This window comes from Ambystoma mexicanum, chromosome 1p, assembly GCF_040938575.1.
Source record: "Ambystoma mexicanum isolate Mex_15411 chromosome 1p, UKY_AmexF1_1, whole genome shotgun sequence".
Classification (NCBI taxonomy): domain Eukaryota; kingdom Metazoa; phylum Chordata; class Amphibia; order Caudata; family Ambystomatidae; genus Ambystoma; species Ambystoma mexicanum.
Genome location: NC_090921.1, coordinates 393,953,725 through 394,097,903, shown reverse-complemented (window position 1 = coordinate 394,097,903; position 144,179 = coordinate 393,953,725).

Below are 144,179 nucleotides of genomic sequence, written 5' to 3'. Positions count from 1 at the left end.
CTAACATCTCTACTAACGCAACCAAGGACTATTCTCGTTCAGTCAGATTGGAAAGAATAAGTAGAGATAAAGAAAGGATAGCCCTGAACCGTCATAACGTGGTCAAGTTGTGCCACTTCATCCCGCTACTAAGCCAAATTACTGGTGATGACTTTTCAGTGATGGAATTTTGGCGAGAAGCAAGAGTAGACCTGGTATACTTACATCTGACATCTCTAATTGTCAAAAACCTATTAACTGCCATACCAAGTTTCTTAGCCATGGGCTTTGAACATACAGATTTGGCATATTTGCAGGCTCAACCTACTATTTACCAGGAAAGATCAGTGGTAAATACAGGACAGGAAACAAGGTCAAGAGATACCATGAAGTCAACTACAATGCTCTCTCCTAAACAACCTAGCAAAGAGCCATCACAACCGACATATCACCGAGCATCTCGAGGAATGTCAATACCAAAACTAATGATCCAAGTAACATCTGCTAAGTCTGCTGACGACAGTGAAGTGGTGAAGTCCAAAAGAACCGTTCAGCAGATCCAACGAGCTAAAAGAGTCATGGAGGAGTCAACGTGGGCCTGGCTACCAGCACTATTGTCTCTGAACCAAAAACTATAACCATGACTCCCAGAAAAATCCCAGATCAAGAGGGTAGCCCTGCTGTCCTGAACACCCGAGGGTTCTATCATCTATTGGATGCTGGTGCACTCTGTTGGGATGACTCTGACTTCTTATGCCTCCAGGAAACTTGGCTACTTTTCAAACCTTCCCTAGATGGCTTTTTGGTTTTTCTAAACTATGCAATCCGAGGGCTTGCAGGTAGACCCTGCACTGGTCTGTTTATTCTGGTCAATAAGACATCACAATATGAGACAGTCAAGCACACAAAGATGGGCCCATTTCTCCATTATGTAATACTGAGAAAAATCCAGAGTCAGAAAAAGGAGAAGATTCTGCCAGTACACCTCATAATTAATATCTATTGGAGTGTGAAAGGAATTACTCCTTTAGAGATGAGGGATAATCTGGCTAAAGCTATTGACGAGGTTTACACTTGGCCAAATTCGTCCATCATTCTCTGTGGAGATTTCAACGCGACCTATCCATCTAAGAAACAACTTCAAGATTGGGACACTGAAGAGCTGTGTGCTAGCAATTCTGAAAAAAAACATCTTATGGACCGAATTGATGCTGGGATCTCCACATACTAAACGGAATTCATGAAACAGACCTAATAAGATGCCCAACGTGGAAAAGAGGGCTATCGACATCAATAATTGATTACATCTTTGCCTCTGAAACTCTATATCTGGAGGTTGTAAATTCAGAGAAAAGTGACCATAATTTGTTAAAACTATTGTGGCAAGAGGATTTTATAGGATCAAGGTCAGTATCGAATGTGCAAGTGGAAGTTACAAACAGTGGCCACCATCTCAAACTTAACTCATATGCAGTGAACCAAATTCTAGTCTCTCTTTTGACTAAGATAAATGATGGTCTCTTGAGCAAGGCCACGATTCCGATAGATTATACAGCTATCCTTGAGACCTACCGTACATCGAGAAAAGGCCATGCCATGGAAAAACTGCACCCCCATACCTGTTATAAGGCACTAGTTGCAAGAGATGAGACAGCTTTTGCGGGAACAGACCAAGATCCCACCATCTAATGTAAGGGATATGGAAATTTGGAAACTGAAGGCTAATTATAGATAATGCTGTATTAGCCACAGAGTAATACTATAGCAAAACGACACGGAACACATGTTGAGATCCCTGAATAATAAATCTTTGGCCGAAATCTGGTCTCTTATTAGGTCTCTCAACCAGAAGCAAACTGCCTTACAGACCAACACTGTCTCGGGGGCAGTATGGTCATCCTTTTTTGAAGCTCTATATGCACCACCAGGAGGGGAACACAAACACGTGCCAAAACATCGGTGGCGTGGGGCTTATTTTTCCATTTGGATGACCTTTTTGTATCACTTATTAAGAGCCTGAATACCTTAACGGCCCCCGGTCCGAACAGTCTATCTAACATCGCCTTAAAAGAAAATCCAGAACTATGGGCCCAGATCCTAAACTTGGTGCTTAAAAATGTGCTCAGGTCGAAATCCATTCCTCCATCCTGGAAAACAGTGAAAATTATCCCCATCTTCAAAAACGGCAGCCACTCCGATCCAGAAAACTATTGACCTATAGCCCTCTTAGATGTCTTGGGTAAGCTATATGCCACCTTGCTACTCAAAAGGCTCTCGGACTGGTTACAAGAAAAAGGGCTAAATGCCCGGTTTCAAGCAGGCTTGGTTAAAGGCCTTGGTACAGGGCCGCCAGGTTTGCTGTTAAACCTACTAAAACATAAAGCCATGGAGACCAAGACTAAAATCTACTTAGCCTTTGTAGATTTCACAAAGGCCTTTGACAGTCTGAACCGTGAATATCTATGGATCAAGTTGGAAGCCAAACAATTTCCGCCGGATCTTCTAGACCAAATCAAAAGTCTGTACACAGGCACCTCTGTTTACATCCGCCTGTCTATGAAAGGCGACCTGACGGATGAAATCCCTATGTTCAGAGGTGTAAAACAGGGTTGTGCCCTGGCACCGGCATTATCTGGATCAATGATCACATGCAGAGGTTTTAAACTGAAGATAGGGACCGTGAGAATAACGCACCTCCTGTATGCGGATGACCTGGTGCTGATGGACTATATGCCACTGGGGCCCCAAAGGCAATTAGATCAACTGCATGCATATGCCAAACTGAACGACCTGGAGATTAACAGTAAAAAATAAAAAATAAAAAATCATGGTACTAGGACAAGAAAGGTTGTGTAAACCGAAACCCTAATATTGATGGCTGCTGAATAATATGGAAATAGAACAGGTGAGCTGTTGTAAGTACCTGGGTATATGGATTGCCAACCACAACAAATCCGCTGATTTGTTTGGGCCGCACCTTAAAAAGGCGGATATGCTGGCTTTGTAGGCATCTATTTTGAAGAGAAAGTATTGTAAATTCTCTCTGAAGCCCCTTATTTTTTTTAATTGTGTATGGTTTACATATGAAACCTCCACAATCATAGTATGCAGAATTAATCAAACAACAGAAGTACATAATACATCAATATAACAGATAAAATAGTTATTTCATTTATCAATTGTAAAAGAAAACACACTGCCTCAAGATTCAAATTCAAAACAGATACCGTCTATACCTTAACCAGGGTTAAATGTTCCAAACTGTATTATTATGGGCTACTTGGGTAGCTTAAAGCCAAGAACCTGGATAAAAAGTAGGGATCGATTTAAAGACAGCCGAGAGAAGGAAACCATGAGGAAGGAACTGCAGAGAAAGAGAGAGTAGTGGATTCACCCGAACTCCACAATAGCAGTAATAGATCAAATTAGGAGTTCCCCAGACCAGTAGGGCTATCTAAATATAACTGCAGAGATTTAATGAAGCCAGCCACTGCCAATCTGTCCGCAGTGTTATAAATGGACAGGCATCTAACCCATATACAGTTATCATCTCCCACAATTCCATATTTGGCAAATTTCTCTAAAAAAATAGTTCTTTTTGCTTTTAACTCAGTACATTCAAGGAGGAGATGATAGCTAATTTCCACTAAACCTTTCTTTTGGCAAAATATATGCAAAGTATTCATATCCTCTATCGGTTTCCTTCTATTCATTACCTCTTTAGTTTGGAGAATATTCCACCTAAGTTTAAGGAGTAAGGAACGATAGTAGCGGTTCGGGAATTGTTTCATCATAAGCGAGAGAGAACCCCTTTTATTATGCTCATATTTTAAATGGGAGAGGGATGGATAGCTATGAAACCTCTCAGTTGTAACTATCCAGTCATATTCATATATGAGCCTTTTAACCTTCTCCGGGTTTCTTATGAGTGTGCCCTTATCAGTGGAAAATCTCAGAGAGTTTGTTGGCAGAAATCCCTAAACGTACATAAGTATTTGTTCCCTGAAAGGCCTCCCTGGGTAAAAACCATTTTCCCTAGGGCCTCATAGAGGGTTTCACTCACGGGGGCTAAACGGTTGTGAAAAAGAGCCATCATTTGCCACAATGATCTTGCTTTCATAGACACTAAGCCCAATTCAAAACGAATAGCTGACATTGGAATATTATTTATTGATTTAAAAACATTTCTCCAAAACAGCCCTTCGATAGTGTCCCAAAAATTCTGCAGTTCCAAAAAGTGGAGTTTAATCCCATAGATCATTTTTGGGACTATTTTCCCTTCGTAAAACTCGACAGCTGGTATTAAAGAGAACCATTCAAATTATCAATCGAAATTGACTATTTGAACTAACAAAGGGAGATGTCATGATGCCTACCTCCAAGGAGCCAAGTCCGACCCAGCAACCCCATAAGGCAGGCATCATTTCCCCCAGCGGAGTGCCAGCGGGCCCAAGCTGGGGCCCTTTGGACGCAGTCCTGGCGCCTTAGGCGCCAGGCTCATTTTGGACCCCTGTCCTGGCGCCTTAGGCGCCAGGCTCATAAAGCTAGACATGTGTTCAAGTGTTTTAATGTGCACTTACCTGATGCAGACCATGCTGCTACATCCAGGCCCTCTTGAGGCCTGAATGGAACTACTTTACCTGTGGGACTACTTTCCACCCCGTGTGGTCGGGGAAGGATACATACCTGATCGGTGGAAGGATACACACTGGGAACTTCTTCCAAAGCTATTTAAACCACACCCGATCAGCAACTCACGCTTCGCGTTGTTCTGCTCCTCGCAGCTGGACGCTCACCGTGTCAGCTCCTGCATCTGGACCTCAGCCACGCCTGTCAGTATCCTGGGTCACCTGCAAAGGGAGACAAAAGACCTTACCTGCTAAATCAGCACCACGGAGACATCACACCGACGATCCTGAAAAGGAAGACATCATTTTAAAAGCATTTCGCTACGATTGCTGCAGCGCTGCATTTCACTCACCTATCCTGGACTCCTCCATCTTCAGCAGCGATCATCCGGATCCACAGCCACTTCCCAGAGCCTAGAGAGAAAAAGACAAGAACAAGGTGAGAGAAGGAAAGGAATAGGAAAAGCTCAGTTTCCTTCTAAGACTTACCTGTTGGGTCATTCCCATTTCATTTCGGGTCTTGGCGCTTCCAGGCATTTTCCGGACTCCGGCCCCTATGGGGAAAAAAGACAAAGACATTGAATGAGCGAATGCAAAGACATTACCCGAGCGCTCATCCGGAACTTACCTGTCATTTACTGGAACTGCACGTTTCACTTCGGGTCGGCGCCATATCTCCGGCATTCTGCAACAAGACAATGAACATTATTTTTAAGCTTGGACTTTAGAACTTGCAGCAGAACTATTACAGCGCCTTACCTGAATAGTCAAGTTTACCTGAACTCCCATCAATCCTCAATCCAGTGAAGTAACTGGGTTTCAACGCGCCCCTGCATTAGAAGCAGGATGGAGAGCTCATCCTTCTTGACCCTAAGGTGAGACTTCACAGGGAATCGTGGAAGGGTATCATGGAGGGCTGGAGGAGAGTGGGAGGCTTGAGCATAACTCAGTCAGTAGGTAATACTCCCTTTTCACGCACAGGGGAATATTCCTGCAAGCCAGAGAAGCCAGAGTAGAGGGGCCCTTCCTGTCCATCTTCAGGGTCCTGCGCTTCACCATTGAAGAAGCACCAGCACTCGAAGCCAGACCTGCGCCTCCGTGGGAATCAGGAGAGCGTTACAGAACGCGAAGCCTACCCACAATTTCCCACCCGGGCGCTATGGAGACTTCCGAGTCTGACCAGCTGGCCCAGCTTTTGGGGGAATTGCGGGCAGAGGTGCACTCAGCCCGCCAGGAGACTAACGCTCTCAAAAGAGAACTGATCCTATCCAAGGAAAGAACAGATGACCTAGCCAAAAGGTTATTACAGGCCCAGGCAGGGCACACTCCTTTACCTAATTCCGGAGACATTTCCACATCAATGGGTTTGAATAACCCGGTACAAATCAATCTACCTGGACACATGCCTTTGGCCCCGCCTGAACGTTTTGCGGGGGATCCCAAGAAATATGCCGTCTTTATGAACCAATGTCGTTTACACTTTCTATGCAGACCCGGAGCCTTCCCTAACGACCAGACCAAGGTAGCCTTTATACTATCTTACCTCAGTGGCAGTGCTGCCGATTGGTCTATTCCATTGGTAAATCAGGATGATCCCATTCTCCAGAATTTTCAGGGCTTCCAGGCCAGCATGGAAAGATTGTTCGCTCGACACTCTCAAGGACAAGCCCTTGATAACGAACTGCTATCCTTACGACAAGGTAATCAGGATATTCTGCCCTACATTGCCACTTTTAACAGACTAGTTGTGGAAACTGGATGGCCAGAAAACAAAAGGATCACATTGTTTCATCGAGGCCTGCGCGGAGAGCTTAAGGATGTTCTAGCTCAGATAGTAAACCCACCCCAGGTCTGCGCAGACAACATTGACTTGGTGGTTCAACTTGATCACAGACTTCAAAACAGAAAAGCAGATCGGTTCAAGCACGAAACCCGAATACCGATCAAAACCCACGCTAACTCCAAGATTACCGACGTATCCGAACCTATGCAAATCGGTGGTGTTAAAGGACCATTAACGCAGAAAGAACGAGAGAGAAGGCGGCAAATGCAACTTTGTCTGTATTGCGGGACTTCCGGTCACTTTCTTCGAAATTGTCCAGTTAAACCACCTAAGAAGGTGGTTGGAGCTACTGATAATGAACTATTGACACCTGATTCGGGAAACGACCTAGCCCGACAAGCGTAGGGGTCCGCTTGCCGAGCTTGAAAACGAACTCTTTGACCTCGCATTTTGTCATGCCAATGGTGCTCGTGGACCCAAAACAGCCTCAGCAGTTGCATGCTATAAAAGCATACATCGACAGTGGAGCTATTGGAAATTACATAGACCGTGAATTGGCTTCCAGGATTAAGCTTCCTCTCCGCCCGAAAGTAACCCAAGATGTCATTACTACAGTAGATGGAACCGAAATAGCCTCAGGGCCTGTAACGCATTCCACTGTTGAAGTGACACTGGTGGGTCAGGACGGTCATCGGGAAGCAATCGTGTTTGATGTGATCAAGGCCCCACAATTTCAAGTAATTCTTGGAATTCCTTGGTTAGAAACACATAATCCCAGAATTGACTGGCGAGCAAAGAAGATAAGTTTTCTTGATTGTGAACCAACTTGTTATCCAAGAAATCCAGCTATGGGTCTAGCCTCAGCAACTTCCACCCCTGTACAGTTACCGTCAGAATACCAAGAATTCCAAGACGTTTTTCAGAAAGAACAGGCTAACACGTTACCTCCCCATCGGTCTTATGATTGCCAAATCGATCTGGTACCCAATGCTCAACTACCTTGTAGTAGGATTTATGCTCTTACGGAACCTGAGAACCTGCATTTGCGTCAGTATTTAGATCAGTACCTAGCCAATGGTTTTATTCGCCCGTCCAAGTCTCCTGTCTCTTCAGCTCTGTTCTTCGTGCCGAAAAAAGAGGGCGACCTTAGAACGTGTATAGACCATCGCGCCCTAAATCTAATAACGGTTAAGAATCGTTATCCTCTGCCCTTGATCCATGAGTTTATCGACCAGGTGAAAGACGCTTGTGTGTACACCAAGTTAGATCTCCGAGGAGCTTATCACCTGGTGCGTATAAAAGAAGGCGACGAATGGAAGACTGCATTCCGCACCAAGTTTGGGCTCTTCAAATATCAGGTGATGCCCTTCGGTTTGTGCAATGCACCTGCCGCCTTTCAGTACTTTATGAATGATGTTCTTCGGGAACTTATCGATGTCTGTGTCATTGTTTACATTGACGACATCCTGGTGTACTCTTCTTCAGAATCGGATCACAGAAAACATGTTAGGGCAGTTCTTGAGAAATTGCGCCAGCACAGACTATTTGCAAAACTCGAAAAATGCATTTTTCATACCACTGAAGTTGAGTTTCTCGGATTCATCCTGACACCTCAAGGAGTCCGAATGGACTCGCGAAAGGTGGACGCCATCCTTAAATGGCCATCTCCTAGTTCGGTGAAGGGAGTTCAGAGCATACTCGGCTTTGCCAATTTCTATCGAAGATTCATCCCGGAATTTTCCCGAACAGTCCAACCCATCACAGCCCTCCTAAAGAAAAACAAACGCTTCGAATGGACTCTTGAGGCCGAACAAGCCTTTCAGGACCTGAAAACCAAATTCACCTCTGCACCTGTATTGAAGCACCCGCACCCAGATCTCCCGTACATTGTGGAAACCGACGCATCCAGTTCGGCCATGGGAGCTGTTCTGTCGCAAAGAGACCCAAAAACTAACCAACTACACCCAGTGGCCTTTTGGTCCAGAAAATTTTCTCCTCCTGAAATCAACTACGCAATTACCGATAAAGAGTTACTGGCCATCAAATCTGCTTTCAAGGCTTGGCGTCACTACCTTCTCGTGGCAAGACACACCATCACCGTAATTACGGACCACAGAAACTTACAGTATTTAAAGACGGCCAAAGCTCAATCTTCACGACAACTCCGATGGGCTCTATTCTTCGCGGAATTTGATTTTGTAATTACCTATCGCCCTGGCTGCAAGAATGGAAAAGCGGACGCCTTATCCCGGATTGGCATGGAAGAACCTAATTCGAGCTTAGAACCTGTGCCCATCATACCTGAGCAAAGAATCTTAGGCTTAACTTCATTGCAAACTATTAAGGACATCCAAACACAAGTGAAACAACTTCTAGACTCTTCAACCTTACTGGAATGGAGTCAAAAGGGTCCTCATTACACCGTTGAGGATGACTTACCCTACTTCCAGGAGCGGTTGTTTCTGCCAAGTAAAGAATTGCAAGAACTTGTTATTGCCCATCATCATGAATCTTTAATGGAAGGACACCCTGGTATCGCTAAAACGGAGGAAAAAATCAAACGCCACTTCTGGTGGCCTTCTTGGAGAAAAGACATAAAGTCTTTTGTTCTGTCTTGCGGAATTTGCGCCCAAAACAAAGCTCAAAAGAAAAGGCCAGCCGGCCTACTTCAACCCTTGGATATTCCACCGGCACCATGGCACACCCTGTCAATGGACTTTATAACCGACCTGCCTCCTTGTGCTGGTTACAACACAATCCTTGTAATTGTGGACCTATTCTCCAAAATGGCCCACTTTATCCCTTTAAAAGGTTTGCCTTCAGCTTCCACCTTGGCCAAGGAATTCCTGGAGAATATAGTTCGCATACATGGTTTCCCTTCCGTATTAGTCTCGGATCGTGGAAGTCAATTTATCTCCCATTTTTGGAAGAAGTGTTTCCGATTAGCACAAATAGATGTGCGGTTATCCACCAGCCACCACCCCCAGACCGACGGACAAACCGAGAGAACCAATCAGACTCTCGAGCAATATGTTCGTTGCATGTTACACCAATCTGAGTTGAATTGGAAAGACATTCTTTGGATCGCAGAATATGCAAACAACAACTCAGTGCATTCTGGAACCGGACAAACCCCTTTTTATACTTTGTATGGTCACCATCCTCGGACCTCTGACCTAGATCCACCTCTGACCCTGGAAATGCCTGCAGTAAATCATCTGCATTCCACAATAACCCGAGCCTTCAAAGAAGCTGCAAGTCATTTACAGCAAGCCAAGAAAAAGTATAAAGAAAACGCTGATTTGCACCGAAGTAAAACTCCTCCTTACCAAGTAGGAGACCAGGTATGGCTAGCAACTAAACATTTACCCCTCAAGAGCCCGCGAACCTTCAATCCCAGATTCTTAGGACCTTACCCCATCAAGGCTATAATCAACCCAGTGGCCTTTAAACTGGATCTACCGTCCAACATGCATATTCATCCAGTTTTTCATGCGTCACTTTTGAAGCCAGTACAACCAGGAACCCGATGGTCCAAGCCTCCAGATCCAGTTCAAATTGAAGGGGAATTAGAATTCGAAGTTAAAGACATTTTAGACTCCAAGGTGGTAAAGTCAAAACTCTTCTATCTTGTTGACTGGAAGGGATATGGACCTCAGGAGAGATCGTGGGAGCCTGGACCTCAGGAGAGATCGTGGGAGCCTAGTAACCATGTCCACGCACCTCGATTAGTACAAAGGTGTCACCGGAAATTTCCGAACAAGCCAAAACCCCCCGGAGGAAAGAACCTTGGGAGGGGCCTTGAGGGGGGGGTACTGTTAGGATGCCTACCTCCAAGGAGCCAAGTCCGACCCAGCAACCCCATAAGGCAGGCATCATTTCCCCCAGGGGAGTGCCAGCGGGCCCAAGCTGGGGCCCTTTGGACGCAGTCCTGGCGCCTTAGGCACCAGGCTCATTTTGGACCCCTGTCCTGGCGCCTTAGGCGCCAGGCTCATAAAGCTAGACATGTGTTCAAGTGTTTTAATGTGCACTTACCTGATGCAGACCATGCTGCTACATCCAGGCCCTCTTGAGGCCTGAATGGAACTACTTTACCTGTGGGACTACTTTCCACCCGGGTGTGGTCGGGGAAGGATACATACCTGATCGGTGGAAGGATACACACTGGGAACTTCTTCCAAAGCTATTTAAACCACACCCGATCAGCAACTCACGCTTCGTGTTGTTCTGCTCCTCGCAGCTGGACGCTCACCGTGTCAGCTCCTGCATCTGGACCTCAGCCACGCCTGTCAGTATCCTGGGTCACCTGCAAAGGGAGACAAAAGACCTTACCTGCTAAATCAGCACCACGGAGACATCACACCGACGATCCTGAAAAGGAAGACATCATTTTAAAAGCATTTCGCTACGATTGCTGCAGCGCTGTATTTCACTCACCTATCCTGGACTCCTCCATCTTCAGCAGCGATCATCCGGATCCACAGCCACTTCCCAGAGCCTAGAGAGAAAAAGACAAGAACAAGGTGAGAGAAGGAAAGGAATAGGAAAAGCTCAGTTTCCTTCTAAGACTTACCTGTTGGGTCATTCCCATTTCATTTCGGGTCTTGGCGCTTCCAGGCATTTTCCGGACTCCGGCCCCTATGGGGAAAAAAGACAAAGACATTGAATGAGCGAATGCAAAGACATTACCCGAGCGCTCATCCGGAATTTACCTGTCATTTACTGGAACTGCACGTTTCACTTCGGGTCGGCGCCATATCTCCGGCATTCTGCAACAAGACAATGAACATTATTTTTAAGCTTGGACTTTAGAACTTGCAGCAGAACTATTACAGCGCCTTACCTGAATAGTCAAGTTTACCTGAACTCCCATCAATCCTCAATCCAGTGAAGTAACTGGGTTTCAACGCGCCCCTGCATTAGAAGCAGGATGGAGAGCTCATCCTTCTTGACCCTAAGGTGAGACTTCACGGGGAATCGTGGAAGGGTATCGTGGAGGGCTGGAGGAGAGTGGGAGGCTTGAGCATAACTCAGTCAGTAGGTAATACTCCCTTTTCACGCACAGGGGAATATTCCTGCAAGCCAGAGAAGCCAGAGTAGAGGGGCCCTTCCTGTCCATCTTCAGGGTCCTGCGCTTCACCATTGAAGAAGCACCAGCACTCGAAGCCAGACCTGTGCCTCCGTGGGAATCAGGAGAGCGTTACAGAACGCAAAGCCTACCCACAATTTCCCACCCGGGCGCTATGGAGACTTCCGAGTCTGACCAGCTGGCCCAGCTTTTGGGGGAATTGCGGGCAGAGGTGCACTCAGCCCGCCAGGAGACTAACGCTCTCAAAAGAGAACTGATCCTATCCAAGGAAAGAACAGATGACCTAGCCAAAAGGTTATTACAGGCCCAGGCAGGGCACACTCCTTTACCTAATTCCGGAGACATTTCCACATCAATGGTTTTGAATAACCCGGTACAAATCAATCTACCTGGACACATGCCTTTGGCCCCGCCTGAACGTTTTGCGGGGGATCCCAAGAAATATGCCGTCTTTATGAACCAATGTCGTTTACACTTTCTATGCAGACCCGGAGCCTTCCCTAACGACCAGACCAAGGTAGCCTTTATACTATCTTACCTCAGTGGCAGTGCTGCCGATTGGCCTATTCCATTGGTAAATCAGGATGATCCCATTCTCCAGAATTTTCAGGGCTTCCAGGCCAGCATGGAAAGATTGTTCGCTCGACACTCTCAAGGACAGGCCCTTGATAACGAACTGCTATCCTTACGACAAGGTAATCAGGATCTTCTGCCCTACATTGCCACCTTTAACAGACTAGTTGTGGAAACTGGATGGCCAGAAAACAAAAGGATCACATTGTTTCATCGAGGCCTGCGCGGAGAGCTTAAGGATGTTCTAGCTCAGATAGTAAACCCACCCCAGGTCTGCGCAGACAACATTGACTTGGTGGTTCAACTTGATCACAGACTTCAAAACAGAAAAGCAGATCGGTTCAAGCACGAAACCCGAATACCGATCAAAACCCACGCTAACTCCAAGATTACCGACGTATCCGAACCTATGCAAATCGGTGGTGTTAAAGGACCATTAACGCAGAAAGAACGAGAGAGAAGGCGGCAAATGCAACTTTGTCTGTATTGCGGGACTTCCGGTCACTTTCTTCGAAATTGTCCAGTTAAACCACCTAAGAAGGTGGTTGGAGCTACTGATAATGAACTATTGACACCTGATTCGGGAAACGACCTAGCCCGACAAGCGTAGGGGTCCGCTTGCCGAGCTTGAAAACGAACTCTTTGACCTCGCATTTTGTCATGCCAATGGTGCTCGTGGACCCAAAACAGCCTCAGCAGTTGCATGCTATAAAAGCATACATCGACAGTGGAGCTATTGGAAATTACATAGACCGTGAATTGGCTTCCAGGATTAAGCTTCCTCTCCGCCCGAAAGTAACCCAAGATGTCATTACTACAGTAGATGGAACCGAAATAGCCTCAGGGCCTGTAACGCATTCCACTGTTGAAGTGACACTGGTGGGTCAGGACGGTCATCGGGAAGCAATTTTGTTGGATGTGATCAAGGCCCCACAATTTCAAGTAATTCTTGGAATTCCTTGGTTAGAAACACATAATCCCAGAATTGACTGGCGAGCAAAGAAGATAAGTTTTCTTGATTGTGAACCAACTTGTTATCCAAGAAATCCAGCTATGGGTCTAGCCTCAGCAACTTCCACCCCTGTACAGTTATCGTCAGAATACCAAGAATTCCAAGACGTTTTTCAGAAAGAACAGGCTAACACGTTACCTCCCCATCGGTTTTATGATTGCCAAATCGATCTGGTACCCAATGCTCAACTACCTTGTAGTAGGATTTATGCTCTTACGGAACCTGAGAACCTGCATTTGCGTCAGTATTTAGATCAGTACCTAGCCAATGGTTTTATTCGCCCGTCCAAGTCTCCTGTCTCTTCAGCTCTGTTCTTCGTGCCGAAAAAAGAGGGCGACCTTAGAACGTGTATAGAGTATCGCGCCCTAAATCTAATAACGGTTAAGAATCGTTATCCTCTGCCCTTGATCCCTGAGTTTATCGACCAGGTGAAAGACGCTTGTGTGTACACCAAGTTAGATCTCCGAGGAGCTTATCACCTGGTGCGTATAAAAGAAGGCGACGAATGGAAGACTGCATTCCGCACCAAGTTTGGGCTCTTCGAATATCAGGTGATGTCCTTCGGTTTGTGCAATGCACCTGCCGCCTTTCAGTACTTTATGAATGATGTTCTTCGGGAACTTATCGATGTCTGTGTCATTGTTTACATTGACGACATCCTGGTGTACTCTTCTTCAGAATCGGATCACAGAAAACATGTTAGGGCAGTTCTTGAGAAATTGCGCCAGCACAGACTATTTGCAAAACTCGAAAAATGCATTTTTCATACCACTGAAGTTGAGTTTCTCGGATTCATCCTGACACCTCAAGGAGTCCGAATGGACTCGCGAAAGGTGGACGCCATCCTCAAATGGCCATCTCCTAGTTCGGTGAAGGGAGTTCAGAGCATACTCGGCTTTGCCAATTTCTATCGAAGATTCATCCCGGAATTTTCCCGAACAGTCCAACCCATCACAGCTCTCCTAAAGAAAAACAAACGCTTCGAATGGACTCTTGAGGCCGAACAAGCCTTTCAGGACCTGAAAACCAAATTCACCTCTGCACCTGTATTGAAGCACCCGCACCCAGATCTCCCGTACATTGTGGAAACCGACGCATCCAGTTCGGCCATGGGAGCTGTTCTGTCGCAAAGAGACCCAAAAACTAACCAACTACACCCAGTGGCCTTTTGGTCCAGAAAATTTTCTCCTCCTGAAATCAACTACGCAATTACCGATAAAGAGTTACTGGCCATCAAATCTGCTTTCAAGGCTTGGCGTCACTACCTTCTCGTGGCAAGACACACCATCACCGTAATTACGGACCACAGAAACTTACAGTATTTAAAGACGGCCAAAGCTCAATCTTCACGACAACTCCGATGGGCTCTATTCTTCGCGGAATTTGATTTTGTAATTACCTATCGCCCTGGCTGCAAGAATGGAAAAGCGGACGCCTTATCCCGGATTGGCATGGAAGAACCTAATTCGAGCTTAGAACCTGTGCCCATCATACCTGAGCAAAGAATCTTAGGCTTAACTTCATTGCAAACTATTGAGGACATCCAAACGCAAGTGAAACAACTTCTAGACTCTTCAACCTTACTGGAATGGAGTCAAAAGGGTCCTCATTACACCGTTAAGGATGACTTACCCTACTTCCAGGAGCGGTTGTTTCTGCCAAGTAAAGAATTGCAAGAACTTGTTATTGCCCATCATCATGAATCTTTAATGGAAGGACACCCTGGTATCGCTAAAACGGAGGAAAAAATCAAACGCCACTTCTGGTGGCCTTCTTGGAGAAAAGACATAAAGTCTTTTGTTCTGTCTTGCGGAATTTGCGCCCAAAACAAAGCTCAAAAGAAAAGGCCAGCCGGCCTACTTCAACCCTTGGATATTCCACCGGCACCATGGCACACCCTGTCAATGGACTTTATAACCGACCTGCCTCCTTGTGCTGGTTACAACACAATCCTTGTAATTGTGGACCTATTCTCCAAAATGGCCCACTTTATCCCTTTAAAAGGTTTGCCTTCAGCTTCCACCTTGGCCAAGGAATTCCTGGAGAATATAGTTCGCATACATGGTTTCCCTTCCGTGTTAGTCTCGGATCGTGGAAGTCAATTTATCTCCCATTTTTGGAAGAAGTGTTGCCGATTAGCACAAATAGATGTGCGGTTATCCACCAGCCACCACCCCCAGACCGACGGACAAACCGAGAGAACCAATCAGACTCTGGAGCAATATCTTCGTTGCATGTTACACCAATCTGAGTTGAATTGGAAAGACATTCTTTGGATCGCAGAATATGCATACAACAACTCAGTGCATTCTGGAACCGGACAAACCCCTTTTTATACTTTGTATGGTCACCATCCTCGGACCTCTGACCTAGATCCACCTCTGACCCTGGAAATGCCTGCAGTAAATCATCTGCATTCCACAATAACCCGAGCCTTCAAAGAAGCTGCAAGTCATTTACAGCAAGCCAAGAAAAAGTATAAAGAAAACGCTGATTTGCACCAAAGTAAAACTCCTCCTTACCAAGTAGGAGACCAGGTATGGCTAGCAACTAAACATTTACCCCTCAAGAGCCCGCGAACCTTCAATCCCAGATTCTTAGGACCTTACCCCATCAAGGCTATAAGCAACCCAGTGGCCTTTAAACTGGATCTACCGTCCAACATGCGTATTCATCCAGTTTTTCATGCGTCACTTTTGAAGCCAGTACAACCAGGAACCCGATGGTCCAAGCCTCCAGATCCAGTTCAAATTGAAGGGGAATTAGAATTCGAAGTTTAAGACATTTTAGACTCCAAGGTGGTAAAGTCAAAACTCTTCTATCTTGTTGACTGGAAGGGATATGGACCTCAGGAGAGATCGTGGGAGCCTAGTAACCATGTCCACGCACCTCGATTAGTACAAAGGTTTCACCGGAGATTTCCGAACAAGCCAAAACCCCCCGGAGGAAAGAACCTTGGGAGGGGCCTTGAGGGGGGGTACTGTTAGGATGCCTACCTCCAAGGAGCCAAGTCCGACCCAGCAACCCCATAAGGCAGGCATCATTTCCCCCAGGGGAGTGCCAGCGGGCCCAAGCTGGGGCCCTTTGGACGCAGTCCTGGCGCCTTAGGCGCCAGGCTCATTTTGGACCCCTGTCCTGGCACCTTAGGCGCCAGGCTCATAAAGCTAGACATGTGTTCAAGTGTTTTAATGTGCACTTACCTGATGCAGACCATGCTGCTACATCCAGGCCCTCTTGAGGCCTGAATGGAACTACTTTACCTGTGGGACTACTTTCCACCCAGGTGTGGTCGGGGAAGGATACATACCTGATCGGTGGAAGGATACACACTGGGAACTTCTTCCGAAGCTATTTAAACCACACCCGATCAGCAAATCACGCTTCGCGTTGTTCTGATCCTCGCAGCTGGACGCTCACCGTGTCAGCTCCTGCATCTGGACCTCAGCCACGCCTGTCAGTATCCTGGGTCAGGTGCAAAGGGAGACAAAAGACCTTACCTGCTAAATCAGCACCACGGAGACATCACACCGACGATCCTTAAAAGGAAGACATCATTTTAAAAGCATTTCGCTACGATTGCTGCAGCGCTGCATTTCACTCACCTATCCTGGACTCCTCCATCTTCAGCAGCGATCATCCGGATCCACAGCCACTTCCCAGAGCCTAGAGAGAAAAAGACAAGAACAAGGTGAGAGAAGGAAAGGAATAGGAAAAGCTCAGTTTCCTTCTAAGACTTACCTGTTGGGTCATTCCAATTTCATTTCGGGTCTTGGCGCTTCCAGGCATTTTCCGGACCCCGGCCCCTATGGGGAAAAAAGACAAAGACATTGAATGAGCGAATGCAAAGACATTACCCGAGCGCTCATCCGGAACTTACCTGTCATTTACTGGAACTGCACGTTTCACTTCGGGTCGGCGCCATATCTCCGGCATTCTGCAACAAGACAATGAACATTATTTTTAAGCTTGGACTTTAGAACTTGCAGCAGAACTTTTACAGCGCCTTACCTGAATAGTGAAGCTTACCTGAGCTCCCATCAATCCTCAATCCAGTGAAGTAACTGGGTTTCAACGCGCCCCTGCATCAGAAGCAGGATGGAGAGCTCATCCTTCTTGACCCTAAGGTGAGACTTCACAGGGAATCGTGGAAGGGTATCGTGGAGGGCTGGAGGAGAGTGGGAGGCTTGAGCATAACTCAGTCAGTAGGTAATACTCCCTTTTCACGCACAGGGGAATATTCCTGCAAGCCAGAGAAGCCAGAGTAGAGGGGCCCTTCCTGTCCATCTTCAGGGTCCTGCGCTTCACCATTGAAGAAGCACCAGCACTTGAAGCCAGACCTGCGCCTCCGTGGGAATCAGGTGAGCGTTACAGGAGAGCCTTCAAGTTTAGGAAGGCTTGCAGCCCTGAGTTAGATGGTTGTGCAAATATTGGCAAGCCTAAGTAGAGAATTTTATGTGCCCTTTCGATAGATTGCGCTTCTATATTCCAGCCCAATTTTATTTCCTTCTTAGCTTTTGAGATAGGCAGAATACGGGTCTTATTAGGATTTATTTTTAACCCATTGACTTTGTCAAATTCCGCAAATGTATTAATCAATTGCTGCAGTCCGTTCCTGGTCTGATCAAAAAGGAGGAAATCGTCAGCATAGGTTAACCAGGCTATCCTTATATCCCCTAGCTTTCCACTTACGAGACCCGCCTCTTTTAAGTATACTCCTGCATCGGCTACATAGAGGTTGAAGAGGCAGGGTGCCAAAAGGCAACCCTGCCTTACTCCTACAAAAGTGTTAATCCGTCAAAACAGATTTCCCTCCAAATTCAAGCAGACGTGTATCCCTGAGTTTTCATACATGGCCATTATTAATTTTAACAGGCCCTCAGGGATAACCCAATGGGCAAGTTTGGCACAGAGTCGTGATCGAATAACAGAATTGTTAGCAGTAGATAAATCGATGGAAGCAACAGAGATTTCCACCAAACTTTCCCCATGCTGAATTATGGAGGACTCTCATAACCAGTCCATTAAGATTTGTAGAGTGCCCTACTCTAAACCCAGTCTGATATTGTTTTAGGATTTGGGACTTTACCATCCATTCTTTAACATATGATAGCAGGTACGACGCACATAATTTACAATCTGCGTCTATCAAGGCTACTGGCCTATAATTCTTTGGTGCATTACAATTGCCCCGTTTAAAAATAGGTATAATGTGGGCCATTTGCCAACTAGATGGTTAATACTACTTTCTATAATGCTTTTGAAAAGCATGGTAAGTATTTGGGCCCAAGCTATCAGCATAGCTTTCATTGTATTGTTGGTCAACCCATTGGGACCTGCAGCGCGCGATTTCTTTAACATCTTAATTAGTTTAAATATTTCACTATATTCTATAGAGGATTGTGGCCTTACCATGGACTCCTTCCTGTCATTACTTGGCAGGCATCCTGTCGATTCCCATAGAGCTCAGAGAAAAAGAGCACCCAGTTCAGTTGATCTATGGTGCATGGGATGTCTTTGTGATTAATAAGTTCCCAGAAGGACCTTACATCTTTATTCACCAAAACACCCAGCATCATTTGCGCATCTTTTTGCAAAATCAAGGCTTTTTTAGAGATGCAGGCATTTTTATATAACTGCTTCATTATTTTAGACATAGCAGACTTCTCTAATTCGCATCTATTAGAATTGTGTATTTGCCTGAGCATCTGGAGCATAGAAGATTTTTCTTTGGCAACGCACTCATCATAAGTGTGCAAGTGTTTTTATTTATAGACCCCCTTTTTTAGCTTGACTTGGGCCCTTTCAAACAGATCGCTCAGAAAGTTATCGAATTCCAGTGCATTAAATACTTGTTGTTTACAGAGGTAAGAGGTACTGTCCATGGTATCAACTAATTCACTATTAAGTTTTTCTATATTGGCCGAAGACCGTCTAATACCTCTGCCTTGTCCTAAGGTTTTTAAATTTGTTCCACCACTTTGAAGTGTCGTTTTGATAGGGAGAAAACAGTACGCTGTAAGGGTACTATGGTCACTCCATGTGTTGGGGTTAATCAAAATACCAAGCGTCAATTTGGCAAGGCCTTCATCAACAAAGATGTAATCAATCGCACCCCTCTGCCATGTTGGTGGAGTAGGTAGAGTCATATCTAGTATTTCATTAAGGCAAATCAGCCCCACGGATTCCAGAGATAACCTCCACAATCTACCCCAGTGGGTTTTCTGTGTCAGATAAAATGTATCTAGCATTTCTTTCTCCGTGGTCTTCACCTGGCCAAATAGAGCAATCTGAATTTAGGCCTCCTGCAAGGATCACTTTACCATATTTAGTCGTGGATCTCCAATCTGAGATTATTTCTTCTATCTTTTCTAGGAATTCCTCGAGTGGTGCAAGGCCTAAATGCCAGTATACATTGATCAGTAGAATTTCTAGCCAGCCGTCCCCAGATGTCCCTTCAACCGCCAGTATCCCAACTGGAAGACCACTAATCACCTCTGTTGATAGTCCCAAAGTTGTCTTAAGGGCAATGACGAGGCCTGTCGATGGTCTACCTCCCTTACAGGGCTTTGCCAGCTGTGAAACTATTTCACAACCATCTACAAATGGTTCAACTAGGAGCCATGTTTATTGTAAGAGAATACAGATATTATCTTTAAGCATCTTTGCTACTTCGATATTTGTAAATCGATGCCGATTGCCCCTGGTGTTCCAAGAAATACATTTCAAATAAACAGTTTGCAGTTGTTCAATATCATAGAGAATATTTCTTGTGCTTTCCTCAATTCCACAGGGCAGAAGTGATTTGGCCCCATTCTTGCATTTCTCTAAATTGTCCTCTAGGAGGATACCTCTGTTGTGCCTGCATATTTTTTGTGGTCGAAAGACCATTGTCAAATTACACTGTACTCAGCTTCTTTGTTACCCTTATTTACAGTTTGTTCGAGCTTCGGGGTCTTTATTTCAAAACCCAACTCTCAACCCCTCACTTTCTCCCATTACCAAATTTAAAACTACCTGTGATTTAAAAATGATATTACTCATGTCAAAACAGGTTTTATCTGGGAAACAAATCCGTTCTAGGTCACATGTAGAGAGCAACGATAGAGGGGGTAATTGTGAGAAAATGTTCAGGATGTTGCCTCGGTTCAGCCAGAAGGGGAAGTTCTGTCCCCAGAGGCTCGTTATCTGAATAGCATCTAGATGTCCAACTTTTGTTTGTGATTTCACACAATACCCTTCATCATCCCCCTTTGGTTCATGCATTTCCCGGTCTTGGTATTCCGGGCCTCTAGCCCCTCTAAGTATAGTGCCTCTCCCTACATTTTTTGGCCCCAGTGGTTTTCTATCTTGGGTCCCAAAGGGATTAGAGGTAATATCTCCCTCCCTAGTCTAACTAGCGAGTTGGGTACATATAATTCCCCCAAGAAATGTGGCTCAAATCTATCTTCCCCCCTAGATGGAAGATTATCTCTCAACTGTGCTTCTGTAGTAGTTCTCATCCGAGCATATGTCAGGGATTTGGGGTTAGGAACATATGTCCATGGGTTCAGCACTATATCTTTAGTGGATCCTGCAGAAGTATGGGTATCCTGGATATAGAGCTCTTGTAATAAGTGTCTCACTGTCACAATATTAACTAATGTAGGGCTATTAATCTCAGGAACCAAAGGTTTTGTCGGCACAATTATTTCCAGCACCTGAGTTTAGGTGTTCTGTAAATTAGTCGCACCAGAATTGATTTTATTCTCATTTTTATTAATAAGGTATTATGGTGCTTCCTACACTATTAAGTGTTTGAGTTTTTAGTTCATCCACTAGATCTAAGTGGAGTACCAGCACTAGGCCTGGAGCCAGCCCCTCAGCTACTGTGACTTGATCTGTTTGGTTTCCTGAATCAACCCTTAAAGGGCGTATATCTATATATTTCTCAGTATTCACTGGGCATGAGATAGTATCTGGAGCTAAGAGGTTTTCAGTGCCCAAGGATTTGTCATAACCCCTCACGAGAGCCCCTGCTGCAGTGTTAATTACTTCATGGATCTTAGAGGGGATTTCCCCACCATTGTGAGTATTCCTCCCTTTGCATTGCAAAGTTTCTGGTATAGTCAAATTTCTTAAAAATGTTCATGTAATGAATTTCGTTTTTGGCATCTTTTTCATTTTTTGTTTTCTTAGTCTGCCGCAACTTTCTTTCGCATACCAAAATCTTTCTTTTACAAGGCAAGTCATCCTTTGTTAGGTCAATAATTGAGTTATCTTTGTTTGTTGTAGGAATAACCGTCTGAGAAGGAACCCTCTCATCCTTTACCAGTGCCCCATGTTGTATCCCAGTATTGACTTCACAGTCTGGATGGCGGGTTCTGAGTAAGGAAACTTTTGTCCCTTCTCCTCTCCTCCCTTACTGTGTTCAGATAGTGTGCACCTGTCTACAAATCTTAATTGGCATTGCTGGATTGGTAGAGCTGATGGAACTGATGTTAATATTAGGAGATAGTTCAACCTGCCTCAGCCATTTCACTAAGTCCTCAAGGCCTTCAAGGCCCTCTAGTCTACTATATATTTCTGTAAGCAGTTCAGTATGAGTTTTAACCTTTACCCATATGTTGTCATACAAATTAACAAATTAACTTAAAACCATATTTAGTGCAGAGAACATGGGTTGGGTAAGTCGAATCCTTTCGTCGGCTTCCCTTAATGTATGATGCAAAGGAGCATCCTCAGGTTTGTCTTTTGATAATTCCAAGAGGCGGCCTCTCTCTCTCAACCAATTTTGTTTATCGGTATACTCATCAATAAAATTGGTGAGTTTGGAGGAAGAACCTATATATGAAGTATCACATGTCTGTTGAATCACATTGTTGGGTTGGTTATGTATACAGGCCAGATTACTATCTGCAATTGCCTGATCAGCACATTCAATGATACTCAGGTCATCGATATCATTTTGTGTTATATCGTTTACCTGCAACTTTTTGGCCACATCAATCAGAGAATAATCTAATGTGGCTGTAGTAATAGCCAAAGTGGCTGATTTTATCTCAGTACTAGTGGCAGTTCTTTTGCCAAAAGAATTTGAGATCTTTTTGTCTGCAATCGGACTTCCTAACCTATTCTTTGCTAGATGTTTATATGGAGTTTTACACAATTGTCCGGCCATTGGTGTTTTAAACAATTTTTCCCTAAATCTAGAGATCTCTTGGTTCAATTCTGACTCGGGGTCTTTCTTATCGAATAGTGGATTCAACTTTTTGACGGATAGAGAGAGTTTTAGTGGAGGTTTACTAAAAAAGGCCCCAGTATTAGAATTATAGCAAAAAATATTAGTGTTTCCCATAATACTATGAGTATCTTCTGAGGTATATTTCTCTATAACCTCAGAATCCTTTCCCTCAATAGTTTCCTGAGTAGGCCCCATTATACTATCCCTATATACTTGGGTTCTTCAGAGTATGTTTAATAGAGACTATATCCTTTTCACTTTCACAGACCGAGGAATTGGCTAAGAATGAAGGAACTACTTCTCCCAAAGTTTGAGCCTAAGCAGCTGCCAATCTATCCTCCTAGTCATTAATAGAAGTGTCATTGCTTCCTTTGGAGATAGAGCTATTGTCCATGGCCCCTTCCTGTGGTTTAAGTAGATCTTGTCCCAAAGTCAGTCGGGGTTGACCATCTGCCTGGTTATGCAGTTGGGCTATAATTAGCCCAATGGTGGGGCCTGGTGCCCCAATAGCACTGCTAGGTACCGCCAAGCCTTCCTCTATTAATAACTTCTGCTCGGTTAGAAGTTTCTTTTTTTTGTGCTGGTGCAAGATTATATCATTGGTGGTCATTTCCATTGAGGTATTTATCAGGCTACTATTGCCCTTTTCCTCATCTACCACCAATTGACTCCTAAGGCCTGTACGTACCATGCTAAGAGGGGGGGAAAATTCCCTTTTCTATTTAAATTTAGGGGTAAAGTCAACCAGCCCCACCGTACTGAACCCAGCAAAAAAGAAAGAGGTGCAGTTATCAGGGCAATCTATAGCTTAGTCGTCAATTGAACTACCAAGGTTACTACTGGTCCGGACAGGCAGTGGGTTGACTGGATAAATATAACCTTGGTAGGAGGGAGAAAAAGAAAGAGCACCAAGAGAGGAACTACTCCAATAGATAGTTTCCAGTGTTCATTTCAGGAACAAGGAAAACAGGTTGGAATTTAAAGTGCAATGTACAAGTCATAAATGGTAGCAATATCTAGCATACCTTTAAAATAGATAAGAGGAGGAAGTGTTCATATAAAAAAAAATATAAAAACTACAATAGAAAAAACATCTGAGTCAGTAATGATAAACCTTTCCGTGCGTAGATCCGTTGTAGATAATTACATGTATATAAATAAGCAAAAGTTTTCCGTGTGTACCTCAACAAAGAATACAACCGATATAGCCAATGGGAGAAGCAATAAATACTAATAGCATATAGGTAAAACTCCTAAAAAAAGAGTTGGGTGCAATGGAAGGGTAAATTCACAAAAAGCATAATGAAGTAATAATAAGAAAACTGTAGAGCATCTGGAGCTGACCAAACAGGATGACTGGGGAGGGAACTGTATTTTGCAACTCCCGTAGAGAACAAATGTATAGGACTGCCCACCAACCACGAATTATAGTGCCATACAAATCCAACGGGGAGAGGGAACATTGCAACCCTTTTGACGAAGGTGTGGTACCAGACGTGCTAAAATCAGCTTGGATAACACTCTTGCTGAAAAAAGAAAATTTAGACCCCACCAACAAGGATAATTATAGGCCAATAACCAACGTACCTTTTATACTGAAGATACTGGACAAACTGGCCTACAAACAACTCCAGGCTCATGTTGAAGAACACAAGATCCTCGGCACTCGACAGTCAGGTTATAGGGCTCGACATGGTACTGAAACAGCCATGCTCGACCTTAAGTCCACACTGGCGAGCATTGCTGACAAGAATCAAGCCGCACTACTGATGCTTCTTGACCTCTCCGAAGTCTTTGATCTGGTAGATCACAGCTTACTAGTGACAAGGCTCGGAGAGGTCGCAAATTGTTGCTCGATGGCATCTAACTGGATCGCCTCCTTTCTGGGCCCTCGCATGGTTTGGGTTGGTGAAGGGAGTCACCACTCCACTCCTATCTCTCAAACCTGTGGTGTCCCACAAGGCTCCTGCCTGTCGCCACTGCTTTTTAAGTTGTACATTCGCCATCTCCTGGACATCTTAAACAAACTTGGTGTTCAGTATACCAACTACGCAGATCACACACAGGTGGTCATACAGCTTAGTGGTCAGTACAGAAATGATGTTGAGGCGATCAATGACATCTCTTGTAACTCTCTAGCCTTAAACAACAATAAAAACAAACTAATGATAGTATCCTCCAAGAACACCCGGAGCAAACTAGATACTGATTACTCCAACTTCCGTATTGCAGGCAACATCATCACAGTCCAGAGGAAGGGAAAAACTCTGGGAGTTGTCTTAGATGACGAATTACCCATGAAGATGCATGTCTCTTACATCAGGTCTAGCTGCGGACTGATCAATAAGCGAATCAATTACATCCGTCCATTTCTAACAGCTGAAAACTGTGCTCTTCTATCCACAGCGTTGATAAACTCCAGACTGGACTATTGCAATAACCTATTGTCTGGTACTACTGCCGCAAATATCCATTCCTTACAAGTGGCCCAGAACAATGGCGTGCTGACCATCTTCACTCAATCTCGTCGCTCCCATATCTCCATCTTCAGGAAGAAGCTTCATTGGCTACCAGTCAAACATCGCATTACACAGAAAATGCTCACTACGACACATAAAGGCCTCTCTTTCAGCAGTCCCATCTACTTGTCTGAACGCATTAACATCAAGAGCAATGGAAGAAATCTTCGTTCATCCTTTGCCACAGTCCTTGCTTCCCCCAGATTTAAGACTGCAAAATTTGGAGCCACCATGCTTGACGTTCAGGGCCTTGGAATGCTCTGCCAGCAGGGCTACGACAAATCAAATACGACCTCCTATTTAAACAAGCCATAAAAACCTACCTTTACAACATGGAGTAATCCTTATGACCCCTTTCTGATCCTGCTTGCTCTCTCTTGTTGTCCTGTCTATGTCTGTGTTTTATTGTGCGCCCTGAGGCCTACGGGCATGCGGTGCGTTATAAGAATTAAAATAAATAAATAAAATAAAACCCCTACATTTTATGTGACAGAAAACAATGTAAAATGGATGTTGCAGGAAAAAACAAAAAAAAGGAAAATCCTGCGCAGCACCTACATTTGATAGTCTAGTTCACAGCAAATTTAGTATCCAAGGGGAGAGGCAACCTCACAGCCCCTGATTTATTAAGTTGCCGTACTGTGAAATAAATCACTGTATCGAAGTGCAAATCCTACTGCATTAGAAACAAGGCCTTATGCCTCTTCAACCATGATCATATACAGGGCGAAGAACGCCCAACAGCTCAGGGAGCAGCCAGAGTCAGTCTCTCCCCCTCGTCCTGTAACAAACCGCACAGGCGCTGTCTTAGATGCTTAGAAGGGATTTCAAAATAAATGTAGTTGGTTAATCACTCACATGATCAGATGACTCCGAAGGTCTGAGAATCCTTCACATAGAACTGGCGTAACCCAACTTAAACAATATAAGGACTCAAGCAAAGTTGAAAAGGGTTTAAGTGTAGTGGTCACCGTCTCGTGTCCTGCCTCCTGCCAAACAGCCTAACAGCAAACACGCGCTTGACTCCACCACAGGTTTGCAGGCCGATTCATGGAATCAACGTGCGCCGAAAAAACGGCGCACGCGTGCGAAAACGTGCGATTCGCAGTGAAATAGCGAAAATCGCAGTGCAAGTGCGATTATCCCAGTGCAAGTGCGATTATCACACAGAAAACATCGCACATCTATTCATGGAAGTCCGTGCATGCGCAAAATGTGGGATGTGTGCTGAAAAAGTGCGCAGCGCACTCTGGCGCAGGCTGGCACACGCTGGCGCACAGGTCATCGAACGCCGTGCGATAAGGCCACAGCGAATTCGCACATAGCGCGTTGCACATAACAAAAGTAGGCGTAACATGGGGCGTCACACGCAGAATGGGGAACAACTCGCGAAAATGCGGGCGTCACGGGGGAAGTACAGGAGGCAAGTGCGCAGAACGCCCACACGCTCGCCTACAACACGTATTCATGGAATCGAATGGGAAAAAACAGCGCACGGCCAAAGACGCGCACAGGCCCATACATGTCCGCCACATGAAAGCAGGCGGTAGCGTCCCTGCTCAGGAAAAAAATGTGCGCCAAAGTCCTACATGCGCGAGAAGGCCCACACGCGATCGGGCCTGGGGGAGCGTGTGCATGTATTTCAGAGGTGCGCGAGAAGTTTCACACGTGATCGGGCCTGTGGGAGCGTGTGCGTGTATTCCAGAGGTGCGCGAGAAGTTCCACACGCGATTGGCCTGGGCGCGTGTATTTCAGAGGTGCGCGAGAAGTTCCACACGCGATTGGACTGTGCGCGTGTATTTCAGGGGTGCGCGAGAAGTTCCACACGCGATCGGGCCTGGGGGAGCGTGTGCGTGTATTTCAGAGGTGCGCGAGAAGTTCCACACGCGATTGGCCTGGGCGTGTGTATTTCAGAGGTGCGCGAGAAGTTCCACACGCGATTGGCCTGGGCGCCTGTATTTCAGAGGTGCGCGAGAAGTTCCACACGCGATTGGCCTGGGCGCGTGTATTTCAGAGGTGCGTGAGAAGTTCCACACGCGATTGGCCTGTGCGCGTGTATTTCAGGGGTGCGCGAGAAGTTCCACGCGCGATCGGGCCTGGGGGAGCGGGGTACGTGTATTTCAGGGGCTCGTGGGTGGTTTTACACGCGATCGGGCCTGGGGGAGTGGGGTACGTGTATTTCAGGGGCTCGCGGGTGTTTTCACACGCGATCGGGCCTGGGAGAGCGGGGTACGTGTATTTCAGGGGCTCGCGGGTGTTTTCACACGCGATCGGGCCTGGGGGAGCGGGGTACGTGTATTTCAGGGGCTCGCGGGTGGTTTTACATGCGATCGGGCCTGGGGGAGCAGGGTACCACTCACCGTCTGCCTTGCGTGTAGAAGAACGCGTAGCCAACACCCACCCGCTGTGAAGTAATAGCGTGTGAACCCCAACGCCTGCAAGACACACGCACCACACCCCCCATACGCGCTAAGGGCCTTTGGTCCAATGGAATCGCGTATGCGTGCTGACGCGCTTACGCGCTAAGGGCCTTTCCTCGATTCACACGCTGACGTGCAGAATTTTCACGTGCCAAATCACTCCGTATCAAGCTGGCCACGCGTAAGCACACGGAAGACCACGCTCCTGCCCAGAAGGCCGAACTACTGCCCCCCAGAGCCCCGAGCACGCTCCCACCTGCCATCTGCTGCTGCCTGACTGCCTGCTGCCCACGTGCCCTGCCATTTGCTGCCTGCACATCAGCCGGGGTGCTGTTGCTGTGACCACCCCTGCTGGAACCGAAGACTCCCGACTGGGATTCCATCGCTCCACAGCCCAGCCCCAGGATCCAGTTGCCCACCCACTCCTGCCTCTGGGGTTGTCATGTCGGGGCAAACACCATCTGAGACCACTGACAACCCCCGGCCAGAAAGGCAGAGGGGCACCAGCTTCAGTGCCACCGAAGTTGGTGTCCTGGTGGAGCAAGTCCTGGGGCAGTATGATGCCCTCTTCGGAAGTTCCCGCGCCGACAAGGAAGGACGGACTTGGATCTGGACTGACATCGTGACTGCCATCAACGCGGAGGGGGTGGCAGTCTGCGACTTACAACATGTCAAGAAGCGCTGGGAGGACTTCAGGTCCAGGACCCTGAACAAGGCCCGGGGCCTCTTGAAGGCAGCGGATGCCAAGGGGCGCCGGGGCCACTTGTCGGAAGAACAGATGAGGGTCCTGGAACGCATATCCCCAGCGCTCCACTTCCAGGTCCTTGAGAGGCAGACCCGTCTGGAGTCAAGCGGTAAGTGTACATGCATCCTGATTGTGAGCTGTGCGTGTGGTGATTTTTCAGTAGTGTGCAGGTTGCACATCTGTTTGTATGGGGTCGAGTATGGGTGGGGGTGTACAGGGCCGTGGGGCTAACACATGCAAGGGCTGGAATGTGTGAGACATGGATGGTGCTTGTGTGTGTAGGCTTGCATGCCAAATGCAGTTGTGTGGGCACACATGTTTGGATGAATGTGTATGTAAGTAGACATGTCCGTGATGTCACGCATGTATGTTGTTTTCAGCTGCATGTATCAGCACTGTGTACATGTGCATGTGTGTGTATTTGACAAGGGTGCAACAGTGATGCAACATGGATGCATGTGACAGCGGTATGTGGAAGCCTGATCCGCAGATGTGACATGGATGCCCATCTGAACACTGCGACACTTGGCAGAGGTGTACACATGCATGCAAGTGTGGTGGTGTGTGTACATGTGTGGTGCACTTCCTGTGTTGCATGTGATGTCTGGCTCACCTTTGCCTGCTCATGCTGTTGTATGTGTATGGATGGTGATGGCAGTTGCGATATGGCTGTGGTATGGCTCATGTGTGCAAGTTGAAATGACATGTGTGTTGGGGATTGTGATGACATGTCTGAGGTTTGCCAATGCCACTCATCTACAACTGTCATGTGTGTATGTGTCCATTGTACAGTGCCCTGATGCCTGTGTTTTATTTCTCCCTGTCTGCAGCGTCAACTGATGAAGAGGGCAGAGAAGGTGCTGTGGAGCACAGCGGCGGGGATCCCACCGCCAGCCGGAGACGCAAGGCCCGGCTCCCCTCCCATGTTGTCATCTCGTCGGGGAGTGAGGAGTCCGGTGCCGCGTCCCAGGCCACAGCTGCCGGGGGGGAGGTCCAAGAGGCAGAGGTTGGAGTTGGACTCCTCGGCAGCAGAAGGGGCAGCTGGGACCCCACCGGGCCCAACGGGGGAAGATGGCACAGAGTCATCCAGGTTGGTGGGGGGTTTGGTGGAGGAGGAGGCCGTGCAAGCAACAGAGACGAGGTCTGGAGGTAGGGATCCCACTGGTGCTAGTGGTGCAGTGCAGGACCATGGACAGGAGGCAGCACAGACCGCCGCGGAGGTGCCTGTGTGCAATCCTGTCCCTGATCCTGTCCCTGCATCATCTTGCACCAGCAGGGATGCCTACGTCCAGACCCGTTTTCAGGCAGGGGGTGAGCTCACGACAACTGGCCTTCCTCTGCCTGCAGACGTGGCTATCCGGGTCCGGGTTGAGCCTGTCCTGACTGGTGTGGTGTTGCGTCAACAGGCCATGCGAGGTGACCTGCAGTCTTTTCATGAGGAGACTGCACGTCATCTCGAATGGCTCGTTGACCACGTCAGCCTGCTGGGACAGGTCACCCAGGCCGGATTCCTCCGTATGAAGGGGCTTGCTACGACCCCCTCCTCAACAGAACCCCCTACGCGCCAGTCGTCCTCCGTGCCATCTTCCCACCCATCAGTCACCTGGGTGCCCTGTGGAGCTGCCTCTGACGGTGCGGCCAGGCTGGTGGAGGAGGCATCCCTGCCACAGTCGGGAGTCGGACGTCCAGCAGGGGTGGCCACATCAACGACTGCACCCCAGCCGGCGGAGGATGTGCAGGCAGCAGGAGGCAGTGCACGGGCAGAGGCACAGCAGCAGCAGCAACGTGGTGGGAGCCATGAAGGCTCGGGGCCTTCAACGTCGGAGGGGCAGGCATCGACCGGAGGGCAGGAGGACCCAGGACAGAGAGGGTCTTCCGTGTGGCAGCGGTTGGGCCACGCCATAGATGCGGAGCGGCAGCGGGCGGAAGAGGCACGGCTCACAATGGTCAGGGCGGAGAACTCCATGCGGAGGGCCCTCAGGCGGGCCGAGTGCCTCGAGGCAATCCACAGGGGTTTGGAGGTGGACACGTCGACGGCCCTGCGGACCCTCGGGGCCATGGAGGAGGACCGCCTCCGGGACATTGAGCAGGAGTTTGATGATGCCCTGGCCCGGGACATCCAAAAGTGAGCCGTCAAACTAGCCCGCTGCCCTTGTACATAGTTATGTAGGTAGTGTTAGGTTTCCTTTTTTTTTGGATTTATTTTGGACCTTTTGGACATTGGCCACATTTTTGTATATAGTTTATTTTATTAGTTAGTGTAGTTAGATAGGTTTCATTTCTTTGGTTGGGATAATGGACCCTGGCTTGTTCGTATGTACATAGTTCACTGTTGGATTGTATTTTTCTTTCACATTTTAACCATGGAGCAATGGCTTTCAATTTTATTTCCCATTGGATTTTGTTTTCTGGACAGTGACTTTGGACACCATTAGTTTGGATTATGATTTTTGCTTTTGCTTTTCATTTTTGTACATTCCCATTTCTGTTTCTTTATTTTTTATTCTATTTATGTTTCCTTTAATACATTTTTTTTAGTGAACTTCAATGTGTAGTATCTCATTGGTTTCATGCATATCATGATATGGGTTTTGAGATTCACTGACACCCATTGGGTGTATGTGAGGGAAATGTGTTTGTTTCGGAACTTGCAATTGGTGTTCTGTCATGTAATTGCCAATTATGAGTGGGTGGATGCAATACTCGGGTGGATGTTTTGCATTTGGAGGCAGACCATAGGGACCAGGGATCTAGATTGTGATGACATGTTGGCTGGGGAACATGAGTTGGACATGGGTGGGGGCCTGCTGGCAGGTGCCCCACAGTGCTGGGGGGTGGGGGAGTGGGAGACATGGGTGTGGGCCTGGTGGAGGGCGCCCCTGGGGGCTGGGGGTGCAGGGGGACATGCGTTGGTGGGCAGTAGTGCAAGTTGACATGTGGGTTGGCTGGGGGGCATGGCCATGGTGGATGGGGTGCCTGCAGGACATGTGCAGGGTAGGCCCCTGTGGTGTGAGCCACCTGCAGGGGCCGTGGAGGGTGTAGAGGGAACACCTGGGAGGACCCACACGTGCAATTCACGTGTGGTGCTCCCCGCGCACCCCTGTAATACATGTACCCTGATGGAATCGCGTGTGGAACTTCCCGCGCACCCCTGGAATACACGCGCCCAGGGCAATCGCGTGTGAAACTTCCCGCGCACCCCTGAAATACCCGCACGCACCCCAATCGCGTGTGAAACTTCCCGCGCACCCCTGAAATACCCGCACTCAGCCCAATCGCGTGTGAAACTTCCCGCGCACCCCTGAAATACCCGCACGCAGCCCAATTGCGTGTGAAACTTCCCGCGCACCCCTGAAATACCCGCACGCAGCCCAATCGCGTGTGAAACTTCCCGCGCACCCCTGAAATACACGCGCCCAGGGCAATCGCGTGTGAAACTTCCCGCGCACCCCTGAAATACACGCGCCCAGGGCAATCGCGTGTGGAACTTCCCGCGCACCCCTGAAATACACGCGCCCAGGCCAATCGCGTGTGGAACTTCTCGCGCACCCCTGAGATACACGCGCCCAGGCAAATCGCGTGTGGAACTTCCCGCGCACCCCTGAAATACACGCGCCCAGGGCAATTGCGTGTGGGACTTCCCGCGCACCCCTGAAATACACGCGCCCAGGCCAATCGCGTGTGGAACTTCTCGCGCACCCTTGAGATACACGCGCCCAGGCAAATCGCGTGTGGAACTTCTCGCGCACCCCTGAGATACACGCGCCCAGGCCATTCGCGAGTGAAACTTCTCGCTCACCTCTGATATACACGCACACGCTCCCCCAGGCAAATCGCGTGTGGAACTTCTCGCGCACCCCTGAAATACACGCACCCAGGCCATTCGCGTGTAATACTTCTCGCGCACCCCTGAAATACACGCACACGCTCCCCCAGGCCAGATCGCGTGTGAAACTTCTTGCGCACGCATGTTCCCGACACCCGTAATATGCGTTCCCCGCTTTGCGTTTGCTGTTTGCCAGTCCGGTAAACTGGTACAGGGTTGGTGCAGCCCTTTGCAATGGTTTTGCGATCTTGATGGCTTTTCCTTGCGCAAGAGCGTTCTTGGGGGCGTAACTGGCGCTGCTGCAGGGTCGCTGCGCCACTCTGCGCCACGTCTTCTTTTGGAGGTGAGAATCCATGAATACGCTGTGCGCGGAAATTGATTTTATCGCACGCAGCTGGTGCAGACATTCGGACGGGCACGCTGTGCGCCAGCCGCGTGCGACACTTTTGAGTGGAATTACATGAATCGGTCTGTTGATGCTGCAAGGGTGCCAGTGTGCTCAATTTGACTGCAGCTTCGTGAAAGGGTGTGTTCCTAGCCCTTAAGGTGACAGGCACTGCCGTATTTCCATGTGCGCTTTTAGCAAAACGTTCTCCTTGCTTAACATTTTTCCAAAGTCCCTTATTGACTTTTACATGGCGAAAGTCATTCCAGTCTTAACCTACAGCACAGAATGTTTTGCGGAACTTCCGGCCCTAGTTTGGTCCCGATTGGAGGGGGCCTTTTGGAAAAAAGTGTTGGGGCTGCCACGTTCAATCCCTATTCGGGTGCTACAGACAGAGCTTGGTCTACGCTCACTCAAATCAGAAGCAGACTGGAAAGTGCTGAGTCTGTTTTGTAAATGTAGCTGCCCTAACCCCCATACATGATGGGATTAGTAAGGCGCTTGGGTTTAACTCTATTAAATATCTAAACACCTGGAGAACCTATGCCACCAAACTCCTGGAAGCCTCAACCTGTACGATCGAGGCTTTGATGACTAACCTAAGTAGGGTGAAAACAAAACTAATTGAGGCTGACTGGACTCAAACCTTGGAGGAGGTAGGAAAGTTAAAACTCCATACACAGCTGGCCATGGAGGTACGAAAAACAAGGCACAACCCAGCCATACCTACAGAAAGGCCTGAATCCCAAAATTAGGTCAACTTTCATGTTCATGAGGTTGCGACTCAATCTGTGTCGCATCAATGAAATTACCATGGCTCAATCTAAAATCAACAAAGGAATGGCATACTGTAGATTCTGCAATGATCCTGAAAACCTTTACCACCTATTTATGGTCTGCCCATATTTCACTGAGGAAATTCAAGACGCTGTGGGTAGAAGGCTGGTGCCAACAAATAATTTGTGGTCCACAAACGTCGCTGCTGATAGCAGTGGTTCAATTCTACTGGAAGGTGCTGGAACCGAAGTTGGTGAAGCCTTAAGAACCAAAGGACCGTGTACCACGGATAATGACATAAAGAACCTATCACTAATGCAAGCAGTACGAAGGGCGTAAGGCACTCCTCTGACTTATTAACTCAGTAGGAAATATGAAGGAGAGTGGACATGGAATGAACTAAAGATGGATGACCGTTGTCTGTTTGCTAAACTGTTTAATTGTAACATAAAATGCAAATAAATAAATGAATAAAAAAATAGGCACTATATAAATAAACTATCATATCATACCATGGAGGTGGTGATAAGGGGAATGAGATTATGTCAGTATTGTGCTCAGGAGGACGAGACCTTAACACATCTTTGTATAACCTGCCCTGCTCTGCGTTCTCTATGGAGGAAAAACAGAATTTTGGTTTAATTCCTCAGATGAGTCCTTATGGATCAGGATTTTAAAGACCAATGACATTTCTGCATCACTAAGGCTTTTGACATTTTTGGATACGGTTTTAGATTTTTAACAAATGTTTTTAACAAATGTTTTACTGGGATTGTTATGAATTAATGTGTAATGATGAAATGTGTGAAAGGTCTATTTTATGTACTAAAAATCACAATAAATAAATAAAATCATGGACCCTAACAGGAAGTCCCACTTCCAGCTCCACTTTCTCATGGGCAATCTTCCTTTTCTCACCTTCCCCCAGAAGCTCAATGTCTCCGGAGGTATGGTCCTCTCCAGGCTGGACTACTGCAACAGCCTCTTTCTCAATCTCCCTCTTTCCGACCTACGCCCCCTCAAGCTAATCCAGAATAGGGCTGCAAGACTTATCCTTGCCCTGAAGCCCAGGTACCGCTTCTGTCCTGCCCTAAATCTCTGCACTGCGTCCCGGTGCCTGCAAGGATCAAATTCAAGAACCTCTTCATCATCCACAAGGCCCTCTTTCGCTGTCACATATTTCCTCTTCGCTTCACTGCTAATCATCCTGTTGCCGCTGTAACCGGTGGCCTGATCATCATGAATCTTACAGGATCCCAGGACCATGCTCCCAGTCAATACCAGCACCCCTCAACCCCACTTCACTGCCCTGCAGTCCCCTGCTTGATGGCTCGCATACCACCCTTAGATCTGCCCGTACTAGCACTAAGCCCAAGGTTCTCTTCCTTGGCTCGCCTTAACACTTCCCTCCTGAGACCTCCTCACACACTTGTCCACCCCTCTGCTCCTCCTTAAATCCCCTTCACCAGCACCTCCCCACAATGCACTTGCACAGGCAAATGCCACAAGGCCTAGTAGGACAAAGACAGTATATCACCGTTTTTCCATTGTTATTATGTCCCATGTTCGGTTCCCATCGAGCATTGTGGTGCTTTGAAACACAATTCTGTTGTGTTAAGCGCCTTACAAATCTATATAAATAAAAATGTAAATGTTTGTTCAAAATGTTGACTCTCCGAAAGTTCTTCACTGATTGCTTTGAAATTTTGACACAACGTTGCATTTGAATAGGTGCGTGTTTTGATATACCTACTATACATAGATGTCACACCTGTGACAGGTAAAAACATGCATTTTTGGAAAAATAGCGCCATCTGTTGGACGTAAAAGCAACATACGCTATTTTATGATTTCATTTCAATGCTCAAATACATGCCGAGGAAGCAGCAGAGCAACGTGCAGTCAGACTTTAGGATGCACGGTTGCGAGCACGGCTATCGTGTTCTGCAGCTTCAGATCTGCTTAGTTCTCAACAAAATTAACGCGACAGGCTGAGAGTGGCTGAAAGAAGTCAACGCGAAACTGCAGATCAGCATCAAACACAACTACATGCTCAGCAATCACGCAATTACAATCGCCTTGCATTCCGGTACAACTCAGCTGATGATTATAGTTTGAGCCGGTATGTTTTCATCGGCACACTGACTGAAGTGTGTCCTTATTGCAGGGCTATGAAATTTAATGGAGAAATGAAATGAATGTGTTGCGCCGCCGGGAAAATTAAACTGCCTCAACTTGGAGAACCGCCAGAGCCATTAAAAACTACCGCCAAGCATTGTCAAATGAAACACATTAGAAAGGTGCACTTTCTCTTTTCTTTCTTTTCCATTTAACCAGACTGAGCCACAGCAACGCTAGGATAGCTAGTGCGCAATAAAATAAAAACTAGACAAATACAGTACATTGAATTCCCGGATAGCAGAAATGGTCCCTTCAAGTGCGCCAAAAGGCTAGAGACACAATGGGGATGAGTACACAGTGTTTTAAATCCTAACCTCGTGGTGCGTGTGCCTACTTGACATGAGAATCAACACACGGCAGAGATATGTAGTGTGTGCACGCAATCTCATACAGTATCCCCTGATGGTATACAGGGCTGCTTCAGATGCGCAAGTGAGCATGAACGGACATGCAGGAATTATAGTAAGAGGCGTACAATATATGCCAGAAATGTAGATGGCGAACAAACGAATCAAGGGTGGAACAGGGACTTAGTAATGAAGGTCGGTAGGTTTGTAGGAGACTAGGCGCAGGAGTATGCTTTGGGCCATGAAAGAGTGCAGGACGAGCGAGAAGGGGGTATGGATCTCCTATCCTTACAGTGCAGAGATAGCCCCAGAGGTAACAGCAAAACATAATTTTCTGGTGTGTTATTGCTCTCCTGTTTAGGCACATATTGTAAATCGCTGTTTTTAAAGGAATGGTTCGGTCAACATTTTTTATTGTCCATACGGGTCGGCCATGTGTTTTTAAGCCTAAATCGCACAATTTTAGAAAAATGTCCTATGGACCTTACCCGAGTTTTCGTCCATTAAACGCACGCGAAAACAGGCACTAGGGTGCTGCCATTTTGTGATAATCCTATCACTTGCCCCATCGCCCTGGCTGACCTGCTTTTGCGGCACTAAATCATATCCCCCGCCCCTGAGCCTGTCATCAGCAGACGCGTACCTCCCATTTCACAACGCCAAAGCACGTCTCGTGTCAACAATCGCTGCGCTTGAGCTAATGACGTGTCGCCATGGAAACGGCAGGAAGCCTCTTTACTCAATAAGTATAAACAGACCGTTTCACAACACAGAGCAGCAGATTTTCGATTCCATTCCTCTCTCTGTGTTACTTTGAGTATTCTGTGACTCGTTTCTGTGCTCTGGTCAGCTACCTTTGCCGCTTGTAGCCCGTGTGAACACCTGTACCATCGCTATAAATTATTTTAGTTTGTTTACCACACAATGGCTACAATAATGCCCTATACATGTACGAGCCCGAGTATACCGAGGAGGAACTACTGGAAAGGGAAACACGCGAAAACGATGGGGCTTCAGATGGCAGTTGGCAGGACGAATCAACGGATGAAGACACTGGACCTAGTCGCATGGACGGTGTTTCCACCTGGTGCACATGCAATCGGTGCGAGCTAATGCCAACCGAGGAGGAGAACTGCTGCTGCTGTGAAAACTCGGGATGCGTGGCCTACATCTCGGAAGGCGAGCCACGACCACAATGCATCACCGAGCTGCCAGACTTCAGGGCAGCCTGCCTCACACGGTCCGTGTTGAGGATAATGATGGTGCTTATGCACGAACTTCGCGCAACTGTTCGTCCTCGTAATCCGAGTAACGAGTAAGTATATTCTGCTTGTGATGCCACTCCTATTTCATGGTCTTCTCTATAGCCAAAATCACATATGCATATCATGTTAACGCATGAAAGTCGTTCAATAGTGTGCAGTCTCTAGATAGCATTTGTCCACGCAGAATGCCATTAGTTACAAGAATTGTCATTGACAACAAACGTTTAATAAACTTATCTTGTTCATTTAAAAACAGTTTGTATCATTCTTTTTCACAGGTGGTACCGGCTGGTGGCATATCGTTCCTTTACATGGTGGCTTCACGGGAGGCTTGGACACCGCGTTCGAAGAGTAATACCCGCCTGTGCCGTTCGTGCCATAAGAGAAACTTTCCCGAGTGACAGCGGTCAGTACAGGGGATTTTCCCTCGCTGTGCTGCAACCTGACCTGTACAATGTGTAAAGTCTTGTATTTTTGTGCCATCAAAATAAGATACAAAATAAAACACCACATATATTTCAACAACGGTTGTTTTGATTTTTTAAATGAATGAAGTGTGTCTCCATTCAAGGATGGACGTCAGACATCTGTGCTCCGAATGGGTGAAGGTCAGGTCGCTGTGAAGCGGGGTGGTCACTATCTAAGCTAACATAATATATTCTCAATAATGCATGCACTAAATAACACTTGTTCAAAGTCTTTCAGTAGGTTATGTCTCTATAAAAGTGTCACATATATCTATGCTATCAATTAACACACTGGTTGAAGTGTGGGTCTGTGCTCACAAGAATCTCTGGTATGTGTCATTTGTTATTGATAGGCAACGATATACTGTGGTAGGGGTCTAATGTTAGTTGGGGATCTGCTAGGTGGGCATCATGGCGTGGTCAGTGGTCTGGCACATGAAGAGAATGCCTTGCAAGGACACAGGGTCAGAATGGCAGTAAGTTTCCACTGGCGAGGGTGCGTGGGCAAGGACACGTTTGTGGAGATGAAAGAGCTATGTGCTTAGTTCAGGCTGGTTCACATGCAGGACAGTGATCTCAGAGGAAGATTGATGTGTTACATTTATTAGCTGTTGTAAATACCTCCGGAGTTTTCCAGTCAGAGTGGGAACGAGGGTGGGGGCCATGTGCTCTGCGCGCTGTCCTATCGCAGTGAGGCCTGGTCATCAAGGTGGAGTCGAAAGGGGGTGCAAAAATGGATGCTCAGTGGTCCCATCTACGCGAATGTCAACCAAAGTTAACATCACATAAGGGCAAGGGGCGAACCCACTACTGGAGGCACTTGGTCCGAGTTTCTACTGAGAAGTAAAGGATGAGAGGGGCCTGATGGCCCCTCGCTCCCACACACTTGCCTGCACGCCCACCGGCCCATCCATCCACCCCCACCTCTCCTATCAAAGGCATTTTGCACCCGTGGATGAACGCTGCCATGGTGTGCTGTCAGGGGCGATAACGGCCAAGGTGCCAAACACCATGTACACTTCAAAAGGTATCCCACGCCAAAGGGGCAATCGCTCACATGGCCTCCTCAGACCCCGTGTCTCCAGGCAGGCCTCCCCTGAGGCAGGCCGCCCCCCTGCAATCCACATAAGTGCGTCTCCATTCAGCAGTCTTCCTGTGCCTTGTCTGCATGCCCACCGGCCCATCCATCCACCACCCCTCCCCTATCAAAGGCATTTCGCACCCGTGGATGAACGCTGCCATGGTGTGCTGTCAGGGGCGATAACGGCCAATGTGCCAAACACCATGTACACTTCAAAAGGTATCCCACGCCAAAGGGGCAATCGCTCACATGGCCTCCTCAGACCCCGTGTCTCCAGGCAGGCCTTCCCTGACGCTGGCCACCCCCCTGCAAACCACATAATACCACGACATACACACGTCATTCATTCACAAACACACCCCTGTTTCTAATACTTTATAAACCACTTGATATGTCTCATGAGAACATCTTTGTGCTTTGCAAGTCAACTCCTGATTGTTCTACCTGAGAAGCACTGAGATCTATGCTAATCTGCTCGTCGTCGTGCCATCTGTGACCGCTTCGAGCAAACACGTCAGTGTGCTACCTGTGGCCATCTACCTGTTCTCCTGCAACATACTGCTCGGCCTGCTGAATCCAACTGTTTGTTGATCAAGGTAAGGCCATGTATCCTAGTCATATTTCGGTCATTTTTAAATTTCTATCTATTTGCGATTAGAGTACCCAATAGTGGTATGTTCATTTGGCTCATTGCTATTGACTTGAGTTTCAATGTTTATGCTATCAATAGATCTATTTATTTTCATCTGTGTCAATTGTCATCGAATTGCATCCTTCGGGGGTCCAGTCTATAATGTAAGCATGTTTCCTTCTCGTGCAAGACAGAACATCCAAGGGACGATTCACATGTTCAGAGTTTAGTCACATCATTTACAAATTTCTGCAACTTATGCAAACACTAAGCCGCACATGATGAACTGGTATAGTTCCGGCGAGTAAAACAAACTTTGCATTGAACATTGTATGGTTCATTTACTTTTGTATCACATTTTTATTCATCAAGATTGTTTAATAATGTCGATATTTACTTTTCAGAATTTTCAACAATGCCTGCCTGTTCGATTAGCGGTTGCCCTTCGAAGACCCATGCTAAATCTGAAGGCACTACAATGCATGTATTCCCGAAAACTGTTGATCGAATAAGAGAATCGGTCAGACATTGCGGATATCCACTGCATGAGCTTGAAAGTAGACTTCAACAAGTCTTTGAGGACAAGAGGGGTGATCGATACCGCATCTGCAGCCGGCACTTTCCCTCGAACATGTACGGCACATCTTGGGTAACAAAGAAGAATAAACTGCGAACGACACGAAAATTGCTCGCAAAAGCTATTCCCACTCTATTTGTCCACATTCTGCCACTGGTGAGTCAAGTGTCCGTTTTTAGCTTTAGGCCTTGCGGTAGTGTGTAAGTAGCCGAATGGATTCATTGATATTGTAGGTGTTGTTTCCAATTTGTAATACTTTCGACATTGATATGAGTGTATAGCTTTTCGAATAATGACATTTATCAATATATTATTTTTAGATTTCATAACCCACAAACAAAATCTATATATGGGCACAGGGAACTGTGCTATATTGCGCATTTTCAAATGCATTACTCAAGTATTCTGTCTCCTTACATGGCAATTTTAAATCAATTTTTATCAAACAATAATTTACCTTTACAACTGCTTGACTATCCCTTGAATCTGAAGCAAGAACATTCTACTTCCGTGACGTGCTCGCAGTTATCAACCACTTCTAGCGCGTATCAAGTAATCTTACTTGGCTATTCCGCTACAGACTTGTTTTATGCATGTCAAGTAATAGTTGTTATGTATCGTGCGATTAGTTTACCAATTGTTTGGTTAGTGCTTTCCAATTGATATACACCTTGGTTGTCATCCCCTGGTGTTTGATTTCAGTTATAATTAGTGTTATCCATGCTAATGCAAGTACTGTCTTTCAGGGAGATGCTGAAGCGTCCACCACGTTGACAACAGCCCTAGATGTTCTTCAGCAGCACGAGGTATGGATACTGACAGCTCCATCGACCGTGATCATCAGGACTGGAACACTTGTCGTTTGTTCTACACCATGTTTCATTCGTGGTTAGCCATTGATATGTACCAGTGCGGTCGACCCCAAGTGTGTGTTATGTTTTCAATATTGTAAGCCTTACTAATGCAAATACTATGTTTCAGGCAGTTGTTGAAGTGTCAACCCCCGCACTTGATGCAGAGCCTGACATTCAAGTAATTCCAGGGGAAGTGGAAGCGGGACCATGCGGATACGAATCGGCGCAACAGCTTTCGGAAGTGCGCACTTCATTTACAACATCCCTAGATATTCTTCAGCAGCACGAGGTATGGATACTGACAGCTCCATCGAGCGTGATCATATAACGTGATTCCATTTGCTATACTTTCTTCCCTATTAACGCAAGTACTGTGTTTCAGGGAGACGATGGAGCTTCCACTATAATCACAACATCCCATTTAGATGATGCAGATGTAAAGAAATTGGAGAAATAAGTCGATAAAATCGGATCATATTTAAATATTCCTTGATTCTTTTAGACAAAGCATCATTTGTGGTTATCTCTTTATATGTACCTGTGCCGTCGACCCCAAGTGTGTGTATGTTTACAATATTGAAAACCATACTAACGCAAGTACTGTGTTTCAGGGAGTTGCTGATGCATCCTCCCCAATACAATCATTCATGGCAGTCCATGCAGAGCCAGAGGTATGGATACCGACAGTTCCATCGAACTAGGTCATCAGAGCTCGAATACTTGTCGTTTGATTGTTCTACACAATGTTTAAATCGTGTTTAGCTATTGAGATGTACCTGTGTGTTCGTCCTCATGTGTGTTTTATGCTAACAATATTGTGATACATAGTAATGAAAGTACTGTGTTTCAGGGAGTCGATGGAGCCTCAATCCGTGTTGTCTATGCGGATACAGAAAATATAGTCGTTGCAGCGCAACAGGAAGGGAAGGGATGCGGAAACGAATCGGAGCTACAGCGTGCGGATGTTGAAGGTCGAGTCAAAAAAGTGGCAAAGAAAAGAAACAAAGATAAGGTTAGTTACAATCAGTTCATAACTTTAGAAATTCTTTTGTGCTGGGGACTATTTTATGTTTTTTTTCCAGTCAATTGTACTATACTTTATCTTGTGTTTAAACTGAACATCCCTTTTCCAATCCGTCCTCTAGTTACCCGTGGGTGTACGAGCTATACATACACAGACAGTGAAGCGAATGAGAGATGTTGCTTGCCAGACCATTTACACTATGGAGGAACTATTAATTCAGACGCAGCGTGTTGAGACTAGAGATGCTCATGTCCAATGGCCAGAACATGAAATGAATGTGTCGGGAGAATCCAGTAAAGTTGTAATGGACCATTGCTACAGTGCGACTGCAACACCACAAGAAGATGATACTGAATGTATTGAAGATGGCTCTGAAGTAGTCACAGATCAATTCACACAATCTACAACCGCCAAAAAATTGCCACCAAAAAAGCTGTCGACATTGTTGTGTTCTCCCATCAATGTTGAAGTAACAGATGTTGAAATGACAGAGAATGAACCAGCAACAGCATTCACTGACGCATCAGAACCTGATATCAGCGATATTTCTTTCAATGCTGCAGATAAATGCAGTCCGAAACAAGTGTGATGCCGGATGACAGTCTAATGAAAGAGGGCAAATACATAGTATTCGACAGTTGTTTGATGGATATTATAAGTATGCTGCAATGTGGGCATTCCGTCAGAGGGAAAGTAATGTGGAAGCCATTGATTCATGTGACTCGTCAAAAACAAGGCATTAACGTCACAATACATGCCGCCTGTAGATTAAATCATACGTTCTCATGGTCTGCACAACCGATGCTGGGGAAACTGCCAGCAGGCAATATACTGTGTGCAGCTGCATCACTTTTTAGTGGCTCCGGTTTTAGAAAGTTAAAGTCTTTCTTTCAGTTTGTGGGACTCCATTTCATTTCTAAAACGCAGTACTACAGATACCAACGTGATTATCTATTTCTGGCCATTAGTGATGCTTGGAAAATTGAACAATTGTCTCTAGCAAGTACATTCGAAGGCAAACGATTCAGGCTAGCCGGCGATGGACAGTGCGACAGCCCTGGATTTTCTGCCAAGTACTGCACCTACCACTTTCAGGACATGGATAGTAAGAAAATTGTGAGTTTGGTGGTCGTGCAGGTAACACAATGTAAATCCTCAGTGGCCATTGAGAAACTAGGATTTATAAAATCAGTGGAATATCTACAATCGAGGGGAATGCACATCGACCTCATAGCCACGGACAGACACGTTTCAATTGCCAAGACAATGAGAGAGCAGTTCCCACATATTAAACATCAATTTGATGTATGGCATCTTGCTAAATCAATCAATAAGAAAATCTCGGCTGCAGAGGAAAAAAAAGGTTTGGAAAGTATTTCACAGTGGTCCCAGTCTATCAGCAACCATCTTTGGTGGAGCTCCAAAACTTGTGAGGGTCAGTGGAAATCCTACTTGAAAAATGGTGGTCACTGATGCACCACTGTACCAACGTTCACCGCTGGACAGAAAACCTACATTTCCACCAATGTGAACATGGCCCTTTGTCCCCAGAGGAGGCACGGAAGAAGAGGTGGTTGGTTCCATCTTCACCCACACACAAAGCCATTGAGAAGATTGTTTTCGATAAAACTCTATCAAGAGATTTGGGGGGGCTAACAGAATTCTGTCACACAGGAGGTTTGGAAGTGTTCCACAATATGTGCCTAAAGTACAGGCCAAAGCGCTTGCATTTCAGCATGCAGGGCATGAAATATAGGACTCTACTTGCGGTCTTGGCCCATAACGAGAATGTGTGCCGTGAACAATCTAGAACTACAGGTAATGTAGGGATGCTTCGCTACACTACGGCCTTTGTAAAAAAAAGTAAGCAATGGGTGATCAAACCAGTCTATGAGGAAATGGAGTTCGACTTTGTTAAAGGCCTTATTGTTGCTGTACTCGAGAAGCACAGATATGGAATTTTGAGCGTTTCTGTGCAGAGCACGGATGCATTGCCACCAAACATTGCCACTGTGCCATGTCCACCCAAAGAAGAACTCGTTGAGAAGTACAAATCCCAGTTTAAATCATTATAATCTGATTGTCTTTTTGTAAAAAAATGTTATTGTACAGTGTACATACAAAGTATGCAAACCCTAACCCCTACCTTCACCATCCTGGGTGGCGAACAACCTTGGTGTCATCTTTGACTTCTCTCTCTATTCACCTCATATTGCTGACCTTGTCAATATGTGTATGTATTTATTTTTTTAATGTAACTAAGTTTCGCAATCTCATGTAAATGCTGCGCACTGTTAACCGAGGGGAGGCTTGCGTATTGCAAATAATAAAACAAACAAACAATAAATCTCACTTTCAACTCAACTCCTCGGGTACTTTATACTTTCCCTGACCTTGCCCCAAAAAGTCAATATCCCCATAGTTATGGTTCTGTAGGGCTGTAAAGCTCGCGGACAACGAGGACAAAATTGGGGGCCTTAGAACGCGCCAAGCGAGCCGTTGCAGATGGGAGAGAAGCCAGATCGCATTTGCACATTGAGGCCCAGTACATAGATGGATTTGAAAATTCAAGTTCTCACAGATGGCTTTACTACGGGATGTTGCAAAGTAAGAATGTATGCTCATTCCGAGTGAAGGTCAGCGGCTTTGATTTTCAGCTCGCGGCCTGAAGAGGCCCACAACTCGCACTGGCAGTATAAGGTTCTATTGTTTTTGACCTTGAGAGACAGGGACCATGCCGAAAGGACTTCATTTGAAGGAGGTGGGCAATAATGTAAGAGACGATAAGGCAGAAAATTTCGTAAACTAGACCGAGTTTCATGTTAGTTCAGTATACGAAAAATCGTTGTCACGAGCACAGTGGGATTTACGGACTGCATTACGCAGAGACACAATGGATATTGCAAATATAATGTAAGTAACTCTTTAGACGCTATTATACTGGAATGAAGAATTAATGAATGGATGAATGAATGAAGAGCAAGTAAAACGTTTGTGGGATCGTCTTTGTACCGGGCACATGGGCATGCAGGTCCACATTCCACACGCATGTAGACAAACAGTATTTTCTCATTGTGTGTTAACCTAGATTTATTTCGTTAGTTTTCGCATTGATTTTACAGCCGAACATTCTCCATTGCACTATCCTTGCATGCAAATAGTTTCTGATCGGCCGTAATAAATAAAATGAATAATAGTAATAAAGATCGGCTGGCGAGACTATTTATAATTTTTATGTTTTCAAAACAGGTATAACCTACCCTACTGCAACTGCCACCAGTTTCAGACCCCGGCAGGTGGTTTTTTCAACCGCCAGCTGAAGCTTCTCGTAAACAACTGCACCACTTTGACGATCTTATGGGACGATCGCCAAGGGCCCATATGCCCTTACGCGGTACTAGCGGCTAGAAGCAACATATCAACCTTTACGCTGGCCTAGTGCCTAGTTGATGGAACAGCCTTGCGGTTCGCCGTTCGACCAAAGTGCTTCTTTTAAAGAAAACCAACTCCCTGTGTACCATAAAAGAACAGCGCGTGAATCACGATAAAACGGAACAGCATTTGCGGATAGAGAGAAAAGAAAAAAAATCACATTCCGATTTAATATGCCAATTGATGAATATTCTATAACCATTTAATGTCAAATAAATGTACTTTACCAAATGTACCGGGTTGATGTTTGATTTTAAAGAACAGTTTCATATTCCGAATTGTGGCGCACTGTGTTGTGAGTTGATCTGTGTTGGTTTCCGGGTTCTGTGTGAAGTCGCGTAGAAGACGACTGGGCGCGTTTGCCTACGCAGCACAGTAACGACACAGAGAGAGGCGGGGAATATGAATGTTTTGATAATGTCATGCTCAGGGGCGGGGGATATGGTTTAGTGCCGCAAAAGCAGGTCAGCCAGGGCGATGGGGCAAGTGATAGGATTATCACAAACTGGCAGCGCCCTGGTGCCTGTTTTCGCATGCGTTTAATGGACGAAAACTCGGGTAAGGTCCATAGGAAATTTTTCTAAAATCGTGCAACTTAGGCTTAAAAACACATGGCCGACCTGTAGGGACAATAAACATTTTTGATCGAACCATTCCTTTAACTGTCATTTGTTTTCTAAACCACGTGTCAGAAGCAAGGTCTTATGCTGTACCTATTTTTATGGCATTCTTTCTCCAAAACGTAACCTATCCCTCTCTTGCTTAGATCACTGAATAAAAGCTGGTATTGTTATTTGTCCTTGAATGAAATACACTAACAGTACGAAGCACACAATGGGCCTCATTACATGTTTGCCGGCCCGGTAACTACGGTGCCTGTAATCTTGCCGGTACCGTAGTTACCGGAACGACAAACTACGAGTTCTGCTCGCGGGTGCCTTTTCACCCACCCGGTCGGACCTGGAGGGCAGACCGGCACCCGCGAACAGAGCATGTTGGATGCACCCGCACCATTCCCATTGAGCCCAACAGAATGGGGAGTAAACATTTCCGGCCCCTTGCAATGGGGAAATACAGGGTCCGCCAGGGTTGTAATGGCCCTGTATTTCCCAGGGGCTGGAAAAAATCGGTTTTACCAGCAAGGCTACCGCCAAACTTGTAATGAGGCCCAATGTGTCGAATAGCCACAAAGAATTGGTAACATTGACTATATTGAAAGTGGACATACGAAACCTCAGTTTCTATTTCTGTGGTCTCTTGTTCGGAGCGGTTGTTCTGATTGACATCGAGAGAATGGAACACCTGGAATTATGTAAGCGTAACTTAACATAATATTTGTCCGATTGAAAATGGCATGTATGCTGTGCGCTTGATGACTAACTATGTGACGGACTAATGTACTTTTTGACGTAAAGAATGCACGTCGTATGTTATGTTGAAGAATATTTATGCTGCGCGCTATAATCACCTGAGTGTTGCACTTTCGGTTTGTTGTGCCTTTCGCAATCATATATTCTGTGAAGAGTTGTGGGTTGTTAGGCAGCCTATATTGTGGTGATGGACTCCTCCAATACCTGCACCCAAAACCTGAGTTCAGGCCAATGATGTCTACACAGGTTAATCTCTGTGTTCATTCTCTGTGGTGTGGGTGTTGCTCATTTGTTTTCGTCTGGTACTGAATTATATCGTAACTTGTTAGCTAACATATTTTAATGTGTATATTCGGCTACTGAAATATATTCATTTATTCTGTCCTTTACATAGCTATATTCTACCGTTCTGCGCATGCCATTGTTTCCAGCTCCTGTCTGATGGATTCTTCAATCAATATTGGATGATAATAATCAACTGCGCTTCTGTGACTAACATTTTGTGGGACAATCTCCAGGGACCAATTGGTCTTTAGCAGTCGCAGCAACAAGGAGCAACCTGTCAGCGATTATGATGTGAAAACGAGCTGATGTAAAGGCGCTGCGTTTGAAAGTGAAACGACTCCTTATCTTCTGACTAATGGAACACCATGTGCATTCAATGGAACCGTAGGACAAAAGGAAGCTAAAAGAAATGAAACACAGGGATTAATTGATTGCTGAATGCAATCAGTGTTTCATGAGGTACTTATATAAAACATTTGAAGCATGCGATGTTCGCTAGCTATAACTTCTATTGGCTAAATATATAAATATCTTCGTGGACATAATCTTCTATTTTTTGTGTTATGTGAAAAATAAATGTACTTGTAACATTGCAGACTATTCTTGTTTTCTTCAAAATAAATCTTTTCTTCTCCTATTTGTGAAAAGAAAGAAAACTTTTGCGCTTTGAGAGGATGTGTGTGTTTATCTTCCTGGTTCTACGTTGGGTAACGTTATGGCATGGGTGATGACAGGTACGTTTGGCTATGCTGGCCACGAGCATCATGAAAATAGGTGGAGCATATCATTTGGACACATGATGTCAGTTTGAGGGGCGGGTGATCTATATTCTTGCCGCGAGGTAACTTGAACTTAGGGCGATATATCAAGGGATAAGATTAGCACAAGATGGCAGCGCCCAAACCGTTGTTTTTGCTTGTGTAAATGTGAGGAAAACTAAGGTAAAATGCATAGGATTTTTTTTTAAGATCAATTACAGTATGCTTGAGGGCCGATTGAGAGCCACGCCAAGGTGGCTGCTCTTATGTGAGCTCCTGAATCACCCACCGACTATCCTGCCTTTATCCTGCCCATTGTTACAAGGTTTACCCTGCAAAGCTTGTGCAGGCAACCCTGGTATTAAGGGAGCCAGTTTGCGAAGTATCTCTCTGCCCTGTGTCCTTGAAGACGCAGTAGCGATAGCCTGGCCTCCTGTAGAGCCCGGAGCGGGATATCCTGCGGAGGGCGGCGGCAACGGGGTCGATGGGATTGTGAAAAGTGGTGTTCAGGGAGTTTAACCCCAAAGGTCTTGGTCATCCGGCCCCTACAGTGGAAGCACCTGAGACAAGCAGGCTTTCGGAGTTCCCTCCCACGCCCGCTATAACAGCTGTGGATGATCCTCTTTGCCGGTATCAGCTGCAGAACGTGGCAGAGGGACACCTGATGGGGTCCAGTTGTGCTGGCCTGGCACCAGCACCCTCTGACAGGCAGTGGGAGGTCTGGGAGCCCACGCTCAAGGAAAAAGTGAGCTCCGGTTGGAGAAGAAGCGGTGCGCTGCCGCCGCTGGGTAAAGAAAACCCTATTTGAGGAACGAGCAGTGAATGCAGTGGCAAGCTGCAGCAGCCACCCTCTGCCCGCCTTTAGTGAGGCGTGTGATCACACCTGCCCTGAGGCGTGGCCTCGTCGGCGCTGTCGGGAAGTCCAACTTGACAATCATTACTCTGCCTGCAGTGGGGAGAGAGAACATCGCTCTGGTGTTGCTGTGGCGCACTGGGATCTGCTGGCGTCCTGCCGGCCATTGGGCTGCAGACGTCTGGAGGAATAATACTGCTGGGGCACACGACTGAGGAGGAGTAGGAGGTCGGTGTGCCCCCCTCACACCTCCCTTGGAGTGGACACAACTTTGGCTCACCTGGTAAGGGGACAGATGGGGCTGAGATAACAGGGCCCCTAAGTGGAACACAAAGGGCCAAGGCCATCAAAGTCCTCATATATATGAACATGGGTGGAGGCAGCTGGATTGATGCCTCAAGGAAGTTGGCTCCCATGTGGAGCGGGACTCGTAGAGGCACTGTGTAGTCAGAGTCTGTGGGGGAGGAGTAACCACCATCCAAGCAGGACATATACCGATCTGCCACCCCTAACGACTGGACGCGGCTACAGGACGCTGGGAGCACTTCCGGATGGGGCACACGACCATACGAGCACTGATCAAGTTGAAAGCTGGAACACCGCTGGGATTAATGGGGCATCCTGTTGGTGACGGCGTGGTTCAAGCAGCGGCACTCAGGCCCAGACCACTGGAGGCACCTATCTGGCTCTTATGTGAGACGACAGGCCCAAGGAACATCACTGAGCCCCGGACTAGTGATAACTCTAGTGCCTGGGTGGAACCCCTGTCACGGCCACAGTGGTGAGGGGTGTATGCCAGACAGGGGACATTGGCATAAGTAGAGGAGGAGATGGATCCACGAACTGAGCCATCCTCAGACACCTTGAGAGATATAAAAGGGATACTAACACAGTTACAATCGAGGATCAGCTCTCTGGACAGCAAGCTTGACACGCTCGCCTGCAAAGTTGACCACATGGAGGGTCAGGTTGAACAGCCATGGTGACTGGCTGGATGAGGCAGAACAGCATCTATCCACGGTTGAAGATGGATCTGCATCATCTGTGCGGGAACTAGTGCAACTTTAGAAATTTGTCATAGAACTGAAGGAGAAACATGACGGCCTGGAATCCGGATCCCGAAGAAACAATCTCACGATCATTGAGGCCTATGGAACAATGGGTGGAAACAATGCTCTGCGAGGTGCTGGGACAACAGATTTCTCGTCCTTAGTGGGGGAAAGGGCGCACCGTATACCAAGCGGCCGCCCACCAATACTGGAAGCGTTATCCAGGCTGATTATTGCCAGACTGCTTAATTACCATGATCGGCCTGCAGCACTCCAGAGAACTAGGTACCCTCAGTTATGGAGATGATCAGATCCAGATCTTCCTGGATTTTCCAACAAAATACAAGCAGAAAGAAAGAACTTTATAGCAGTGAAAAAAGGCCACATGCAAAAGGATGCAAATACACGATGCTGTTGCTGGCATGTCTACGAGTGGAGCACAAGGGCAAGGCCATGTTCTTCCAATCACCTGGAGGGACGAGTGAATTTTTGGACAGTATGGACAGTGGTGCTGGTCCGGTGAAAGAGAGAAAAGACCTGGCCGGGCCCTTGTCCAGGGACTTGGGCTACAACTCAGTGGAGAAACAGAGCCGTATCTGAGGGTGCTTTTGCTGTGGGAAGGGATAACATTCTGCTGGGATTAGAAGCTATAATTAAGGTGGGTGAAGGGTGGCTGAGCCCTGAGTGACCCCCATGCATCTGCTCAGTAAGAATATGTTGGGGAAGGGGTGGGTTCTTAACTGGCACATTGGGGTTGTCGGTGGGGGTTGGGGAATCAGGGTGAGTTGAAGTTACTGTTTGGTTGCAGTTCGAAAGTTGGATGAGAATGGTTGGTTTTTCTCAGCACACAATATTACTTCCCCCAGCAACATGGCGGGTGAGGCTGAGTCTCATGAGGGATGGCTGATAGTGGGATCCCCTGTATGTTCTGGAATGTAAGTGGAATGCACTGCCCCTCAAAGGCCAGGAGGGTTATACTGTACATGTGGCTGCATAATGTAGACCTAGCTTTCCTTCAGGATACCCACCTCTACCCAACAGTGAATCGGCCTTTACCAAAGCGTGGGGATGCAACAGATATTTGTCATCATACTCTAGTTATTCCCGGCTGGTCTGTACACAGGTCAGAGGCGCTGTGGGTTTCGGGGCACAGAGGCATGGAAGTATGACGAGGAGAGAGCCCTGATACTTACTGGAATCATTCCGGGGCAGGGGTTCACCCTTGTGTATTATTACGGGCCAAACACGGATTCCATAAGGACATTAAAACTCGTAGAGGGTCAGATAGGAGGCACCCTGAACACATGGTACTCTGGGCAGGGGACATTAATGAAGTCATGAATAATCTACTGGATAGGTCCGGGGGGCTCAGTAGAGGATTTACCAGGGCAACAGGGAAATTGCAGCAGTTATGTGCTAATTTGGGTTTGGTAGATGTGTGGAGGGCCAGGAACGGTACAGAAAAAGGGAACACATTTCGGTCATCGATGCATGGTTGCGCATCCCGGCTGGATTATTTTCTTGCATCCGATAGTGGGTCCGGATTGTTTTCGGACCGCAAGATCCTGGCACACACCTTATCTGATCATGCCCCGCTGGTTGCCATTCCCGTAGTGCCTGGCAAGGGCTTTGGAGGTAGGAGCTAGCATTTTAAAAATGAATAGCTTATGAGACTCGGTCTTTCGAGGGGGGGGTGCGGGACGGGATTGTGCGATTCTTTTCAAGGAAAATGTGGTTTTGGGGGCCTCATGCACTACACTTTGAGAGGCATTTAAAGGTGTAATACGAGGCCTTTGTATGGCTAAAGAGGGGGGAATATTGCAAACTATCAGAGCTGAGTTGACCTCATGTGAAACTCGTTTACGTGACTTGGAAACAGCCCCAGGGTTCTTGACTAACGAAGAGAAACAGCCCCGATTCCGTGAGGAACTAAACACATTGAGGGGCAACGCCGACGGGAGGTCAAATTCCTTAATAGATCGACCACTGTGCAGAGAGAACCCGTGGCTTTACTCTTGCGATTAATTGAAGACGAAAATAATAAGTTTCATATTAGTGGGATCATTGACCACACAGGGACACTCAGGAAAACAGATGAAAGCATTATGGGGGAATTAGTCCACTTTTACTCAGGGCTGTACTTGTCCAGGAATGATGGGAACCAAGCTAGGTTACAGGATTATCTAAACCAGATCACACTGTACTGGCTGGCTCAGGGAGAAAGGGAATGGCTGGGGAGGCTATTAGTGGAACATGAGATTCACGAGGCAATTAAATCTGTACCTGCCGCGAAGGCAGCCGGCCCTGACGGTCTTTCCAATGACTTCTACAAGGCCTTCACAGATGTACTGGTCCCTCATATGCTTAACATGTACCAACAAGCGACGCGGGGTGGGGAACTGCCAGGGCCGATGCAGTAGGCAGTGGTCACGCTCCTCTTGAAGACGGGAAAGGAGGTGGGCAGCTGCGCGTCCTACCACCCGATATCACTCATAAACTTAGACAATACGATACTGGCAAGAGCACTGGCTAATAGACTCACCCCGCTGATGCTGAAGTGTGTCCTGGATGATTAGGCCAGGTTTATACCCGGGCGATCCACTTCCTATGGGCTCCATAGATTATTTGGCCTCATGTTGGCGCAGGAGCAACAGACTAACCACCTGGTAGCAGCCCTCCTCGACGCTGAGAAGGCATTCGATTCAATTGAGTGGCTGTTTCTCTTTACCCTGCTCAGGCGGATGGGAATGGGGGAAGACTTTATATATATGGTCTCACTTCTGTATAGGGGCCCGGTGGCCTGAATTCAAGTGAATGGTAAGCTCTCTGCACCCGTGAAGATGGGAAGGGGAACCAGGCAGGGGTGTCCCTTACATCCCCTTCTTTTCACCCTTGCAGTGGAACCCTTGGCGGAGATGGTTAGGGCCTGACACATTGACAGGCATTGCAACTTTGTACGCATAAATTAATCATCTTGCTCTATGCAGATGATTTGATACTCTTTATAGGGATCCGGAGGAGAATCTCGTGCCTGTCATGAGGGATGTTTTGGCTTTCGGACGACTTTCCGGACTCAACCTTAATCCCTCCAAATCGGTTGTTTCCCCTGACCAATGGGACCGTGAGGTTGCGGGATGAATTTGATTTTCTGTGGCACCTCGAGCAGACCCGTTATCTGGGGGTGATGGTGGCCAGATCTCCAGACTTGCTTTATCGGGAGAATTATGAGGCGAAGCTGGAGAGTACTGACTCATTGCTGGGGCGGTGGAGGAATCTACCCTTGTCCATACTTGACTGCACTGCATTAATTAAAATGGTCATTTTGCCGAGATTTCTGTACATCTTCCTTAATGTCCCTATGCTGGTTCCCTTAAAATTCTTTAAGTCTCAGAAATCCGCTCTAACAACCTTCATATGGTGGGGGAAAACAGGCCAGAATGGGGTGGGAGAAGTTGACTGCTTCCCTAGAGAAGGGGGGGATTAGCCCTGCCGGACCTGAAAGCCTACTGGATGGCGGCACAGGCGTCTTATTTGTAACACTGGTTTGAGACGAGGCCGGATCGGGCTCACGTGCAGGTGGCGAGGGCACTGGTGTCGCCGTCAATACTGAGGGCGGTGGTTCTCACCTCCCCACGGTTGGTCACAAAACACCTAAATATGGTGGAACTGAGTTGGAAGCGCATCGAGGGCAAACCCAGGGCCGAGATGCTATACTCCCCACTGCTCCCGATCAAGTATGTACAAGGAATACCCCTTACAGGCGAGAACATTTATACCCAGTGCATGGATAGGATGGGGTTAACCAGCTGGGGTGATCTATTCCCGGACTGACAATTCCTGTCGTTGGACGGATTTAAAGCTAAAGGGGAAGCAACGGCATTAGATATTTTCACTTATTTCAGACTGTGGGTAGGGTTGAGAGACTGGTTTACAGACTTCCCAAAAGAGCCCCCGGAAGCCCTGCTGAGGAATGAGATGGTTAGTGCAGGGTGCAGGACCAGGTTAGTCTGCAAAATATACTCTACTATAACTGGTAGGTCCACTGGGTGGGCTGCAGATTCTCCCACCAAAGGGGACAACGCACTGGGTGTACCACTAAGTGAGAAGGTTTGGAAGTATTGCTGTCTGCAGACTCGAAAAATGGTGATTAACTTTAAATTGATTCATTTTAAGTACCTGCATCAGTACTACCTGACCACGAAGGATGTTCGTAGGTTTTTCACGGAATCGCCTGCATCATGCCAGAAGTGCGGTGCTTCTCCTGCAAGTTTCTTACATTTGGCCTGGGTATGTGCCCTGGTTCAATCCTTTTGGATCAAGGTGTTTGACATGGTTGAAGGAGTTGCCGGAGAGCATGTGCCGCCCTCTGAAATATGGTCAATGGAGGAAGGACATTACACAATGCCACGAGTTGGAAACTGACTAATGGGGCTCTGGTAAACCCAGCATCCAAGTCAAAGGACATATGGGGCCCGTACATTGCTTAATTGTTTTCAATCAGCAGTGGGGATTCAGTAGGCTTGTCTTTGCAGAAAGTGTGGGAAAATGCATTAATGTAGGGGAGGCCAGGGTGCGCTGAAAGAGTGTTTCCTTTTTTGTGTTTCTTTGTATTGAATGGAAAATCAGAAACTAATATAAACAGTTAAAAAAGAAAAAAAAAGTATGCAAAAAAAAAAGCCCGATCGATTGGCACAATAACATTTCTGAGCGAACTTCCCCTTTAACAACATCAAGATCAGACATGCAAACATTTCTGCAGCATGTGCTCAAGACACCCAGTTATCTTGAAGGCAAGCAAGATGTTGCACCGAGTTTGACCTCAGGCGAGTTGGACCTACTGTGATGGGCCACTACGAATTCGAACCAGCCATATCTGGGAATTGGGCACAGGATTGCTGCTGAAATAGTGGCCCCAATCAGCTTCCCTGCTAGAGCTATGAAAGAAAACTAAGGTGCCCAGTGAAGCAGGGGTGGGGTATAATAACCCCTGGCTTCTCTGACGCCTCGGATATCTACTAACACACCCAGGCAGCTGCTTATGTGCCTGGATAGATCAGAGAAACACAAATGTCACAGTAAATATTTACGTAGAGGGTGGAACACATCTGGGTCTCTCATAACGTTTAAGTTCATCAATTTTAGGGTTGCGAAGTCAATTTAAAAAAAGTAAAGGCGCTCCTGCAGTGCCAAGCTATACTGTACTAGAGGCAATTGGCAGTAAGTGGTGTGATAAGGCAGTGGGCATTTAAAATAGTTCTAACTTGGAAGGGGGTTGAAATCCGTCCATGGAGTTGCCTGCGCTGTTCTAATGCTAGCCACGTTGCATGCCAGACCAACAGTTCTGAGCTAAAATTGGCGCTCGGCTGCCCTGTGCGGTTAATCCTTCATTGTGCGGCCTGTGCTGGCCACTTCCAGTGCTTTGTAGTTCTCAATTTGCCTACTAAAAATCGAGGGCTACTAGTGCCTGAATGCAGATTAAAACGTCAGGAATCTCAGAAAACGGGCACAGTAGCTTACATTTCACCCAAATAAAAGGTTTTCTGTCTGTAAGCACTCTGCTGTGCTCAATTAGGTGCTTATAGCTTCAATTGGCTCCTTTTATTTTAATGCCACCAAGCACTAAAGGTAAAGCTGTGCCATAGCAGAGTCAGCAGCATGTTTGGAGAGGCAAAATAATCTGCCCTTGCACCATATCAGGGCCCTGTCCAAGGTCACCTTTAAAACCATGCCCAGGCCTGGCTGTAGGGGTGTGTGTGGTTCACAGAAAGTCATGAAATCAATTCTCATCCTGCCCTACCAACACTGGTGGTGACGGTTGGCTTTTTGCATGGTCTTTACAAACATCTGCCAATGTGCACGTGCTTAGGGTAGTTGAAGTACATTGAGACTTTTACAGGGGCGTAGGAAACCCATAAAATCTGGGGGTAGGGGAGCAGGGGACACCTTGGGGACTTTGCTTGTTTAATTTATTTATTGTGTTTTAATCAAAGAACACGACTTTCACATTAAAATAGCAGTACGTATTAAATTACATATATCATCACTGTATAAAACAAGAGAAAAGAAGAAAATAAAACAGAAGAAAATTAAGAAAAAGAAAAGCAGCTCAGAGTATAAAATCCTCCCAGCAATGGACATTTAGAGAAATCTTTTATAATACTCCCACCTGCGCTTTAAGTGCAAATGCTTTATGGAGTTTGGCCAGCCCATCCTATCCTATTGCACTTGAACCCTCAATGATGGAACATGAGTGTGCCCCTTTAGAGCAGTGTATGGGCTGCAATCATACCTCCGCACCAGGGTATTCACTGGATTTACATGGATAGCGGAACAAGTGCTGTTGTGAATCTCGAGGCTCTGCTTTATTTTTTTCTGGGTCATCCAGATGGCTTAGGTGGCCTCTATTAAAAATTGTCTACAACTCATTATTTAGCTGGTGGTGGGTACCAAAAATGCAGTTGCATCCCTATTTTAAAACAAGTGTTGGCAACGCCAACCATTTGTGCTTTAATTTAATTAGGTACCCACTGATGGTGGCAGCTGCAAAATGGTGCAAGTACCTGGACATTTAATAGAAGTGCCTGGCAAATGCCAAATACGTATACACAAGCAAACACTTGCCATTGCTGGTTTTAAGCAGGACTTCAGTGAAGGAAATGCATAGTGCTAATAGAGTGGCTGAAGGCATCCCTGGATAAAACATTTGTATTATACCAGTAGTATGTTCCCAGCTCCAATTAAGTTCTTAACTACACAGGGCTTTGTAGTAAACATCCCTAAATCAGTGGCTTTATCTTAATCAGAACTGGCACTTTACGATCCTTCTAGTGTTTTTTTAAAGGAATAGGTTAAGGGGTAAAATTAGTCTATGGCCTGAGTGGCATCCATCCACCAAAAACCCATGAAGGATGCTAAGATAGCCCAAATAACATTATGATGTGTCGCAAGGCAAGATGCCACGCACCTTAGCACCAGCTCCCACTACAGGACAGGTCAGAGGTGAATATATACCTCATTTAAGGTTAGTCCTGACCTCAGACCTAGGCTGCAGGTAGGATTGAGTGAAAAGGGAGTTGATGCAGGAACAGCCTGCTGTGACTGTCTCTTCCTGGAGAGGAACCAGACAGGAGTGCAGATGACACTGGGGCAGTGGGAGAGCGCTGAGCCTGAGCTCCCACGTTCCCTCTAATAAATCCTCCCCATGCCGGCCTGCACCTGGGAGAGGGGGGCCACTGTGTGTATTATCAGGCCCAATCAATGCGCAGACAGATATGGTGTAGTGTATATATCTGCAATTATTTCAACAAACAACTTCTAATCGTCCTCGTGCAGGCCTTGTGAGCATGGATTAAGTGTTAGAAGAAGACGTATTCGTGACTGCACCCTTTATCTGGGAAAATGAGGCAAGCCACCATTCTTCCTTGTACAAATCTCTCCTCTGTACCCTTCTATACTCGACATTCTTGTTTGCTGTACACCCTTTTCTCCAAAGTCCCTTCCCTGCACCCCACACCAAGTCACTCCTCTGACACACTGCCCTCTGCACTTTCTCACTTGTCTGCACTTCTCCCTTATTTGTGAAAACCGAAGCACCTCCTATGCCATTTCTGGCCTAAACCACTCTCCCTGTGTTCTGGTATTTCCTGCACCCCTCTCTCACCAGCACACACTGGTCACCCCGTGCTGCAAACCATCCCTATCTTTCATCTGCACTCTGTTCCCATCTCTCCCCTCCCTTGCTCCTCTCTTTTTCTGTCCCCTGCACCCTTTGTGCCCGTTTTCACTTTGCAGTCCCACACTCTACTGCACCCCAGTCCCTCGCTTCCCATTCCGCCATGGCCAGCACCCCACAGAACTCTCATCTGTACACTTACTCAGCACTTTCTCCTCAGTCTTCAGAGCACCCTCGATATCCTGGCTTACATTTCACAGGTTGTCTCTTGCACGCCTTGCATGACCAACCACTCCATATAGCTTCTCAGAATAATCTGGAACAGGCATGCCAGATCCATGACCTTAAAAGGGCCCATTGATACCTGCAAGCATTAACTCTTAACAAATAGTCAGGAGCATGGATATTTGGAAGGGGGGACAGACACAGAAGCCACTAAATCCACATACTGCCGAGGCTCTACCCTGAAAATCTGATCGTATTGCAACCACTCAAGTACGCTGACAGAAACAGCCAGGCTGAATAAAACAGGGTGAAGCTTAGCCAAGACCTACAGAAGATTAGCGCTCAATTTCATTTGAGAGATGCGCAGGATGGGCACCAACAAATGGTTTACTTTGGGCAGGGACAGAGTTCAGGTCTGGGCTGGTAATAGTTTGTTTTATGGAATATAATAACACTTTGGTCATAGCGCTTCATGCTAGATGCTTTCAGCTTATAGGCAATATAATAGCAGGTATTATTACCATTTGATCGGTACTGAATATATGAAAGGTTAAGTGGACCCGGCTGCTGCTGGGTTTGAACTAGCGAAATGCAGGTAGCACTCATGTCAGAGACCAAGCTTTAGGTGTGGTACCATCCAAGCCTCAAGCAGGTGTGAGTTGGTGGGAAGAGGTGGAGGGGTGTGCCTTAAGTCCTCCTGATATTAGAGTATACATCAAGTGTTTTCCCTTGCCTACCTTAGATATTACTATGTAAAGAGCACATATCCCACGTAGCGGCCCTTCTTGAGATTGGCACATCCTCATTTTACTTTATATGGTTTCATGAGGATTTGGTATACAATGTCAGGCTGATATCTCGGGCAGTGTCTGCACTTTGCAAGCCAGGCCTAGAGTACAGGGACATCTTGTAGAAAATCCAGTCTTTGCCAGATTGTGTAATCCTGGGTGAATCGTGTGACCCCCCACTGTGCATTATTTTCTCTCTAGGTTTACTTGGGATCACCTAGAAGTGACTTAGTTGGCAGAGGACACTATAACGAAATGCCTTAATCGTAAATGTTCTAACAGAGTTTCTTGTTGCTCCATGGATGCTAAGCATGTTGAGTGAGTGCGAAGAGGGACAATGTGTCACAGCAATAGATGTCACCTCCAGCTGGGGGACCGGGTCTCATTTTGGGAAGCAGTTATAGATAAATTCATAGAATTTGTAATGTTTTTACAGAGAAACAGGTCAGGTGCAGTCAGCGTGATCCAACGCTAAGGAAATAAACTAGAAACAATTTCAAAGTAACCTGACAGTTTAGGGGCACTAGTGTAAGCAGCAAAAAAATCGTCATGCCCTTCTCCTTAAAAAAGGCAATACATAATATATTAAACTGTGTTGTGCCTGGCATTTGTATAAAAACTGCATGTACATGTCAATATTGTTAGGAAAGATTTCCATTTATGTGTAATTTTCCCTCCAGTTGTGTACCCCCCACATTTTTGCTGCTGTTTAACACCAAAGTCTGACTTGTTACAACTTTTCTGCCACATGTAACAAGTGCACAATGTACCTTCCAGTACAGTGCACTTGGGTCTCTTAGTCATTTCCACAGGCCATAGATACTCTTGAAGGATTTTCTTTTAGGAGATGTGCAGATGTGTCACGGACAGGGCCAGTGGCAGCTTATCTTTTCATATAATTTTAACCCCTTCGTGCCAGGTAAACCGCGATTACCGCGTTTGGTACAAATAGGTGGCCTGGCTCCAAAATGGCCATGCCACGAGGTTCTTTGTCCTGTCCTTTGGCCATCTTGCCCCTTTGCCTTCCCCAGGTCGAGCCGACCCGGGTCAGTCCTTATTTGGGCATGCATTTTCCTGCGAAACGCCAAGCTTTTGCGGGCTTCTGCATGCCTTGTGGGTGTGCCTCCAGGATGTGTGCTGGGGTGTCTGTGCGTAATACACATCCTGGGTGACAGAGAGTCTGGAGTGTTGTGAATGCCTGGGACCACTGTTGTCCGTGATTGGTCCACGAATGGTATGCCTGAATGTGAACAGATCTCCCATTGGGTCCTCATTGTTTTGGCACGAGGGAGATTCTGGATAAGAGAAGCCCCCAAACAGCCATACCATGTCGATCTCTGGAGTTCTCACTGAACGAAGCATAGGATCCAAGTATCCTGAAGCTAACAAGCTGAGTCAAGGAACTGCTGGTGACCCGCTGGAACGTTTGACACCCAGAGCCTGCTCTCGTCCCGTGGGACTCCTCTGCATCTGGTCATCCTAGAAGGTCTGTGAAGACGCTTCGACCCATTGGAATAGTGGGACCAACTATTCTCGGCACCTTCACCAAAACCTGCAAGTAAGCCTTCTCGGAAGTGTCCCTGGGCCAACCAGTCGGCTGACCAGCTTATGCAGGATCTTTGCACTGTCTCTGGAAGGAAGATAGAGCGATTGTGAACGGGGGCAGTCAGCAATGCACCCCCCTTCCTTGCCACAGCCCTTAACCCAAGACTACAGCGACAAAGACACCAGATGAAAAGGTGTGCGTGCTCTGGCACTGTGTGTACTGGGCAGCAGGGAGAACACCCAACGTGCTCTGTCACTGCGGGCGAGGGGCGGGGGAGTTCTGGTCCTGGACCCAGTGAGGTGTTTTATGGCACCGCAGCACAGGGTCGGACTGGGACAAGTAATAGGCCCGGACACCCAAATAAAGTGGCCCACCCCTCGCCTCAAAAAAGTGTTGCACTCTTCGCCTCACGACCCTTGAGCTCTGATGACATCACCAGAAGTGATGTCATTTGACCCCACCCCAAAGTGACATCCCGGGAAGCAATGAAACACAACCTTTCACCCCTTGACACCCCTTGACAAAACAGGAAGTGGCATCATCCTATTTCCATTAAGTGTGAAGATCATTTGACAGTGTTGCTTGCATGGAATGAACTCAGTTATAGTTCTTTGTTTCATTGTAATATTAAGTAAGAGCTTTAGCATCACATCACATTTAATTTAATGCCATTGAAATTTCAATTTGTTTTTATACTCACTTGATTGAGGACAGTTAACTCCCAGTGCAGCAAACCTACATTCAGTAGCAGGAGACATGCACCAACCCCTCTCTCTCTCTCTGTGCAATTTGTGGCCGTATGACTTTCGTCATTAACCATGGATTGCATTAGGGGAATCTGGCGCACGCACAGATAATGATCGTTGTTTAAAATAATGGGGTGGCCAATCAGTTTCCAGTGGTAGCGCACGTGCCACCCGATGCCACTTGGACACACCTCTGCCTACCAAACCAGGCACAGGAAAGGGCAAATGAAATCAGGCGCATAGAGCCTGGGCTGTTAGAGTCTTGAATTGCAGTGATTTGTTTAAATATCCATACATTGGCGGCAATGTTTAATGTGAATAGTGTAGTCACTGCAATCCCGTGCCAACAATGCTCTATCCTTCTGCAATGCACACTGTGTTCTTTTGGTGCATGCACGCGTCTGCCGTGTACATTCATAGTGTCTGTGATGAGAGTGTTTTGATGGGCATGTGCCTCTTACTATATATGACCATGATTGAGTCTTTCTTCATTGTCCTTTGTAGCTCTGCCAGGATTCAAACGCAAACCATTGCCTTCTGGTTGAGTCCGGTCGAGATAGGCAGTGCCAAGCTTCACCCTTGATATCCGGGGTAGCGCTAAGATATTTCTACCTGTAGTGCCACTCCAACGCTTGGTTACTAACCTACAGGTGGGGCATGCGACGTCTACCTTTACATCTGTGGATGGTAAAATAGTTATCTGCAAATGTATACTTCGTTTTAACACAGGGGTTTTGTTGCTGAAAAATTGAAGCCATGAATTACTTTAATTCTAATATTAAATTTATTTTTGAACTAATTCACCAAATGGAAATCTAATTTATCTTGAAACCTCATGTCCTCATGGACCAGATAGAACTGCGTGTGCAGAGGTGACCATAACTGAAGGGCATTTGTATTCCGTATCTTAGTAGCCTTTTGCAGCATGCACACACTGCAAGCATATTCCCTAGGAATGCTTTCAGAAAGTGTTGGTAAGACTTGACGTGTGGAGCGGGGAGCCTATCTTTCTTCCCTTATGAGTTCTGTGCCGTGTGTATGAATGTGTGTAGTGAAGGCTCTGACATTAATAATAATGTGTCATACATGGTGTACCTGAGTGCTGCTGCAAAACGGAAGTTTGATGGATGGATAGGGCTGGCATTGGCGACATGGACAGTTCTAGGTCATGAATGGAGGCTTTCTAGGAGCTACCAACAGGGAGTGCTAGGTAGGCCCTGCAAGCAGCAATGGATTCAACCACGTCAACCCACCTGTAGTGGATCAGATCTTTGTATCCATCGCTTATGGTTGAGGTCAGCCAAGCCAAGGCCCCTTGAATTGGGGTAGTCCAGCCCTTTGTGCATAAAATGAACATGGTGTGGTGTTGCACAAATGAATCTCCCATTCTGATATTTTGTTTGTATTTTCAGACCTGCATCTTCTCGTGGGAGTCCCTTCCTTACGGTGTTCTCAGACTTCTGTAAACACTACCACCAATGAGCAGCTGACATCCAGCCTTATCTGTGACCACTGTGGGAGGTAAATTAACATGAAGCAACGTATTAAAAATGGATAGCATATGTTAATGTTCTGTTAGTCCATATCTATTTCTGCATTGCAGACTTGTCCTGGTTGTTCCAACACTAAGGATTGCTGTGTCCCTTCCAATGAATCAGGTTATGCCACAAACTGAATTTAAAACGGTGACACTAAAGACATGCTTCACTTCAGTCCATTTTCAGGACCCAGGGGGTTTCTTCTTTTATTATTATTATTCAAATCTTATTGTTTTTTGGTTAAAAACATTTCAACCTTTACAAACAGAGAACACAATTTGTTAAAAACATACACTTGAATAAAAACATTTGTCTCCCGCTCTATTTGAAAATCTAAAACACTTTTAAAATTTAATTATCACTAAATACACAAATGATTATCTACAGCCATGGTTCCCCCTTCAGAGTGAGTGACATTCATTTATCACAAATCCAATTTCTGGAGAAAACAAACAGTTGCTATGTTCATAGATATTCGTACATCATTTAATATTTTTCCCCACATTTCGTTTTGTGAAAGCATTCTGAATTCCTTAAAGAATGTATAGAAGCTGTCCTTCCTTAACTAATATTGATGCTCGGCTGCCCTGTGCGGTTAATCATTCCTCGTGCGGCCTGTGCTGGCCACTTCCAGTTCTTTGTAGTCCTGAATTTGCCCACTGAAAATCGAGGACTACTAGTCCCTGAATGCAGATTAAAACAGGATTGTGCTACCATCTCCCTAATGGGATGTGGAGCCATGAGACAGTCATTCCACCTAATTTCGGTGCAAAGGAGTGTGGAGCAATCAAGGCTAAGTTTATGTTGTGAATATAGAAATTAAATAGGGTGAAGGCCAACATGCAGCCCTGTTTTAAACCCCAGTCAACAACCCTTCTTTATTCAGTTTGACACTAATCGAGGTATTGCTGTCCTTCCTTAACTGTGACAATGCTGGGCATACTACAAACATATGTTCAACATATTCAACAGAGGATGTTTCATTACAAAATCGACACTGTCGAGACATTTCAGTATTTTTTGCTCCCAGTGCAATTACCAGTTTTGTGGTCATAAATAAATAAAAAAATCGCATTAAGGCACTCCTGTATTTTGAATCGGGAAATTTCAACAGCTATTTTGGGACTAGTTTTATCGCTTTAGGTCCGAACTTACAACAGACCTTCATGATTCAATATTTTTGACAGTTGTCCCACAACTTAATCCACTCAGATTGGTGCAGTTTATCTCTGGTGTGGTTAGGGTTCTCTAGCAAAAGATTCTCTGGCATAGCTGCCTTTTCCATAATGATCATACAATGATTTTTCCAGACTTTTAAGAAATGATCATGGTTGGTCGAGATGGAGGAAGCAATTATAGGAATTAATGTTGATTTATGTTCTTGATACATTAAGCATTTCCTATATAGCACCAGTGTTTGCCATTCTACGATTGTTTGGAGCAAAGATAACCCTAGTTCAAACCGAACTACCTGAGGTACACTTTCAGAGACCCCCAATATGGGTTTCCAATATAGTCCTTCCTAGTAATCCCATTTAGGTTGATTACTCAGTAATTTCGACTGCGCTCCATAGCTAATCACTGGAACAACTTTTTGCAAGTAGAATGTTAAAATCGGTTTACAGGTGAATTCCCATAATGGTTCTGTATTATTTTGGCTTGTGAGGTTAAATTAATCATCTTTGACTTGACTTCTTTCTTATACGGAATATCCCCCTTAAGCTTGTTGTTGTTGAAGGTGCCTTTCCCCGGCTTACTACGTGTAAGTAAAAATAAAATAACCAACACAACCCCTGTCGGGGAAAGAGGCACTGAGAACCGGCTGCAAGAGTTCAAAGGATTGTTTATTTCTCCAGCTAGGAAATAACCCAAAAAATGCCCACTCCCATTTACATCGTCACCCATATATATATCAATTGAAGTAACTCTAACAAAAAATACTAAATGGACCCGATTGGCCAGGCGGTGTGGTGCTGTAGGTATGGGTGGCATCTCTTCCTTCTGATTGGCTGAGTGGCTGACGAGATGATGAACGTCAAATATCTTGTGCTCCACGCAGGTCAGGGTCCGGTCACTGGTCACTACCTAAGCTAATATGTTGCATTCGTAAACACTAAAAAACAAATTATCTAAACATTTTATACTTTTTTTCATATTTCTACACAAATCACACATAGGGCCTCATTACGACCCTGGCGGAAATCGAAAAACGATGGCGGAAATGCAATACCGCCATCGAATAGCGCTCGGTGCGACTATGACACGTCACCGCAAAGTACGATGCCATTAGCGACACCGTAGTGAACGCCAACGCTAACTGCACCAAGTACGCGCGCGCGCGCCATGCCAAACCGTAATTACCACCATGGCGCAACGGTACGCGAATTCTGACCCTAGCGGACATGCACCTAACGCCATCAAGCACGGCGGAAAGTACCATTCCGCCATGGTGAGAAGTACGGCATCGCGAATCAACCGTAAACGGCCCCACTGAGTGCCTGTACACCGCTCCCTGGCCACATTGCACAACTCCCCGTAGGTGCAATGAAGTCACACAATGCAACCAGTGAAATGTACTAGTCATCCATGCCTGCCAACGAACAAATGAATCTCAAGAGGGGCCAATGGGAGCTGCAGGGCACAGATGGCACGAATACAGAAGCCATCCCAATGGACATGACCTCAGTCCCCCACCAAGAAACGCACGCAAACACAGGCACCTGTGACCAGCAATATTCCGAAAATCACATCATTCCACCAATCCACCTGGCTGACCGGCATCTGTTACACAAAAGCAAATCCCCCGCCCATGAGCAGGACATCATTAAAACAGTCATATTGGCAGCCCTCATCCCTGACCTCACTGGGCTACGTAGGCAAACGTGCCCAGCACAGTACCACGCAACTATACTCCGAAGCTGGAACCCAATGCAGATCTCCTCACAATACATCGCTCCCCAAATAGGAATATGCCACATCACTTGCAAAGAAGAACGCTACACGGTCCATATCAGAATAGAAATTTAATGCACAACAAATTCACCAAGCCCATACAGCCATTAGGCCATGAACTCCAAAACACATTTCACCATTGTGGGCTGCATCCGCAATAAATGACCAGCTACTTCTTGTGTGACGCCCTGTTCCTTCATGGTACACAGGGGCTACATTCTCGTACGAAAAGGCAACATGGAAGCGCCTAGAACCGCAGGGCCGTCCCAATAGGGAGGCACTAGTCCAGCTGAAAGGCCGAAATGTTGCTCCTAGCCACTAGTACTGCGTAAGGGCATGTGGCCCATTGGCGATCGTCCCATAAGATCGTAATGCTGCTCCACTGATGAACACGAAGCAGCAGGTGTCGGGAGTAAAATCCATCTGCAGGAGTGGCATACAGATGGCAGTGGCAAAAGGGGAGGAGATACCTGTCAACCAAATGAAATGAAAAAGAACAGTATGGCCATCAGAACTTCATTAGTATTACTCACTTCAATGATCACACCAAATCCACAGCCATATGCATGCTAGCCCACTCCAAAGGATCATCACCACCCAAAAACCACTTGCGAATCATAACTATCTATATCGAGGTGAAAACACCATCACAAACGAGTGTACCTGTGCATGCGTCTGTTAAAACAGAATCCATCAGATGGGATTGGTAACGTGCACAGACACAAGTGTCTGAAGGCGCGTCGAGACAGGGAGGGCTCAACAAGGCCAGATAGACGATGGTCCCACTATGGCAGCCCTGCATCACATAGCGCAGGGGAGGCGGACAGATTCCAAGAAGCCCTGTACATGGCAAACTCTGTATCAATTCATCTGTCCATGCATCCATTCATCATTCCCTCATCCCGTAATGAGAACGCCTGTTTCCATACTCACATAACATGTGAAATTTCCATTGAGTCTGTGCGTTATGCAGCCTGCAAAATCCACTGTGCCCCAGCCCGTAATTCCAGTGTTGTGAAGTAACATGTATTTGGGAACGTCCGGCCTCATCGTCCACTTCGCCATTGCGCATCCCAAACTATTCATATCAATCATTGCATCCTCGCCATGGCCCCTGTCCCAAGGACATTGAACAATAGAACGTTATATTTGCAGTCAGACCTGTGGGCATCTCCTCGCCGCTAGCTGAAAACCGAAAGCGCCGCCCTTCGAATTCCTCATTTGCAACATCACGTCGAAAAGGCATCTGTGGCCGCTTGAAATCACAAATTAATCCATCTAGTGTGGCTGTGTGTGAAAATGGCAACTGCCTTCACTCACAAATGGGACGCCCCGCCCGTCGTTGAACCTCGGTGCAGTGATGCATGAGGCTCCACTGTTACTCGAGTACTACGTTCCACTGACCCTTCACAAGTCTGTTCGCGACTGCAAAGATAGTATGTGAAACAATGGGACCATAGCCGAATGAACATATCAAGCAATGTTACACTGCCATCGGGTACAAATACATGATTGTAATAGCAAGATGCCATTCGTCGAATTGCAGCGTTGCGTGCGGGACGTGCTCGCCCAAAGGGGAGAGCAGCTTGCACAGGTGGAATGAATCACCACAGGTGGAGGCCATACAGCCTGAAAACACATAAATTGCACGTCCAGTCTCCTCCCACAACCACTCCGAAATGCTACCGGCAGGACTAGCTATGTCGGCCCTGGGGGACCTGATAGCACTGCAAGTACTCCAACTTCAAGAAGAAGACGAACACCAACTACAACCGGCCGCACGGAGGAGACGCAGGAGGAGGAGGAGGGCAAGGCAGGGCCAGCAAGGGCCGCCAGCACAGCCACTACCACCACGCAGGCAGCCCGCAATCCCACGCCTCCGAGCACATCCGTTCAACCTCACTGATGAGCAGATCCACACCCTCTACCGTTTGGACCGGGACACCATAACCGCCATTGTGGACATGACACAGGCTGACCTTGTCAGCATGATAGATAGCCCAACCGCCATCCCACCCCTACTGAAGGTGGTGTCTGTACTCCACTTCCTGGCCACAGGCACCTACCAGCACACAGTCGGACAGTTGCATGGCATTTCACAGCCACTGTTCTCACGGACACTATTGCAAGTGCTCGATGCCCTCCTGCAGCACGCAGACGACTACATCTCTCTACCACGCTCGGAGCAGGAAATTACGAACACAAAAGTGGGATTCCATGCACTTGCCGGCATACCGGGTTGCATTGGTGCCATCGACTGCACCCATGTGGAATTGGTCGTCCCACATGCCATGGAGGCCCAGTACCGCAACCGGAAACAATTTCATTCTCTGAATGTACAAATGGTGTGTGACTCCAACAGGATCATTACACATTGTTGTGCCCGATTCCCTGGATCAACCCATGATTCTATGATCTTGAGGAACTCTACAATACCACGCTACATGGAGCGACACGCAGGGAACAGATCCTGGCTACTCGGTGAGTCTCATTTCATGCATGATGATGTGGGGTATGTGATGCGGCAATGACCTGGCAGGAAGGGGGGGGGGTGCGTACGTAGCAATGGCATTCCACATGATTCGTTTATCGTCCACATACAGGTGATGCCGGATATCCACTGAAGAGATGGCTCCTCACACCAGTCCGGAACCCACGGGACCAGCATGAGGAGGACTACAACCATGCCCACTCACGTACCCGTGTAGTCATAGAACAGGCATTCGGCCTACTGAAGACTCGTTTCCGGTGCCTCAGCAGGTCTGGCGGGGCACTCCTGTACCGCCATGTGAAGGTTGCGAAGATGGTGATGGCATGTGTCATGCTACACAACATGTGCGTACGTAGAAATGTGCCCATGCCCCCTGACGCAGAACTGCAAGCACCTGAAGATGGTCATGATGAGGGTGGGGATGTGGCAGCACCTCAAGGAGTCTGCGAGGCACAGGAGGGCCGTGACATTCGTCAGCATCTCATAGATGCATGCTTCTAGCACTCACGCCTGGTGGCTGATACATGGACACGGGACTCGTGGCACTGTGTGTGTATGGTACATGCACAATATGGACTGTACGCCTATAATGGCCTCGTACACAAAGATCAATGTCCACACATCTCTTTGGTTGATCGTGCATTGTTTATGGCATATGTGATATCATGTTAAACACCCTATCGACCCGCCACCCAAGTGAGCCCAACACCCCCCCTCCACCCTCCTACCTCCCCCCCGAACACCAGTGTCCAGAGATGCTCATTGTCAGTGGGCAGTCGCTATTGCAAGCCCCCTCTGCGGGTATCAGGGGCACCCCTGCCTGTGGAGCGCAGGTTCCTCCCAGATCTACGTTGGGGGCTGCCCTGGACGGAACTTGCAACGGATGATGTCTCTGCCTGCTCACGTCCATGCATGTCCCTAAGGGTTTGTGAGAGCTCAGTGAGCACACGGCGCACTGCGGCAAGTTCGGCACATACGTCTTTGGACGTCGCATGCAGTTCCCCCCTCAGGCTCTCGGTGCTTCTCTCCATTTGGACTCTCATGCTCTCGGTGCTACTCTCCATTTGGACTCTCAGGCACTCGGTGCTACTCTCCATTTGTGCCCTTAGTGTCTCTGTACTTCTCTCCATTTGTGCCCTTAGTGTCTCTGTACTTCTCTCCATTTCTGCCCTAAGTGTCTCAGTTGATGTTTCTATGTCTGCCTTAGTGCCCCCACATTCATCGGCATGGTACTTGAGGAGCGTGGCCAGTTGCTGCTGTTGCACGATTAACTGGTCGAGGGACTGTTGCCTCTGCTGGGCCATGGCCATTTGCGGTGGTGTCACAGAGTGGCTGTTCGCCTCATGTTGCCCTGCCACAGGGCTTGTGGGGGATGGCCAGTCGTCGTCTTGTGGGTGCCCCTGCGTGGTATCCTCATGGTGTACGGGATGGAACAGACAGGGGGATTGGGACAGGTCATGGATGGATCTGACTTCGACATCCCCGTTTTCTGTGTCGGAGCATGCTGCCATTAATGCAGTGTCACCTATGGTGCTGCTGCCACCAGAAGCAGTGCCTATTGTGGCATCCATTGGGGGGACCTGTGGTGGTGGTGGTGTGGGCATGCTGGCTGCTGGGGTGCCTGTTGGAGTTCCCTCCTCTGTGCTGCCACTTGATTTGTGCTGCTGCTGTGTCTTGATGCGTGCAGCTGAGGTGGAGGGTCTTTGGCCGTTGGTCTTGGCCCTCTTTGCAGGTGTGCTGGTAGGGGTGTCCTGGAGCTCGTCGTTTGGATCGGACCCTGTGGTGGAGTAAAGGAGGGCGAGCGTTATTGATGGGTCTGTGGGAATTGGAATGGCAATGTATCACATGCATTGGGGTGGTGCCTGAGGGTGATTTGGGTCGGGGCCTTGGAGGTGGTTTCATTTGTGTGTGGTGTGAGGGTGCAGTTGTTTGGCAGCCTGCAGTTAGGGTGTGCCTGCTGCACGTGTAGAGGGTGTTTTTAGGATTTTTTATTATTTATGTATTTGATGTGAGTTTTGAAGTGTGCTATCAGGCCTATGTATGTGGCCGTTCTCCTGGACATGTGTTACTGTTGCACTATGTGGGCACGTGGTACTTCACATGATTGGACATTGTGGTTTTGGCATTGTTTTATTTGGGCCACCTACCTGATTCTTCGGATGTCTGCACTCCTTTCTCCATCCCTCCGACTCCCTCTATGCTCTCCATTCCTATGGTGGAGGCACAGATTTCTTCCCAGGGGGTCAACTTGATGGGTGATTCCGATCCTCCCCCGGTGGCTGTGGCAATGTTGCGGTTGGCAGACAGTATGCTACGGACGCGTATCCGCAGGTCGTCCCATCGCTTTCTGCATTGCTGTGGGTTGCGGGGTGCGGTCCCCACCGCACTTACCCGCTGTGCCACCAGGGCCCATATGGCCTTCTTGTTCGCAAGTGCCGTCCTGGTCATTTGCGTGGAGAAGACGGCGGCTGCATTCTCCTGGAGGGTCTCTGTGAGTACGGTGAGTTCCTCACGGGAGAAGTGGACCTGCCGCTTGCGGTCGCACGCTTTCTTCGCTACTTTTCCCATTTTTCTTGGTTTCACTAGGGTGGATGACGGGTTGGGATGTGTCTCAGGGTAGTATTTTTAATGGTTGTGTGGATTTAGTGGTTTTATAGGTGTACGGCGTGATGTTTCCCGTTCCGGGACCATGTTTTTACTTCCGTTTCCGTATATTTACGGTCACCGTACTTTCCGGTTGGCGCTCACTGCGGTGTCCGCTGAGATGGGTGGCGGTATTGCACCTAGGGCGCCGTACGGCGGCGGTGTGGGCCATTTTGGGGTCATTTCCGCCATCGCGGACTTTGCACTTCCGCCATGGCGTGGTGCTCGTGCCCGATGGGTCGGAATGAGCCGCACTTTGCTCCATCGTGCAATGGCGGAAACGCTATTTACGCTGTGGCGGTCCGGTCAGTCACTTTCCGCCAGGGTCGTAATGAGGGCCATAGTATTTATTGTCAGTACAATTGGGTCATTCGTGGCTTTAATTGGAGGCCTTGACCTTTATTGTGCATGTAAAAAGAGTCAAGCTGTGTTTCACATATCTCCTAAACTTTAGACCTATTAGTATAAGTAAAAACATATATTGTGGCAAAGTGCTTAGGGTTAGTAGTGGGTGTGTTGGTGGGTTTCGCAGCTCAGGCGAGGGTCTGGCACTTGAAAGAAATACCTTACAGGGAGCGCAGGGTCAGGATGGCAATAAATTACTCTAAATGGGGGTGGGTGGCTTGCACGTTTATGGGGACGAACGAGCAAAAAGTGCTTAGCTCATCCTGGTTCACATGCTGGTTCTCATGCTAGCAGTGATCTCAGAGGAAGAAAACTGTATCATATTGGTTGTTGCAACTTTCTCTAGCTTCAGCGTGAGAATGGGAGCGCGGAACTTTCCTTCGCAGGGGGAGTGCAAGGGTGGGGGCCAGCTGCGTGTCTCTGTCCTTGGCTGTTGTGGTGGAAGGGGAGCTGAGCCTTGCTGTACTATCGCAGTGAGGCCTGTTTACCCAAGATGGAGTCGAAAGGGGGCACAAAAGATGGATGCCCCGTGTCCTGCTCAGTAGTCCCATCTATGTAGCGGTCAACCGTGGTTAACTTTACATAAGGGCAAGGGGCAACCCCACTACTGGAGGCACGTGGTCCAAGTCCCGTACTGAGGAGTGTACGCCGCGAGGGAACCTGAGGGCCCCTCGCTCCCATACATTCCCCCCTTTCGTTACATCTAAAGTAACAAACTACTTATCTCGTTCTTTCCGTTCTCCCTTCGGTAGCGCTCAGCTTCAGCCACAGCCTCATCCCAAGCATGTGTACCCTTTATTGGCATCCAGGCTTTGCACACACTTCTTAAGCTGTTACCCCTTCTTGCGTATTCTTCTGGGGTGACCATTAAGTATATCCCACCATCCCCATCCAAATCTATCCAAACCTCGTTATACCACAGCAAATCCTTTGGTTCTTTAATGGTAGTGTAATGTAGATTATCGACCACGTCCCCATACTGCCTATAGATGGCAGTCATTCTATACTGCGGTGTGATGTATTCTCCAGTTTGTACTTGGGCATCTATCATGGTAGCCACCGTTGTCTGTCGGCCCACTGTTACCATCATCATCGCTGAATTAGGCATATTATTTACACAGCATCTTAGTCCCAGTTGGCACACACAGAATATTAGGAGAAGAAAGACAATAATGGGAATGAGTATCTTTGCTGCTATGTTCACCCATGATGGTATCCAGCTGAACAGATTGTCGAACCACGTGCTCTTGTCTGCTCCACCTTCCGTTCTCATTCTTTCTCCTAAATTATGCACGGCTGTTATCACGTGTGACAGTGTCCCGTTATCAGCATCTGAAGTTGGTACGAACGTGCAGCACGCCCCCCCAATTTTTTTTTGCAAACACCGCCGTCCATCGCCGTGATAAGATCTAAGACATATCTGTCGTTAGCCAGCTGGATGAGCTCCCAGCGTGTTATCTGCAGCCATTTTGCGTTTGTGCTGGCTTGAACGCCTGGTGCTAGAAATGATGCAAAAAATGTCTATGCAGATGGGAAAAGCTTGTACTGCTGCAGGATTTCAGCAAGGAGTTCTGACAATTTGGACGAAATATAATTGGATCTTTTGCTGCGCGACAACTTGGTTCTCAATGTTTCTTCTGACAATAGTTTGTATGCTGGGGGCTCTGTGATTGTCTCATTGGGCGCTGTCGATGGTTCAGCCGATTGCCCTGCTGCCGATATGTCAGCCGATTGCCCTGCTGCCGATATGTCAGCCGATTGGCCTTGCTGTAAACTGAACGTGGCTCTCTGGTATCACCATTAGTGCTGAGTGAAGTGTGGCTAGGGCACAAGTGCCCTTCCAGGATGCTGGGAAATGCAGGTAAGCTTGTTTGCCACAGATCCAGTATATGTCCATTAATGCGGCAGTGCCTTTTTTCATATCTGGTATTATTAAAGTCTTATTGCACTGCTGTGCATTTCCCATATTCACCTTCCCTTCTCCATGGAAGCAAAGTTTGTGCGGTATTTCCTTTTGAATCTTTATGGGTCTCTCCAGTGGTGTGACCCATGTCAGCTTGGTGATATGCTGTGACCAGATGGGGATGCACGTTTCTTTTGCCCACTCGTATGTTTCGTCTGGCCGCCCTCGAAGCCCCTCAGCTTTGCATTCAATCGTTTCATCATGCCACTTGTTGTCTGCATACCTTGTCCCTTTTATGATGAAAAATGGCTCTTGGAGGCAGATTACTCCTTGTCGTCTGCTGGTGCATGTTTGTTCGTTTTCCAATTTTTCCATGGTGACTGTGTGTGCCTGAAATGTCTTTTATTCTACACAGCATCAGATGAATCTAACATTGGGCCTCAGACAAGGGTACTTTCTGTGGAATTAACATTTTTGGGGTTCCAGTTGCATGAGGAATAAGTGAGCACACATAGCAACTTTCATTACTTGCTTGCTTTGCTGCGGTGCTCATGTCTGAATACCATTTATTTGATTGGTCAGGGTGTCGGGGGTCCTCTATTTCATCTAACCCCAGGTTATGATAAATGTCATATCTGTTTTTTCCCGCCCCCCTTTTTCTGCTCCCTCTTTTGTTTTTTAATTGGGTACCAACTCGCTGATATTGCAGCAGGAATATTCTGGACCATGCATCATCAATGTTGTTCATGGTGACATGTGTGTATTCAGTAGTGGTTTCTGGTGCCGTGTGTGTGTGTGCATGCTTGTATTTCTGGGGTTAGTCAACCAATAGTAATCGTCATTTACATCCCATCCAGGCTCTATTTCCCTGGCCATAGTATTACTCAACAATGGGATAGCAGTTTTGTTTTCATGCAATGGTTCATAGGGTGGCGTTGTATTTATACTATTCGATTCAACGTTATAAGTGTCCTTTCAAATGGTTGTTACTCCAGTCCATATTAGTTTAGACCCTGGTTTTATCATGTTAGCCCCGCTCCCCCCTTTGTTCATTTCATTTGCCACAAATAAAACAACGTTATACCAAATAAAATAAAACATCATTATTGCAAATAGTATGGCAGCATATTTTATAACACATTCCACATTGCTCAATCTACTGGCCCTAGTGGCATCCCTATTTCTATCTAACATTTCAGCCTGCTCAGCCGTTTCATCGCATTGGCTCACGTTGAACCTATGTGGGCGAGACAAATTCGTTAAGTCATCATGAAAAGAAACATATTGCAGTTGTTCATTCTTTTTCATCTTTTGCTTAGTTAGGCATTTAACAATTTCTTTCCATTTATCATAAAAACAATGAGGAAAAATAGGAAAAATAACATAATTCATACGAGAGTAAGAGAGAAAAAAGAGAGGGAGAGAGAGAGACAGACAGAATATAAAAAAGACATTTTGCTTTTCTACTATACTTTTCCTCTCTTAGTTGCAGTTTTCATCATGTCAGACTGTGTTAGCGATGCCATCCACACAGTCTGTTTCATTTTGGGGGAGTGCGACACTGCGCGCCCTTCTCACATCCGAGAGGTGCACCCAGTATTTCAGTCCCTTTACTTTAACTGCAGTTGGGGTGCTATACACCACTGTGTATGGACCATGAAATCTTGGTGAATTCCACCTTCTTACAAATCTTCTAACATAGATGTGTTCTCCTGGCATTAATGGCCCCTCCGGGCTATCTGCTGCTGGCATGGAGGTGTCGGTTGCTACATCTTCAGTAAATGGCAGAGCAATTTGTTTTGCTATGCTGCGTACTGCGCGCGTTAGCTGTGCTAGGTATTCCTTAAACTCTTCCCCCAACACTGTGGCAGCCCTGTGTGCATCAGACGCCCTCCTAAAAGGAGAGAGCGGCGTGTGCATTCTTCTGCCCATCACGATTTCGTGGGGGCTCAAATGGTGATCCTTGCATGGTTGATTTCTGAGTTGGAACAGTGCTAGGGGCAGACAATATATCCAATTTCTTTTCAACGTGCTGCATAATTTCGATAAATTGCTTTTGAGTAGCCCGTTGATCCTCTCCACAACTCCATTGGCCATTGGATGATAAATTGAACATAGTTTATGTTTCACCCCCAGAAGTGAGGTTACTTCTTTGAAAAGATCTTTTACAAAGTGCGTGCCGTTGTCTGAACTGATCACGTCACAGATTCCCCACCTCGAGAATACTTCTCGCACAAGGAACTTGGCAGCACATTTTGCATCAGGATGGGGACAGGGGCCCGCTTCGACCCACCGTGAAAAAGGGCATACCACCACAATCAAGTATCTCGCTCCATTACATATTTCTCCCATATCGGCGTAGTCGATATGTAGTTCTCTGAATGGACCTGTAGGGTGTGGCAAAGTGCCACGCAGAGTTCGTAATGTCAATCCTGAATTGTAAGTTTGGCATATAGTACATTCAATCACAAATTTAGACAAGTATTTGTGCAGATTGGGAACAAACAAATCCTCCTAAATATCTGAGGCGGTGTTGTTTTGCAACGTGAGCTGGGAAGTGCAGTTGTTGGAACGCTACTTCTAATAATTCTACAGGCATCGCTACCTTGCCTGTCGTTTCCTGTCTCCAAATGAGATCTGTGGCTGATTGTTTACACCCTTGTTTGCCCCACAACTCCTGCTCTTCCGGTAGGGCCCTTCTCTGGAGTTCTATCAATTGTGCTACGGGCGTGTTACTGTATGCTTCTGCTGGTTGTTCTGCTGTGGCTGTTTTTACAACGTACTCTGATGTTGGTGTCTTATTGAAGTAAGAGGCCTCCTTCGCTGCTGTGTCGGCTGCCGCGTTCCCCAATGAGACAGCGTCTGTGTTATTGGTATGGGCTTGGCATTTAACCACTGCCACTACCGATGGCTCTGCTAAAGCTTCTATTAGCTCATTTAGCAACGTGGCATGTTGTACGGGGGACCCGTCTGCTCTTCTGAACCCTATCCTTCGCCAACGTGATAGCCCTGAGTGAACTGTGGTGGTGGCGTAAGCTGAGTCTGAATATATTGTTATTGCACAATCTTTGGCTGTGTGTAACGCACTGATTAGTGCAGTCAGTTTGGCTGCTTGTGCAGAGTAATGTGAGGGGAGGCGCTTTTGAACAATCACTTCGTATGTGTCTTTTTCCATGCGCACTACTGCCATCCCCACATGTTTCTCTCCTGTCTCTGGGTTTATGGATGCTGACCCGTCTATGAAATAGATTTCTCCTTCTGTAAGGGCATTTTCTCTTGATTTGGGAATGTCATCGCCCTCTCCCTCATACGTGCTACAATCGTGTTCCTGTAAATCTTCAGTTGTGCATGGCTCTCTAATGAATGTGGCTGGGTTCACTGTCTTGCATCTGACCACGTGTACATTTGGACTGGATATTATTATTTCATAAGCAGATGCTCTCTGTGTTGTGAGAGTAGATTGTGATCTTTCCAAGATAGCAAATAATGAGAGTTCTGCATATAGCGTCACTGAACATCCCATTACGATCGTGGCACTTTTCTCAATGGCGAAGGCCGCTGCAGCGACGGCCTGTCCGCAAGCGAAATGTCCCTGCATTACTGGGTCTAATATTCCGCTGTAGTATGCTAATGGTTTGTGGCCTAGCAATGTCTTTTGTGTCAATACTGCTGTCATCAATTTTCCATTGCTGTGTGAAAACAGGAAAAATTCCCTTTCATAATCTGGATTTGCAAGGACTGGGGCGTCTGCAATAAGGTCTTTTAATCGGGAGAATTGGGCAATTGTCTCATGTGTCCATTTTATTGGGGCCCTGTTCTTCTGTGCTTCCTTCAGTGCTTGTAGCATTGGCCGTGTGTATGCTGCATAATCGAGGATCCATGCTCGGCAATAGTTACATATGCCAAGAAATTTCTGCATGTCCTTCACTGTTTTTGGTATGATAATGTGTTGAATGGCAGCTGCTCTGTCTGGTAGTATTCTTTTTCCATCTTTAGATATTTGCTGGCCGAGATATACAACGTCTGCAAGGCAGTATTGTAACTTTCCTTTGTCCACCTTGTATCCCTTGGCAGCCAATACGTTAAGCAGTGTTATCGAGTCTTCTCTACACTCGTCTTCTGTTTTGCTGCAGACGAGTAAATCGTCTACGTACTGTATAATGGTGCTCCCTACATCTATGTTGCCGATGTCTTCTCGTAGTACTCTGTTAAAAATGTTTGGGCTCTCGCAATACCCCTGTGGGAGTCTGCAGTGTTCATATCTGCTGTTTCCTAATGTAAAGGCTGTGAGGTACTGCGATTCTGGTGCAAGTGGCACAGAGAAAAAAGCATTTTATCAAATCAATGACAGTGAAGCAAGTTGCCTCTTTTGGTATACTGCACAATATTGATGCCGGGTTAGGCACTAATGGGAACTCTTTTTGGATGACGTCATTGAGTGGGCGGAGATCCTGGACCATACTCCACGCCCCTCCTTTTGCTTTTTTAATCGGAAAAATCGCTGTGTTGCATGGGGAAGTTGATGGCACTAAGATACCTTGGCTTAGGAGTGCATTCACTGTTTCTCTAATACCTTCCTCTGCTTCTTTGGATATTGGGTATTCACTCTGGGTGGGAGGGCACCCGGTTTCAGTTTTATCTGTATGGGAGTCACCTCATGCAACAATCCCACATCGTGTGGCCCTGTAGTCCAAATTTCATGTGCTACCCTGGCCATGTCTTCCTCAAATATTGTCAGTGGGGCCTTTATGTTAGCCATGAGTGGGTTGTGTATTTCTCTGTATTGGATCATAATGTCACATGGTATGCTTATTTCCATTATTATTTCTCCATCCCCCTCGTAATGGGTAAACAATTCTTCATCAGTTATATCTTTTAGCATTATGTTCGGCTCTATGCATAGCACACTTCTCCACTCGCATCCCTGCGTGTCCAGGCCTATGACCACAATGCGTCTGTTGGAAACTTGAACTGCCTCAATGTCTATAGATATAATTGTGCCTGGCACTACATCTGTTGGTGTGATTGGGCGGAATATGAAGTCTGATGGTATTCTCCACACTACTCGGGCTAATACCTGTATTCCATAGACGAACATGTCCATCTCAATGGGGATCCCTCTTACTGCAACTTCCTTTGTAATCGTGCTTATTATCAGGAGTGCTCGTACTGGGCATACCCCTGGCGTCGAGCACACTATCCCTCTTTCAGTAAAAGCTATGGTCATGTTTAACTTACTGAGCAAGTCTCGTCCCATCAAATTGATTGGCGCGTCTTCGTAATACAATAAGGGTGCGCGCACTGTTTTTCCCCCTACTGTTACATCAAGATCTTTTGTGTAAGGAACTTTTAAAATAGCCCCAGAGAACCCCTGCATTTCCAAATTTCTTCCGAGAGCTGAAACCGCCCTACTGTGAGACATGATCTTTCTGCTCCAGAGTCTACCATAAAGATAAACTGCTTGTTTCCTATCTCTCCCGCCACTTGTGGTTCCTCATTTGCACTTTGTGTGGTGGATAGGACTGGACACACAAGTACTCCCTGTGGGCTGTCCTAGTCTTGGTATCTTTGCTGACCTGGCACTGGAAAAACGTTGTCACCTACGACCGTTACGCCACGGAATGGTGCAAGGGCACCATTTGCAGCCGTTGCAAAAGGGTTATTGTTTATGTTCCCTACTGAGTTTTGTCTTGCCATGGGCTTTAGTGCGTTTTGCTGTTATGGCTGCTGCTGTTGCTGCTGTTGTGGGGCTGGCTGTCTTTGTTGCATTTGGGGGTCATAGCAGTACTGATCTTGTTGTCTCCCCATTGGAGCTCCACAAGGGCTACCTGGGTGTGGGCAGCCCCACCCCTGTTCATTGTTTATGGGCTGCTGCTGCCCTTGAAAATACCCTGATTGTCGCATTCTACAATCTTGTGAATAATGTCCCCACCTTCCACAATTCCAACATGACCCCTGTTGTCCTCCTCTTGGTCCTTGCCCACCATACCCTCTGTTTCCCATTCCTCCGTATCCTCCCCTCTGTCCACGGTACCCACCTCTTCCTTGGGCCGGCCTGTTCTGCCACTGTGATCCTTGGCATGGCTGTTCCTCTCTGTTCCACTGTCCTTGGCCCTCTCCAACCCACTGCACTGCTATCCCAATGGGCCTTCCTCCCGCGTTTCCCTCTCCTTCGTTTTCTCTATCTGCGGTTACACTGGCAGCAATGACGGCGACCTTCACTAATTTTGTCTGCACTAGTTTTGCTTCGTCGGCCAGCCTCTTTTGTGTGACCTCCTTTTCCTTCTCTTTGATCCTCCTCCAATGGTGTACAATTATGCTCTGATTTTCAGGCCACCCTTTGGCTTCGATCCCAGCTATTTTGTCCAAGGCCTTCTGCACCTCTTTCGGCAACCCCTTTTTAATGATAAAATAAAATAAGGCTGTTGATTGATTCCATGCCGTACCAGTTTCACTTCTCCATGAGTCTTGCACTCGCAAAATGAATTGCGCAGGATCCTCGCTCTCCTCCATCGTGCACTGCATCACTGCATGTAAGCCTGGAACGTCTGGAAATGCACGCTGCAATGCATCCCACACTTGTGCTCGAACATTGTCGAATGGTGATCCATCGTGGCGATCACAGCTCATTGTTACTCCCGGGAACCCTGCCCTTTCCCAGATTGTGTCTGCTTGTTTCCCGATTGCTGATACTAATAAGCTTTTCACATCACCTATAGCTAACGGCACGCCTGCCGTGTTCTTCTCAAATACATGTATCGACTTACCTGCTCTTCCCGTCAGCGGGGGGAGGAGTTTTAACAGGTTGTTTTTGTCCATTTGGGCCCACGGGATATAGTTTGGCCTACTAGCTCCTTTATGTATCAGTGGCATTTGTAGTTTCTGTTTCTTTCCTGTTTTGCTCGTTCTCCCTTTTTTCGTTTTACTTACCAGTATGTTCCCTGTCCTCCCTGTTCGTTGTCTTAATCTACCCTGCCATAATGGTGGTGATAGTGTGTCTGGGTAACGGCAGTTTGGCAGTGGGGAACCCTCTGCGGCAGCTGCCTCTTCGTATTCATCTAAATCATCCCATACTTCTTCTATTTCTGACTCTAGCTCGATATTGTCCTCCCAGTTTTCCTTGGGTTCACGTCCTTGTCTTTCACCCTGATCTCCACTTTGTTGACTCTCCGGTGTATCTGGGCGTATAATTCTCACTGGCTTGTTATTCAATTGGAACAGGAACTGTCCTGACTGCCACTCTTGTTCTTGTCTTTGCTGTGATGACATCCCTTTTGATGCTATAGATTGCTCTGATACTGAGACTGCTGGGGTTGCATTGCTTACTGCCCCTATCAGAGGTGTGAGATCTGCCAGTGACAGCGGGGGTACCTCCCCTCCCCCTGGCAGCATTTGCCCTTTGTCGCATAGAGCTCTTAACCGTGTTATTTCCATTTGTGCGTATGCTAGCTGGCGATTTAAATCGCCTGTTAAACGTGCTAAGTTCACAGGAGGCGCACTCGTGGGGCCGTGCAGGCCTCCTTTGTCATATGGTGGGGGTTCAGGGGCTGTTGCCCCGCACGGAGCAGTGGGGGTGGGTGGTATATACATGGGCTCACTAAACCCTACTGCTGGCCTGGTCATTAAGGGATAGATTTTTGTTACTTCGTTCTCGATTGTAGTTGTTGAGCACTCCCCTTTTGGTGTCCCGCTTACTTCTTCAGGTATTTTCTGCTTTTCTATCATTCTGCTTGTACCTACCTCTGCCGTGGGGGTAACTTCCTCGAACATTCGCCATAAATCTAATACTTCTCTCCAGTTCTGTAGCTGTTTCCCTTTGTATCGTGCTAGCACATGTGTTGATACTAGGTCCAACACTCTTTTGTCGAATGACCCTCCTTCTGGCCAAATTGGTATAACCCCATCTCCTTTTATCTCAGTGATCCACTGATCGTGATACTTCTGTATCCTGTCACTATATAGTGGAAGGTGCTGGCAAATATGTGCCAGTGGCATTACTCCCCACATGGCAATGATTCTTTTCCTTTCTTGTGTGATCTGGTACCCTTGAGTCCATTCCCACCTCTCACTTGGTATGTCAGTTACAATATGTGAAAATACGTTCTTTATCAATGCTCGCAATTATGGTATATCACATTAGCTGTTCTTTCTGAGAGGTGTTACCTGGTCACCTCTCACAATTTATTTCTTTGCCTATTATTCATTAATCAACAAGTTTCTTGTACTGAAATACTTTGGCATGTTCAACAGGACATATACACAAAGCAGACCAACAAACATATAATCATGCAACATACACATGCACTGCCTGCGCGCGTTTGTTCTTTTCCTATTCCCGTTACTGTCCGCGGTTTTTCTTCTTCCCTATTCTACCTACAATTTTACATTCACTCTCCACCTCTTTCACCTTATTATGTCTCAAGATTTCTTACCTCCACGGAAAAAGAATATTCTAAAACTACTCCGAGTCAACTCAATATACGAGACCCCTACTATTTTCTCTTTATCTCTATTCTGCACTTGGTCGGGACAAATGCTATGCCGCGCCGCCTTCTACCCCGTACGGGCTAGGATACCACTTCTCTTCTTCTCACTTCTTACAACACCTAATGGCCATATAAAGGATAGATCAGAAAAGCCTCACCGTCACTCACACAGACCCTATTCTTAACTACCTTCCCTTTGTTTGCTAATTCCCTTCTTCCCGTATTTCCCCTTACCTTCCTTTGGGGTCTTTGCAACCGGGACTCCACGTGTTCAGTCAGGTACTCCGAGGGTCACCGCTCACGGCCGGACCTCGCTCAGGTCCATCCCCCAACCAAGCTGTGGCCTGCCTTGGCGAGCAGCCTTTTCGATCGGGTATTCGTCAACCGGGAATCCTTGACCCTTTCTTCTTGATGTGCACAGTCTGGTCAACCGCGGAGGCGATGGTCTTGCTGGGGGCGTCCTGGATCTCGCTGCCGGGCGGTGCAGGCCTCGAGGCACCTCTCTAAATCACGTCGCGGGGGTCACCAAAAATGTAGGTGCCTTTCCCCGGCTTACTACGTGTAAGTAAAAAAACACAATCCCTGTCGGGGAAAGAGGCACTGAGAACCGGCTGCAAGAGTTCAAAGGATGGTTTATTTCTCCAGCTAGGAAATAACCCAAAAAATGCCCACTCCCATTTACATCATCACCCATATATATATATATCAATTAAAGTAACTCTAACAAAAAATACTAAATGGACCCGATTGGCCAGGCGGTGTGGTGCTGTAGGTGTGGGTGGCATCTCTTCCTTCTGATTGGCTGAGTGGCTGACGAGATGATGGACGTCAAATATCTTGTGCTCCACGCAGGTCAGGGTCCGGTCACTGGTCACTACCTAAGCTAATATGTTGCATTCGTAAAACACTAAATAACAAATTATCTAAACATTTTATACTTTTTTTCATATTTCTACACAAATCACACATAGTATTTATTGTCAGTACAATTGGGTCATTCGTGGCTTTAATTGGAGGCCTTGACCTTTATTGTGCATGTAAAAAGAGTCAAGCTGTGTTTCACATATCTCCTAAACTTTAGACCTATTAGTATAAGTAAAAACATATATTGTGGCAACGTGCTTAAGGTTAGTAGTGGGTGTGTTGGTGGGTTTCGCAGCTCAGGCGAGGGTCTAGCACTTGAAAGAAATACCTTACAGGGAGCGCAGGGTCAGGATGGCAATAAATTACTCTAAATGGGGGTGGGTGGCTTGCACGTTTATGGGGACGAACGAGCAAAAAGTGCTTAGCTCATCCTGGTTCACATGCTGGTTCTCATGCTAACAGTGATCTCAGAGGAAGAAAACTGTATCATGTTGGTTGTTGCAACTTTCTCCAGCTTCAGCGTGAGAATGGGAGCGCAGAACTTTCCTTCGCAGGGGGAGTGCAAGGGTGGGGGCCAGCCAGCTGCCTGCGCCTTGTGTGTGTCTCTGTCCTTGGCTGTTGCGGTGGAAGGGGAGCTGAGCCTTGCTGTACTATTGCAGTGAGGCCTGTTTACCCTATGGAGTCGAAAGGGGGCACAAAAGATGGATGCCCCGTGTCCTGCTCAGTAGTCCCATCTATGTAGCGGTCAACCGTGGTTATCTTTACATAAGGGCAAGGGGCAACCCCACTACTGGAGGCACATGGTCCAAGTCCCGTACTGAGGAGTGTACGGCGCGAGGGGGCCTGCGGGCCCCTCGCTCCCATACAATGTTAAGACCCAAGTAACATAACTCCTTAACTACTTCCAAGTGCTCACTAGGCATGTGCCATTTATAATTCAATGACTGTGTCTTATTGTTTGCCGAAAGGATTAAGTTGTTTTATTTGGCAATGTTTATTGTCAGGGAGTTCTTTGTGGAATATCCTTGTAATACATCCAGCTTCCTTTATAAATCAATTGGTGTTTGATCGATTATGACTAATTAAGTAAAGGCGCCCCTGCAGTGCCAAGTTATACTGTACTAGAGTCAATTGGCAATACGTGGTGTGATAAGGCAGTGGGCATTTAAAATAGTTCTAACTTGGAAGGGGGTTGAAATCCGTCCATGGAGTTGCCTGCGCTGTTCTAATGCTAGCCACGTTGCGTGCCAGACCAACAGCACAGTCACAGAAGCAGCACTTAGCTTGCCCCAACAACGCCTACCCAACCCCCCTTCCACGCCCCTCGCTCTGCCCTCCTCTGACAGTCACAGCAGACAGGTAAGCTTGGAGCTCAGTCAACGTTGGTGATCAGGGGGCAGTAACATGCAGACCTTTGGTGGTGCCGCAAGTTTCTGAGATAATATTGATGCTCGGCTGCCCTGTGCAGTTAATCATTCCTCGTGCGGCCTGTGCTGGCCACTTCCAGTTCTTTGTAGTCCTGAATTTGCCCACTGAAAATCGAGGACTACTAGTCCCTGAATGCAGATTAAAACAGGATTGTGCTACCATCTCCCTAATGGGATGTGGAGCCATGAGACAGTCATTCCACCTAATTTCGGTGCAAAGGAGTGTGGAGCAATCAAGGCTAAGTATATGTTGTGAATATAGAAATTAAATAGGGTGAAGGCCAAAATGCAGCCCTGTTTTAAACCCCAGTCAACAACCCTTCTTTATTCAGTTTGACACTAATCGAGGTACCGCTGTCCAGTTGTTGGATTAAATATAGGAGGTCAGCACAGGTATTTGCGGTTTTTAACTTCTCCCACAACAGTTCTCTCGAGATCGGATGCTAATTTTCATCCCTTATGAATTCTGTGCCAGGTGTATGAATGTGTGTTTTATTTGGCAATGTTTATTGTCAGGGAGTTCTTTGTGGAATATCCTTGTAATACATCCAGCTTCCTTCCAGAAGGCTCTGACATGAATAATAAGGTGTCATTCGCGGTGTACATGAGTGCTGCTGCAAAACAGAAGTTGATGGATGGCAAGGGCTGGCATTGGCGACATGTTTCATGAATGGGGGCTTGCTAGGACGCTACCAACAGGGAGTGCTAGGCAGGGCCTGCAAGCAGCAACGCACTCACCCAGGACAACCCACCTGTAGTGGATCAGATTCTTGTATTTATCGCTTATTGTTGATGCCAGCCAAGCCAAGGCCCCTTGAATTGGGGTATTTCAGCCATTTGTGCATTAAATGAATATGGTGTGGTGTTGCACAAATTAATCTCCCATTCTGATATTTTGTTTGTATTTTCAGACATGCCTCTTCTCGTGAGAGTTTCTTCCTTTCTGTGTTCTCAGACTTCTGTAAACACTACCATCATTGAGCAGCTGGCATCCAGCCTTATCTGTGACCACTGTGGGAGGTAAATGAACATGAAGCACCATATTGAAAATGGATAGCCTATGTTAATGTTATGTTAGTCCATGTCTATTTCTACATTGCAGACTTGGCCTGGTTGTTCCAACACTAAGGATTGCTGTGTCTCTTACAACGAATCAGGTTATGCCACAAAATGAACTTAAAACTGTATGACACTAAAGACATGCTTCACTTCAGTCCATTTTCAGGACCTAAGGGTTTTCTTCTTTTTAGGGGAAGAGTTAGAACAGGTTACAACGGTTCATCTCTGAAATCTAAACTATAACCCGACATATAGGACTGGCCTAAAAGTAAGCTACAAAAGAATAATACTTTAAATGACTGCTTAAGTATATACTGTTGAAACATAAATGTGTCCTTGTCTTTAAAGAGTGTTTCGTACATGCATGAAGCAAGGAGGTAAGCTAATGGCCAGTATGCAGACCCATCCAAAATACCCTTTTGCTTACCTTCTCTAACAAAACTCAGAACCCAGTTTTTTCAAAAGCAGTCTTATCTGTCAGATAATTGATACTTCCTGTTGACCTTCAGGCTTGTAAACTTCTGTTATCATTCACCAAAGCAAAACACAAGAGTTGATGGCTGAAAGGTTTAGAATTAATCTTAACCTCTGGCATTGTTCTCGGCAACCCTCCAGACCATAGTTCTTCGCCTGCCAGCCATAACCTCTTTGTCTTTGAGCTATCATACACCACCATTGTTCAGATGTGATCATTGCCATTGATAGATAGTAAAGCAAACACATTTGTGAAATGCATTCTCGCCCAATATATACATATTAATGTATGAATGTTGGTTTTAAGCCAAAACAATACATTTCAGATTTGTCTCTTCCTATTTGATATGCAGCAGAAGTGGTCTCCAAAAGAAGAGTGGAGAACAAAACAAGTGAGGAGGACACCCAGGAATCCAACATTTGTTTGAATAATAGCTTCTGATTTAGCAGTACTAAAAGTAAGAACATGTCTACACCTAAAGGAACACCCAAGGTTGATACTAGTTCCCATCCGAGAAACGGACCATCAGTTGTTAGGGCCATTTCTCAGATGGGAAATAGCTACTTCTGTGTGAGTGGGCTAGTTCCCATTAGAGAAATTGCCCTTTTTCGCCCCCTAGTGGCCAAGTCCTGCATAATAATGGGAACTAGCCCACTCACACAGAGAAGGCTAGTCCCCATTAGAGAAATGGCCCTTTTTGCTCCCCTAGTGGCCAAGTCCTGCATAATAATGGGAACTAGCCCACTCACACTGAAAAGGCTAGTTCCCATTAGACAAATGGCCCTTTTTGCTCCCCTAGTGGCCAAGTCCTGCATAATAATGGGAACTAGCCCACTCACACTGAGAAGGCCAGTTCCCATTAGACAAATGGCCTTTTTTGCTCCCCTAGTGGCCAAGTCCTGCATAATAATTGGAACTAGCCCACTCACACTGAGAAGGCTAGTTCCCATTAGACAAATGGCCCTTTTTGCTCCCCTAGTGGCCAAGTCCTGCATAATAATGGGAACTAGCCTGCTCACACTGAGAAGGCTAGTTCCCATTAGAGAAATGGCCTTTTTGCCCCTAGTGGCCAAGTCCTGCATAATAATGGGAACTAGCCCACTCACACTGAGAAGGCTAGTTCCCATTAGACAAATGGCCCTTTTTGCTCCCCTAGTGGCCAAGTCCTGCATAATAATGGGAACTAGCCCACTCACACTGAGAAGGCTAGTTCCCATTAGAGAAACGGCCCTCCGAACTGCAGAGGCTGAACGGTCTACTCGTCTAATGGGAACTAGCCCATTAACACTGAAGCAGCTATTTCCTATTAGAGAAACGGCCCTCCGACCTGCAGAGGCAGAAAGGTCTGCGCGTCTAATGGGAACTAGCCCACTCACACTGAAGCAGCTATTTCCCATTAGAGAAACGTCCCTCTGACCTGCAGAGGCAGAAAAGTCCTCTCGTCTAATGGGAACTAGCCCACTCACACTGAAGCAGCTATTTCCCATTAGAGAAACGGCCCTCCGACCTGCAGAGGGAGAAAGATCCTCTCGTCTAATGGGAACGAGCCCACTTACACTGAAGCTGCTATTTCCCATTAGAGAAACGGCCCTCTGACCTGCAGAGGCAGAAAGGTCTTCTCGTCTAATGGGAACGAGCCCACTCACACTGAAGCTGCTATTTCCCATTAGAGAAACTGCCCTCCGACCTGCAGAGGCAGTAGGTCCTCTCGTCTAATGGGGACTAGCCCACTTACACTGAAGCAGCTATTTCCCATTAGAGAAACGGCCCTTCGACCTGCAGAGGCAGAAAGGTCCTCTCGTCTAATGGGAACTAGCCCACTCACACTGAAGCAGCTATTTCCCATTAGAGAAACGGCCCTGCGACCTGCAGAGGCAGAAAGGTCCTCTCATCTAATGGGAACTAGCCAACTCACACTGAAGCAGCTATTTCCCATTAGAGAAACTGCCCTGCGACCTGCAGAGGCAGAAAGGTCCTCTGGTCCTCTCGTCTAAGGGGAACTAGCCCACACTCACTGAAGCAGCTATTTCCCATTAGAGAAACGTCCCTCCAAACTGCAGAAGCAGAAAGGTCCTCTCGTCTAATGGGAACTAACCCACTCACACTGAAGCAGCTATTTCCCATTAGAGAAACGGCCCTCCGACCTGCAGTGGCAGAAATGTCCTCTCGTCTAATGGGAACTAGCCCATTCACACTGAAGTAGCTATTTCCCATCAGAGAAACTGCCCTCTGACCTGCAGAGGCAGAAAGGTCCTCTCGTCTAATGGGAACTAGTCCACTCACACTGAAGCAGCTATTTCCCATTAGAGAAACGCCCCTCCGACCTGCAGAGGCAGAAAGGTCCTCTTGTCTAATGGGAACTAGCCCACTCACACTGAAGCAGCTATTTTCCATTAGAGAAACGGCCCTGCGACCTGCAGAGGCAGAAAGGTCCTCTCGTCTAATGGGAACTAGCCAACTCACACTGAAGCAGCTATTTCCCATTAGAGAAACTGCCCTCCGACCTGCAGAGGCAGAAAGGTCCTCTGGTCCTCTCGTCTAAGGGGAACTAGCCCACTCACACTGAAGTAGCTATTTCCCATTAGAGAAACGGCCCTCCGACCTGCAGAGGCAGAAAGGTCCTCTCATCTAATGGGAACTAACCCACTCAGACTAAAGCAGCTATTTCCCATTAGAGAAATGGCCCTCCGACCTGCAGAGGCAGAAATGTCCTCTCGTCTAATGGGAACTAGCCCAATCACACTGAAGCAGCTATTTCCCATTAGAGAATCGGCCCTCCGACCTAGAGGCAGAAAGGTCCTCTCGTCTAATGGGAGCAAGCCCACTCACACTGAAGCAGCTGTTTCCCATTATAGAAACGGCCCTCCGACCTGCAGAGGCAGAAAGGTCCTCTCGTCTAATGGGAACTAGCCCACTCACACTGAAGCAGCTATTTCCCATTAGAGAAACGGCCCTCTGACCTGCAGAGGCATAAAGGTCCTCTCGTCTAATTGAAACAAGCCCACTCACACTGAAGCAGCTATTTCCCATCAGAGAAACTGCCCTCTGACCTGCAGAGGCAGAAAGGTCCTCTCGTCTAATGGGAACTAGTCCACTCACACTGAAGCAGCTATTTCCCATTAGAGAAACGGCCCTCCGACCTGCAGAGGCAGAAAGGTCCTCTTGTCTAATGGGAACTAGCCCACTCACACTGAAGCAGCTATTTCCCATTAGAGAAACGGCCCTGCGACCTGCAGAGGCAGAAAGGTCCTCTCGTCTAATGGGAACTAGCAAACTCACACTGAAGCAGCTATTTCCCATTAGAGAAACTGCCCTTCGACCTGCAGAGGCAGAAAGGTCCTCTCGTCACACACACTGAAGCAGCTATTTCCCATTAGAGAAACGGCCCTCCGACCTGGAGAGGCAGAAAGGTCCTCTCGTCTAATGGGAACTCGCCCACTCACACTGAAGCAGCTATTTCCCATTAGAGAATCGGCCCTCTGACCTAGAGGCAGAAAGGTCCTCTCGTCTAATGGGAACAAGCCCACTCACACTGAAGCAGCTATTTCCCATTAGAGAAACGGCCCTCCAACCTGCAGAGGCAGAAAGGTCCTCTCTTCTAATTGAAACAAGCCCACCCACACTGAAGCAGCTATTTCCCATTAGAGAAACGGCCCTCCGACCTGCAGAGGCAGAAACGTCCTCTCGTCTAATGGGAACAAACCCACTCACACTGAAGCAGCTATTTCCCATTAGAGAAACGGCCCTCCGACCTGCAGAGGCAGAAACGTCCTCTCGTCTAATGGGAACTAGCCCACTCATACTGAAGCAGCTATTTTCCATTAGAGAAACGGCCCTCCGACCTGCAGAGGCAGAAAGGTCCTCTCGTCTAATGGGAACTAGCCCTCTCACACTGAAGCAGCTATTTCCCATTAGAGAAACGGCCCTCCGACCTGTAAAGGCAGAAAGGTCCTCTCGTCTAATGGGAACTAGCCCACTCACACTGAAGCAGCTATTTCCCATTAGAGAAACGGCCCTCCGACCTGTAAAGGCAGAAAGGTCCTCTCGTCTAATGGGAACTAGCCCACTCACACTGAAGCAGCTATTTCCCATTAGAGAAACGGCCCTCCGGCTTGCAGAGGCAGAAAGGTCCTCTTGTCTAATGGGAACTAGCCCACTCACACTGAAGCAGCTATTTCCCATTAGAGAAACTGCCCTCTGACCTGCAGAGGCAGAAAGGTCCTCTCGTCTAATGGGAACTAGCCCACATTCACTGAACCAGCTATTTCCCATTAGAGAAACGGCCCTCTGACCTGCAGAGGCAGAAAGGTCCTCTCGTCTAATGGGAACTAACCCACTCACACTGAAGCAGCTATTTCCCATTAGAGAAACGGCCCTCCGACCTGCAGAGGCAGAAATGTCCTCTCGTCTAATGGGAACTAGCCCACTCACACTGAAGCAGCTATTTCCCATTAGAGAAACGGCCCTCCGACCTGCAGAGGCAGAAAGGTCCTCTCGTCTAATGGGAACACGCCCACTCACACTGAAGCAGCTATTCCCCATTAGAGAAACGGCCCTCCGACCTGCAGAGGCAGACAGGTCCTCTCGTCTAATGGGAACACGCCCACTCACACTGAAGCAGCTATTTCCCATTAGAGAAACGGCCCTCTGACCTGCAGAGGCAGACAGGTCCTCTCGTCTAATGGGAACTAGCCCACTCACACTGAAGCAGCTATTTCCCAATAGAGAAACGGCCCTCCGACCTGCAGAGGCAGAAAGGTCCTCTCGTCTAATGGGAACTAACCCACTCACACTGAAGCAGCTATTTCCCATTAGAGAAACGGCCCTCCGACCTGCAGAGGCAGAAATGTCCTCTCGTCTAATGGGAACTAGCCCACTCACACTGAAGCAGCTATTTCCCATTAGAGAAACGGCCCTCCGACCTGCAGAGGCAGAAACGTCCTCTCGTCTAATGGGAACTAACCCACTCACACTGAAGCAGCTATTTCCCATTAGAGAAACGGCCCTCCGACCTGCAGAGGCAGAAACGTCCTCTCGTCTAATGGGAACTAGCCCACTCACACTGAAGCAGCTATTTCCCATTAGAGAAACGGCCTTCTGACCTGCAGAGGCAGAAAGGTCCTCTCATCTAATGGGAACTAGCCCTCTCACACTGAAGCAGCTATTTCCCATTAGAGAAACGGCCCTCCGACCTGTAAAGGCAGAAAGGTCCTCTCGTCTAATGGGAACTAGCCCACTCACACTGAAGCAGCTATTTCCCATTAGAGAAACGGCCCTCCGACCTGTAAAGGCAGAAAGGTCCTCTCGTCTAATGGGAACTAGCCCACTCACACTGAAGCAGCTATTTCCCATTAGAGAAACGGCCCTCCGACTTGCAGAGGCAGAAAGGTCCTCTCGTCTAATGGGAACTAGCCCACTCACACTGAAGCAGCTATTTCACATTAGAGAAACTGCCCTCTGACCTGCAGAGGCAGAAAGGTCCTCTCGTCTAATGGGAACTAGCCCACATTCACTGAACCAGCTATTTCCCATTAGAGAAACGGCCCTCTGACCTGCAGAGGCAGAAAGGCCCTCTCGTCTAATGGGAACTAACCCACTCACACTGAAGCAGCTATTTCCCATTAGAGAAACGGCCCTCCGACCTGCAGAGGCAGAAATGTCCTCTCGTCTAATGGGAACTAGCCCACTCACACTGAAGCAGCTATTTCCCATTAGAGAAACGGCCCTCCGACCTGCAGAGGCAGAAAGTTCCTCTCGTCTAATGGGAACACGCCCACTCACACGGAAGCAGCTATTTCCCATTAGAGAAACGGCCCTCCGACCTGCAGAGGCAGACAGGTCCTCTCGTCTAATGGGAACACGCCCACTCACACTGAAGCAGCTATTTCCCATTAGAGAAACGGCCCTCCGACCTGCAGAGGCAGACAGGTCCTCTCGTCTAATGGGAACTAGCCCACTCACACTGAAGCAGCTATTTCCCATTAGAGAAACGGCCCTCCGACCTGCAGAGGCAGAACGGTCCTCTCGTCTAATGGGAACTAGCCCACTCACACTGAAGCAGCTATTTCCCATTAGAGAAGCGGCCCTACGACTTGCAGAGGCAGAAATGTCCTCTCGTTGAATGGGAACTAGCCCACTCACACTGAAGCAGCTATTTCCCATTAGAGAAGCGGCCCTCTGACCTCCACAGGCGAAAGGTCCTCTCGTCTAATGGGAACTAGCCCACTCACACTGAAGCAGCTATTTCCCATTATAGAAACGGCCCTCCGACCTGGAAAGGCAGAAAGGTCCTCTCGTCTAATGGGAACAAGCCCACTCACACTGAAGCAGCTATTTCCCATTAGAGAAACGCCCTCCGACCTGCAGAGGCAGAAAGGTCCTCTCGTCTAATGGGAACTAGCCCACTCACACTGAAGCAGCTATTTCCCATTAGAGAATCGACCCTCCGACCTGCAGAGGCAGAAAGGTCCTCTCGTCTAATGGGAACTAGCCCTCTCAAACTGAAGCAGCTATTTCCCGTTAGAGAAACGGCCCTCCGACCTGGAAAGGCAGAAAGGTTGTCTCGTCTAATGGGAACTAGCCCACTCACACTGAAGCAGCTATTTCCCTCTTTGTTAGAGAAACGGCCCTCCGACCTGCAGAGGCAGAAAGGTCCTCTCGTCTAATGGGAACTAGCCCACTTACACTGAAACAGCTATTTCCCATTAGAGAAACGGCCCTCCGACCTGCAAAGGCAGAAAGGTCCTCTCGTCTAATGGGAACTAGCCCTCTCACACTGAAGCAGCTATTTCCCATTAGAGAAACGGCCCTCCGACCTGGAAAGGCAGAAAGGTTCTCTCGTCTAATGGGAACTAGCCCATTCACACTGAAGCAGCTATTTCCCATTAGAGAAACGACCCTCCAACCTGCAGAGGCAGAAAGGTTCTCTCGTCTAATGGGAACAAGCCCACTCATACTGAAGCAGCTATTTCCCATTAGAGAAACGGCCCTCCGACCTGCAGAGGCAGAAAGGTCCTCTCGTCTAATGGGAACTAGCCCACTCACACTGAAGCAGCTATTTCCCATTAGAGAAACGGCCCTCCGACCTGCAGAGGCAGAAAGGTCCTCTTGTCTAATGGGAACTAGCCCACTCACACTGAAGCAGCTATTTCCCATTAGAGAAACGGCATTCCGACCTGCAGAGGTAGAAAGGTCCTCTCGTCACACACACTGAAGCAGCTATTTCCCATTAGAGAAACGGCCCTCCGACCTGCAGAGGCAGAAAGGTCCTCTCGTCTAATGGTAACTAGCCCACTCACACTGAAACAGCTATTTCCCATTAGAGAATCGGCCCTCTGACCTAGAGGCAGAAAGGTCCTCTCGTCTAATGGGAACAAGCCCACTCACACTGAAGCAGCTATTTCCCATTAGAGAAACGGCCCTCCGACCTGCAGAGGCAGAATAGTCCTCTCGTCTAATTGAAACAAGCCCACCCACACTGAAGCAGCTATTTCCCATTAGAGAAACGGCCCTCCGACCTGCAGAGGCAGAAACGTCCTCTCGTCTAATGGGAACTAACCCACTCACACTGAAGCAGCTATTTCCCATTAGAGAAACGGCCCTCCGACCTGCAGAGGCAGAAACGTCCTCTCGTCTAATGGGAACTAGCCCACTCACACTGAAGCAGCTATTTTCCATTAGAGAAACGGCCCTCCGACCTGCAAAGGCAGAAAAAGGTCCTCTCGTCTAATGGGAACTAGCCCACTCACACTGAAGCAGCTATTTCCCATTAGAGAAACGGCCTTCTAACCTGCAGAGGCAGAAAGGTCCTCTCATCTAATGGGAACTAGCCCTCTCACACTGAAGCAGCTATTTCCCATTAGAGAAACGGCCCTCCGACCTGTAAAGGCAGAAAGGTCCTCTCGTCTAATGGGAACTAGCCCACTCACACTGAAGCAGCTATTTCCCATTAGAGAAACGGCCCTCCGACCTGTAAAGGCAGAAAGGTCCTCTCGTCTAATGGGAACTAGCCCACTCACACTGAAGCAGCTATTTCCCATTAGAGAAACGGCCCTCCGACTTGCAGAGGCAGAAAGGTCCTCTCGTCTAATGGGAACTAGCCCACTCACACTGAAGCAGCTATTTCCCATTATAGAAACTGCCCTCTGACCTGCAGAGGCAGAAAGGTCCTCTCGTCTAATGGGAACTAGCCCACATTCACTGAACCAGCTATTTCCCATTAGAGAAACGGCCCTCTGACCTGCAGAGGCAGAAAGGTCCTCTCGTCTAATGGGAACTAACCCACTCACACTGAAGCAGCTATTTCCCATTAGAGAAACGGCCCTCCGACCTGCAGAGGCAGAAATGTCCTCTCGTCTAATGGGAACTAGCCCACTCACACTGAAGCAGCTATTTCCCATTAGAGAAACGGCCCTCCGACCTGCAGAGGCAGAAAGGTCCTCTCGTCTAATGGGAACACGCCCACTCACACTGAAGCAGCTATTTCCCATTAGAGAAACGGCCCTCCGACCTGCAGAGGCAGACAGGTCCTCTCGTCTAATGGGAACACGCCCACTCACACTGAAGCAGCTATTTCCCATTAGAGAAACGGCCCTCCGACCTGCAGAGGCAGACAGGTCCTCTCGTCTAATGGGAACTAGCCCACTCACACTGAAGCAGCTATTTCCCATTAGAGAAACGGCCCTCCGACCTGCAGAGGCAGAAAGGTCCTCTCGTCTAATGGGAACTAGCCCACTCACACTGAAGCAGCTATTTCCCATTAGAGAAGCGGCCCTCTGACTTGCAGAGGCAGAAATGTCCTCTCGTCGAATGGGAACTAGCCCACTCACACTGAAGCAGCTATTTCCCATTAGAGAAGCGGCCCTCTGACCTCCACAGGCGAAAGGTCCTCTCGTCTAATGGGAACTAGGCCACTCACACTGAAGCAGCTATTTCCCATTATAGAAACGGCCCTGCGACCTGCAGAGGCAGAAAGGTCCTCTCATCTAATGGGAACTAGCCAACTCACACTGAAGCAGCTATTTCCCATTAGAGAAACTGCCCTGCGACCTGCAGAGGCAGAAAGGTCCTCTGGTCCTCTCGTCTAAGGGGAACTAGCCCACACTCACTGAAGCAGCTATTTCCCATTAGAGAAACGTCCCTCCAAACTGCAGAAGCAGAAAGGTCCTCTCGTCTAATGGGAACTAACCCACTCACACTGAAGCAGCTATTTCCCATTAGAGAAACGGCCCTCCGACCTGCAGTGGCAGAAATGTCCTCTCGTCTAATGGGAACTAGCCCATTCACACTGAAGTAGCTATTTCCCATCAGAGAAACTGCCCTCTGACCTGCAGAGGCAGAAAGGTCCTCTCGTCTAATGGGAACTAGTCCACTCACACTGAAGCAGCTATTTCCCATTAGAGAAACGCCCCTCCGACCTGCAGAGGCAGAAAGGTCCTCTTGTCTAATGGGAACTAGCCCACTCACACTGAAGCAGCTATTTTCCATTAGAGAAACGGCCCTGCGACCTGCAGAGGCAGAAAGGTCCTCTCGTCTAATGGGAACTAGCCAACTCACACTGAAGCAGCTATTTCCCATTAGAGAAACTGCCCTCCGACCTGCAGAGGCAGAAAGGTCCTCTGGTCCTCTCGTCTAAGGGGAACTAGCCCACTCACACTGAAGTAGCTATTTCCCATTAGAGAAACGGCCCTCCGACCTGCAGAGGCAGAAAGGTCCTCTCATCTAATGGGAACTAACCCACTCAGACTAAAGCAGCTATTTCCCATTAGAGAAATGGCCCTCCGACCTGCAGAGGCAGAAATGTCCTCTCGTCTAATGGGAACTAGCCCAATCACACTGAAGCAGCTATTTCCCATTAGAGAATCGGCCCTCCGACCTAGAGGCAGAAAGGTCCTCTCGTCTAATGGGAGCAAGCCCACTCACACTGAAGCAGCTGTTTCCCATTATAGAAACGGCCCTCCGACCTGCAGAGGCAGAAAGGTCCTCTCGTCTAATGGGAACTAGCCCACTCACACTGAAGCAGCTATTTCCCATTAGAGAAACGGCCCTCTGACCTGCAGAGGCATAAAGGTCCTCTCGTCTAATTGAAACAAGCCCACTCACACTGAAGCAGCTATTTCCCATCAGAGAAACTGCCCTCTGACCTGCAGAGGCAGAAAGGTCCTCTCGTCTAATGGGAACTAGTCCACTCACACTGAAGCAGCTATTTCCCATTAGAGAAACGGCCCTCCGACCTGCAGAGGCAGAAAGGTCCTCTTGTCTAATGGGAACTAGCCCACTCACACTGAAGCAGCTATTTCCCATTAGAGAAACGGCCCTGCGACCTGCAGAGGCAGAAAGGTCCTCTCGTCTAATGGGAACTAGCAAACTCACACTGAAGCAGCTATTTCCCATTAGAGAAACTGCCCTCCGACCTGCAGAGGCAGAAAGGTCCTCTCGTCACACACACTGAAGCAGCTATTTCCCATTAGAGAAACGGCTCTCCGACCTGGAGAGGCAGAATGGTCCTCTCGTCTAATGGGAACTCGCCCACTCACACTGAAGCAGCTATTTCCCATTAGAGAATCGGCCCTCTGACCTAGAGGCAGAAAGGTCCTCTCGTCTAATGGGAACAAGCCCACTCACACTGAAGCAGCTATTTCCCATTAGAGAAACGGCCCTCCAACCTGCAGAGGCAGAAAGGTCCTCTCTTCTAATTGAAACAAGCCCACCCACACTGAAGCAGCTATTTCCCATTAGAGAAACGGCCCTCCGACCTGCAGAGGCAGAAACGTCCTCTCGTCTAATGGGAACAAACCCACTCACACTGAAGCAGCTATTTCCCATTAGAGAAACGGCCCTCCGACCTGCAGAGGCAGAAACGTCCTCTCGTCTAATGGGAACTAGCCCACTCATACTGAAGCAGCTATTTTCCATTAGAGAAACGGCCCTCCGACCTGCAGAGGCAGAAAGGTCCTCTCGTCTAATGGGAACTAGCCCTCTCACACTGAAGCAGCTATTTCCCATTAGAGAAACGGCCCTCCGACCTGTAAAGGCAGAAAGGTCCTCTCGTCTAATGGGAACTAGCCCACTCACACTGAAGCAGCTATTTCCCATTAGAGAAACGGCCCTCCGACCTGTAAAGGCAGAAAGGTCCTCTCGTCTAATGGGAACTAGCCCACTCACACTGAAGCAGCTATTTCCCATTAGAGAAACGGCCCTCCGGCTTGCAGAGGCAGAAAGGTCCTCTTGTCTAATGGGAACTAGCCCACTCACACTGAAGCAGCTATTTCCCATTAGAGAAACTGCCCTCTGACCTGCAGAGGCAGAAAGGTCCTCTCGTCTAATGGGAACTAGCCCACATTCACTGAACCAGCTATTTCCCATTAGAGAAACGGCCCTCTGACCTGCAGAGGCAGAAAGGTCCTCTCGTCTAATGGGAACTAACCCACTCACACTGAAGCAGCTATTTCCCATTAGAGAAACGGCCCTCCGACCTGCAGAGGCAGAAATGTCCTCTCGTCTAATGGGAACTAGCCCACTCACACTGAAGCAGCTATTTCCCATTAGAGAAACGGCCCTCCGACCTGCAGAGGCAGAAAGGTCCTCTCGTCTAATGGGAACACGCCCACTCACACTGAAGCAGCTATTCCCCATTAGAGAAACGGCCCTCCGACCTGCAGAGGCAGACAGGTCCTCTCGTCTAATGGGAACACGCCCACTCACACTGAAGCAGCTATTTCCCATTAGAGAAACGGCCCTCTGACCTGCAGAGGCAGACAGGTCCTCTCGTCTAATGGGAACTAGCCCACTCACACTGAAGCAGCTATTTCCCAATAGAGAAACGGCCCTCCGACCTGCAGAGGCAGAAAGGTCCTCTCGTCTAATGGGAACTAACCCACTCACACTGAAGCAGCTATTTCCCATTAGAGAAACGGCCCTCCGACCTGCAGAGGCAGAAATGTCCTCTCGTCTAATGGGAACTAGCCCACTCACACTGAAGCAGCTATTTCCCATTAGAGAAACGGCCCTCCGACCTGCAGAGGCAGAAACGTCCTCTCGTCTAATGGGAACTAACCCACTCACACTGAAGCAGCTATTTCCCATTAGAGAAACGGCCCTCCGACCTGCAGAGGCAGAAACGTCCTCTCGTCTAATGGGAACTAGCCCACTCACACTGAAGCAGCTATTTCCCATTAGAGAAACGGCCTTCTGACCTGCAGAGGCAGAAAGGTCCTCTCATCTAATGGGAACTAGCCCTCTCACACTGAAGCAGCTATTTCCCATTAGAGAAACGGCCCTCCGACCTGTAAAGGCAGAAAGGTCCTCTCGTCTAATGGGAACTAGCCCACTCACACTGAAGCAGCTATTTCCCATTAGAGAAACGGCCCTCCGACCTGTAAAGGCAGAAAGGTCCTCTCGTCTAATGGGAACTAACCCACTCACACTGAAGCAGCTATTTCCCATTAGAGAAACGGCCCTCCGACTTGCAGAGGCAGAAATGTCCTCTCGTCTAATGGGAACTAGCCCACTCACACTGAAGCAGCTATTTCCCATTAGAGAAACGGCCCTCCGACCTGCAGAGGCAGAAACGTCCTCTCGTCTAATGGGAACTAACCCACTCACACTGAAGCAGCTATTTCCCATTAGAGAAACGGCCCTCCGACCTGCAGAGGCAGAAACGTCCTCTCGTCTAATGGGAACTAGCCCACTCACACTGAAGCAGCTATTTCCCATTAGAGAAACGGCCTTCTGACCTGCAGAGGCAGAAAGGTCCTCTCATCTAATGGGAACTAGCCCTCTCACACTGAAGCAGCTATTTCCCATTAGAGAAACGGCCCTCCGACCTGTAAAGGCAGAAAGGTCCTCTCGTCTAATGGGAACTAGCCCACTCACACTGAAGCAGCTATTTCCCATTAGAGAAACGGCCCTCCGACCTGTAAAGGCAGAAAGGTCCTCTCGTCTAATGGGAACTAGCCCACTCACACTGAAGCAGCTATTTCCCATTAGAGAAACGGCCCTCCGACTTGCAGAGGCAGAAAGGTCCTCTCGTCTAATGGGAACTAGCCCACTCACACTGAAGCAGCTATTTCACATTAGAGAAACTGCCCTCTGACCTGCAGAGGCAGAAAGGTCCTCTCGTCTAATGGGAACTAGCCCACATTCACTGAACCAGCTATTTCCCATTAGAGAAACGGCCCTCTGACCTGCAGAGGCAGAAAGGCCCTCTCGTCTAATGGGAACTAACCCACTCACACTGAAGCAGCTATTTCCCATTAGAGAAACGGCCCTCCGACCTGCAGAGGCAGAAATGTCCTCTCGTCTAATGGGAACTAGCCCACTCACACTGAAGCAGCTATTTCCCATTAGAGAAACGGCCCTCCGACCTGCAGAGGCAGAAAGTTCCTCTCGTCTAATGGGAACACGCCCACTCACACGGAAGCAGCTATTTCCCATTAGAGAAACGGCCCTCCGACCTGCAGAGGCAGACAGGTCCTCTCGTCTAATGGGAACACGCCCACTCACACTGAAGCAGCTATTTCCCATTAGAGAAACGGCCCTCCGACCTGCAGAGGCAGACAGGTCCTCTCGTCTAATGGGAACTAGCCCACTCACACTGAAGCAGCTATTTCCCATTAGAGAAACGGCCCTCCGACCTGCAGAGGCAGAACGGTCCTCTCGTCTAATGGGAACTAGCCCACTCACACTGAAGCAGCTATTTCCCATTAGAGAAGCGGCCCTACGACTTGCAGAGGCAGAAATGTCCTCTCGTTGAATGGGAACTAGCCCACTCACACTGAAGCAGCTATTTCCCATTAGAGAAGCGGCCCTCTGACCTCCACAGGCGAAAGGTCCTCTCGTCTAATGGGAACTAGCCCACTCACACTGAAGCAGCTATTTCCCATTATAGAAACGGCCCTCCGACCTGGAAAGGCAGAAAGGTCCTCTCGTCTAATGGGAACAAGCCCACTCACACTGAAGCAGCTATTTCCCATTAGAGAAACGCCCTCCGACCTGCAGAGGCAGAAAGGTCCTCTCGTCTAATGGGAACTAGCCCACTCACACTGAAGCAGCTATTTCCCATTAGAGAATCGACCCTCCGACCTGCAGAGGCAGAAAGGTCCTCTCGTCTAATGGGAACTAGCCCTCTCAAACTGAAGCAGCTATTTCCCGTTAGAGAAACGGCCCTCCGACCTGGAAAGGCAGAAAGGTTGTCTCGTCTAATGGGAACTAGCCCACTCACACTGAAGCAGCTATTTCCCTCTTTGTTAGAGAAACGGCCCTCCGACCTGCAGAGGCAGAAAGGTCCTCTCGTCTAATGGGAACTAGCCCACTTACACTGAAACAGCTATTTCCCATTAGAGAAACGGCCCTCCGACCTGCAAAGGCAGAAAGGTCCTCTCGTCTAATGGGAACTAGCCCTCTCACACTGAAGCAGCTATTTCCCATTAGAGAAACGGCCCTCCGACCTGGAAAGGCAGAAAGGTTCTCTCGTCTAATGGGAACTAGCCCATTCACACTGAAGCAGCTATTTCCCATTAGAGAAACGACCCTCCAACCTGCAGAGGCAGAAAGGTTCTCTCGTCTAATGGGAACAAGCCCACTCATACTGAAGCAGCTATTTCCCATTAGAGAAACGGCCCTCCGACCTGCAGAGGCAGAAAGGTCCTCTCGTCTAATGGGAACTAGCCCACTCACACTGAAGCAGCTATTTCCCATTAGAGAAACGGCCCTCCGACCTGCAGAGGCAGAAAGGTCCTCTTGTCTAATGGGAACTAGCCCACTCACACTGAAGCAGCTATTTCCCATTAGAGAAACGGCATTCCGACCTGCAGAGGTAGAAAGGTCCTCTCGTCACACACACTGAAGCAGCTATTTCCCATTAGAGAAACGGCCCTCCGACCTGCAGAGGCAGAAAGGTCCTCTCGTCTAATGGTAACTAGCCCACTCACACTGAAACAGCTATTTCCCATTAGAGAATCGGCCCTCTGACCTAGAGGCAGAAAGGTCCTCTCGTCTAATGGGAACAAGCCCACTCACACTGAAGCAGCTATTTCCCATTAGAGAAACGGCCCTCCGACCTGCAGAGGCAGAATAGTCCTCTCGTCTAATTGAAACAAGCCCACCCACACTGAAGCAGCTATTTCCCATTAGAGAAACGGCCCTCCGACCTGCAGAGGCAGAAACGTCCTCTCGTCTAATGGGAACTAACCCACTCACACTGAAGCAGCTATTTCCCATTAGAGAAACGGCCCTCCGACCTGCAGAGGCAGAAACGTCCTCTCGTCTAATGGGAACTAGCCCACTCACACTGAAGCAGCTATTTTCCATTAGAGAAACGGCCCTCCGACCTGCAAAGGCAGAAAAAGGTCCTCTCGTCTAATGGGAACTAGCCCACTCACACTGAAGCAGCTATTTCCCATTAGAGAAACGGCCTTCTAACCTGCAGAGGCAGAAAGGTCCTCTCATCTAATGGGAACTAGCCCTCTCACACTGAAGCAGCTATTTCCCATTAGAGAAACGGCCCTCCGACCTGTAAAGGCAGAAAGGTCCTCTCGTCTAATGGGAACTAGCCCACTCACACTGAAGCAGCTATTTCCCATTAGAGAAACGGCCCTCCGACCTGTAAAGGCAGAAAGGTCCTCTCGTCTAATGGGAACTAGCCCACTCACACTGAAGCAGCTATTTCCCATTAGAGAAACGGCCCTCCGACTTGCAGAGGCAGAAAGGTCCTCTCGTCTAATGGGAACTAGCCCACTCACACTGAAGCAGCTATTTCCCATTATAGAAACTGCCCTCTGACCTGCAGAGGCAGAAAGGTCCTCTCGTCTAATGGGAACTAGCCCACATTCACTGAACCAGCTATTTCCCATTAGAGAAACGGCCCTCTGACCTGCAGAGGCAGAAAGGTCCTCTCGTCTAATGGGAACTAACCCACTCACACTGAAGCAGCTATTTCCCATTAGAGAAACGGCCCTCCGACCTGCAGAGGCAGAAATGTCCTCTCGTCTAATGGGAACTAGCCCACTCACACTGAAGCAGCTATTTCCCATTAGAGAAACGGCCCTCCGACCTGCAGAGGCAGAAAGGTCCTCTCGTCTAATGGGAACACGCCCACTCACACTGAAGCAGCTATTTCCCATTAGAGAAACGGCCCTCCGACCTGCAGAGGCAGACAGGTCCTCTCGTCTAATGGGAACACGCCCACTCACACTGAAGCAGCTATTTCCCATTAGAGAAACGGCCCTCCGACCTGCAGAGGCAGACAGGTCCTCTCGTCTAATGGGAACTAGCCCACTCACACTGAAGCAGCTATTTCCCATTAGAGAAACGGCCCTCCGACCTGCAGAGGCAGAAAGGTCCTCTCGTCTAATGGGAACTAGCCCACTCACACTGAAGCAGCTATTTCCCATTAGAGAAGCGGCCCTCTGACTTGCAGAGGCAGAAATGTCCTCTCGTCGAATGGGAACTAGCCCACTCACACTGAAGCAGCTATTTCCCATTAGAGAAGCGGCCCTCTGACCTCCACAGGCGAAAGGTCCTCTCGTCTAATGGGAACTAGGCCACTCACACTGAAGCAGCTATTTCCCATTATAGAAACGGCCCTGCGACCTGCAGAGGCAGAAAGGTCCTCTCATCTAATGGGAACTAGCCAACTCACACTGAAGCAGCTATTTCCCATTAGAGAAACTGCCCTGCGACCTGCAGAGGCAGAAAGGTCCTCTGGTCCTCTCGTCTAAGGGGAACTAGCCCACACTCACTGAAGCAGCTATTTCCCATTAGAGAAACGTCCCTCCAAACTGCAGAAGCAGAAAGGTCCTCTCGTCTAATGGGAACTAACCCACTCACACTGAAGCAGCTATTTCCCATTAGAGAAACGGCCCTCCGACCTGCAGTGGCAGAAATGTCCTCTCGTCTAATGGGAACTAGCCCATTCACACTGAAGTAGCTATTTCCCATCAGAGAAACTGCCCTCTGACCTGCAGAGGCAGAAAGGTCCTCTCGTCTAATGGGAACTAGTCCACTCACACTGAAGCAGCTATTTCCCATTAGAGAAACGCCCCTCCGACCTGCAGAGGCAGAAAGGTCCTCTTGTCTAATGGGAACTAGCCCACTCACACTGAAGCAGCTATTTTCCATTAGAGAAACGGCCCTGCGACCTGCAGAGGCAGAAAGGTCCTCTCGTCTAATGGGAACTAGCCAACTCACACTGAAGCAGCTATTTCCCATTAGAGAAACTGCCCTCCGACCTGCAGAGGCAGAAAGGTCCTCTGGTCCTCTCGTCTAAGGGGAACTAGCCCACTCACACTGAAGTAGCTATTTCCCATTAGAGAAACGGCCCTCCGACCTGCAGAGGCAGAAAGGTCCTCTCATCTAATGGGAACTAACCCACTCAGACTAAAGCAGCTATTTCCCATTAGAGAAATGGCCCTCCGACCTGCAGAGGCAGAAATGTCCTCTCGTCTAATGGGAACTAGCCCAATCACACTGAAGCAGCTATTTCCCATTAGAGAATCGGCCCTCCGACCTAGAGGCAGAAAGGTCCTCTCGTCTAATGGGAGCAAGCCCACTCACACTGAAGCAGCTGTTTCCCATTATAGAAACGGCCCTCCGACCTGCAGAGGCAGAAAGGTCCTCTCGTCTAATGGGAACTAGCCCACTCACACTGAAGCAGCTATTTCCCATTAGAGAAACGGCCCTCTGACCTGCAGAGGCATAAAGGTCCTCTCGTCTAATTGAAACAAGCCCACTCACACTGAAGCAGCTATTTCCCATCAGAGAAACTGCCCTCTGACCTGCAGAGGCAGAAAGGTCCTCTCGTCTAATGGGAACTAGTCCACTCACACTGAAGCAGCTATTTCCCATTAGAGAAACGGCCCTCCGACCTGCAGAGGCAGAAAGGTCCTCTTGTCTAATGGGAACTAGCCCACTCACACTGAAGCAGCTATTTCCCATTAGAGAAACGGCCCTGCGACCTGCAGAGGCAGAAAGGTCCTCTCGTCTAATGGGAACTAGCAAACTCACACTGAAGCAGCTATTTCCCATTAGAGAAACTGCCCTCCGACCTGCAGAGGCAGAAAGGTCCTCTCGTCACACACACTGAAGCAGCTATTTCCCATTAGAGAAACGGCCCTCCGACCTGGAGAGGCAGAATGGTCCTCTCGTCTAATGGGAACTCGCCCACTCACACTGAAGCAGCTATTTCCCATTAGAGAATCGGCCCTCTGACCTAGAGGCAGAAAGGTCCTCTCGTCTAATGGGAACAAGCCCACTCACACTGAAGCAGCTATTTCCCATTAGAGAAACGGCCCTCCAACCTGCAGAGGCAGAAAGGTCCTCTCTTCTAATTGAAACAAGCCCACCCACACTGAAGCAGCTATTTCCCATTAGAGAAACGGCCCTCCGACCTGCAGAGGCAGAAACGTCCTCTCGTCTAATGGGAACAAACCCACTCACACTGAAGCAGCTATTTCCCATTAGAGAAACGGCCCTCCGACCTGCAGAGGCAGAAACGTCCTCTCGTCTAATGGGAACTAGCCCACTCATACTGAAGCAGCTATTTTCCATTAGAGAAACGGCCCTCCGACCTGCAGAGGCAGAAAGGTCCTCTCGTCTAATGGGAACTAGCCCTCTCACACTGAAGCAGCTATTTCCCATTAGAGAAACGGCCCTCCGACCTGTAAAGGCAGAAAGGTCCTCTCGTCTAATGGGAACTAGCCCACTCACACTGAAGCAGCTATTTCCCATTAGAGAAACGGCCCTCCGACCTGTAAAGGCAGAAAGGTCCTCTCGTCTAATGGGAACTAGCCCACTCACACTGAAGCAGCTATTTCCCATTAGAGAAACGGCCCTCCGGCTTGCAGAGGCAGAAAGGTCCTCTTGTCTAATGGGAACTAGCCCACTCACACTGAAGCAGCTATTTCCCATTAGAGAAACTGCCCTCTGACCTGCAGAGGCAGAAAGGTCCTCTCGTCTAATGGGAACTAGCCCACATTCACTGAACCAGCTATTTCCCATTAGAGAAACGGCCCTCTGACCTGCAGAGGCAGAAAGGTCCTCTCGTCTAATGGGAACTAACCCACTCACACTGAAGCAGCTATTTCCCATTAGAGAAACGGCCCTCCGACCTGCAGAGGCAGAAATGTCCTCTCGTCTAATGGGAACTAGCCCACTCACACTGAAGCAGCTATTTCCCATTAGAGAAACGGCCCTCCGACCTGCAGAGGCAGAAAGGTCCTCTCGTCTAATGGGAACACGCCCACTCACACTGAAGCAGCTATTCCCCATTAGAGAAACGGCCCTCCGACCTGCAGAGGCAGACAGGTCCTCTCGTCTAATGGGAACACGCCCACTCACACTGAAGCAGCTATTTCCCATTAGAGAAACGGCCCTCTGACCTGCAGAGGCAGACAGGTCCTCTCGTCTAATGGGAACTAGCCCACTCACACTGAAGCAGCTATTTCCCAATAGAGAAACGGCCCTCCGACCTGCAGAGGCAGAAAGGTCCTCTCGTCTAATGGGAACTAACCCACTCACACTGAAGCAGCTATTTCCCATTAGAGAAACGGCCCTCCGACCTGCAGAGGCAGAAATGTCCTCTCGTCTAATGGGAACTAGCCCACTCACACTGAAGCAGCTATTTCCCATTAGAGAAACGGCCCTCCGACCTGCAGAGGCAGAAACGTCCTCTCGTCTAATGGGAACTAACCCACTCACACTGAAGCAGCTATTTCCCATTAGAGAAACGGCCCTCCGACCTGCAGAGGCAGAAACGTCCTCTCGTCTAATGGGAACTAGCCCACTCACACTGAAGCAGCTATTTCCCATTAGAGAAACGGCCTTCTGACCTGCAGAGGCAGAAAGGTCCTCTCATCTAATGGGAACTAGCCCTCTCACACTGAAGCAGCTATTTCCCATTAGAGAAACGGCCCTCCGACCTGTAAAGGCAGAAAGGTCCTCTCGTCTAATGGGAACTAGCCCACTCACACTGAAGCAGCTATTTCCCATTAGAGAAACGGCCCTCCGACCTGTAAAGGCAGAAAGGTCCTCTCGTCTAATGGGAACTAGCCCACTCACACTGAAGCAGCTATTTCCCATTAGAGAAACGGCCCTCCGACTTGCAGAGGCAGAAAGGTCCTCTCGTCTAATGGGAACTAGCCCACTCACACTGAAGCAGCTATTTCACATTAGAGAAACTGCCCTCTGACCTGCAGAGGCAGAAAGGTCCTCTCGTCTAATGGGAACTAGCCCACATTCACTGAACCAGCTATTTCCCATTAGAGAAACGGCCCTCTGACCTGCAGAGGCAGAAAGGCCCTCTCGTCTAATGGGAACTAACCCACTCACACTGAAGCAGCTATTTCCCATTAGAGAAACGGCCCTCCGACCTGCAGAGGCAGAAATGTCCTCTCGTCTAATGGGAACTAGCCCACTCACACTGAAGCAGCTATTTCCCATTAGAGAAACGGCCCTCCGACCTGCAGAGGCAGAAAGTTCCTCTCGTCTAATGGGAACACGCCCACTCACACGGAAGCAGCTATTTCCCATTAGAGAAACGGCCCTCCGACCTGCAGAGGCAGACAGGTCCTCTCGTCTAATGGGAACACGCCCACTCACACTGAAGCAGCTATTTCCCATTAGAGAAACGGCCCTCCGACCTGCAGAGGCAGACAGGTCCTCTCGTCTAATGGGAACTAGCCCACTCACACTGAAGCAGCTATTTCCCATTAGAGAAACGGCCCTCCGACCTGCAGAGGCAGAACGGTCCTCTCGTCTAATGGGAACTAGCCCACTCACACTGAAGCAGCTATTTCCCATTAGAGAAGCGGCCCTACGACTTGCAGAGGCAGAAATGTCCTCTCGTTGAATGGGAACTAGCCCACTCACACTGAAGCAGCTATTTCCCATTAGAGAAGCGGCCCTCTGACCTCCACAGGCGAAAGGTCCTCTCGTCTAATGGGAACTAGCCCACTCACACTGAAGCAGCTATTTCCCATTATAGAAACGGCCCTCCGACCTGGAAAGGCAGAAAGGTCCTCTCGTCTAATGGGAACAAGCCCACTCACACTGAAGCAGCTATTTCCCATTAGAGAAACGCCCTCCGACCTGCAGAGGCAGAAAGGTCCTCTCGTCTAATGGGAACTAGCCCACTCACACTGAAGCAGCTATTTCCCATTAGAGAATCGACCCTCCGACCTGCAGAGGCAGAAAGGTCCTCTCGTCTAATGGGAACTAGCCCTCTCAAACTGAAGCAGCTATTTCCCGTTAGAGAAACGGCCCTCCGACCTGGAAAGGCAGAAAGGTTGTCTCGTCTAATGGGAACTAGCCCACTCACACTGAAGCAGCTATTTCCCTCTTTGTTAGAGAAACGGCCCTCCGACCTGCAGAGGCAGAAAGGTCCTCTCGTCTAATGGGAACTAGCCCACTTACACTGAAACAGCTATTTCCCATTAGAGAAACGGCCCTCCGACCTGCAAAGGCAGAAAGGTCCTCTCGTCTAATGGGAACTAGCCCTCTCACACTGAAGCAGCTATTTCCCATTAGAGAAACGGCCCTCCGACCTGGAAAGGCAGAAAGGTTCTCTCGTCTAATGGGAACTAGCCCATTCACACTGAAGCAGCTATTTCCCATTAGAGAAACGACCCTCCAACCTGCAGAGGCAGAAAGGTTCTCTCGTCTAATGGGAACAAGCCCACTCATACTGAAGCAGCTATTTCCCATTAGAGAAACGGCCCTCCGACCTGCAGAGGCAGAAAGGTCCTCTCGTCTAATGGGAACTAGCCCACTCACACTGAAGCAGCTATTTCCCATTAGAGAAACGGCCCTCCGACCTGCAGAGGCAGAAAGGTCCTCTTGTCTAATGGGAACTAGCCCACTCACACTGAAGCAGCTATTTCCCATTAGAGAAACGGCATTCCGACCTGCAGAGGTAGAAAGGTCCTCTCGTCACACACACTGAAGCAGCTATTTCCCATTAGAGAAACGGCCCTCCGACCTGCAGAGGCAGAAAGGTCCTCTCGTCTAATGGTAACTAGCCCACTCACACTGAAACAGCTATTTCCCATTAGAGAATCGGCCCTCTGACCTAGAGGCAGAAAGGTCCTCTCGTCTAATGGGAACAAGCCCACTCACACTGAAGCAGCTATTTCCCATTAGAGAAACGGCCCTCCGACCTGCAGAGGCAGAATAGTCCTCTCGTCTAATTGAAACAAGCCCACCCACACTGAAGCAGCTATTTCCCATTAGAGAAACGGCCCTCCGACCTGCAGAGGCAGAAACGTCCTCTCGTCTAATGGGAACTAACCCACTCACACTGAAGCAGCTATTTCCCATTAGAGAAACGGCCCTCCGACCTGCAGAGGCAGAAACGTCCTCTCGTCTAATGGGAACTAGCCCACTCACACTGAAGCAGCTATTTTCCATTAGAGAAACGGCCCTCCGACCTGCAAAGGCAGAAAAAGGTCCTCTCGTCTAATGGGAACTAGCCCACTCACACTGAAGCAGCTATTTCCCATTAGAGAAACGGCCTTCTAACCTGCAGAGGCAGAAAGGTCCTCTCATCTAATGGGAACTAGCCCTCTCACACTGAAGCAGCTATTTCCCATTAGAGAAACGGCCCTCCGACCTGTAAAGGCAGAAAGGTCCTCTCGTCTAATGGGAACTAGCCCACTCACACTGAAGCAGCTATTTCCCATTAGAGAAACGGCCCTCCGACCTGTAAAGGCAGAAAGGTCCTCTCGTCTAATGGGAACTAGCCCACTCACACTGAAGCAGCTATTTCCCATTAGAGAAACGGCCCTCCGACTTGCAGAGGCAGAAAGGTCCTCTCGTCTAATGGGAACTAGCCCACTCACACTGAAGCAGCTATTTCCCATTATAGAAACTGCCCTCTGACCTGCAGAGGCAGAAAGGTCCTCTCGTCTAATGGGAACTAGCCCACATTCACTGAACCAGCTATTTCCCATTAGAGAAACGGCCCTCTGACCTGCAGAGGCAGAAAGGTCCTCTCGTCTAATGGGAACTAACCCACTCACACTGAAGCAGCTATTTCCCATTAGAGAAACGGCCCTCCGACCTGCAGAGGCAGAAATGTCCTCTCGTCTAATGGGAACTAGCCCACTCACACTGAAGCAGCTATTTCCCATTAGAGAAACGGCCCTCCGACCTGCAGAGGCAGAAAGGTCCTCTCGTCTAATGGGAACACGCCCACTCACACTGAAGCAGCTATTTCCCATTAGAGAAACGGCCCTCCGACCTGCAGAGGCAGACAGGTCCTCTCGTCTAATGGGAACACGCCCACTCACACTGAAGCAGCTATTTCCCATTAGAGAAACGGCCCTCCGACCTGCAGAGGCAGACAGGTCCTCTCGTCTAATGGGAACTAGCCCACTCACACTGAAGCAGCTATTTCCCATTAGAGAAACGGCCCTCCGACCTGCAGAGGCAGAAAGGTCCTCTCGTCTAATGGGAACTAGCCCACTCACACTGAAGCAGCTATTTCCCATTAGAGAAGCGGCCTCTGACTTGCAGAGGCAGAAATGTCCTCTCGTCGAATGGGAACTAGCCCACTCACACTGAAGCAGCTATTTCCCATTAGAGAAGCGGCCCTCTGACCTCCACAGGCGAAAGGTCCTCTCGTCTAATGGGAACTAGGCCACTCACACTGAAGCAGCTATTTCCCATTATAGAAACGGCCCTCCGACCTGGAAAGGCAGAAAGGTCCTCTCGTCCAATGGGAACAAGCCCACTCACACTGAAGCAGCTATTTCCCATTAGAGAAACGGCCCTCCGACCTGCAGAGGCAGAAAGGTCCTCTCGTCTAATGGGAACTAGCCCACTCACACTGAAGCAGCTATTTCCCATTAGAGAATCGACCCTCCGACCTGCAGAGGCAGAAAGGTCCTCTCGTCTAATGGGAACTAGCCCTCTCAAACTGAAGCAGCTATTTCCCGTTCGAGAAACGGCCCTCCGACCTGGAAAGGCAGAAAGGTTGTCTCGTCTAATGGGAACTAGCCCATTCACACTGAAGCAGCTATTTCCCATTAGAGAAACGGCCCTCCGACCTGCAGAGGCAGAAAGGTCCTCTCGTCTAATGGGAACTAGCCCACTTACACTGAAGCAGCTATTTCCCATTAGAGAAACGGCCCTCCGAACTGCAAAGGCAGAAAGGTCCTCTCGTCTAATGGGAACTAGCCCTCTCACACTGAAGCAGCTATTTCCCATTAGAGAAACGTCCCTCCGACCTGGAAAGGCAGAAAGGTTCTCTCGTCTAATGGGAACTAGCCCATTCACACTGAAGCAGCTATTTCCCATTAGAGAAACGACCCTCCAACCTGCAGAGGCAGAAAGGTTCTCTCGTCTAATGGGAACAAGCCCACTCACACTGAAGCAGCTATTTCCCATTAGAGAAACGGCCCTCCGACCTGCAGAGGCAGAAAGGTCCTCTCGTCTAATGGGAACTAGCCCACTCACACTGAAGCAGCTATTTCCCATTAGAGAAACGGCCCTCCGACCTGCAGAGGCAGAAAGGTCCTCTTGTCTAATGGGAACTAGCCCACTCACACTGAAGCAGCTATTTCCCATTAGAGAAACGGCATTCCGACCTGCAGAGGCAGAAAGGTCCTCTCGTCTAATGGGAACTAGCCCACTCACACTGAAGCAGCTATTTCCCATTAGAGAAACGGCCCTCCGACCTGCAGAGTCAGAAAGGTCCTCTCGTCTAATGGGAACTAGCCCACTCTCACTGAAGCAGCTATTTCCCATTAGAGAAACGGCCCTCCGACCTGCAGAGGTAGAAAGGTCATCTCGTCTAATGGGAACAAGCCCACTCACACTGAAGCAGCTATTTCCCATTAGAGAAACGGCCCTCTGACCTGCAGAGGCAGAAAGGTCCTCTCGTCTAATGGGAACTAGCCCACACACACTGAAGCAGCTATTTCCCATTAGAGAAACGGCCCTCCGACCTGCAGAGGCAGAAAGGTCCTCTCGTCTAATGGGAACTAGCCCATTTACACTGAAGCAGCTATTTCCCATTAGAGAAACGACCCTCCGACCTGCAGAGGCAGAAAGGTCCTCTTGTCTAATTGAAACAAGCCCACCCACACTGAAGCAGCTATTTCCCATTAGAGAAACGGCCCTCCGACCTGCAGAGGCAGAAACGTCCTCTCGTCTAATGGGAACTAACCCACTCACACTGAAGCAGCTATTTCCCATTAGAGAAACGGCCCTCCGACCTGCAGAGGCAGAAACGTCCTCTCGTCTAATGGGAACTAGCCCACTCACACTGAAGCAGCTATTTCCCATTAGAGAAACGGCCTTCTGACCTGCAGAGGCAGAAAGGTCCTCTCATCTAATGGGAACTAGCCCTCTCACACTGAAGCAGCTATTTCCCATTAGAGAAACGGCCCTCCGACCTGTAAAGGCAGAAAGGTCCTCTCGTCTAATGGGAACTAGCCCACTCACACTGAAGCAGCTATTTCCCATTAGAGAAACGGCCCTCCGACCTGTAAAGGCAGAAAGGTCCTCTCGTCTAATGGGAACTAGCCCACTCACACTGAAGCAGCTATTTCCCATTAGAGAAACGGCCCTCCGACTTGCAGAGGCAGAAAGGTCCTCTCGTCTAATGGGAACTAGCCCACTCACACTGAAGCAGCTATTTCACATTAGAGAAACTGCCCTCTGACCTGCAGAGGCAGAAAGGTCCTCTCGTCTAATGGGAACTAGCCCACATTCACTGAACCAGCTATTTCCCATTAGAGAAACGGCCCTCTGACCTGCAGAGGCAGAAAGGTCCTCTCGTCTAATGGGAACTAACCCACTCACACTGAAGCAGCTATTTCCCATTAGAGAAACGGCCCTCCGACCTGCAGAGGCAGAAATGTCCTCTCGTCTAATGGGAACTAGCCCACTCACACTGAAGCAGCTATTTCCCATTAGAGAAACGGCCCTCCGACCTGCAGAGGCAGAAAGTTCCTCTCGTCTAATGGGAACACGCCCACTCACACTGAAGCAGCTATTTCCCATTAGAGAAACGGCCCTCCGACCTGCAGAGGCAGACAGGTCCTCTCGTCTAATGGGAACACGCCCACTCACACTGAAGCAGCTATTTCCCATTAGAGAAACGGCCCTCCGACCTGCAGAGGCAGACAGGTCCTCTCGTCTAATGGGAACTAGCCCACTCACACTGAAGCAGCTATTTCCCATTAGAGAAACGGCCCTCCAACCTGCAGAGGCAGAAAGGTCCTCTCGTCTAATGGGAACTAGCCCACTCACACTGAAGCAGCTATTTCCCATTAGAGAAGCGGCCCTACGACTTGCAGAGGCAGAAATGTCCTCTCGTCGAATGGGAACTAGCCCACTCACACTGAAGCAGCTATTTCCCATTAGAGAAGCGACCCTCTGACCTCCACAGGCGAAAGGTCCTCTCGTCTAATGGGAACTAGCCCACTCACACTGAAGCAGCTATTTCCCATTATAGAAGCGGCCCTCCGACCTGGAAAGGCAGAAAGGTCCTCTCGTCTAATGGGAACAAGCCCACTCACACTGAAGCAGCTATTTGCCATTAGAGAAACGCCCTCCGACCTGCAGAGGCAGAAAGGTCCTCTCGTCTAATGGGAACTAGCCCACTCACACTGAAGCAGCTATTTCCCATTAGAGAATCGACCCTCCGACCTGCAGAGGCAGAAAGGTCCTCTTGTCTAATGGGAACTAGCCCTCTCAAACTGAAGCAGCTATTTCCCGTTAGAGAAACGGCCCTCCGACCTGGAAAGGCAGAAAGGTTGTCTCGTCTAATGGGAACTAGCCCACTCACACTGAAGCAGCTATTTCCCATTAGAGAAACGGCCCTCCGACCTGTAGAGGCAGAAAGGTCCTCTCGTCTAATGGGATCTAGCCCACTTACACTGAAACAGCTATTTCCCATTAGAGAAACGGCCCTCCGACCTGCAAAGGCAGAAAGGTCCTCTCGTCTAATGGGAACTAGCCCTCTCACACTGAAGCAGCTATTTCCCATTAGAGAAACGGCCCTCCGACCTGGAAAGGCAGAAAGGTTCTCTCGTCTAATGGGAACTAGCCCATTCACACTGAAGCAGCTATTTCCCATTAGAGAAACGACCCTCCAACCTGCAGAGGCAGAAAGGTTCTCTCGTCTAATGGGAACAAGCCCACTCACACTGAAGCAGCTATTTCCCATTAGAGAAACGGCCCTCCGACCTGCAGAGGCAGAAAGGTCCTCTCGTCTAATGGGAACTAGCCCACTCACACTGAAGCAGCTATTTCCCATTAGAGAAACGGCCCTCCGACCTGCAGAGGCAGAAAGGTCCTCTTGTCTAATGGGAACTAGCCCACTCACACTGAAGCAGCTATTTCCCATTAGAGAAACGGCATTCCGACCTGCAGAGGCAGAAAGGTCCTCTCGTCACACACACTGAAGCAGCTATTTCCCATTAGAGAAACGGCCCTCCGACCTGCAGAGGCAGAAAGGTCCTCTCGTCTAATGGTAACTAGCCCACTCACACTGAAACAGCTATTTCCCATTAGAGAATCGGCCCTCTGACCTAGAGGCAGAAAGGTCCTCTCGTCTAATGGGAACAAGCCCACTCACACTGAAGCAGCTATTTCCCATTAGAGAAACGGCCCTCCGACCTGCAGAGGCAGAATAGTCCTCTCGTCTAATTGAAACAAGCCCACCCACACTGAAGCAGCTATTTCCCATTAGAGAAACGGCCCTCCGACCTGCAGAGGCAGAAACGTCCTCTCGTCTAATGGGAACTAACCCACTTACACTGAAGCAGCTATTTCCCATTAGAGAAACGGCCCTCCGACCTGCAGAGGCAGAAACGTCCTCTCGTCTAATGGGAACTAGCCCACTCACACTGATGCAGCTATTTTCCATTAGAGAAACGGCCCTCCGACCTGCAAAGGCAGAAAAAGGTCCTCTCGTCTAATGGGAACTAGCCCACTCACACTGAAGCAGCTATTTCCCATTAGAGAAACGGCCTTCTAACCTGCAGAGGCAGAAAGGTCCTCTCATCTAATGGGAACTAGCCCTCTCACACTGAAGCAGCTATTTCCCATTAGAGAAACGGCCCTCCGACCTGTAAAGGCAGAAAGGTCCTCTCGTCTAATGGGAACTAGCCCACTCACACTGAAGCAGCTATTTCCCATTAGAGAAACGGCCCTCCGACCTGTAAAGGCAGAAAGGTCCTCTCGTCTAATGGGAACTAGCCCACTCACACTGAAGCAGCTATTTCCCATTAGAGAAACGGCCCTCCGACTTGCAGAGGCAGAAAGGTCCTCTCGTCTAATGGGAACTAGCCCACTCACACTGAAGCAGCTATTTCCCATTATAGAAACTGCCCTCTGACCTGCAGAGGCAGAAAGGTCCTCTTGTCTAATGGGAACTAGCCCACATTCACTGAACCAGCTATTTCCCATTAGAGAAACGGCCCTCTGACCTGCAGAGGCAGAAAGGTCCTCTCGTCTAATGGGAACTAACCCACTCACACTGAAGCAGCTATTTCCCATTAGAGAAACGGCCCTCCGACCTGCAGAGGCAGAAATGTCCTCTCGTCTAATGGGAACTAGCCCACTCACACTGAAGCAGCTATTTCCCATTAGAGAAACGGCCCTCCGACCTGCAGAGGCAGAAAGGTCCTCTCGTCTAATGGGAACACGCCCACTCACACTGAAGCAGCTATTTCCCATTAGAGAAACGGCCCTCCGACCTGCAGAGGCAGACAGGTCCTCTCGTCTAATGGGAACACGCCAACTCACACTGAAGCAGCTATTTCCCATTAGAGAAACGGCCCTCCGACCTGCAGAGGCAGACAGGTCCTCTCGTCTAATGGGAACTAGCCCACTCACACTGAAGCAGCTATTTCCCATTAGAGAAACGGCCCTCCGACCTGCAGAGGCAGAAAGGTCCTCTCGTCTAATGGGAACTAGCCCACTCACACTGAAGCAGCTATTTCCCATTAGAGAAGCGGCCCTCCGACTTGCAGAGGCAGAAATGTCCTCTCGTCGAATGGGAACTAGCCCACTCACACTGAAGCAGCTATTTCCCATTAGAGAAGCGGCCCTCTGACCTCCACAGGCGAAAGGTCCTCTCGTCTAATGGGAACTAGCCCACTCACACTGAAGCAGCTATTTCCCATTATAGAAACGGCCCTCCGACCTGGAAAGGCAGAAAGGTCCTCTCGTCCAATGGGAACAACCCCACTCACACTGAAGCAGCTATTTCCCATTAGAGAAACGGCCCTCCGACCTGCAGAGGCAGAAAGGTCCTCTCGTCTAATGGGAACTAGCCCACTCACACTGAAGCAGCTATTTCCCATTAGAGAATCGACCCTCCGACCTGCAGAGGCAGAAAGGTCCTCTCGTCTAATGGGAACTAGCCCTCTCAAACTGAAGCAGCTATTTCCCGTTAGAGAAACGGCCCTCCGACCTGGAAAGGCAGAAAGGTTGTCTCGTCTAATGGGAACTAGCCCACTCACACTGAAGCAGCTATTTCCCATTAGAGAAACGGCCCTCCGACCTGCAGAGGCAGAAAGGTCCTCTCGTCTAATGGGAACTAGCCCACTTACACTGAAACAGCTATTTCCCATTAGAGAAACGGCCCTCCGACCTGCAAAGGCAGAAAGGTCCTCTCGTCTAATGGGAACTAGCCCTCTCACACTGAAGCAGCTATTTCCCATTAGAGAAACGTCCCTCCGACCTGGAAAGGCAGAAAGGTTCTCTCGTCTAATGGGAACTAGCCCATTCACACTGAAGCAGCTATTTCCCATTAGAGAAACGACCCTCCGACCTGCAGAGGCAGAAAGGTTCTCTCGTCTAATGGGAACAAGCCCACTCACACTGAAGCAGCTATTTCCCATTAGAGAAACGGCCCTCCGACCTGCAGAGGCAGAAAGGTCCTCTCGTCTAATGGGAACTAGCCCACTCACACTGAAGCAGCTATTTCCCATTAGAGAAACGGCCCTCCGACCTGCAGAGGCAGAAAGGTCCTCTTGTCTAATGGGAACTAGCCCACTCACACTGAAGCAGCTATTTCCCATTAGAGAAACGGCATTCCGACCTGCAGAGGCAGAAAGGTCCTCTCGTCTAATGGGAACTAACCCACTCACACTGAAGCAGCTATTTCCCATTAGAGAAACGGCCCTCCGACCTGCAGAGTCAGAAAGGTCCTCTCGTCTAATGGGAACTAGCCCACTCTCACTGAAGCAGCTATTTCCCATTAGAGAAACGGCCCTCCGACCTGCAGAGGCAGAAAGGTCATCTCGTCTAATGGGAACAAGCCCACTCACACTGAAGCAGCTATTTCCCATTAGAGAAACGGCCCTCTGACCTGCAGAGGCAGAAAGGTCCTCTCGTCTAATGGGAACTAGCCCACACACACTGAAGCAGCTATTTCCCATTAGAGAAACGGCCCTCCGACCTGCAGAGGCAGACAGGTCCTCTCGTCTAATGGGAACTAGCCCATTTACACTGAAGCAGCTATTTCCCATTAGAGAAACGACCCTCCGACCTGCAGAGGCAGAAAGGTCCTCTCGTCTAATGGGAACTAGCCAACTCACACTGAAGCAGCTGTTTCCCATTAGAGAAACGGCCCTCCGACCTGCAGAGGCAGAAAGGTCCTCTCGTCTAATGGGAACTAACCCACTCACACTGAAGCAGCTATTTCCCATTAGAGAAACGGCCCTCCGACCTGCAGAGGCAGAAATGTCCTCTCGTCTAATGGGAACTAGCCCACTCACACTGAAGTAGCTATTTCCCATTAGAGAAACGGCCCTCCGACCTGTAGAGGCAGAAAGGTCCTCTCGTCTAATGGGAACAAGCCCACTCACACTGAAGCAGCTATTTCCCATTAGAGAAACGGCTCTCCGACCTGCAGAGGCAGAAAGGTCCTCTCGTCTAATGGGAACTAGCCCACTCACACTGAAGCAGCTATTTCCCATTAGAGAAACGGCCCTCCGACCTGCAGAGGCAGAAAGGTCATCTCGTCTAATGGGAACAAGCCCACTCACACTGAAGCAGCTATTTCCCATTAGAGAAACGGCCCTCTTACCTGCAGAGGCAGAAAGGTCCTCTCGTCTAATGGGAACTAGCCCACACACACTGAAGCAGCTATTTCCCATTAGAGAAACGGCCCTCCGACCTGCAGAGGCAGAAAGGTCCTCTCGTCTAATGGTAACTAGCCCACTTACACTGAAGCAGCTACTTCCCATTAGAGAAACAACCCTCCGACCTGCAGAGGCAGAAAGGTCCTCTCGTCTAATGGGAACTAGCCAACTCACACTGAAGCAGCTATTTCCCATTAGAGAAATGGCCCTCCGACCTGCAGAGGCAGAAAGGTCCTCTCGTCTAATGGGAACTAACCCAAACACAGTGAAGCAGCTATTTCCCATTAGAGAAACGGCCCTCCGACCTGCAGAGGCAGAAATGTCCTCTCGTCTAATGGAAACTAGCCCACTCACACTGAAGCAGCTATTTCCCATTAGAGAAACGGCCCTCCGACCTGCAGAGGTAGAAAGGTCCTCTCGTCTAATGGGAACACGGCCACTCACACTGAAGCAGCTATTTCCCATTAGAGAAACGGAACTCTGACCTGCAGAGGCAGACAGGTACTCTCGTCTAATGGAAACTAGCCCACTCACACTGAAGCAGATATTTCCCATTAGAGAAACGGCCCTCCGACCTGCAGAGGCAGAAAGGTCCTCTCATCTAATGGGAACTAGCCCTCTCACACTGAAACAGCTATTTCCCATTAGAGAAACGGCCCTCCGACCTGGAAAGGCAGAAAGGTCCTCTCGTCTAATGGGAACTAGCCCACTCACACTGAAGCAGCTATTTCCCATTAGAGAAACGGCCCTCCGACTTGCAGAGGCAGAAATGTCCTCTCGTCGAAGGGGAACTAGCCCACTCACACTGAAGCAGCTATTTCCCATTAGAGAAATGGCCCTCCGACTTGCAGAGGCAGAAAGGTCCTCTCATCTAATGGGAACTAGCCCTCTCACACTGAAACAGCTATTTCCCATTAGAGAAACGGCCCTCCGACCTGGAAAGGCAGAAAGGTCCTCTCGTCTAATGGGAACTAGCCCACTCACACTGAAGCAGCTATTTCCCATTAGAGAAACGGCCCTCCGACTTGCAGAGGCAGAAATGTCCTCTCGTCTAATGGGAACTAGCCCACACACACTGAAGCAGCTATTTCCCATTAGAGAAACGGCCCTCCGACCTGCAGAGGCAGAAAGGTCCTCTCGTCTAATGGGAACTAGCCCATTTACACTGAAGCAGCTATTTCCCATTAGAGAAACGACCCTCCGACCTGCAGAGGCAGAAAGGTCCTCTCGTCTAATGGGAACTAGCCAACTCACACTGAAGCAGCTATTTCCCATTGGAGAAACGGCCCTCCGACCTGCAGAGGCAGAAAGGTCCTCTCGTCTAATGGGAACTAACCCACTCACACTGAAGCAGCTATTTCCCATTAGAGAAACCGCCCTCCGACCTGCAGAGGCAGAAATGTCCTCTCGTCTGATTGGGAACTAGCGCACTCGCACTGAGGTAGCTATTTCCCATTAGAGAAACGGCCCTCCGACCTGCAGAGGCAGAAAGGTCCTCTCGTCTAATGGGAACAAGCCCACTCACACTGAAGCAGCTATTTCCCATTAGAGAAACGGCTCGCCGACCTGCAGAGGCAGAAAGGTCCTCTCGTCTAATGGGAACTAGCCCACTCACACTGAAGCAGCTATTTCCCATTAGAGAAACGGCCCTCCGACCTGCAGAGGCAGAAAGGTCCTCTCGTCTAATGGGAACTAGCCCACTCACACTGAAGCAGCTATTTCCCATTAGAGAAACGGCCCTCCGACTTGCAGAGGCAGAAAGGTCCTCTCGTCTAATGGGAACTAGCCCACTCACACTGAAGCAGCTATTTCACATTAGAGAAACTGCCCTCTGACCTGCAGAGGCAGAAAGGTCCTCTCGTCTAATGGGAACTAGCCCACATTCACTGAACCAGCTATTTCCCATTAGAGAAACGGCCCTCTGACCTGCAGAGGCAGAAAGGTCCTCTCGTCTAATGGGAACTAACCCACTCACACTGAAGCAGCTATTTCCCATTAGAGAAACGGCCCTCCGACCTGCAGAGGCAGAAATGTCCTCTCGTCTAATGGGAACTAGCCCACTCACACTGAAGCAGCTATTTCCCATTAGAGAAACGGCCCTCCGACCTGCAGAGGCAGAAAGTTCCTCTCGTCTAATGGGAACACGCCCACTCACACTGAAGCAGCTATTTCCCATTAGAGAAACGGCCCTCCGACCTGCAGAGGCAGACAGGTCCTCTCGTCTAATGGGAACACGCCCATTCACACTGAAGCAGCTATTTCCCATTAGAGAAATGGCCCTCTGACCTGCAGAGGCAGTCAGGTCCTCTCGTCTAATGGGAACTAGCCCACACACACTGAAGCAGCTATTTCCCATTAGAGAAACGGCCCTCCGACCTGCAGAGGCAGAAAGGTCCTCTCTTCTAATGGGAACTAGCCCACTTACACTGAAGCAGCTACTTCCCATTAGAGAAACAACCCTCCGACCTGCAGAGGCAGAAAGGTCCTATCGTCTAATGGGAACTAGCCAACTCACACTGAAGCAGCTATTTCCCATTAGAGAAACAGCCCTCCGACCTGCAGAGGCAGAAAGGCCCTCTCGTCTAATGGGAACTAACCCACACACACTGAAGCAGCTATTTCCCATTAGAGAAACGGCCCTCCGACCTGCAGAGGCAGAAATGTCCTCTCGTCTAATGGGAACTAGCCCACTCACACTGAAGCAGCTACTTCCCATTAGAGAAACGGCCCTCCGACCGGCAGAGGTAGAAAGGTCCTCTCGTCTAATGGGAACACGCCCACTCACACTGAAGCAGCTCTTTCCCATTAGAGAAACGGCCCTCCGACCTGCAGAGGCAGACAGGTCCTCTCGTCTAATGGGAACTAGCCCACTCACACTGAAGCAGATATTTCCCATTGGAGAAACGGCCCTCCGACCTGCAGAGGCAGAAAGGTCCTCTCGTCTAATGGGAACTAGCCCTCTCCCACTGAAACAGCTATTTCCCATTAGAGAAACGGCCCTCCGACCTGCAGAGGCAGAAAGGTCCTCTCGTCTAATGGGAACTAGCCCATTTACACTGAAGCAGCTATTTCCCATTAGAGAAACGACCCTCCGACCTGCAGAGGCAGAAAGGTCCTCTCGTCTAATGGGAACTAGCCAACTCACACTGAAGCAGCTGTTTCCCATTAGAGAAACGGCCCTCCGACCTGCAGAGGCAGAAAGGTCCTCTCGTCTAATGGGAACTAACCCACTCACACTGAAGCAGCTATTTCCCATTAGAGAAACGGCCCTCCGACCTGCAGAGGCAGAAATGTCCTCTCGTCTAATGGGAACTAGCCCACTCACACTGAAGTAGCTATTTCCCATTAGAGAAACGGCCCTCCGACCTGCAGAGGCAGAAAGGTCCTCTCGTCTAATGGGAACAAGCCCACTCACACTGAAGCAGCTATTTCCCATTAGAGAAACGGCTCTCCGACCTGCAGAGGCAGAAAGGTCCTCTCGTCTAATGGGAACTAGCCCACTCACACTGAAGCAGCTATTTCCCATTAGAGAAACGGCCCTCCGACCTGCAGAGGCAGAAAGGTCATCTCGTCTAATGGGAACAAGCCCACTCACACTGAAGCAGCTATTTCCCATTAGAGAAACGGCCCTCCGACCTGCAGAGGCAGAAATGTCCTCTCGTCTAATGGGAACTAGCCCACTCACACTGAAGCAGCTATTTCCCATTAGAGAAACGGCCCTCCGACCTGCAGAGGTAGAAAGGTCCTCTCGTCTAATGGGAACACGGCCACTCACACTGAAGCAGCTATTTCCCATTAGAGAAACGGCCCTCCGACCTGCAGAGGCAGAAAGGTCATCTCGTCTAATGGGAACAAGCCCACTCACACTGAAGCAGCTATTTCCCATTAGAGAAACGGCCCTCCGACCTGCAGAGGCAGAAAGGTCCTCTCGTCTAATGGGAACTAGCCCACTTACACTGAAGCAGCTACTTCCCATTAGAGAAACAACCCTCCGACCTGCAGAGGCAGAAAGGTCCTCTCGTCTAATGGGAACTAGCCAACTCACACTGAAGCAGCTATTTCCCATTAGAGAAATGGCCCTCCGACCTGCAGAGGCAGAAAGGTCCTCTCGTCTAATGGGAACTAACCCAAACACACTGAAGCAGCTATTTCCCATTAGAGAAACGGCCCTCCGACCTGCAGAGGCAGAAATGTCCTCTCGTCTAATGGGAACTAGCCCACTCACACTGAAGCAGCTATTTCCCATTAGAGAAACGGCCCTCCGACCTGCAGAGGTAGAAAGGTCCTCTCGTCTAATGGGAACACGGCCACTCACACTGAAGCAGCTATTTCCCATTAGAGAAACGGAACTCTGACCTGCAGAGGCAGACAGGTACTCTCGTCTAATGGGAACTAGCCCACTCACACTGAAGCAGATATTTCCCATTAGAGAAACGGCCCTCCGACCTGCAGAGGCAGAAAGGTCCTCTCATCTAATGGGAACTAGCCCTCTCACACTGAAACGGCTATTTCCCATTAGAGAAACGGCCCTCCGACCTGGAAAGGCAGAAAGGTCCTCTCGTCTAATGGGAACTAGCCCACTCACACTGAAGCAGCTATTTCCCATTAGAGAAACGGCCCTCCGACTTGCAGAGGCAGAAATGTCCTCTCGTCGAATGGGAACTAGCCCACTCACACTGAAGCAGCTATTTCCCATTAGAGAAATGGCCCTCCGACTTGCAGAGGCAGAAAGGTCCTCTCATCTAATGGGAACTAGCCCTCTCACACTGAAACAGCTATTTCCCATTAGAGAAACGGCCCTCCGACCTGGAAAGGCAGAAAGGTCCTCTCGTCTAATGGGAACTAGCCCACTCACACTGAAGCAGCTATTTCCCATTAGAGAAACGGCCCTCCGACTTGCAGAGGCAGAAATGTCCTCTCGTCTAATGGGAACTAGCCCACACACACTGAAGCAGCTATTTCCCATTAGAGAAACGGCCCTCCGACCTGCAGAGGCAGAAAGGTCCTCTTGTCTAATGGGAACTAGCCCATTTACACTGAAGCAGCTATTTCCCATTAGAGAAACGACCCTCCGACCTGCAGAGGCAGAAAGGTCCTCTCGTCTAATGGGAACTAGCCAACTCACACTGAAGCAGCTATTTCCCATTGGAGAAACGGCCCTCCCACCTGCAGAGGCAGAAAGGTCCTCTCGTCTAATGGGAACTAACCCACTCACACTGAAGCAGCTATTTCCCATTAGAGAAACAGCCCTCCGACCTGCAGAGGCAGAAATGTCCTCTCGTCTGATTGGGAACTAGCGCACTCGCACTGAGGTAGCTATTTCCCATTAGAGAAACGGCCCTCCGACCTGCAGAGGCAGAAAGGTCCTCTCGTCTAATGGGAACAAGCCCACTCACACTGAAGCAGCTATTTCCCATTAGAGAAACGGCCCTCCGACCTGCAGAGGCAGAAATGTCCTCTCGTCTAATGGGAACTAGCCCACTCACACTGAAGCAGCTATTTCCCATTAGAGAAACGGCCCTCCGACCTGCAGAGGCAGAAAGTTCCTCTCGTCTAATGGGAACACGCCCACTCACACTGAAGCAGCTATTTCCCATTAGAGAAACGGCCCTCCGACCTGCAGAGGCAGACAGGTCCTCTCGTCTAATGGGAACACGCCCATTCACACTGAAGCAGCTATTTCCCATTAGAGAAATGGCCCTCTGACCTGCAGAGGCAGTCAGGTCCTCTCATCTAATGGGAACTAGCCCACACACACTGAAGCAGCTATTTCCCATTAGAGAAACGGCCCTCCGACCTGCAGAGGCAGAAAGTTCCTCTCGTCTAATGGGAACTAGCCCACTTACACTGAAGCAGCTACTTCCCATTAGAGAAACAACCCTCCGACCTGCAGAGGCAGAAAGGTCCTATCGTCTAATGGGAACTAGCCAACTCACACTGAAGCAGCTATTTCCCATTAGAGAAACAGCCCTCCGACCTGCAGAGGCAGAAAGGCCCTCTCGTCTAATGGGAACTAACCCACACACACTGAAGCAGCTATTTCCCATTAGAGAAACGGCCCTCCGACCTGCAGAGGCAGAAATGTCCTCTCGTCTAATGGGAACTAGCCCACTCACACTGAAGCAGCTACTTCCCATTAGAGAAACGGCCCTCCGACCTGCAGAGGTAGAAAGGTCCTCTCGTCTAATGGGAACACGCCCACTCACACTGAAGCAGCTCTTTCCCATTAGAGAAACGGCCCTCCGACCTGCAGAGGCAGACAGGTCCTCTCGTCTAATGGGAACTAGCCCACTCACACTGAAGCAGATATTTCCCATTGGAGAAACGGCCCTCCGACCTGCAGAGGCAGAAAGGTCCTCTCGTCTAATGGGAACTAGCCCTCTCCCACTGAAACAGCTATTTCCCATTAGAGAAACGGCCCTCCGACCTGCAGAGGCAGAAAGGTCCTCTCGTCTAATGGGAACTAGCCCATTTACACTGAAGCAGCTATTTCCCATTAGAGAAACGACCCTCCGACCTGCAGAGGCAGAAAGGTCCTCTCGTCTAATGGGAACTAGCCAACTCACACTGAAGCAGCTGTTTCCCATTAGAGAAACGGCCCTCCGACCTGCAGAGGCAGAAAGGTCCTCTCGTCTAATGGGAACTAACCCACTCACACTGAAGCAGCTATTTCCCATTAGAGAAACGGCCCTCCGACCTGCAGAGGCAGAAATGTCCTCTCGTCTAATGGGAACTAGCCCACTCACACTGAAGTAGCTATTTCCCATTAGAGAAACGGCCCTCCGACATGCAGAGGCAGAAAGGTCCTCTCGTCTAATGGGAACAAGCCCACTCACACTGAAGCAGCTATTTCCCATTAGAGAAACGGCTCTCCGACCTGCAGAGGCAGAAAGGTCCTCTCGTCTAATGGGAACTAGCCCACTCACACTGAAGCAGCTATTTCCCATTAGAGAAACGGCCCTCCGACCTGCAGAGGCAGAAAGGTCATCTCGTCTAATGGGAACAAGCCCACTCACACTGAAGCAGCTATTTCCCATTAGAGAAACGGCCCTCCGACCTGCAGAGGCAGAAATGTCCTCTCGTCTAATGGGAACTAGCCCACTCACACTGAAGCAGCTATTTCCCATTAGAGAAACGGCCCTCCGACCTGCAGAGGTAGAAAGGTCCTCTCGTCTAATGGGAACACGGCCACTCACACTGAAGCAGCTATTTCCCATTAGAGAAACGGCCCTCCGACCTGCAGAGGCAGAAAGGTCATCTCGTCTAATGGGAACAAGCCCACTCACACTGAAGCAGCTATTTCCCATTAGAGAAACGGCCCTCCGACCTGCAGAGGCAGAAAGGTCCTCTCGTCTAATGGGAACTAGCCCACTTACACTGAAGCAGCTACTTCCCATTAGAGAAACAACCCTCCGACCTGCAGAGGCAGAAAGGTCCTCTCGTCTAATGGGAACTAGCCAACTCACACTGAAGCAGCTATTTCCCATTAGAGAAATGGCCCTCCGACCTGCAGAGGCAGAAAGGTCCTCTCGTCTAATGGGAACTAACCCAAACACACTGAAGCAGCTATTTCCCATTAGAGAAACGGCCCTCCGACCTGCAGAGGCAGAAATGTCCTCTCGTCTAATGGGAACTAGCCCACTCACACTGAAGCAGCTATTTCCCATTAGAGAAACGGCCCTCCGACCTGCAGAGGTAGAAAGGTCCTCTCGTCTAATGGGAACACGGCCACTCACACTGAAGCAGCTATTTCCCATTAGAGAAACGGAACTCTGACCTGCAGAGGCAGACAGGTACTCTCGTCTAATGGGAACTAGCCCACTCACACTGAAGCAGATATTTCCCATTAGAGAAACGGCCCTCCGACCTGCAGAGGCAGAAAGGTCCTCTCATCTAATGGGAACTAGCCCTCTCACACTGAAACGGCTATTTCCCATTAGAGAAACGGCCCTCCGACCTGGAAAGGCAGAAAGGTCCTCTCGTCTAATGGGAACTAGCCCACTCACACTGAAGCAGCTATTTCCCATTAGAGAAACGGCCCTCCGACTTGCAGAGGCAGAAATGTCCTCTCGTCGAATGGGAACTAGCCCACTCACACTGAAGCAGCTATTTCCCATTAGAGAAATGGCCCTCCGACTTGCAGAGGCAGAAAGGTCCTCTCATCTAATGGGAACTAGCCCTCTCACACTGAAACAGCTATTTCCCATTAGAGAAACGGCCCTCCGACCTGGAAAGGCAGAAAGGTCCTCTCGTCTAATGGGAACTAGCCCACTCACACTGAAGCAGCTATTTCCCATTAGAGAAACGGCCCTCCGACTTGCAGAGGCAGAAATGTCCTCTCGTCTAATGGGAACTAGCCCACACACACTGAAGCAGCTATTTCCCATTAGAGAAACGGCCCTCCGACCTGCAGAGGCAGAAAGGTCCTCTCGTCTAATGGGAACTAGCCCATTTACACTGAAGCAGCTATTTCCCATTAGAGAAACGACCCTCCGACCTGCAGAGGCAGAAAGGTCCTCTCGTCTAATGGGAACTAGCCAACTCACACTGAAGCAGCTATTTCCCATTGGAGAAACGGCCCTCCCACCTGCAGAGGCAGAAAGGTCCTCTCGTCTAATGGGAACTAACCCACTCACACTGAAGCAGCTATTTCCCATTAGAGAAACGGCCCTCCGACCTGCAGAGGCAGAAATGTCCTCTCGTCTGATTGGGAACTAGCGCACTCGCACTGAGGTAGCTATTTCCCATTAGAGAAACGGCCCTCCGACCTGCAGAGGCAGAAAGGTCCTCTCGTCTAATGGGAACTAACCCAAACACACTGAAGCAGCTATTTCCCATTAGAGAAACGGCCCTCCGACCTGCAGAGGCAGAAAGGTCCTCTCGTCTAATGGGAACTAGCCCACTCACACTGAAGCAGCTATTTCCCATTAGAGAAACGGCCCTCCGACCTGCAGAGGCAGAAAGGTCATCTCGTCTAATGGGAACAAGCCCACTCACACTGAAGCAGCTATTTCCCATTAGAGAAACGGCCCTCCGACCTGCAGAGGCAGAAATGTCCTCTCGTCTAATGGGAACTAGCCCACTCACACTGAAGCAGCTATTTCCCATTAGAGAAACGGCCCTCCGACCTGCAGAGGTAGAAAGGTCCTCTCGTCTAATGGGAACACGGCCACTCACACTGAAGCAGCTATTTCCCATTAGAGAAACGGCCCTCCGACCTGCAGAGGCAGAAAGGTCATCTCGTCTAATGGGAACAAGCCCACTCACACTGAAGCAGCTATTTCCCATTAGAGAAACGGCCCTCCGACCTGCAGAGGCAGAAAGGTCCTCTCGTCTAATGGGAACTAGCCCACTTACACTGAAGCAGCTACTTCCCATTAGAGAAACAACCCTCCGACCTGCAGAGGCAGAAAGGTCCTCTCGTCTAATGGGAACTAGCCAACTCACACTGAAGCAGCTATTTCCCATTAGAGAAATGGCCCTCCGACCTGCAGAGGCAGAAAGGTCCTCTCGTCTAATGGGAACTAACCCAAACACACTGAAGCAGCTATTTCCCATTAGAGAAACGGCCCTCCGACCTGCAGAGGCAGAAATGTCCTCTCGTCTAATGGGAACTAGCCCACTCACACTGAAGCAGCTATTTCCCATTAGAGAAACGGCCCTCCGACCTGCAGAGGTAGAAAGGTCCTCTCGTCTAATGGGAACACGGCCACTCACACTGAAGCAGCTATTTCCCATTAGAGAAACGGAACTCTGACCTGCAGAGGCAGACAGGTACTCTCGTCTAATGGGAACTAGCCCACTCACACTGAAGCAGATATTTCCCATTAGAGAAACGGCCCTCCGACCTGCAGAGGCAGAAAGGTCCTCTCATCTAATGGGAACTAGCCCTCTCACACTGAAACGGCTATTTCCCATTAGAGAAACGGCCCTCCGACCTGGAAAGGCAGAAAGGTCCTCTCGTCTAATGGGAACTAGCCCACTCACACTGAAGCAGCTATTTCCCATTAGAGAAACGGCCCTCCGACTTGCAGAGGCAGAAATGTCCTCTCGTCGAATGGGAACTAGCCCACTCACACTGAAGCAGCTATTTCCCATTAGAGAAATGGCCCTCCGACTTGCAGAGGCAGAAAGGTCCTCTCATCTAATGGGAACTAGCCCTCTCACACTGAAACAGCTATTTCCCATTAGAGAAACGGCCCTCCGACCTGGAAAGGCAGAAAGGTCCTCTCGTCTAATGGGAACTAGCCCACTCACACTGAAGCAGCTATTTCCCATTAGAGAAACGGCCCTCCGACTTGCAGAGGCAGAAATGTCCTCTCGTCTAATGGGAACTAGCCCACACACCCTGAAGCAGCTATTTCCCATTAGAGAAACGGCCCTCCGACCTGCAGAGGCAGAAAGGTCCTCTTGTCTAATGGGAACTAGCCCATTTACACTGAAGCAGCTATTTCCCATTAGAGAAACGACCCTCCGACCTGCAGAGGCAGAAAGGTCCTCTCGTCTAATGGGAACTAGCCAACTCACACTGAAGCAGCTATTTCCCATTGGAGAAACGGCCCTCCCACCTGCAGAGGCAGAAAGGTCCTCTCGTCTAATGGGAACTAACCCACTCACACTGAAGCAGCTATTTCCCATTAGAGAAACAGCCCTCCGACCTGCAGAGGCAGAAATGTCCTCTCGTCTGATTGGGAACTAGCGCACTCGCACTGAGGTAGCTATTTCCCATTAGAGAAACGGCCCTCCGACCTGCAGAGGCAGAAAGGTCCTCTCGTCTAATGGGAACAAGCCCACTCACACTGAAGCAGCTATTTCCCATTAGAGAAACGGCCCTCCGACCTGCAGAGGCAGAAATGTCCTCTCGTCTAATGGGAACTAGCCCACTCACACTGAAGCAGCTATTTCCCATTAGAGAAACGGCCCTCCGACCTGCAGAGGCAGAAAGTTCCTCTCGTCTAATGGGAACACGCCCACTCACACTGAAGCAGCTATTTCCCATTAGAGAAACGGCCCTCCGACCTGCAGAGGCAGACAGGTCCTCTCGTCTAATGGGAACACGCCCATTCACACTGAAGCAGCTATTTCCCATTAGAGAAATGGCCCTCTGACCTGCAGAGGCAGTCAGGTCCTCTCATCTAATGGGAACTAGCCCACACACACTGAAGCAGCTATTTCCCATTAGAGAAACGGCCCTCCGACCTGCAGAGGCAGAAAGTTCCTCTCGTCTAATGGGAACTAGCCCACTTACACTGAAGCAGCTACTTCCCATTAGAGAAACAACCCTCCGACCTGCAGAGGCAGAAAGGTCCTATCGTCTAATGGGAACTAGCCAACTCACACTGAAGCAGCTATTTCCCATTAGAGAAACAGCCCTCCGACCTGCAGAGGCAGAAAGGCCCTCTCGTCTAATGGGAACTAACCCACACACACTGAAGCAGCTATTTCCCATTAGAGAAACGGCCCTCCGACCTGCAGAGGCAGAAATGTCCTCTCGTCTAATGGGAACTAGCCCACTCACACTGAAGCAGCTACTTCCCATTAGAGAAACGGCCCTCCGACCTGCAGAGGTAGAAAGGTCCTCTCGTCTAATGGGAACACGCCCACTCACACTGAAGCAGCTCTTTCCCATTAGAGAAACGGCCCTCCGACCTGCAGAGGCAGACAGGTCCTCTCGTCTAATGGGAACTAGCCCACTCACACTGAAGCAGATATTTCCCATTGGAGAAACGGCCCTCCGACCTGCAGAGGCAGAAAGGTCCTCTCGTCTAATGGGAACTAGCCCTCTCCCACTGAAACAGCTATTTCCCATTAGAGAAACGGCCCTCCGACCTGCAGAGGCAGAAAGGTCCTCTCGTCTAATGGGAACTAGCCCATTTACACTGAAGCAGCTATTTCCCATTAGAGAAACGACCCTCCGACCTGCAGAGGCAGAAAGGTCCTCTCGTCTAATGGGAACTAGCCAACTCACACTGAAGCAGCTGTTTCCCATTAGAGAAACGGCCCTCCGACCTGCAGAGGCAGAAAGGTCCTCTCGTCTAATGGGAACTAACCCACTCACACTGAAGCAGCTATTTCCCATTAGAGAAACGGCCCTCCGACCTGCAGAGGCAGAAATGTCCTCTCGTCTAATGGGAACTAGCCCACTCACACTGAAGTAGCTATTTCCCATTAGAGAAACGGCCCTCCGACATGCAGAGGCAGAAAGGTCCTCTCGTCTAATGGGAACAAGCCCACTCACACTGAAGCAGCTATTTCCCATTAGAGAAACGGCTCTCCGACCTGCAGAGGCAGAAAGGTCCTCTCGTCTAATGGGAACTAGCCCACTCACACTGAAGCAGCTATTTCCCATTAGAGAAACGGCCCTCCGACCTGCAGAGGCAGAAAGGTCATCTCGTCTAATGGGAACAAGCCCACTCACACTGAAGCAGCTATTTCCCATTAGAGAAACGGCCCTCCGACCTGCAGAGGCAGAAATGTCCTCTCGTCTAATGGGAACTAGCCCACTCACACTGAAGCAGCTATTTCCCATTAGAGAAACGGCCCTCCGACCTGCAGAGGTAGAAAGGTCCTCTCGTCTAATGGGAACACGGCCACTCACACTGAAGCAGCTATTTCCCATTAGAGAAACGGCCCTCCGACCTGCAGAGGCAGAAAGGTCATCTCGTCTAATGGGAACAAGCCCACTCACACTGAAGCAGCTATTTCCCATTAGAGAAACGGCCCTCCGACCTGCAGAGGCAGAAAGGTCCTCTCGTCTAATGGGAACTAGCCCACTTACACTGAAGCAGCTACTTCCCATTAGAGAAACAACCCTCCGACCTGCAGAGGCAGAAAGGTCCTCTCGTCTAATGGGAACTAGCCAACTCACACTGAAGCAGCTATTTCCCATTAGAGAAATGGCCCTCCGACCTGCAGAGGCAGAAAGGTCCTCTCGTCTAATGGGAACTAACCCAAACACACTGAAGCAGCTATTTCCCATTAGAGAAACGGCCCTCCGACCTGCAGAGGCAGAAATGTCCTCTCGTCTAATGGGAACTAGCCCACTCACACTGAAGCAGCTATTTCCCATTAGAGAAACGGCCCTCCGACCTGCAGAGGTAGAAAGGTCCTCTCGTCTAATGGGAACACGGCCACTCACACTGAAGCAGCTATTTCCCATTAGAGAAACGGAACTCTGACCTGCAGAGGCAGACAGGTACTCTCGTCTAATGGGAACTAGCCCACTCACACTGAAGCAGATATTTCCCATTAGAGAAACGGCCCTCCGACCTGCAGAGGCAGAAAGGTCCTCTCATCTAATGGGAACTAGCCCTCTCACACTGAAACGGCTATTTCCCATTAGAGAAACGGCCCTCCGACCTGGAAAGGCAGAAAGGTCCTCTCGTCTAATGGGAACTAGCCCACTCACACTGAAGCAGCTATTTCCCATTAGAGAAACGGCCCTCCGACTTGCAGAGGCAGAAATGTCCTCTCGTCGAATGGGAACTAGCCCACTCACACTGAAGCAGCTATTTCCCATTAGAGAAATGGCCCTCCGACTTGCAGAGGCAGAAAGGTCCTCTCATCTAATGGGAACTAGCCCTCTCACACTGAAACAGCTATTTCCCATTAGAGAAACGGCCCTCCGACCTGGAAAGGCAGAAAGGTCCTCTCGTCTAATGGGAACTAGCCCACTCACACTGAAGCAGCTATTTCCCATTAGAGAAACGGCCCTCCGACTTGCAGAGGCAGAAATGTCCTCTCGTCTAATGGGAACTAGCCCACACACACTGAAGCAGCTATTTCCCATTAGAGAAACGGCCCTCCGACCTGCAGAGGCAGAAAGGTCCTCTCGTCTAATGGGAACTAGCCCATTTACACTGAAGCAGCTATTTCCCATTAGAGAAACGACCCTCCGACCTGCAGAGGCAGAAAGGTCCTCTCGTCTAATGGGAACTAGCCAACTCACACTGAAGCAGCTATTTCCCATTGGAGAAACGGCCCTCCCACCTGCAGAGGCAGAAAGGTCCTCTCGTCTAATGGGAACTAACCCACTCACACTGAAGCAGCTATTTCCCATTAGAGAAACGGCCCTCCGACCTGCAGAGGCAGAAATGTCCTCTCGTCTGATTGGGAACTAGCGCACTCGCACTGAGGTAGCTATTTCCCATTAGAGAAACGGCCCTCCGACCTGCAGAGGCAGAAAGGTCCTCTCGTCTAATGGGAACAAGCCCACTCACACTGAAGCAGCTATTTCCCATTAGAGAAACGGCTCGCCGACCTGCAGAGGCAGAAAGGTCCTCTCGTCTAATGGGAACTAGCCCACTCACACTGAAGCAGCTATTTCCCATTAGAGAAACGGCCCTCCGACCTGCAGAGGCAGAAAGGTCCTCTCGTCTAATGGGAACTAGCCCACTCACACTGAAGCAGCTATTTCCCATTAGAGAAACGGCCCTCCGACTTGCAGAGGCAGAAAGGTCCTCTCGTCTAATGGGAACTAGCCCACTCACACTGAAGCAGCTATTTCACATTAGAGAAACTGCCCTCTGACCTGCAGAGGCAGAAAGGTCCTCTCGTCTAATGGGAACTAGCCCACATTCACTGAACCAGCTATTTCCCATTAGAGAAACGGCCCTCTGACCTGCAGAGGCAGAAAGGTCCTCTCGTCTAATGGGAACTAACCCACTCACACTGAAGCAGCTATTTCCCATTAGAGAAACGGCCCTCCGACCTGCAGAGGCAGAAATGTCCTCTCGTCTAATGGGAACTAGCCCACTCACACTGAAGCAGCTATTTCCCATTAGAGAAACGGCCCTCCGACCTGCAGAGGCAGAAAGGTCCTCTCGTCTAATGGGAACTAGCCCACTTACACTGAAGCAGCTACTTCCCATTAGAGAAACAACCCTCCGACCTGCAGAGGCAGAAAGGTCCTCTCGTCTAATGGGAACTAGCCAACTCACACTGAAGCAGCTATTTCCCATTAGAGAAATGGCCCTCCGACCTGCAGAGGCAGAAAGGTCCTCTCGTCTAATGGGAACTAACCCAAACACACTGAAGCAGCTATTTCCCATTAGAGAAACGGCCCTCCGACCTGCAGAGGCAGAAATGTCCTCTCGTCTAATGGGAACTAGCCCACTCACACTGAAGCAGCTATTTCCCATTAGAGAAACGGCCCTCCGACCTGCAGAGGTAGAAAGGTCCTCTCGTCTAATGGGAACACGGCCACTCACACTGAAGCAGCTATTTCCCATTAGAGAAACGGAACTCTGACCTGCAGAGGCAGACAGGTACTCTCGTCTAATGGGAACTAGCCCACTCACACTGAAGCAGATATTTCCCATTAGAGAAACGGCCCTCCGACCTGCAGAGGCAGAAAGGTCCTCTCATCTAATGGGAACTAGCCCTCTCACACTGAAACGGCTATTTCCCATTAGAGAAACGGCCCTCCGACCTGGAAAGGCAGAAAGGTCCTCTCGTCTAATGGGAACTAGCCCACTCACACTGAAGCAGCTATTTCCCATTAGAGAAACGGCCCTCCGACTTGCAGAGGCAGAAATGTCCTCTCGTCGAATGGGAACTAGCCCACTCACACTGAAGCAGCTATTTCCCATTAGAGAAATGGCCCTCCGACTTGCAGAGGCAGAAAGGTCCTCTCATCTAATGGGAACTAGCCCTCTCACACTGAAACAGCTATTTCCCATTAGAGAAACGGCCCTCCGACCTGGAAAGGCAGAAAGGTCCTCTCGTCTAATGGGAACTAGCCCACTCACACTGAAGCAGCTATTTCCCATTAGAGAAACGGCCCTCCGACTTGCAGAGGCAGAAATGTCCTCTCGTCTAATGGGAACTAGCCCACACACACTGAAGCAGCTATTTCCCATTAGAGAAACGGCCCTCCGACCTGCAGAGGCAGAAAGGTCCTCTTGTCTAATGGGAACTAGCCCATTTACACTGAAGCAGCTATTTCCCATTAGAGAAACGACCCTCCGACCTGCAGAGGCAGAAAGGTCCTCTCGTCTAATGGGAACTAGCCAACTCACACTGAAGCAGCTATTTCCCATTGGAGAAACGGCCCTCCCACCTGCAGAGGCAGAAAGGTCCTCTCGTCTAATGGGAACTAACCCACTCACACTGAAGCAGCTATTTCCCATTAGAGAAACAGCCCTCCGACCTGCAGAGGCAGAAATGTCCTCTCGTCTGATTGGGAACTAGCGCACTCGCACTGAGGTAGCTATTTCCCATTAGAGAAACGGCCCTCCGACCTGCAGAGGCAGAAAGGTCCTCTCGTCTAATGGGAACAAGCCCACTCACACTGAAGCAGCTATTTCCCATTAGAGAAACGGCCCTCCGACCTGCAGAGGCAGAAATGTCCTCTCGTCTAATGGGAACTAGCCCACTCACACTGAAGCAGCTATTTCCCATTAGAGAAACGGCCCTCCGACCTGCAGAGGCAGAAAGTTCCTCTCGTCTAATGGGAACACGCCCACTCACACTGAAGCAGCTATTTCCCATTAGAGAAACGGCCCTCCGACCTGCAGAGGCAGACAGGTCCTCTCGTCTAATGGGAACACGCCCATTCACACTGAAGCAGCTATTTCCCATTAGAGAAATGGCCCTCTGACCTGCAGAGGCAGTCAGGTCCTCTCATCTAATGGGAACTAGCCCACACACACTGAAGCAGCTATTTCCCATTAGAGAAACGGCCCTCCGACCTGCAGAGGCAGAAAGTTCCTCTCGTCTAATGGGAACTAGCCCACTTACACTGAAGCAGCTACTTCCCATTAGAGAAACAACCCTCCGACCTGCAGAGGCAGAAAGGTCCTATCGTCTAATGGGAACTAGCCAACTCACACTGAAGCAGCTATTTCCCATTAGAGAAACAGCCCTCCGACCTGCAGAGGCAGAAAGGCCCTCTCGTCTAATGGGAACTAACCCACACACACTGAAGCAGCTATTTCCCATTAGAGAAACGGCCCTCCGACCTGCAGAGGCAGAAATGTCCTCTCGTCTAATGGGAACTAGCCCACTCACACTGAAGCAGCTACTTCCCATTAGAGAAACGGCCCTCCGACCTGCAGAGGTAGAAAGGTCCTCTCGTCTAATGGGAACACGCCCACTCACACTGAAGCAGCTCTTTCCCATTAGAGAAACGGCCCTCCGACCTGCAGAGGCAGACAGGTCCTCTCGTCTAATGGGAACTAGCCCACTCACACTGAAGCAGATATTTCCCATTGGAGAAACGGCCCTCCGACCTGCAGAGGCAGAAAGGTCCTCTCGTCTAATGGGAACTAGCCCTCTCCCACTGAAACAGCTATTTCCCATTAGAGAAACGGCCCTCCGACCTGCAGAGGCAGAAAGGTCCTCTCGTCTAATGGGAACTAGCCCATTTACACTGAAGCAGCTATTTCCCATTAGAGAAACGACCCTCCGACCTGCAGAGGCAGAAAGGTCCTCTCGTCTAATGGGAACTAGCCAACTCACCCTGAAGCAGCTGTTTCCCATTAGAGAAACGGCCCTCCGACCTGCAGAGGCAGAAAGGTCCTCTCGTCTAATGGGAACTAACCCACTCACACTGAAGCAGCTATTTCCCATTAGAGAAACGGCCCTCCGACCTGCAGAGGCAGAAATGTCCTCTCGTCTAATGGGAACTAGCCCACTCACACTGAAGTAGCTATTTCCCATTAGAGAAACGGCCCTCCGACATGCAGAGGCAGAAAGGTCCTCTCGTCTAATGGGAACAAGCCCACTCACACTGAAGCAGCTATTTCCCATTAGAGAAACGGCTCTCCGACCTGCAGAGGCAGAAAGGTCCTCTCGTCTAATGGGAACTAGCCCACTCACACTGAAGCAGCTATTTCCCATTAGAGAAACGGCCCTCCGACCTGCAGAGGCAGAAAGGTCATCTCGTCTAATGGGAACAAGCCCACTCACACTGAAGCAGCTATTTCCCATTAGAGAAACGGCCCTCCGACCTGCAGAGGCAGAAATGTCCTCTCGTCTAATGGGAACTAGCCCACTCACACTGAAGCAGCTATTTCCCATTAGAGAAACGGCCCTCCGACCTGCAGAGGTAGAAAGGTCCTCTCGTCTAATGGGAACACGGCCACTCACACTGAAGCAGCTATTTCCCATTAGAGAAACGGCCCTCCGACCTGCAGAGGCAGAAAGGTCATCTCGTCTAATGGGAACAAGCCCACTCACACTGAAGCAGCTATTTCCCATTAGAGAAACGGCCCTCCGACCTGCAGAGGCAGAAAGGTCCTCTCGTCTAATGGGAACTAGCCCACTCACACTGAAGCAGCTATTTCCCATTAGAGAAACGGCCCTCCGACCTGCAGAGGCAGAAAGGTCCTCTTGTCTAATGGGAACTAGCCCACTCACACTGAAGCAGCTATTTCCCATTAGAGAAACGGCATTCCGACCTGCAGAGGCAGAAAGGTCCTCTCGTCTAATGGGAACTAGCCCACTCACACTGAAGCAGCTATTTCCCATTAGAGAAACGGCCCTCCGACCTGCAGAGTCAGAAAGGTCCTCTCGTCTAATGGGAACTAGCCCACTCTCACTGAAGCAGCTATTTCCCATTAGAGAAACGGCCCTCCGACCTGCAGAGGCAGAAAGGTCATCTCGTCTAATGGGAACAAGCCCACTCACACTGAAGCAGCTATTTCCCATTAGAGAAACGGCCCTCTGACCTGCAGAGGCAGAAAGGTCCTCTCGTCTAATGGGAACTAGCCCACACACACTGAAGCAGCTATTTCCCATTAGAGAAACGGCCCTCCGACCTGCAGAGGCAGAAAGGTCCTCTCGTCTAATGGGAACTAGCCCATTTACACTGAAGCAGCTATTTCCCATTAGAGAAACGACCCTCCGACCTGCAGAGGCAGAAAGGTCCTCTCGTCTAATGGGAACTAGCCAACTCACACTGAAGCAGCTGTTTCCCATTAGAGAAACGGCCCTCCGACCTGCAGAGGCAGAAAGGTCCTCTCGTCTAATGGGAACTAACCCACTCACACTGAAGCAGCTATTTCCCATTAGAGAAACGGCCCTCCGACCTGCAGAGGCAGAAATGTCCTCTCGTCTAATGGGAACTAGCCCACTCACACTGAAGTAGCTATTTCCCATTAGAGAAACGGCCCTCCGACCTGTAGAGGCAGAAAGGTCCTCTCGTCTAATGGGAACAAGCCCACTCACACTGAAGCAGCTATTTCCCATTAGAGAAACGGCTCTCCGACCTGCAGAGGCAGAAAGGTCCTCTCGTCTAATGGGAACTAGCCCACTCACACTGAAGCAGCTATTTCCCATTAGAGAAACGGCCCTCCGACCTGCAGAGGCAGAAAGGTCATCTCGTCTAATGGGAACAAGCCCACTCACACTGAAGCAGCTATTTCCCATTAGAGAAACGGCCCTCTTACCTGCAGAGGCAGAAAGGTCCTCTCGTCTAATGGGAACTAGCCCACACACACTGAAGCAGCTATTTCCCATTAGAGAAACGGCCCTCCGACCTGCAGAGGCAGAAAGGTCCTCTCGTCTAATGGTAACTAGCCCACTTACACTGAAGCAGCTACTTCCCATTAGAGAAACAACCCTCCGACCTGCAGAGGCAGAAAGGTCCTCTCGTCTAATGGGAACTAGCCAACTCACACTGAAGCAGCTATTTCCCATTAGAGAAATGGCCCTCCGACCTGCAGAGGCAGAAAGGTCCTCTCGTCTAATGGGAACTAACCCAAACACAGTGAAGCAGCTATTTCCCATTAGAGAAACGGCCCTCCGACCTGCAGAGGCAGAAATGTCCTCTCGTCTAATGGAAACTAGCCCACTCACACTGAAGCAGCTATTTCCCATTAGAGAAACGGCCCTCCGACCTGCAGAGGTAGAAAGGTCCTCTCGTCTAATGGGAACACGGCCACTCACACTGAAGCAGCTATTTCCCATTAGAGAAACGGAACTCTGACCTGCAGAGGCAGACAGGTACTCTCGTCTAATGGAAACTAGCCCACTCACACTGAAGCAGATATTTCCCATTAGAGAAACGGCCCTCCGACCTGCAGAGGCAGAAAGGTCCTCTCATCTAATGGGAACTAGCCCTCTCACACTGAAACAGCTATTTCCCATTAGAGAAACGGCCCTCCGACCTGGAAAGGCAGAAAGGTCCTCTCGTCTAATGGGAACTAGCCCACTCACACTGAAGCAGCTATTTCCCATTAGAGAAACGGCCCTCCGACTTGCAGAGGCAGAAATGTCCTCTCGTCGAAGGGGAACTAGCCCACTCACACTGAAGCAGCTATTTCCCATTAGAGAAATGGCCCTCCGACTTGCAGAGGCAGAAAGGTCCTCTCATCTAATGGGAACTAGCCCTCTCACACTGAAACAGCTATTTCCCATTAGAGAAACGGCCCTCCGACCTGGAAAGGCAGAAAGGTCCTCTCGTCTAATGGGAACTAGCCCACTCACACTGAAGCAGCTATTTCCCATTAGAGAAACGGCCCTCCGACTTGCAGAGGCAGAAATGTCCTCTCGTCTAATGGGAACTAGCCCACACACACTGAAGCAGCTATTTCCCATTAGAGAAACGGCCCTCCGACCTGCAGAGGCAGAAAGGTCCTCTCGTCTAATGGGAACTAGCCCATTTACACTGAAGCAGCTATTTCCCATTAGAGAAACGACCCTCCGACCTGCAGAGGCAGAAAGGTCCTCTCGTCTAATGGGAACTAGCCAACTCACACTGAAGCAGCTATTTCCCATTGGAGAAACGGCCCTCCGACCTGCAGAGGCAGAAAGGTCCTCTCGTCTAATGGGAACTAACCCACTCACACTGAAGCAGCTATTTCCCATTAGAGAAACCGCCCTCCGACCTGCAGAGGCAGAAATGTCCTCTCGTCTGATTGGGAACTAGCGCACTCGCACTGAGGTAGCTATTTCCCATTAGAGAAACGGCCCTCCGACCTGCAGAGGCAGAAAGGTCCTCTCGTCTAATGGGAACAAGCCCACTCACACTGAAGCAGCTATTTCCCATTAGAGAAACGGCTCGCCGACCTGCAGAGGCAGAAAGGTCCTCTCGTCTAATGGGAACTAGCCCACTCACACTGAAGCAGCTATTTCCCATTAGAGAAACGGCCCTCCGACCTGCAGAGGCAGAAAGGTCCTCTCGTCTAATGGGAACTAGCCCACTCACACTGAAGCAGCTATTTCCCATTAGAGAAACGGCCCTCCGACTTGCAGAGGCAGAAAGGTCCTCTCGTCTAATGGGAACTAGCCCACTCACACTGAAGCAGCTATTTCACATTAGAGAAACTGCCCTCTGACCTGCAGAGGCAGAAAGGTCCTCTCGTCTAATGGGAACTAGCCCACATTCACTGAACCAGCTATTTCCCATTAGAGAAACGGCCCTCTGACCTGCAGAGGCAGAAAGGTCCTCTCGTCTAATGGGAACTAACCCACTCACACTGAAGCAGCTATTTCCCATTAGAGAAACGGCCCTCCGACCTGCAGAGGCAGAAATGTCCTCTCGTCTAATGGGAACTAGCCCACTCACACTGAAGCAGCTATTTCCCATTAGAGAAACGGCCCTCCGACCTGCAGAGGCAGAAAGTTCCTCTCGTCTAATGGGAACACGCCCACTCACACTGAAGCAGCTATTTCCCATTAGAGAAACGGCCCTCCGACCTGCAGAGGCAGACAGGTCCTCTCGTCTAATGGGAACACGCCCATTCACACTGAAGCAGCTATTTCCCATTAGAGAAATGGCCCTCTGACCTGCAGAGGCAGTCAGGTCCTCTCGTCTAATGGGAACTAGCCCACACACACTGAAGCAGCTATTTCCCATTAGAGAAACGGCCCTCCGACCTGCAGAGGCAGAAAGGTCCTCTCTTCTAATGGGAACTAGCCCACTTACACTGAAGCAGCTACTTCCCATTAGAGAAACAACCCTCCGACCTGCAGAGGCAGAAAGGTCCTATCGTCTAATGGGAACTAGCCAACTCACACTGAAGCAGCTATTTCCCATTAGAGAAACAGCCCTCCGACCTGCAGAGGCAGAAAGGCCCTCTCGTCTAATGGGAACTAACCCACACACACTGAAGCAGCTATTTCCCATTAGAGAAACGGCCCTCCGACCTGCAGAGGCAGAAATGTCCTCTCGTCTAATGGGAACTAGCCCACTCACACTGAAGCAGCTACTTCCCATTAGAGAAACGGCCCTCCGACCGGCAGAGGTAGAAAGGTCCTCTCGTCTAATGGGAACACGCCCACTCACACTGAAGCAGCTCTTTCCCATTAGAGAAACGGCCCTCCGACCTGCAGAGGCAGACAGGTCCTCTCGTCTAATGGGAACTAGCCCACTCACACTGAAGCAGATATTTCCCATTGGAGAAACGGCCCTCCGACCTGCAGAGGCAGAAAGGTCCTCTCGTCTAATGGGAACTAGCCCTCTCCCACTGAAACAGCTATTTCCCATTAGAGAAACGGCCCTCCGACCTGCAGAGGCAGAAAGGTCCTCTCGTCTAATGGGAACTAGCCCATTTACACTGAAGCAGCTATTTCCCATTAGAGAAACGACCCTCCGACCTGCAGAGGCAGAAAGGTCCTCTCGTCTAATGGGAACTAGCCAACTCACACTGAAGCAGCTGTTTCCCATTAGAGAAACGGCCCTCCGACCTGCAGAGGCAGAAAGGTCCTCTCGTCTAATGGGAACTAACCCACTCACACTGAAGCAGCTATTTCCCATTAGAGAAACGGCCCTCCGACCTGCAGAGGCAGAAATGTCCTCTCGTCTAATGGGAACTAGCCCACTCACACTGAAGTAGCTATTTCCCATTAGAGAAACGGCCCTCCGACCTGCAGAGGCAGAAAGGTCCTCTCGTCTAATGGGAACAAGCCCACTCACACTGAAGCAGCTATTTCCCATTAGAGAAACGGCTCTCCGACCTGCAGAGGCAGAAAGGTCCTCTCGTCTAATGGGAACTAGCCCACTCACACTGAAGCAGCTATTTCCCATTAGAGAAACGGCCCTCCGACCTGCAGAGGCAGAAAGGTCATCTCGTCTAATGGGAACAAGCCCACTCACACTGAAGCAGCTATTTCCCATTAGAGAAACGGCCCTCCGACCTGCAGAGGCAGAAATGTCCTCTCGTCTAATGGGAACTAGCCCACTCACACTGAAGCAGCTATTTCCCATTAGAGAAACGGCCCTCCGACCTGCAGAGGTAGAAAGGTCCTCTCGTCTAATGGGAACACGGCCACTCACACTGAAGCAGCTATTTCCCATTAGAGAAACGGCCCTCCGACCTGCAGAGGCAGAAAGGTCATCTCGTCTAATGGGAACAAGCCCACTCACACTGAAGCAGCTATTTCCCATTAGAGAAACGGCCCTCCGACCTGCAGAGGCAGAAAGGTCCTCTCGTCTAATGGGAACTAGCCCACTTACACTGAAGCAGCTACTTCCCATTAGAGAAACAACCCTCCGACCTGCAGAGGCAGAAAGGTCCTCTCGTCTAATGGGAACTAGCCAACTCACACTGAAGCAGCTATTTCCCATTAGAGAAATGGCCCTCCGACCTGCAGAGGCAGAAAGGTCCTCTCGTCTAATGGGAACTAACCCAAACACACTGAAGCAGCTATTTCCCATTAGAGAAACGGCCCTCCGACCTGCAGAGGCAGAAATGTCCTCTCGTCTAATGGGAACTAGCCCACTCACACTGAAGCAGCTATTTCCCATTAGAGAAACGGCCCTCCGACCTGCAGAGGTAGAAAGGTCCTCTCGTCTAATGGGAACACGGCCACTCACACTGAAGCAGCTATTTCCCATTAGAGAAACGGAACTCTGACCTGCAGAGGCAGACAGGTACTCTCGTCTAATGGGAACTAGCCCACTCACACTGAAGCAGATATTTCCCATTAGAGAAACGGCCCTCCGACCTGCAGAGGCAGAAAGGTCCTCTCATCTAATGGGAACTAGCCCTCTCACACTGAAACGGCTATTTCCCATTAGAGAAACGGCCCTCCGACCTGGAAAGGCAGAAAGGTCCTCTCGTCTAATGGGAACTAGCCCACTCACACTGAAGCAGCTATTTCCCATTAGAGAAACGGCCCTCCGACTTGCAGAGGCAGAAATGTCCTCTCGTCGAATGGGAACTAGCCCACTCACACTGAAGCAGCTATTTCCCATTAGAGAAATGGCCCTCCGACTTGCAGAGGCAGAAAGGTCCTCTCATCTAATGGGAACTAGCCCTCTCACACTGAAACAGCTATTTCCCATTAGAGAAACGGCCCTCCGACCTGGAAAGGCAGAAAGGTCCTCTCGTCTAATGGGAACTAGCCCACTCACACTGAAGCAGCTATTTCCCATTAGAGAAACGGCCCTCCGACTTGCAGAGGCAGAAATGTCCTCTCGTCTAATGGGAACTAGCCCACACACACTGAAGCAGCTATTTCCCATTAGAGAAACGGCCCTCCGACCTGCAGAGGCAGAAAGGTCCTCTTGTCTAATGGGAACTAGCCCATTTACACTGAAGCAGCTATTTCCCATTAGAGAAACGACCCTCCGACCTGCAGAGGCAGAAAGGTCCTCTCGTCTAATGGGAACTAGCCAACTCACACTGAAGCAGCTATTTCCCATTGGAGAAACGGCCCTCCCACCTGCAGAGGCAGAAAGGTCCTCTCGTCTAATGGGAACTAACCCACTCACACTGAAGCAGCTATTTCCCATTAGAGAAACAGCCCTCCGACCTGCAGAGGCAGAAATGTCCTCTCGTCTGATTGGGAACTAGCGCACTCGCACTGAGGTAGCTATTTCCCATTAGAGAAACGGCCCTCCGACCTGCAGAGGCAGAAAGGTCCTCTCGTCTAATGGGAACAAGCCCACTCACACTGAAGCAGCTATTTCCCATTAGAGAAACGGCCCTCCGACCTGCAGAGGCAGAAATGTCCTCTCGTCTAATGGGAACTAGCCCACTCACACTGAAGCAGCTATTTCCCATTAGAGAAACGGCCCTCCGACCTGCAGAGGCAGAAAGTTCCTCTCGTCTAATGGGAACACGCCCACTCACACTGAAGCAGCTATTTCCCATTAGAGAAACGGCCCTCCGACCTGCAGAGGCAGACAGGTCCTCTCGTCTAATGGGAACACGCCCATTCACACTGAAGCAGCTATTTCCCATTAGAGAAATGGCCCTCTGACCTGCAGAGGCAGTCAGGTCCTCTCATCTAATGGGAACTAGCCCACACACACTGAAGCAGCTATTTCCCATTAGAGAAACGGCCCTCCGACCTGCAGAGGCAGAAAGTTCCTCTCGTCTAATGGGAACTAGCCCACTTACACTGAAGCAGCTACTTCCCATTAGAGAAACAACCCTCCGACCTGCAGAGGCAGAAAGGTCCTATCGTCTAATGGGAACTAGCCAACTCACACTGAAGCAGCTATTTCCCATTAGAGAAACAGCCCTCCGACCTGCAGAGGCAGAAAGGCCCTCTCGTCTAATGGGAACTAACCCACACACACTGAAGCAGCTATTTCCCATTAGAGAAACGGCCCTCCGACCTGCAGAGGCAGAAATGTCCTCTCGTCTAATGGGAACTAGCCCACTCACACTGAAGCAGCTACTTCCCATTAGAGAAACGGCCCTCCGACCTGCAGAGGTAGAAAGGTCCTCTCGTCTAATGGGAACACGCCCACTCACACTGAAGCAGCTCTTTCCCATTAGAGAAACGGCCCTCCGACCTGCAGAGGCAGACAGGTCCTCTCGTCTAATGGGAACTAGCCCACTCACACTGAAGCAGATATTTCCCATTGGAGAAACGGCCCTCCGACCTGCAGAGGCAGAAAGGTCCTCTCGTCTAATGGGAACTAGCCCTCTCCCACTGAAACAGCTATTTCCCATTAGAGAAACGGCCCTCCGACCTGCAGAGGCAGAAAGGTCCTCTCGTCTAATGGGAACTAGCCCATTTACACTGAAGCAGCTATTTCCCATTAGAGAAACGACCCTCCGACCTGCAGAGGCAGAAAGGTCCTCTCGTCTAATGGGAACTAGCCAACTCACACTGAAGCAGCTGTTTCCCATTAGAGAAACGGCCCTCCGACCTGCAGAGGCAGAAAGGTCCTCTCGTCTAATGGGAACTAACCCACTCACACTGAAGCAGCTATTTCCCATTAGAGAAACGGCCCTCCGACCTGCAGAGGCAGAAATGTCCTCTCGTCTAATGGGAACTAGCCCACTCACACTGAAGTAGCTATTTCCCATTAGAGAAACGGCCCTCCGACATGCAGAGGCAGAAAGGTCCTCTCGTCTAATGGGAACAAGCCCACTCACACTGAAGCAGCTATTTCCCATTAGAGAAACGGCTCTCCGACCTGCAGAGGCAGAAAGGTCCTCTCGTCTAATGGGAACTAGCCCACTCACACTGAAGCAGCTATTTCCCATTAGAGAAACGGCCCTCCGACCTGCAGAGGCAGAAAGGTCATCTCGTCTAATGGGAACAAGCCCACTCACACTGAAGCAGCTATTTCCCATTAGAGAAACGGCCCTCCGACCTGCAGAGGCAGAAATGTCCTCTCGTCTAATGGGAACTAGCCCACTCACACTGAAGCAGCTATTTCCCATTAGAGAAACGGCCCTCCGACCTGCAGAGGTAGAAAGGTCCTCTCGTCTAATGGGAACACGGCCACTCACACTGAAGCAGCTATTTCCCATTAGAGAAACGGCCCTCCGACCTGCAGAGGCAGAAAGGTCATCTCGTCTAATGGGAACAAGCCCACTCACACTGAAGCAGCTATTTCCCATTAGAGAAACGGCCCTCCGACCTGCAGAGGCAGAAAGGTCCTCTCGTCTAATGGGAACTAGCCCACTTACACTGAAGCAGCTACTTCCCATTAGAGAAACAACCCTCCGACCTGCAGAGGCAGAAAGGTCCTCTCGTCTAATGGGAACTAGCCAACTCACACTGAAGCAGCTATTTCCCATTAGAGAAATGGCCCTCCGACCTGCAGAGGCAGAAAGGTCCTCTCGTCTAATGGGAACTAACCCAAACACACTGAAGCAGCTATTTCCCATTAGAGAAACGGCCCTCCGACCTGCAGAGGCAGAAATGTCCTCTCGTCTAATGGGAACTAGCCCACTCACACTGAAGCAGCTATTTCCCATTAGAGAAACGGCCCTCCGACCTGCAGAGGTAGAAAGGTCCTCTCGTCTAATGGGAACACGGCCACTCACACTGAAGCAGCTATTTCCCATTAGAGAAACGGAACTCTGACCTGCAGAGGCAGACAGGTACTCTCGTCTAATGGGAACTAGCCCACTCACACTGAAGCAGATATTTCCCATTAGAGAAACGGCCCTCCGACCTGCAGAGGCAGAAAGGTCCTCTCATCTAATGGGAACTAGCCCTCTCACACTGAAACGGCTATTTCCCATTAGAGAAACGGCCCTCCGACCTGGAAAGGCAGAAAGGTCCTCTCGTCTAATGGGAACTAGCCCACTCACACTGAAGCAGCTATTTCCCATTAGAGAAACGGCCCTCCGACTTGCAGAGGCAGAAATGTCCTCTCGTCGAATGGGAACTAGCCCACTCACACTGAAGCAGCTATTTCCCATTAGAGAAATGGCCCTCCGACTTGCAGAGGCAGAAAGGTCCTCTCATCTAATGGGAACTAGCCCTCTCACACTGAAACAGCTATTTCCCATTAGAGAAACGGCCCTCCGACCTGGAAAGGCAGAAAGGTCCTCTCGTCTAATGGGAACTAGCCCACTCACACTGAAGCAGCTATTTCCCATTAGAGAAACGGCCCTCCGACTTGCAGAGGCAGAAATGTCCTCTCGTCTAATGGGAACTAGCCCACACACACTGAAGCAGCTATTTCCCATTAGAGAAACGGCCCTCCGACCTGCAGAGGCAGAAAGGTCCTCTCGTCTAATGGGAACTAGCCCATTTACACTGAAGCAGCTATTTCCCATTAGAGAAACGACCCTCCGACCTGCAGAGGCAGAAAGGTCCTCTCGTCTAATGGGAACTAGCCAACTCACACTGAAGCAGCTATTTCCCATTGGAGAAACGGCCCTCCCACCTGCAGAGGCAGAAAGGTCCTCTCGTCTAATGGGAACTAACCCACTCACACTGAAGCAGCTATTTCCCATTAGAGAAACGGCCCTCCGACCTGCAGAGGCAGAAATGTCCTCTCGTCTGATTGGGAACTAGCGCACTCGCACTGAGGTAGCTATTTCCCATTAGAGAAACGGCCCTCCGACCTGCAGAGGCAGAAAGGTCCTCTCGTCTAATGGGAACTAACCCAAACACACTGAAGCAGCTATTTCCCATTAGAGAAACGGCCCTCCGACCTGCAGAGGCAGAAAGGTCCTCTCGTCTAATGGGAACTAGCCCACTCACACTGAAGCAGCTATTTCCCATTAGAGAAACGGCCCTCCGACCTGCAGAGGCAGAAAGGTCATCTCGTCTAATGGGAACAAGCCCACTCACACTGAAGCAGCTATTTCCCATTAGAGAAACGGCCCTCCGACCTGCAGAGGCAGAAATGTCCTCTCGTCTAATGGGAACTAGCCCACTCACACTGAAGCAGCTATTTCCCATTAGAGAAACGGCCCTCCGACCTGCAGAGGTAGAAAGGTCCTCTCGTCTAATGGGAACACGGCCACTCACACTGAAGCAGCTATTTCCCATTAGAGAAACGGCCCTCCGACCTGCAGAGGCAGAAAGGTCATCTCGTCTAATGGGAACAAGCCCACTCACACTGAAGCAGCTATTTCCC